Consider the following 133,132-nt stretch of genomic DNA (forward strand, 5'->3'; position numbering starts at 1 on the left):
ATTCAACAGAGCACTACCACCTCGTCGTCTTCGAGCTTCTCGCTCTCACTAGGACCGATTCAACAGAGCACTACCACCTCGTCGTCTTCGAGCTTCTCGCTCTCACTAGGACCGATTCAACAGAGCACCACAAGCACCTCAACTTCAAGCTTTTCATTTTCACTAGGTCCTATCATCCAGAGCACAACTACGAGCACATCCTCGTCCGTCTCAACAACAACTACGTCACCACGTGCCATTGATAGCCCGATCGAGGGCACAACGACTAGCACATCTGCTTCGACTAGTACTTCGACTTCCTCCTTGTCGACTACCTCGAGCGTTAGCTTCTCAGTTAACCCCATTGACGCCAGTACAACGTCAACATCAAGTTCGTCGTTGTCAAGTACATCAGCCTCGTCGACGAGCTCTTCTTTCTCCACCTCATCAAGCTCGTCGTTTGCGGTCGGTCCGATCGATGGTAGCACAACTTCGTCCTCGACATCGACGTCGAGCGCTAGTGCTAGCACTTCTACGGCATCATCAACTTCAAGCTTTGCTATTGGTCCCGTCGATGGTTCGACTACCTCCAGCTCGACGACATCTCTCGTCGCTACCACATCGTCGACCACGACATCCGCACCTGCTACCACCACTACGGCCGCGGGTCCTGTTTGCAACTTGAACGTGAATATCTGTTTGAACGCACAACTAATCACCGCCAACACAGTTGTCACTCAAGGTTGCCCTCTAGGCATTGGCTTGCTTTGCTCCGTAAATCAACTGCTCACGGTTGCCGCCCAGCTGATCACAAACAACCCCAACGTCTTGTCAACCGTCATTGGTAACAACCAGGTGCTTGGTCTCAGCATCACTCCACAACAGGTCCAGGCCGGCATTCTCGATGGAACTCTTACCTCAGTATGCCAGGCCTTAGGTACAACAAGCGTCGTGATCAATGATCCCACTTGCCCAATCAACCCGGTGACAACCTCGTCGTCGGCTTCTTCGACAAGCTCTGCCGGCAGCATCACGTCGTCAGCTTCCCTGACAAGCTCTACTGGCAGCTCTTCTACTAGTTCTGCACTAACCACGACAACGACTGCAGCTGGTGGACCAGTCTGTAATCTGGCCGTTCAACTCTGTCCCAACTCCAACGCACTCTTAGCTGCCACTATTACGACTGTACAGTGCCCCTTGGGAATTGGTCTTCTCTGCACAGTCAACCAACTGCTCAATCTTGTTCCGACACTTCTCCAGAGTAATCCTAATGTACTCTCCGTTGTTCTAGGTGATAATCAAGTTTTAGGCTTGAGTATTACTCCTCAGCAAGTTCAGGCTGGTATACTCGACGGATCTCTGTTAGGAACTTGTACGGCTCTCCAATTAGTCAACGTGGTCATTAATGACCCTACTTGCCCTATCAGCTCAACAACTACTACATCTAGTACTACACTTGCTACGACAACGACATCTAGCGCACCAGTGACTACAACTACCACAGCTGGAGGGCCAGTCTGCAACCTAGCCATTTCGGTTTGCCCCAACGCTAACCAGCTTCTATCTGCCACTGTCACGACGGTTCAGTGCCCTCTTGGTATTGGTCTCCTCTGCACGGTCAACCAGCTATTGAGTCTCGTTCCGCAACTTCTCCAAAGCAACCCCAGCGTCCTGTCTGTTGTTCTGGGTAACAACCAGGTCTTGGGCTTGAACATCAGTCCTCAACAAGTCCAAGCCCTGGCCTTACAAGGCGTGCTGACATCGACCTGTACCGCTCTCCAGCAGATCAATGTGGTGGTTCAAGACCCTACCTGCCCTATCAGCCAAACATCGACAACCTCGTCTGCCACAGTTGCCACGTCCACGACTCTGTCTACCATCACCACGTTGGCCGCAACAACGACAACCAGTGCACCAGCTGCCGCCACCACAACGACAGCAGCGGGCGGCGGCGGATCTCAACTACAGTGTGGCGTGGTTGTCCAACTCTGTGCCGGACAGACACTCCAGAGTCTTGGACTTACTCAGGTGACTTGCTCTGCCGCTATCCCAGCCTTGTGTACCCTTACCACACTTCTTTCAGATGTCTTGAATGCTTGTGTCGCCCTTCCCGGTGGTTGCGCCTCTCAGGGCCGTATCGGCACAGGCCTCAACATTCTGGGTGCCACCGGTCTTGTCGGCACTCAAAGTGTCGCTGGCATCCAGCTTGCGATTGCCGGCGTTCAAAACTGCCAGCCCAGCGGTCAATTCTTGACCCTCAGCGACCCAGGCTGTCCCGCAAATCTCTTCAAGCGTCATGGAGCTGCGGGCTTGGGTCGATCTTACTGATCCTCTTGGATTTTGATGGTTCTCCTCCGGTCTTGTTGACTCTTGGAGTATTCCTTTTGTGTGTCTGGTATACTCGATTAAATTCTTCGCGGCTGCTATTGACTGTGGAGATTGTGTGAACCTTCCCAGCATCTGGTTGGAAATAGTGTGGGTGGCAATATAATGAAAGGTATATAGTTAGCCTCTAGGATTTCAATTCTTCTTCTATCTGAACTTGACGATTCAAGGCTTGCAACTAGCCTATACATAACGGCAATTCACCTTTCCTGTGTCTCAAATGTTATAAGATGTAGGCCAGTCTAACAAACAGATTTCCATACCCTAGCGCAATTCCCAAGTCCACTACATGACGACCACAGCACTTCTTCAAGGGTACATTGCCACCCCTTATATGTATCTCTCTCCAACAAACACGCGTGCCCCAGACAAATGTAATTCAATTAGCCAGCAAAGTAGAACACCTCCTCCAAAGGCTTCCACCACCCAGGCACGCCATCAACCCCCCCCTTCTCGGAACTGACAGCCCCTTCGGCCACACTCTCCTGGTAACCATCAGTCATCCGCCACCACTCCCTGACTTTCTCATTCTCTCTCATCGCTTTCATATCTGCCTCGAAATCTTCGCCCGTCCATTTAAAGCTCGCGAACAAAATATGACTCGTCCCGTCGTAGGATATCGAGTCTGATCAAAGCAGCGATGGCAGCATGTGAGTATTGATCCTCAAGAAATGACAATCGAGCCCAAAGGGGAATAGATGTAGGTTTCTATGTACAGGGAGCACCTACAGTCCTCCATGTGGCATTGTCGGATCTGCTCCAGGACTTCGGGCCAGACTTTTGCATGGCATGCTTTGTAGGCCTCGTAGTGTTCCGGTCTCAGCTTGACGATCTGCTGGAAACGCTTCGGCGGTGGTTTAGAATTTGATGTTGACATGGTTGCCGCGATGGGTTGCTTCTAGGGTCTTGTGTATAAATGGTGGCCTCTTCGAATTGGATTTGCTATAAGGATGGCGGGGTGGTGGGTTGAGTTTGGGTAATATTCAAAACAAGGTTTCCCTTTCGCCCCGGGACAAATGTGGCCGAAGCTAAACGTTGATTTGAAGGCACGAAGAATATTTTTACTACCAAATTACCTGGTTCGTGAACACCCACCATTTTCGTGAAAGCATAAGGATCCCGGGCTACATCGGCAGGCAAGAATTCGGGGCACAGCTTGGGATACCTCCCTCCATACTATACACTTCTGCACACTAAGACCCGTGTGCGAGCGCCTCTTGCATCCGGTAGAAACCATTGACATACAGAGCGGTTGAGTAGTTCGCAGCTGCCTCAATCGAGCAACCAAGCACGTGGCTCGCAGCATTAGACCACAGTCTAAAGACACCTGATTGCGAGTCGGAAGCCATATCAATAGGTGGGTCATGCTGCAGATATAAGCGTTCCACGAATGCGAACACGCCGTGAAGCCGCAATACTTGCACGGTCGAATCTCCGACGGAAAATGAAACCGTCATGACATCCTCCCCGTGTGATCGATCCCATTTTGCAATGCTATTAGCGATCAGAATCTGGCCTTCGTGACAAGGATCGATGAAAGCTTCTTCCGACATCGCCGCGGATCCAAAGTCGATGGAGTCGGACATGTATTCAATGTGGAAACTCTTCTTGTGGGCGCTGAGAATCATAATTGCGGGTCGGTAGATGCTTTTCCCATTGCATCCAACCTCCACATGGGATCTAGGAAATCCGAGAAACAGGCTCGTCCCAAGCTTCGACTTCATCGGCAAAGGCACTAGATTCGTTCCACCGGTCATCCGGCCATCATCATCATCATGGCTCCCCAGAGAGTACGACTCGGTGTCCTGCTCATATACGACATCGCAAAGTCCGTCAGCCAGTTTGCATTTCAATACGACCAACGGATTAAACCTGTAGATGAAATGAAGATGTGTGTTGGGAGTCTTTCCTGTTGCTGGTACGGTCGTCTCTGAGTCATCGAAGAAGAATGGGGCCCAGTTCTTCTCAACTTCTGCTCTCTCTGCGTCCCTCTTGATGGTCAGGATAGTAAGAAGATCGGTGAATGGTCTGAAGACGTGCATAGCCCTTGTCCAGGTTTGTGTATCGTAGATCATGTTGAACACAATTATCGGTTCCGGATCGTCAATTCCTTCTTCGATGAGAACCCTAGGGTCTTCGGGTCCAAAAAAACGATGCTTCTCCATATACGGGTATGAAATTGGAAATATGGTAGGGAAAACAATTCCATGGCCTTTCCAAATCAGGGTGTGGTCTTTTAACTCACTCCAGTTGCTGTCATAAATCTGACCCCTCAAGAGGCTAATGATGGGCCATGACTTTTCGCCTTCGGCATAGAAGATGACTCTCGTGACTGTCAGGAAAACTTTGTTTTTCTCGAGCCATACACTAGATCCAGATAACCGTGTCCAGGTCTGGGAAACCATCTCTTCGAATGTGAGTGATTGATCTTGAGTAGAATAGTCTACCATAGGATGTTCATTCATTGATCGAGCGATGTGCACAAGATCATCATCCAAAAACCAGCTCTTTTGCACACTCAGTTTGTCATCATGTCTCAGCTCGTCACAGTTACGCTGCCCGGGTCGTCCATCGTTGGCAAATCCAGTGACGTTTAAGGGCTCGTGTTCAGCAGTATCGTGCGACTGCGCTCCACGATTTGTTGCCTATTGGAAAAAATGTTAGAAAGGTCTTCAGAAGGACGAGAGATTACGCACGTGAAGTAGGACAAACACTAATTCTCGGAGGCCAAAGAGGAAAATACTGGCCAATGCCACAGTTCTGATGCTCCGGCGATGCCTCCAGACGAGTCGTCGAGTGCTGGTTGCGTAAATCTGCAGTGATCTCATTGTTCCTGCACATGCGATAAGAGCATTGTACTTGCGTGGGTCAGTATCCTCATCGTCGATATCATGACAGGAGGCTGAGTTGAGGAGACTGCTGCGCTAGTATACTGTCATTATCTTGTTCCCAGGATGGATTGTCTTTTGCCTTGAAAAGTATCAGGCGTCCACATGGGTGAGTAGACCCCAGACAAAGACCCCAAGGAGAGATCTCGAAGCACAATATCGATCAAAATGACAAGTAGGTCACTAAAGACTACTCGAAAACTAGTGTACAAGGGAAGAAGTCCAACACTACCAACGTTATTGATGATCACGATTCGACATTTTTTGTAGAACATGATAAACGCACACGATGGTGAGAACGCGGGGCAGCCCCTATCCACTCCAACAAATGTTGCTGGTGGGGCACCTATCTAACTAGGTTAGACTACCTGCCAGTCGACAACGACGGCCGCTTTTGATCATGGCTACTTCGAAATAGGGGGTCATGGTTCGTTGGCTAGGGTTGTGAGAACTGGAAGAAGTAGGTACGAAGTACGGAGACCTGCCTAAACTACCTACGAGTAGGTACCAAGTCCGGCTACTTAGCAAACAACATTGCTCACAGCCCAGCACAAGGGGTGCTAACCAGGTGATGGCCATTTAGTGTAGGCAAGATTAGAAGTCTGACGGGCTATAATCACTTGCTATCTCTGTTGTTGCAGTCGGTCCTCATGTAATCTGTCTTTATCTTTGGTCGGGTGGTCGACGCCTCTGCCTTTCACTCAGTCACCCATGTTGAAAGTCAAATTCGCTTATAATCCGGCCCCAAGAGTAAACGGACCATGTCGGGCATGCGCCCGACCACACTTTCACCCTACGTCCCTGCATTAGCTGGTCAAGAATAGCTCTTCGAAGAGAACACTCGCAAGATACATCATGTATGTACACGGTCGGATAGTTCCATCCTTACCACATATGGGAGTTTCGACAAGCGCCAAATTAATTCTTTGTGAACATCGCCATCGGCTAGGTGCAATGAACAAACCGTATCCGCCAGAGCTGGTTCACCACTGACTGCTAGGAGCACTGTGATCACAGCTCAAGAATAAGTAGAAATGAGGCCAATGAATTTAGGCCAGCTTTTCAAAGTGGAAGGTTGGCTATTGCTTGATGTCTCTGGTCGCATCTAACTCGCTTGGATATTGCAAACCCGAAGCTGGCTGTAATATCGGTCATTAGTGGAGAACAACCACATATTGGGACGGCTGACACTCACCATCTCGACAGGGGCAACCGGAATGCCTGCTGGGCTTCTTGGTTGGGAATAACCATTCGATGCAGCATAAGACGCGTCTGGTTCGCTATAGCTCTGCCAGGACTGTTTCCAGGGGTCAGTTCTCGGACTTGGTAAAGCGTAGGCGGTCGTCGAATCCGAAAATGCTGTTGATTCAACCATTGATCGATTTCGCATGGGTGGACTCGTATCCTCTGGTGGCACATGGGCATAAGGAGTATTCCCTGTCGCTTGCGTCGCTTGCTTCTGCTTCCTTCTGCGCATGAACCATATCATAAAAATGATCAAGGCAAGCACTGCTATGCCACCAACAGCAATCCCAGCTATTGCTCCGGCGCCAAGACCAGAAGATGAAGGTTGCGGGTCTGGGGTCGGAGATGGTGTAGGTGTAGGTGTTGATGACGATGATGATGGGCTCGTCGTAAGTGTGTCAAGGTTTTGTAGAGGGTTAAGGAGGACAGTTGTAGTGAAGCCACGATCTTGAGCACAACCATAACCCACCGATCCCCCTTCATACTGATATTCGGCACAGTAAGGTAAACTGGTTGGGCTAGAGAACAGTCAGAAGGACTTCAATCAACAATATACGCACTACAGACCAGACCAAATTGTTTGGATTGTTCTGACAAGTGACATCGCAGGCATTCCCAAGAAAGTCGTAGCAGGAGGTGATTATGCCTACACAATTCGTGGATTCGCAGCAGCCGACGTATGTGCTGGTTGCTGCGCAGTACATACCACTGCGACATGTTACTGCTAGGTCTGTAGCAGCGTTAGTCTCACTTCCACTTCCCAATACTTGTTTCAAGGTGTCCTACCACCATCACCACCGATATAGCCGCAAGTCGCAGCCGAAACACTCGCTTGCCGGTGATTCAGGGCATGGGGCTGTCGACCATATGTTGGAGTAGCTGTCGGAGTAGCTGTGGGAGCCAATACAGCCTCAAGACCCAGTCTACCTGGTGCGAACATCGTTGAAGATGCGCCAAATTCCATATCTGAGGAGGTTCAAACAAGCATATCAATTTGTGGGAACAATGAGGGAACACGAACAGGTCGGAATACTAAATTGGCCTTAGATTTAGGAGATATGTGATAAGATACTGGCTTTTGTCCGTGCAGAATCTTGCGGCGCCTTTTGAGGCTTTCGGGCACGATGGATCGAGCTCGACCAGCGGGGTAATGTCAGTATCTGCCATCAAAGTTTACCAGCTCCCAAGGTCGGGTGCTAAGAGGACCTTGGCATCCTTGGTGTTCGTAATTGAGGATCGGTTCAGCCCTTTTTTAGCCCACGGAGGTGTCGCCCCTTCTGTGAGCCTTTAGACCATGATAGGGAGCGCGGCATCTAGACTATAAGATCCCACCCCCAAAAAGACGGAACCATGAACATGCTGGCGGAGAATTCGTCGTCTAGTAGAAAAGCGGATTGGACCTTTGGTACTACCACTTCCATTGAAGGCATGCATGTGCTTGAACGTTGGCGCTGACAACTATCTCATGCTATCGGAACTTGGAGCCCCAAGTCAGACAAGCGTTTTCTCGTTCATCTTCTCCGGTAACTACAATAAGGTTCTATCTTGAGCGACTCCAATCTGTTATTCGTCGTCATTGTCTTCGTACCTTGTACCACCACTATGCTCACTCTGATTCGACGTTCAGGTTGGGATGTAGATGTACCTGGTCCTACTATCCGTACATGAGTCTGACTGATCACCAGGATCCTTCGCACTAAAATAACATAGCCACAAGATTTGTACTCAACCATTTTGAGAGAGCAGATCCTGTTCTGAAAGTCTTGCCTTTAATGCAGCCTTGCCACTAGCCAGGGTGTCGAAATTGGAATTCTTGCCCCACCCCAAGATAATTCGCTTCCACTCCCGCCGATCATCGATTCGGCCAATGCAAAAAAACCATGATTGTCAATTGCACTACTCCACAAGCTAAGCAAGCGAGTGCAGCCGATCATACTCGAGAAGCTCTTTAAGCCCTAGACGACGAGTTACTTCGTAGGTCTAAGATTAGTGCCGTAAGCTTGTAACTACTCCGGAGAGAATACTTTCTTATGTACTCCCCCATGACTCTTCAAGGACTCCCACCACCCCTCCCATCCGGAGTGAGAAGAGGAGCACGCTAACTCGTTCTTTAGTCTCAGCTTCTGATCTCGGGAGCAAATCAGGACGGGCCAAAACAAACCTCAACCTTTCGTGTTCCGCTTGAAAGTAGCCAATTAGTTGTCCAGCATTTTTTAGACTTCCCCAAACACGAACAAAAGAGGCTGGAACACGCTCGTTCTGGAGATCGATCTTCAGCTGCCGAGAGTCCAGCGCATTCGGAACCGCCTTGGCATTTCCTCAGCGGCGCTGTCACCTCGCTCACATTCGAGATCGATCAACACTCCTCTACGTGGCTTGAGCAGATTCAGCCCGTGGCACATGATCTTGGCGCGCATTCCTTGGAACGGGCGCACGCCAATGTCCTTACCATGCAGTGCTTCGAGATACTCCGGAAGGATGTTGAGATGAGTGGGGGCGTGTTTACAGCTTGCCCTGATCGATGATGCCCTTTTAAGATTGTCATTTCTCCCAACCGCGCGAGCTCAGCCTCGCAAGACTTTGCTCATCGACTATTCGAAAAAAAATTGGGTATCAGACACAGACGATGGAGCTCACTCGCAGTGGTTTGCACTATGTGTTTGCCATCTTCACCTTGTTATCCGTGGCTTCGGCTCAGACCTTCCTCGAAGCCATTTCGCAATATCCGCAGCTGGCCAACTTCACGGAATTAATGACTAACAACCCTGGCCTGGCTGGAGCTTTACTAACCTCAAATGCTACATCATTAACGCGGACGACTGTGCTTGTACCAGATAACTCGGCATTTGATAAATTGCAGAGGTTACTGGGAGTGCCTGTGGGCTCACTATCAGTATCACAACTTGAACCAGTTCTCTCATATCACATACTCGTTAACGAATTAACCACCGACAACTTCACCGTGGCGAATGGCACTACCGAGCCCACCTTCTTGACAGGACCACTTTATAACAATCGATCCGCTGGAGATGCTTTAGGATCGAGTGGAGCAGAGGGCGATCCCAAAAACGGTCAAGTCGTCTTTATTGAGGCCAAAGACGAGCCAAATGCAGCTCGCCGATTTACTGTCCGCCAACTTCCTCAGCCTGATGTTGAGGTTCAGGGTGGTCTGGGTCATATCATCAATTTGACATCCGTCAATGGTGCTTGGGATGGAGGAGTCTTCCAGATCGTTGACAAGTAAGATGGCAATTTTGCTCTTCAGTTAGCAATGAGCTTACACAACAATAGCTTCCTTGATCTACCACTCAATTGTACCGACACTATTCGACGATGGAAGATGTTTGGCTTCAGTAGCTCACTCAGTCGCACGGGATTGGGAGCTCCCTTGGATATCACCAGGAATGTCACCTGTTTAACGCCCAACGACGACGCGTTTAAAGCAGCTGGTAGTCCCAATGTCACCGCCAGTATCTTTGATCTACAGCAGTTGACTTTGTTCCACATTATTGATCAGCCACTTTACACGAACTTCTTGGAAGATGGTCAAGAATACATAACCTTTTCCAACCAAACCGTGCGAGTCACCATTCGGGACGGAGCTATCTTTGTGAACGATGCAAAGATCATCCACTCCAATGTCATGTAAGTCGAACAAAGCATGCTACTTGTTCTACCAAAATGTGCTGACTCAAGTTTAGGACCAACAACGGCGTGATGCACGTTCTCGACAAGGTAGATACCCACAATTTGCGAACACTCCAGACATGTACTGACGAAATACCTAGTTTATGACACCTCTCGACCAAGATCGCAACTCAACAACATCATCATCGACTCGAACGGCCTCCTCTACTACTTCATCCACGGGGGGGCCTTCAGCATTGCCACAACCTTCCACCTCCACCACAAGTTCAGCTTCGGCGGCGACGGCTTCAGCATCTTCCGTTGCCGGAACACCATCGAAGCTTCTCTCCCAGGCTTCCTGGTCGCTAGGATTTCTAGGCCTCATTGCCGGATTCCTCCTTTGAGTTACCAGCGAGGTCCGAGGTCTTCTGTGACGCTATGACCGAGCTCACTCGGCCGGATTTATGACAGCAAATTCTATACTTCTACTTTAATACGTAAAAAGTTACCACCTGAGCTAGCGAAATTTGATTTGACTGGAGACTTAATTTCGTTGGTCGAGATGCTCTTGATGCGTAGTGAGGTCGTAATTTACTGCTCCAGTACACTTAGATTGGATATTCGCAACGGCTTGTGGAAGTCGATGAAGAGAATGATACAAGGCTGCGGAATGGTTTCGTGACCACAATTTCACTCATATGGTGCGTGAGCTTTCACTAACACATACGTAAGTCGTATCGCTGCAAATTGATATCAAAGGCCACGCCTAATGCCCTCCTACTTTGGAAAATTTTGGATCAATCATGACCTGGTCGTTCCAGGCTAGTGTGCATTACTAGCTTGCTGCATGATTCTGCAAGGCTGCAGCTCTCTGAACCATAGCGACTAACATACGGCTTAAGACGTTCTGACAGCAACCTAAAGAGATATTTTGTCCTACATATGTTCTCTAATGTATGTACTGGAATCTAGATGGCCCAATGAAACCACAACATGCCGCCCCACGCTCACTAAAATGTATGTACAGATCTATTCACAAATTTACAGTTTCGAGCATATACTGCCTGGCGAGATCAGGATGTATAGACTCATCACGGATCGACCTCGGTCGTTGCTTCAGGCTACACACACGCTTGTCCAGCCCGTACGCGACTCGGAACGTGTTCTTGAAAATCGCCTCCATCTCAATTTCCGACGCCGTTTCTGGGAAGAAGTCAAGCTCGTGGCCTCTCCCCCTGGGCGGCCCGATGGGATCTGCCCCTGAAAGATAGCCGAGATTGAGGCCTAGATCGATGCAGGTCGCGCTGATTTGACAGGTGTGCAGCCAAAGATTCACGTGTGGATGTAGAGGTTGGGTGAGTGGGAAATGATGTGGGCCCTCGTTGTCCATCTCGTCCTGGAAGGATAGAGTTTCTTCGTGTAAGCAATAAATGGCTAGGAGAATCGCACAGTGTAACCCTGAGATCGAACTCCAGAAATCGACTTCTGGATTGAGAGTCATTGCGAGCCTCACATAGGGTGAGGACAGCGATCTTGATTGGTGATGTATCATTGCGCCGATTGCAGCGGCAACGAGGACTTGGTATGTAGTTATGGAATTGTTTGACGCCTTCAGCGAGATCGTTGCAGGATTCAGGATTGGAGAATGAGGGTGGACCTTCTGAAAGTACACCTGTAGATAATTGCGCGTTCGTGGTGAGCTTACTGTAGTGTTCAGTCGCTCTTGTTCGGCCTGCATGCGCGGGTTGGAATTGCTTGGAAGGGTTTGACTTCTGTGTAGTCGAGTGCTAATAGTAGGTGGTAGCTCTTGTTGTAATGTCCCTGAGCAGGTTGAGGTCATGGATGACCGACGCGATAACGTAGGGGGTTTGTCTACAGGAGAGAGGAAGTCCCCGTAGTAGTCGATTTGACCATCGTTAAACCGCGTGTTCAGTGGATAAAGTGGCGGAGTTCGTGGCAGCTCGAATCCGCCAGTGGGTTCCTGGTAATCATCGTCGTCTTGATCTAATGATTGCGACGAGTATGGAATTGCGATTCCTGGGGAAGAGAAGTCTTGTTCTGAGATTCCGAATGGGCTTTGAGGTCTGGAGCAGTCGGGGGATGTGACCTCTATGGAAGGAATTTCGGAGAAAGCACCAGCAGAATGTGGCGCTGTGTTGTCCCCATTCCAGTCGAATTCGTCGTTTATGAAAGCTGGAAACGTATGTGATCTCTTATGGAGAGGAGGATTTGGAGTTGAACAACGATCCAGATCGAGTGGCTGATAGTCGATTGTCAGCCAAGGTGCAAGCTCTGGGCCGATATCCGAATAACAAGCTGGACTGTTCGATCCTGCGAAAAAGTCCCAAGCCGGGTTAAAGGATGGAGAATTCTGGTTTGTCGCAACCGCATCAGGGCCAGCATAGGTCAGTAAGTTGTCGGTCTCAATATGCAGTCCCAGACGTGCATCATGTGGGCTATTGGATAACGGCCGAGGACTAGGCGAGGGCCTGTATGCCAACGATGCCATATCCTCTGAGTGAGATGATGCCCTACCATGAGCTGCGAAAGATTCCAGCCTCTGAATGCGATTTTCTAGTAAACTAGAATTATCATCAGTCTCATATTCATATAATCAGCTCAGGAGATGAACCTTTGTGCACGATCCCGTCTTTTGCCTGGATCATGGCATACGGTTCCAAGGCTTCTGCAGGTTGAACACGGGCCAGGCAGTCCCGAGCATTTGATTTTGCGCCTTCTACAACGCTCACATGCCATCTGCACCGAATTCTTTCGCGACCGTCTATTCACAGTTGCATTCTGTGCAGCAAACTGTGGTGACTGCGAATTAACCGATTTGTTGTTTGTAGGTGCAGGACTGGCTATGGAGGTGTTGGTCGCCGGTGTTGAGGGTGACTGGACATTCTCGTGCTCGTCCATCTTGAATCACACTCCGAGGTGGTTCGTGTCTATGATTTTGATACTTTGGCCAAAATTCGGGTGGGAGACAACTTGAAGACTGTGCAAATGTGACCGCACTGGAGCATTCTACCGTGGAGGTGGACTGATGCCACATTGGCGCTTTAAGATCATCCCATCGAAGACGCCAACGATAATATCCCCCAGCGTGCCCCAGCTGCTGAACGGAGAGATGATGTCGGCACAAGGTATCTTCTCGGACACCCAAGAATTTTGTAACAACCTTAACTGACACATGGTGAGCAAGAGAACGGCCAAGGCCGGGAAGGCCAATCATCCTTGACCTGTATTGTTCTCGGGTGCTCTGTATTCTCGAAGTGTAAAAGTGCTTAGATGATTTGCAAATGCCGTTCTCGAGCACTGCTACCAATCGCGATCAAGATGGGCGTTGCACTGCCCCCTTCCAAGAAAACCCAAGCCGTAGGGAATTGTCCCATCCTCCGCACTTGCAGCTGCTAGACGCGGGCAACTTCCGTAAGTCGCCTCTGGCGAGACCATTGGATCTCCACGCATAACAAAGGACTTCTTCTCGAACCACGATAATACAAAATTAGGTGAAACTCAAGCTATTTGACCCCCATCACTCCCCATCATCCCCAGGTCGCCGAGAGCGACAGTCACCCCCGCACAGATCCTCCGGCGCGACCATCAAGTAATATGTAGTCATGAAGTGTCGGCTCGTATGGAGCCCTCCACGGATTTCCTCGTCTCGAAGCTTCGGTTGCAGGAGGCGGAATTCAAGGGTTCAAAGAGTGATACTCCCAAGACGTTTTTGAATGGGCGCCAGGAGTCATTTTATGCAATTCATCTGTCTGAAAGCTTGCAATCTAAAACCATGACGCAGTTATCCATTCTATGAAAATCAACACGCCTGCAACCTCATCATCAATCTGTTTCAAGAAATCTCCACTCCGCATTTATGCTGGGACAGGGGACGTCTTGACACGTTGGTAGTCCAACTTGCACTCCAAGCATCATGTGGTTTTACTTTTGAGAAACCTTTCCTCGTTGATTCTTATCCCCCAGTTCGATGTGAACAAGACCAAGATCCTTCTCGTTGACAGCTGAATCCAGAGATGCGCCAGAATCTCTGTTTTTGCGCCCTCTTCCTCGAAGCTGATTCCATGTAGCACGGTGCAGCGAAGTCATGAAAAGCTGATCCATATCTTCGAGAGAAAGACCTGTCACTTTCAGTTAGTTCTATCAAGATACTAGGAAGTGGAGACACCTTACCCTTGGTCTCGGGGACGAAAAAGAATGCCCAGAAACCCATAAGCACCATCAAAGACCCGAAAAACATGTAGGTGCCATATCCCAGTGATGTAATCATGTATGGAGTAGTCCTTGAGATGACAAAAGACCACAGCCATTGATCGGCAGTGGTGATCGCAACACAAAGCATACGGATATCCAATGGGAAGATCTCACTGCAATATACCCAGGTGATCCCCTGCCACGTAGCGCAGTAGATGAAGCCATAGAGGTAAACGCAGACCATGGCTAGGTAGCCCCATCCAGTCTGGGTGACGACGCCGCCAGCAGCTGCAGTTGCTGGGTCAGCTTTGAAGACGTAGCCACCGATATACCACATGGGTAGAGAACCAATGAAAGCACCATAGATGAGACCCTTGCGTCGGCCAACCTTTTCGACGAGGAAGAACGAAAACACAATCATGCCAAGAGTCTTTGCGATGCCATAAAAGCCTGTAGCGAAAAGTTTCGTAGATGTGCCTTTGATGCCCAGAGTTTCGAAAATGCGCGGAGAATAGTACTAATAATTGTTAGTTTTTTGCATCTACAGACACAAGTTAGGAGGCATACGGTTATGATATTGACACCTGTTAAGTTTTGGCAAGCCATCAAGAGTAGACCGATACCGATCCGGTTGCGCGTGCCCTTCGCGAAGAGCTTTTGGAAAGACTCCTTCTTCCCCAAGTGGTGGATACTTCGTTCTTCCATTTGTAGTCGAATGTCTGCAATTTCATTGCGAACATATGGATGATCGACAGGTAGGGTACGGAGATCAGAAAGGACCTTTTCCGCAGCCTCCCAGTTATCTTGCTTCGCGAGCCACCGTGGAGATTCCGGACAGAACAGCATACCGACGAAAAGCATAACTCCGGGAAGAAGTTGCAGTCCAAGAGGAACGATCCACTGCGTTTTCACGTAGTCTGAGATTGTTCTGTCCACGGCATAATTGATCCAAAACCCACACATACCGCCACCTTGACTGGCGATTTCGAAGATGCCTACCAATCTGCCACGGATTGATGGCGGCGAAGTTTCGGAAATGTAAACCGGAACAACGAGGCTCACACTACCAATTCCGAGACCGGCGATGGCTCTTCCAGCAATGAGCATTGCGAGATGTCCATTCGCGGCAGTCATAAGAGTACCACCAATCAAGAACACGATAGATGCGATCATGATGGCCTTCTTGCGACCGATTTTCTCCGCCAAGGGGAATGTCAGAAGAGATCCAAAAAAGCAGCCAGCCTGGAACGTGGAGACGATATTGCCTTGCAAAGTATCGCGTGCCCTGCTAGATATCTGATCGGTATTGAAGTCACGACGGAAAGAGTCCAGGGCCAAAGTTCCTCCGATGACAGATGTATCATAGCCCACTGCAGGAATCAGTACATGACACGTCATTGCATGACTGGTTGACTTACTGGCAATAGCAGACATTGAGGCGATGATTGCGATCATGTGGATCTTCCAGTTGCGGACCTCCTTGGGATCGGAGGTCCCGCTGGCATGAAGATTGAAACCCATCCTGATGGGAGCGACGTTGCGCTTGCCGTCGAGACTGTTGAGGATAGAAGGTCCTTAGGCAAACTGGTGTTCGAAAAGTCAAGACTGTGTCAGCCCAGCGAGCGGGTCTCTGTCATGATATAGACGGACTAGACATCACGATCGACCCCAGGCAGTGAGAGCAAGAGTGAACGAGTGTGCGGGGAAATGGAGGTAGGGTGGTAAGCTAGGCGGAGATCTTTAGGGTGAGCATGGTGTCAGTCGACCTAGAACTTCTCGAAAAGTTGGCCACCCCATCGAACGATAACCCTGCATGAACTTGACGGAGCATAGAATGATGGACTACTTAGTAACAGTGACATGGTGGCATGTCCGATTCGAAGGAGCCGGATGTCATGAACCGTAACAAGATTTCCTCGAGAATGCAAACTTCAGGCCAACGTCCGCTCGTGCATTAGATGGTGTCTTGGTTTGCCCCTTGGCGTTGATTTTAAAGGCAGAAATCAGCCATCGGGTATTGAACCGGTCTTGGCATCCTCCGGTGGTTGGGATCTTGGGATGCTTGTGCTACTTTCTCGATACCACCTCCGCACATGTCGATTATCGAGATACCGACTTGCAGAATATTCAGTATGCTTGGAGCATATGCCGATCTCATTGCCAAGTTACGAACTACCATCAGTGCTCAAATCTCGGGGGAAAGTGGGCATACCGCAAGCTCTCACGAGCTCCTAGCCAAGCTATCTGACGGACGTCCTCTCCGTCGTCCTCTGTGCTTCCCCAAAGTCTGAATTCTTCGGCCGAAGCCTCGAGTTTGCCATCTGCAATATGTGGGTATCGCTGATATGCGGCATCGCGAGCGAAATCGCAATACATGCTTGCCCGACTCCAATCATGCATACAGAACCAACAGACGTTGCGGTTTGCACTGCCTCCAACTCCTGAGTATATACTGCCCGCTAGGGTCTCAGTCTTAGCTGGCTTCTCAGAACCACAAACCCCGTATCCATTCCAAAATCCATTGAGAGTGTCTCACTGTACTAGAACGAATTTCATGATTCAGCGATCGCCTTAGTGTTGTCGTAATGGCAGCTCCTTCTGGCTCTCCCAGCTCAAAGAACCCCAGCTTTCTCACCCCACAAATGGACGATACGATAGCCAGAAGCCCGCATTCACGAGATACATCCTTGAGCAATCCGTTCCTGAGCCCGGTCGTCACACCTGCCCTTGCGAGCTCGGCATCTAGCGTTTCAGATGTTGACCTTGAGGGTGCCCTTCGACCAGATCCGGGAACCGAGGCCGATTTTGAGGTTCAAAATAATCCGTTCGCTTTCAGCCCTGGGCAGCTTAACAAACTACTAAGTCCAAAGTCACTTTCTGCTTATGTAGCCCTTGGAGGACTACGTGGGATTGAGCGAGGTCTTAGAACAAATGTCGAGAGTGGTCTCAGTATCGATGAGACATCGTTAAATGGGCACATTACTTTCGAAGATGCAAGTACTAATTCTACAGAACTCATCCAGACACCAAGCCTCAGTGCTAATCAGTCCACCCCTGCCACAAGCTCGGACACGAACGCTTTCAATGATCGTATTCGTGTTTATGCTCAGAATATCCTTCCGGCCAAAAAGGCAACTCCATTATGGAAACTGATGTGGAATGCATACAACGACAAAGTCCTGCTGCTTTTGACGGCTGCAGCCGCAATATCTCTCGCCCTTGGTCTCTACGAGACTTTCGGTGCAACGCACGAACCTGGAGCGCCGGCATCCGTAGATTGGGTCGAGGGCCTTGCAATCTGTGTGGCAATCATCATTGTTGTCGGAGTCGGATCTTTGAATGACTATCAAAAGGAGAAGGCCTTTGTCAAACTCAATACTCGAAAGGAGGACCGGGAGATTAAAGTGGTTCGATCCGGCAAGTCTTTCATGATGAATGTGCATGAAGTCCTTGTCGGGGATGTGCTTCACTTGGAGCCTGGAGATCTGGTCCCTGTTGATGGTCTCTTCATTCAAGGCCATGGGTTGAAGTGTGATGAATCCTCCGCTACTGGAGAATCTGATGCACTGAAGAAGACTGGTGGCATGGAGGTCATGAGGCTACTGGACGAAGGCCACCACGGTGTCAAAGAGCTCGACCCCTTTATCATCTCCGGAGCAAAGGTTCTCGAGGGTGTCGGCACCTATCTGTGCACTTCGGTCGGTGTCAACTCTAGCTTTGGAAAAATAATGATGTCTGTACGCACAGAGACAGAAGCGACTCCTTTACAAAAGAAGCTTGAGGGATTGGCAACTGCGATTGCCAAGCTCGGTGCGAGCGCAGCTGGCTTACTCTTCTTCATCCTTCTGTTCCGCTTTCTTGCCGGCCTGGGATCGGATATCAGAACAAGTGCTGAGAAGGCTTCGTCATTCATGGATATACTCATCGTTGCGATCACTATCATTGTGGTAGCCGTCCCTGAAGGTTTGCCTCTAGCGGTGACCCTAGCTCTAGCATTTGCCACTACTCGACTGCTAAAAGAAAACAACCTAGTCCGAGTTCTGCGTGCTTGTGAGACTATGGGAAATGCAACAACCATCTGCTCCGACAAGACAGGTACTCTGACAACAAACAAAATGACCGTCGTTGCTGGAACTTTCGGGAGCGCCAGCTTTGGCAAGTCCAGAGATGGTGAGTCGCGAAGTGCTCTCGACTTTGCACAGGCTTTGCCCAACGCCACCAAGCAACTTATTATCCAATCAGTTGCTATTAACTCTACCGCTTTTGAAGGGGATGGTGCTGATGGCTCTACATTCATTGGGTCCAAAACTGAGACTGCGCTGCTACAGTTCGCCAAAGATCATCTAGGCATGGGAAACTTGTCGCAGGAGAGAGCAAACAACACGGTCGTTCAGCTCATGCCGTTCGACTCCAGCAAAAAATGCATGGGCGCAGTCATCAAACTTCCCAAAGAGGACTATCGATTCTTTGTCAAAGGAGCGTCCGAGATCCTTTTGAGGAGCTCCACGTCCATCGCGGATTCGCAGCAGAAAGAAACAACAAAAATTTCACAATCAACGCGACGTTCTCTGGAGTCAACTATCGATTCTTACGCAAGACAATCTCTGCGTACTATCGGTCTCGTGTATCGAGATTTCCCGCAATGGCCTCCTCACTCTACTGGAGTCGAAGACGACTTCGACTTCGGTGGCATTCTGAACGAACTCACTTTCCTGGGCGTTGTCGGTATTCAGGATCCTGTCAGACCCGGTGTTCCAGAAGCTGTGGCGCTAGCAAAGCATGCAGGTGTTGTCGTCAGGATGGTTACGGGAGACAACGCCACTACTGCGCAGGCTATTGCAACTGAATGCGGGATTTACTCCGATGGTATCATCATGGAAGGACCCGACTTCCGCGTCCTCTCTGATGCACAGATGGAAGCTTGCCTGCCAAGGCTTCAGGTTCTCGCAAGATCATCCCCTGAGGATAAGCGAGTGCTTGTCTCCAAGCTCAAGGCTATGGGAGAAACTGTCGCTGCCACTGGAGATGGGACTAATGATGCACCAGCATTGAAAGCTGCTGACGTGGGATTTTCTATGGGTATTGCCGGTACCGAGGTCGCCAAAGAAGCATCTTCAATCGTTTTGATGGATGATAATTTTGCGTCAATTGTTACTGCCCTCAAATGGGGTCGTGCCGTTAATGATGCCGTACAGAAATTCCTCCAGGTACGTATTTCGTCGTATTCGGTCTCTTGATATTTATTGCTGACTCTCCTAGTTTCAAATCACAGTCAATATTACTGCTGTGCTTTTAGCATTCATTTCAGCTGTCTCCAGCTCGAAAATGCAGTCCGTCCTTACAGCCGTGCAACTCCTCTGGGTCAACTTGATCATGGACACGTTTGCAGCTCTAGCCCTGGCTACTGACCCTCCAACACCTAAGATCCTTGACCGGAAACCTCAAAGAAAGGGAGCTCGACTTATTACAATCAACATGTGGAAGATGATAATCGGGCAGGCGATCTTTCAGTTGACGATCACACTTATTCTATACTTTGCAGGCTCCAAAATACTAAAATACGACGAATCTCGAGAGCTGGAGCTCAATACCGTTATATTCAACACTTTTGTGTGGATGCAAATCTTTAACGAGTTCAATAATCGACGACTCGATAACAAGTTCAATATCTTCGAAGGTGTACACCGCAACAAGTTCTTTATCGTCATCAACTGCATTATGGTTGGAGCGCAGATCGCCATTGTTTTCGTTGGCGGAAAAGCATTCTCCATCACTAGAATCGATGGTACCCAGTGGGCAATCTGCATCGTCCTGGCGTTTTTGTCACTCCCTTGGGCGGTGTGTGTACGCTTGGTTCCAGATGCATGGTTTGAGAAACTGGCTACCTTCATCGGCAAGCCATTCCTTGTTGTTTATCGGGTTCTGTCACGAGTCAGTTCTAGAATGGGATCGTTCATCAGGCGCAGACGGGCATCTTCGGCCTCAGAGACCGTGGAGAGCTCCACCCCCGAGATCACTGTCACCGAGATTGGCAATGAGAAGAGTACAGCAACGACTTATGAGGGAGACCTAGAAAAGGGCAAGCTATAAGATTAGATTAGATACATCACCATGTATCAAAATTCGATAGATCAGAGGTTTAGATTTTCGGCCATAGAGGCTGAATGATGCTGCTTCGATGAGTCAGCTATGCGCGTATGCCGTTTACTTTGTCCACTAACTACCAAGAAAAGTTTTCATTGACCAATTTCTCCGACACCTTCCACAATCTCTCTGCTCCTTCATTTGATTCCGCCTTCGGGAGGATCTGGTCGCCGAATTGGCAGTCCAGCAAGAAGATACCATAGTTCTCCTTACCATTCTTTGCTTCAGGAGCCGTAAGACTAGGGTCCGTTGCAGCAACTAAAGTCGTGGCCGCTCCTGCTCCGAGTGACTTGATTGGGAAAGTGCCACTCTTCAACATCCCTGTGATTGCGGCGGTTGTTTCTGGTGAAGCATACCTACTCAACTCCGTGAAAATGACACCTGGATGAACTACCAAGCTCAAGATTCCGTGATTGGAGTAAAGACGCTTGTTTAGTCCAATACTGTACAGCGCATTTGCAACCTTGCTTTGATTGTACCCCTCAAGAGGGAGGTACGAGAGATTCTCCGGGTCTTTGCTTCCCCACGCGACGTGTACGCCGTATGCGGGCTGCTCCTCCTCTGGAAGGTCCTTGTTGACCTTCTCGAAGTTCATATCGCTCCATCGTATACCCGCAAAGGTGACGGATAGGGAGCTTACGTTAACAATCCTGACGGCGCCCTTCGGCTTCCCCCCAGCAGCCTTGAGAAGCTTGGGCATAATGCTGTTGGTAAAGACAAAATGGCCAATGTGATTCGTGGCGAACTGGATCTCTATTCCGTCTGCATTGAGAGTCCGCTCTGGGATGTTCATGATTCCTGCATTGTTGACTACGATGTCAATGGCTGGCACATCTGACCATGAAAGAACTTCATTTGCGGCAGCTCGAGCGCCACGCTGCGTAGAAAGATCAAGCTGAAGTGCACGGTAAGCGACCCCAGGATAGTTTGTTTTAAGTGCGTCGATGCTCTCTTGAACCTTGGTCGTGTTACGCCCAGCGATGATGACCAGGGCTGGAAATTGAGAAGCCTATCTCGCGCTGTTAGTATGATCTTGAGCCTTGAGGATGAGTCGACAATTACAAATGATTCTGCTGTGGAATATCCTATTCCTCCTTGGTTAACGCCTGTTATCAAAATAGTTTTCCCTTTGATTGAATCGGCATATGCAGCAGCGACTTCCAAACCCTCGGTTTCCCCACCAAAGTTAGGATTAGTGGTGGCCGTCATCTGGCTGGTCCTGATATAGATGTCTGGAAATAAGAGATAATGAATTGCTGAGAGCAATCGTCGAACCAAGTGAACTATGTATCGTATTTAAGCATCCTCCATCAACTGTATGAGGTGTCACTGAAGACGTTCCATGCGAGGCAACGAACTGGAGCCTTGCGTACTGCCTTCCAGGAGTGGCCAATTACCTCCATGACCGATGTGTGCCCATCTGCAACTAGCGATTAGTTGGCGATCTGGCCAATGATACGAGGATTGCTCTCGGACTTAGTCGTGTCTCCGATCGCACTTAGCCACCAATTCCGTGTTGGAGCCATTTCATCCTTCTTCGAGATCGTAAGAACCCTCGAGCAAGACCCTTTTCCTGAAGTAGGCTTCTTTCTAGAGACTAGTCCACTGGATCTTTAGACCAATCTTCAACACTACCTAAGCACGGAGTGGCAATAACCCGTCCATATATGGAAGGACGAGTCTTCAATGTTCAGTTCAGGGAGGACAAGGTGAATTTTGTTTCCTAGCTGCACTCTGAAGGCGCCAGTGTTTCTGAGCTGAACATCAATGATTTCGAGATGATCAGACTAGCGATGTGTGGACCTTCAGCCTTGTGTTCCTCCGAGTCCGTTGCTTTCGACAGCCTCGCTCACCCCAAAGCGGCAATTCGAGAACGAGCTCGTCCACAATTACCCCATCAATGATATTAGGTCCAATTGATACCCCATGTCCGTATACATCGTGCCACAAAACTACGTCGTCTTCGCACACAATTTCCTTAAACGTGTATTGTCTCAAATGCTTGCGCTTCATTCTGCTGACCCGAATGAATTACTTCCAACGACTTACGGTGGTATATAAGTCCCCGCCGCTCTGCATTTCATACCCGTGAGACAAGGAGAACTCCAAGGCCGGCACCAGATCAAGGATCAACAGTCATATATATTTTCGCCGACAAGATGCAGTGGCTCATCACTGGATGCTCTAGTGGCTTGGGCCTATCTCTGGCGCGTGCAGTACTCACACGTCCAGGTGAGAAAGTCATTGCTACCTCCAGAAATCCTTCGTCTTCGCCCGAAGCGGTCAACGAAATTATCAACCATGATAAGGCAGTGTGGGAGACGCTCGACGTGTCTGCACCAGATGTCGAGATCCAGCTTGCCAAAATTGTATCGAAGCATGGAGCCATCGATGTCCTGGTAAACAACGCCGGCTATGCCGCTGGTGGGGTCTTTGAGGTCACTCCGCTCGAGGCTTTGAGGCAGCAATTTGAGACAAACTTCTTCGGAGCTGTAAGATTGATGCAGGCTGTCGTTCCGGGAATGCGGACTTCCGGCAAAGGTGGTGTCATTGTGAATATATCCTCTAATGTCTTCTGGCAACCTCTTCCGGTCATATCGGCATATTCGGCGAGCAAATGGGCTCTTGAAGGATTCTCGGAAGCAATCGCTGGTGAAATCTCCCCATTCAACATTAGGATGATTATTGCTGAACCTGGTGGCATGCGGACTTCATTTCTCGAGCCCTCAAAGATGTCGAGCTTGAATGTGGATCTCCCTGCGACGTACAGGGGCACTATCGCTGAGACTTTGTACGAGATGTTCGCTGCAATGCATGGAGAGCAGGCTCTCGATCCAGAGAGATCGGCACGTGCCCTTGTGAAAGAGGTTCTTGAGCCAACTTCCATGAAGAATGATGAGACCGGAGCACCTCAAAACATATTGAGGCTGCAGCTCGGCAAAGAAACGGTTGGCACGATGCAGAAGAAAATCATGACCTTCCAGACAGAAGCTGAAGTTTTTCAGGCGCAAGCCTTTGCATGTGATTTTGATGCTTAGGACAGAGAAGCCAGATATTGTCTCTGGTTCAAGGTCTGAACGCAATACTCGTCTCAGGTTAATATTAAGTACTTACACAACCAATATGAAGTCATCCAATATTGAGGACGACTGTCAACGCATGAAAACAAAATGAACCTCGTGTATGTATGTCGAAATCTTGAGGGAGAAAGATTACCGATATACTACGCATGTGTTCGAGAACTTTCATTCTAAATTCACTGGTAGGATCGCACATCTCTTCATGCAACTACATTATATGTATATAGACATCAACCTTAGAGCCGTGGTATGAGTAAGAATGGGTTTCTCGGATGACAGTACACTAGTATTGGGGAGTTGACATTTAAATTGATGAGGGCTTTTTGGAAGAGGTCCTGCCTTAATTCTGCGAAGCTACTATGCTTGTTTAGTACACAAGAATCACAATAAATTGTGCTGACATATCAAGTCCTTCACCGATGCACAGGGGGTCCCCGTAACTTAAGCCCCGGGTAATAAATGCACTGTCAGAAGTTAGTGCAACCCACTAAATTTCGAGTCTCGCATGGGTTCCAGATAAATGACCAGACTTAAAATATACCAAGTGCCTCCAGTGCATGCCTGCTGAAATCTTCCTCACTTCTAAAGTCTTTGTGACGAAGCAATGTCAGAGACTAGCCATCTTTTAGATTCTGTTGTCACAATGTCCGGATACCTACAGATTGAATCGGATTCTTGGTATCACGTCCAAGATCCCAGGAAGAGAAAACAAATTCAAGACAGATTAGCTCAACGCGCAAGAAGTATGTAAGCAGCACGAGATGATCCATCACATGATGGCTAAATGGCTGGGTTCGCAGGGAAGCGACTTGCAGAATCCAGGAATGACAGTGTCGCGCCAACAGTTCCGCGGCAGCGTAATGCAACACTGTATTCGATAACTCTCGATGAGAGGCGAGAAGAGACTTCAACAAGCGGCGAATCGACGCTCGAAAGCAGCAGCTGTACAGTTATTGAGTCCCCGGCTCGTTCTTCCCAATCTACGGCCAACTCTTGTGATGGTTCAGATCTCGGATATTGCCATGCTCCGATGCGCAGTTCCTCAGTTTTTGCCGCTCTCTTCACAAATGGACTGATCCTAGGATTACGCTGTGGAATACAAATCCCTATTCTCTCGCCGCCTTGCACCGCAAAAGTTCCACCATCACTTCGCCCAACCAAGCTGCAGATGACAGTTCTTCATATTCCATGGATTGATCGTTTCCCATTTCCAAAAATGAGAGATAATGTCATACGATTGAGTTGCGACGGGTTTGACGAGGACGAATTATTCTCGGACATCTTCATCGGAGAGAGCTTCCTTATCACCCCAGGGTCGCTGAGTTGGGATGCGGAGGGATGGACCATGGTCAAGAGCTTCCAAATCAAATGGGGACATTTATTTCTCTGACAATCGGGTTGCTTTTGAGGGCTCAGTGCGCCTGAGTGACAATCGAAACATGTTGCTATTGGTCGGGATCTAATGTTTCAGCCTGGCATTGGACAGCTTTGCCAGAGATAGGCCGAAAATGCTAACTCCTCAACTCAGCATATTATATCCAATAAGCTCTAAGAGTCTGCCCGGGTTTGTTTGGACTATTTATTTCTGACTGTCAGAAAATTGGAGTACAACCGTCACACGTCGTAATCCAGACCAGTGAATCAGTAATACCAAGACCCCTTCCTTCCCCACGTTTGCTCGCTCGGGGTTCCAGTCGAGGCGACAGCGTCCAGCCACTACAGACTAGCCTTTACTTGTTTCTGACTGTACATGTTTGGATCCTCCGCTTTACGACGGGCGACACGAAACGTGTACATAAATGAAAGCAATGGAGGCCTGGTTGGGAGAACAGAATCTCAGGAACCAATTCCATTACCATCTTCACCAACCTTCGCCGTTCCTTGTCAATCAGTCGCCCAATTTACTCGATCCAACAGCACGTCTTTACATCTACGAACTAAAAACCCTCGGCCAATTCAGACAAGATGACAAAACCAACAATAGTTCTAGTACCTGGTTCCTTCGCCGTCCCAGAACTCTATAATCCTATATTCGATGCTGTTCGCCAGAGAGGCCGCGAGATAGGAGGTGTGCATCTTCCGAGTGTAGGTCTCAAGCCTCGTGAGGGTCGCCCCGGCAATCCTCCAACTATGTATGATGACGCAGAACATATTAGCAAGGAAATAGAGCGACTATCAGACGAAGGCAAGGATGTTATTGTCATCGGCCATTCGTATGGAGGAGTTCCAGTCTCCCAATCTGGAAAGGGGCTAAGCAAGGAGGAAAGGCAGAAGCAAGGGAAATCTGGTGGATTGGTTCGCCTTGCTTATCTGACGTGCTTAGTCCCAGGTCTCGGTGGTAGTGCTAGAGATGTTCTAGCTGATGTGCCGGATGAGCACAAAGTGGAAATGAAAGTCCTCGTCAGTGACCCTGCCCCATGCAATTGAGTATTCATTGACAAGTACACTAGGACAGTGGATGGATGGTGCACGACAACCCGGAATCAACAGCTCGAATCTGTTTTTCGCTCGGGGATTTGGAGGAGGGAACAGCAATCGTGAAGACATTTCCTATGCATTCGGCAGTCAGCTTTGTCAATCCCCTGACATATGCTCGTTTCACGGACGTTCCATGCTCTTACCTTCTTTGCGAGCAAGATTTATGTATCCCAGCAAGTGTGCAGAAAGCAGGAATCGACATGATCGAGAAAGAGAGTGGGAGGAAAGTGGATGTGACTAGCATCTACGCTGATCACATTCCAAATGTCACCTCGCCAAAGGAAACAATTGATTGGATAGTAGGACTTGATGCATAAAAAGTAACTAGAGGTGTGAGGCCACTGCCGGATAAGGTCACGGTCCACGCAGAGAGCCTGACAGCATGGTAGTTAAGCTCGCCGGATTCCTTGAGAGCTACATTGATCGCGGTGCGTACACTTTTATTCGGCCGGTACACTTGTCAATAGCGCCAAATACCACTCTGATGAGCAAGAGCCGCAGATTTGACCCACACGTATCTATAGATCCACATCAATGGGATATGATCGTCTATGGGGTACTAAATACAATGGATTGGACCGAGCCTTATCAGTAGATAAACTCCAACCCTTCTGACGCTCCCACCCGCATTTTCATGCAGTGTCAGAAGAGTAGCCGTTGTTGATAAAACATTACTAAGTATGGTGGACCTCGCCGCTACACACTGATTGCAAATCGTATGTATGATAAGTTCAGCTTACCAACTATTATAATTCGCCAGGTCTGAATTGAGGAAAATGGGCCATATAAGTTAAGGTCAGTGCTGTATCAGAATTTCATTCCACATATCTTTACGAGAGGCCGGTCTTGTACTACTATCGCTTCAGCTATGTCTTCAACTGTGGTCTTGATCAGTGGTGCCAATAGAGGGATCGGCAAAGCCCTGCTTGAGCGATATCTGGTGAGACCAAATTATATTGTTGTTGCAGCCAATCGCAACCCCGAACATATCTCCTCAAAAGACCTTACCAAGCTTCCAAAGCATTCGGATAGTCAACTCATTGTCGTCAAAGTTGATGGTACAAGTGAGCATGACTCCGCGAATGCGGTAAAGGAACTCGAGAAGGAAGGAATAAAGTATATCGACCTTGTCATCGCTAATGCTGGTGTTGCTTCATCATTTGGAAAAGTCTCTGAGATAAGCATTATTGATGTCAAAGCCACTTTTGAGCCCAATGTTTATGGTGTTGTGCGCCTGTATCAAGCTGTGCTGCCCCTACTGCTGAGATCCAAAGCCCCGAGATGGGCCACTGTAGGTTCAGTGGCTGGAAGTATCGAGGTAAGTACCACCAGTTTTTCTGAAGCTGCATGCCATCACATTATGCCGTGAAGTCAAGTTACAGACAGCTAATATTTATCTAGTAAGCATGAAACCCCCTTTAACTCATTATTTCCGGCAACATTCCCCAACGAGAGAGGCGTTGGATGTCAGAGAGTGAGCATAAAGCACGTTCAATCACTAAATATGATGCATCAGGAAGCAGCCACCGATCCCAAATGCTGCGTATGGTCCATCTAAAGCTGCCGTGCACTGGTTCACGAAGAGAATCAACGAAGAAGAAGATAAATTGGTTGCTTTCGTGGTCACTCCTGGGTACTTATCAAACCTCTCTGCTGCGTTATATAATTGCTGAAAATAAACCACAGCTGGGTTCCGACAGATATGGGTACTTTTGGCGCGAAACATTTTGGCATTGAAGATGCCCCGGACAGCCTTGATGAGTCTATTGATGGTATGGTGAGGTTGTTCGACGTAGCTACGAAGGGAAGCCATGGAGGTAGATTTTGGAATTTCCATGGCGAACAAGAGCCTTGGTAGCTTGCGGTTCATTCAGTGAGTCAGATGATAGGTGGAGTTGTCAAACCATAACACTGGATTTGAATCACCCAATTGACCACTTGTTCTAACGAAGAGGTGAGTTATAAGGCTGCCATCCCCAAAGTATCTCAGAGCATACCGACAGCGAGGTTTTCATGGAGCCTCCTGCCTCTCAGTAAAGTAGATGTTCGACTCGGCATGTAAGCTGGTCAGGTGCATAGTATATATTGCCTTCCTATGTCAATGACCCTGAGTCTATTCAAACGGGCTATACTGTGTATCTGAACCCTGCAAGACCTTCGATTGTCAATTTGCCCTCTTCTGACCTTCGATTCGAGAGCTTAAAGTGCACCGACAAGAATGCCACAACAACTAGGATCATTAAGTTGCAAGATATCAGTCCATAAAACCCTGGGCGATATCCTGGAGCGTCTTGTGATCGAAAAATCAAAGAACCAGTCACCCCACCAATGCCACCAAAGCTGACCATCATTGCGGAGCAAAATGCTCGTTTCCATTGGCCCCGAATATTGTTAGCCTTGTGAAATATTATCAGTAAAGACAGCTGAAAGCCAGCACCAAGTTTTAGCCTACCTGATATACCATCATAGCAGGTAGATTCGCATGGGTTCCAGCCGTTGTCAAAAAAACCCCAAAATATCGAGTACCTGCAGTACTTGCGAACCCCTGGTAAATTGTCAGTTCACACAGTTATCGTTATTGTACTGGACATACCATAATTGGAAGGCCTATGAGACATAGTGTAGCATTGAAAGCCACGATGGGTCCTCTGATGCGGTATTTGTCGCCAACCCATGAGGTTGCCAGCATCATTATTCCAGCAAAGCCAAAAGGTGGAGCTACCAGACACTGGGCTGCTGCAACCGAAAAGCCCATACTTTGTCGTAGAATGATGGGAAGAAAGAACCCAATCCCGGTGGCGTTAGTGACGACGCCAAAGAAGATCATTGCAAAACCCCAAACCTTGGGATCGAGGCCAGAGGATGCCCATCTCTTGAAGTTCCATGGCTCCGGCTCAACATCGTCTCGGTCTTTCGACAGCTGGCGAATCACAAATTTCAGCTCTCGTTCGCTCAGGAAGCGCCAGGATTTCTTCAAAGATCGGTCTGGGAAGTCTATGAGGAGAAAATACCCCACAATTCCAACGACACAGGTAAATATGCCTTCAATGATGAAAATCCATCTCCAGCCTGAGAGTCCGGCTATACCGTTCTATTCGGTGTTCATCAGTGAGCGCTTCTAGAAAGTGGCTCTGGGATGTTCTTTACCATCTGCATGAGACCGTATGCCAGGATGCCGGCAAACCCAGATGCAAGAGAGCCAATCAGATAGAAAAAGGAGTACCTCTTATGCATATCATATCTCGAATACCACGTCGAGATCAAGTACACGCAAGCTGACGAGAGTACTTGTCAGGTTCGACATTGAGGAAAATTGATTGTCACCTACCAGGGAAAAAGCCTGCTTCAAGCACTCCCAGTAGCAATCGGAGGCCCAGAAGCGCAGTCCATGTCTGTGGAAAGCCAAATCCAATCTGAAGATGTCAACATCGACTCGTGAAGCCTAGAGCAACACCGGCACAGGACGTACTTACCATAACAACGCCAAAAGCGAACGTGGTTCCAGCAAGGAAGAATCGTGGTCCAATCTTTCGGCATAGAATGGTCGCAGGTGCCTGGAAAACGCAGTATGTAGCAAAGAAAGCTAACACCACCACCGACTGCTAAAAATGTGAGCTCCTGTCCATAATATTCACACTGTCAGACGGCTATGGACTGACATATCTATAGCCGACAGTCAACTGAAGCTCCGTGGTTAGACCAGCTATGGCTGCGGCTCCAACATTGTTCCTGTCCATCACACTAATCGTGTACATGAATCCACATGTCACAATCAGCCGTCGATCAATCCGTCGTTTGATCTTACGCCAATCCTCGCGAGTGAATTCTAAGTCGAACTCATCTTCGTCGGAAGTTTCCTTGGACTTGCGTGTCAATGCTTCCTCGACATGAATGTCCGTTTGTTTCTCCAGTGAGATCGTGTCGAGCACTTCTGTGGTCGTTGCTCTATGTTGCATTTTGATCGAGGTAGAAAGGGTAGCGCATATGAAGATTTAGCAAAGATCCATTGATGAAGTTAGACTTATGTACCAGGACAATACGTATCATCTTATATGTAATGAGTGCCAATACCCAGTGTACTCCGCATGATCGACACGCTCTTTTCCTTTGTTTCAAAAAGCTGTTCGTTGTGATATGGTCGCCAAGTCTGGTGCATCAACTCGAGGACTCTGTCGCTGCGGGTAGTTGCCGTGTATTGCCGCACATTTGCCAGCCTGAGGATTACTGCAGTTCTGGTTCGAAGTCGTGGCCGACCGAATGAGTGGAGATTCGATCGCCAGGACGAGATCTCCAATTCCTTCCAACAAGGAAACTTTTAAGCCATGGACCAGTCCCAATTTGCGCCTGATATCAAGGCTAGCAGCTGCCCTCTCCTCTACCGACAACTCGAATGCTTTGCGGCCGAGGCTCCACATCGCTTCAAGTCCACACACATACTGGCTCCGTTGTGTAGCAAATATCTGGGGTCTCCAGAAATTTGTCTTTGTCACCAAGTTGCGGGGGCCCCAGGCTGGAGTCGGCAAACTATCGGTAACGTGTACTATCGATATTGGTACACGTAGCCGCACTTGTGGATGGGAATCGAAAGTGCGCGGGAAGATGAGCTGTACAATGGACAGGCTGTTTGTCATGGTCTCCCAATCTTGGGGTTTGATTAATTGACCTGACATACCGTAGGAATGGAGCGCCACAACTCTGAAGCATAATATTCATCGTATTGTGGTTTCTGCGAGAGACACAGTGCTGTTTCAGGCCGAAGGCGTGAATACTAGTCATCTACCGCTTCCTCAACCCTGCCACTTTGCTGATTCCACCCCTGCGTCCACTGTGCCTATGTCTGAAAGCGGAAGATCTGTGACATATCAGGATAGCATGGAACAAGTTTTCATGAAGCCAGTAACTCATTTCTTGACGGTCTCAGTCCTTTTCTCCAACTCAACTGGGCCACGATATTCAGTAGCAATCTCAGATAGCATGTATTCATCATCATTGAGATGGTGAAAGCGAAACCAGAAGACAACTGTCTGCACCGCAAGGACAATGGCAGGACCTGCCCACATCCAGATCAGATGGGGATCTTTAGTGACCGGGATAAGTATCTCTCCGAGAGCACTCGACAACGCATTCATGAAAAGGAAGATGGCCATCACTAGACCTCTCATACTCGGTGGCGATCGAGCATATGCAATCTCATATGCTGTGACTTGACAGAAGCACTCAGACACTGCTCCGAGGACAACATTAGGGACTTGTAACCAGATGCTCAAGTGGCTGACACCATCGCACGTGGAGGCGTAGTATCCGCAAGGCGAGGTCTTGTATACTTTCCACTGGACAATGGCACCAATCACGCCAGAAACAGTTGCCAGAAAGAAACCAAATGTAATGCGGTTGATGCGACCAAACTTGATGTTGTATCGAGCCAGGGTAGGGTAAAACACGTATGTTAAGAACGGAACGGTGACAATGATTGTCAATGGGTTAAAATTTCCCAACAGGTCATTGGGAGCCCCATTGGTAGTCATGCTCGCGCCTTGGTTATTGGCTACGGAGCCGACTCCACCATCGTTTAGGTATCAGACGGGGAAATAGAAAAACACCTCGGTGGCAGCTTTAGTAAGAGGTCAGAATGAATCATCTAAGTGCATATCACCACTGTGGGACTTGATGCTGACAGCGACTTACCAACGGTTCTTCGCACATCTTCGACGTTCTTGTCACTCCATGAGACCTGTATACCCTTGGAAGAAAGTGCCTCAGGCTTGACAGAATCCCAGAAACCTTGCTTCCAGATACGAAAATTGTTTTGTTTGAGAGCAGTTCCGATGATTTGGAGCGCTTGTGTTAGTTCCGAGGCACCCGAAGCTGGGGTGCGGTAGGTCCTCTTATAGATGAGTGCCAGAAGGATAGGTAATGAAAAGTATATGATTCCTGACTCAAGAAAAGCCAACCAGAAACCAATCAGTTTCTCCGAATATGTTGTGGCAAGCATAAAGAAAGCACCGACGTTGACAAATCCGTAGAAGATGAGCATGGTCCGTGAAGCTGTCGTTTCCGGATCCACGATAACTCTCTCGCCAGATTTCAGCGTTTTGATGTAGGGTTTCTGATGGCGGTTCTGGTCAAGCACAGTGGGCGCGATGTTAGGTTTGAATATCTAGAAGGTTACAGTCAGCGATCCGGGTAGACGCCGAGGATATCACTTCCACGAAGAGAATACTTACTCCTGCGCCGAGTGCCAGAAGTAACAAGCCGATGATGAATGGAAGAGCAGCGTGCGATTTACCCTTTTGCAATACTGAGGGTATCGCACCAACGATCTGTACGATATGGGCAACACCACAGATCAACACACCAACAACGATTGCGTAGTATCTTCCGACGTAAACATCTGCCCACCAACCCCCAAAGATTGGAATGACATAAGACAAAAACAAGAAGAGCAGAGTCAGTCCTGAACCAGCTTGAAGACCCATACCAAGGGCACCGGCAGTTTTCTGAGTATGCCTAGGGGGCGCACCGGCTCCATTACCACCTGTTCTGTCATCAGCAGGATGGTTCATATCAAAAATCAAGGAGCGTACCTTCGGGCAAGGGAAATTGTATAAAGTTAGAGAAGACTGCCTTGGCTCCATAGTATGACGCACGCTCTGCGAATTCGACAATGCAAAGTGCGAACGATACCAACGGCATATTGGCAGCGACCTTCCTAAGTGTTTTCAATTCTTCCTCAGTTGGGGGTGGATAATTCTCGTAGTCATAGTCATCCGATGAAGTCGAGGTGTGGGAGTTGGTGCCCTTTGCCTGTGCTTCTGTATCATGTGGCAGGCTTATTGAAAGTCTTCCTGTCTTCTCATCCACAGTGAGCGACGGGCGAGTAGCGATGACCTCGCCGAGGACGTTGTCACTACCATGAACGGCTGCGTAGAGGTGATCAGTAGTGTTGATTTCATCTTGTGTGGCATACGAGCACTTACCCATCCTGACGTTACTCAATTCAACTGCAAAGTTGGTTGATGGTCTCTGATATGGAGGCAGAGATCACGACCCGGAGACCAAAGAACACACAACCTGTTTAAATACCGATATCTGGTACTGTAGCACATGTTTGATAGACAGACTGGCATCGACTTATCCAGCGAACGATGTAACCCCTCAGTCCTGTGAGGTTGCACGACTTTGTTGATGCCACCTGATGCCAGTTGACGAAGCTCAAGTGGTTGTGGATCAGATTGATCTTTTTAGCCGTTCATGGCCTCATTTGCTGAGGCATTCGCCGGTTGGTACCACGATGTACTAGTTCGATCATTTAGCTAACACTGCAGAAGATCTGTCTTCGTAATGGTACAAGCTAGTTTCAGGATTGATTCCACCGGATCTGCGAGCTTTCTATCAGAGGAACGACGACCATAATTTTCAGTAATCGCGGACGCAAACGAAGCTCGAGAGCAGTTCGTTCCTACCCAATCAGGAGGCTGTATTGTAGATGCTTGCCAGAGTCTAGGAGTGATCACTTTGGCCTCGTGGGGGTAGGTAGACCATTGCACCATTACTGATCAATTTGACAATTGACGTTTCGCCATTTTTGTGCCTGTACTCCGTCTCCCATCCCTGTCAACCAATTAGTGATACCAAACCCCCACTCTTTGCAATTAACCTTGTCGAAGGCGTGAGCCACGGAGCTTATCCCTCGTATAGGCCATCTTGTCAAAGCTTGGTTATTCTGCACAGATCAGTCACCAGTGGAATCATGTTGGGCGAGACTTGGCAAGGTGTGATAAAAGTTGCATTCAGATATGGAAATATGTACTCCCGCCAGATCCAATCAAGAAGGGTATTCATCCAATTGAGGTTCTCATGGTACCAGATTGAAACTATTCGAAAAACCGAGATAATAATTATGCAAAAACCCTATCTGTTGACGTCTTGTTTACAAAACCTTGTGCAAATTTTTGCAGTGGATGCGGAAGTGCTGCACTTACCATCGCGTCTCAAGTGCTTCGAGGGGTAATGTGCAGTTTGGTCCGAATCTGAACTAGACTAGTCGCATAGAATAGCAGTCGACAACGGGGCGAAAGCTCAGTTGGCGATTTCCACGGTAGGATAAAAGAGCGGTGGACTGGACAAGATGGGAATGATGTTTTTGCACCAAGGCTATTAATGGCCGCTACGCTCCAATGTAACGCAATACTGTCTGTTCTAAGTCTTGGCCAGATTCGTGGTATGCATCGATGCTCAGATAAGGTAGTTTTAATAACCAATTGTAGTACTTCTGTAAGATCCTTCTAGAATCCATAGTGAAACCTCCCAGGATTTGATACGTCCACCCAAGATTTCTCTTGACCCAACTCTTTGCATCGTTGATCTCGATGTGACGAGATGCAATGATTGGCACTTACGCTGGCGGTCGAAGGATATGAGCAGTTTATCCTTCTGCTTATCGACAATTATGCATGTTAATTAGGACGCCGAATCGATTAGTTATAGCTTCTCATGCGAGCGGCATATACTACCTTCCCCTAAAGGTCTGGTAAAATCCTTTGTTGCCATCTACCACGAAGAGTGATGTAGATCGCCGAAACTAGCGCTTGCATTTCTTTCCCCTGGCGATGCTCTAATCGACCCCTGAAACCACGACATACTTCTCCCACTGGTGGATTGAGTCCTTTGGAGTGACAAGTACGGATATGTCGTGTACAAATATCAATTCTGAGGAGCGTATTGCCTTTGTCCTGTCTGACCATTTGCGCAGTTTGAGTCAATGGACATCCTTCGAAAGGAGCAAAGATGAACTCGGATTATCCAACTCATCGCTTTTATCTTCGTGACATACGTCCGATAAAGTCGAGTGTTCCTTGCCCACAAGCTCGTTCTGAGCGTGTAGCAGGATTGAATAGCTAGTCAGCCCTGACAACCCTGTCGGGAATCTGATATCAAGATTCAAATTTCCAACGTTTCTTCAACATAAGTGTTCCTATAGCGAATACACAAATGTATATTTCCGGTCCGCATATCGTTTATCACTTCGGCTCTCTTCTTCGATTTCCTCGTGCGTCATCTGAGCTATTTTACGTGCCTTGAGATTGTTGGCAAAGCGCAATTCGAAGTGATAGGCTGCGTAGCCCAGCCACGCAACACCGATCAAACCCACAGTGACCTTCAGTGGGAAGTGGTAGTCAGGCCCGTATTTGGGTTTGTAAAGTTCACTCCCAATAATACCACCAAGATTCCCCCAGCCGTTGATACCAAGAACAAGGGTCCTCTTACCAGGTTCTGGCGTATTTCCTGCTAGCCATGCAACAGTGATTGGAGCAGCCACGAATGTCCCGGCAAGTAAGATGACCAATCCTCCGTACCGAGCGTGAGTGTTTTCTAGCGGCAGAACAATCACCAGGATCAGACCAATTATAACCACTGTGATGCCACTGAGGATATGTATTGTTCTTTCGTGGAAGTGATCTGACGAGGCGGCAACGACAAGTAAGACCACTGTTCCAACAACGTAAGGGGGTACTGTCATCAGACTGCTTGAGTGTTTAGCATGTATTCTAAGTGGAGTTGGAGCAGAGCTGCAGTGTACATACTTGGCTTTGGCACCGGAATATCCCAGACCCTGGTCGAGTTAGTTATTCGCAGGTTCTCCAGCAAGCAGCCAACAGCTAATAATCTTCGTACCTTCACAACGATCGGAAAGAAGATCGTGAAGCCCTGCGGGGCAATACTAGCTAGTACATTCCACGGTAGGACGCACCACAACTTCCAATCAAGCGCTCCCTCAACAAGATCTCGTTTAGTCATCTTGTAAGTAGAATCCAGATTGGCAGAAGCATCCATGACCATGCGTCTTTCCGCATAAGCTCTTTCATGTTCCTTCAAGAACCATGCCTTCTTTGGCTCAGCGACAAGCCAGAATGGCGTGATGACCGCAATCAGAAGAGTGATCGCGCCCTCGATGATGAAGAGATATTGCCAGCTGTAGAGTGATCCATTAATGTGAAAGACACCCCAGGCAATGAGACCACCGAATGCACCAGCAACCGCGTATGATCCATAAAACAGTGCAATCCGGTAAGCCAGGTCAAATCGAGGGTAGAAGGTAGCCAGGTATGAGACGCCTGTTATTGCGTCAATCCGTGATGTTTTGTTCAGTTAGCAAAGAAGTGGCGGGCGGCTCACATGTTGGATAGAACCCAGCTTCGAAGACTCCGATCAGTAATCGCACGGCAATTACTTGGCCTTTGGTTTTGACAAATGCATGGGAAAGGGTCATGATGCCCCAACCAAGGCTGATGATCGATAGCCATCTCGCCTGCCCGACACGTTTACCAATTGCAGTAGAAATAGGCTGCAAAGGGACGAACTAGAGGCAATCATTGGAAGTCAGCGCAATTTCGGTAAAGCATCCTGCGGATAGAGTAGTATTCTTAGGAAAAGTTGTGCAACCAACAGTACAAAAGAACAACGAGGTAGCAGTGTTTATTGTGTCTGCAGGGATCCCAAGATCTTTTGTGAAGCCACCGATCTGAGCGTTTCCTAGATTTGAACGATCCAGACCGTTCAACAAGTAGATGAGGACACAGAAGGGAAGGACGAAGATGTCGAACTTCAGGTTCAATGCACGTGATTGATGCTTTTCCTCCGACGTAAGGGGTATGTAGCCCCCTGCTTTCGATCGAACTAGTTCGTCATGCACGGCGGCGGCGTCCTTTTCGCCGTGCACCTGATGCATTGCATCTGCGATGTCTTCAACATCTCTTGGATGTCGGTTAACCTCTGATTTGGTGCTGTTGTCCGCCATAATTGTCGCTGCTGCCGACTGAGGTCACAAGTTATTGAGAGACAGAGCTCGGCTTACTATTGAGAGCCGGGAATCCTTCATTTAAGCCGCAGTTCATATCACTAAATTGGAGTCGGCGTAAAGCTTGAAATTCTTGGAGATACAGCCAAGATCTGATCTACACTCCTTGGATATGTGATACGTCAGGTCCAACTGTCCAGGTTACTGTACCCGTGAGCGGTTCCTCGTAGCCAAGTGACGCGATGTTGCCAGTATTCGATCAAGCTCCTCACAGAACCCGAGGTTGCACTTCCGGACTTCTCACAACACTACACCCACAGCTACGCCGTCAGCTTAGATATAGTGAATGTAGCAGGAGGTACTCGAGACAGTACCTAAGTACTCCAATGACGTCAAGGCTCGGATCCATTCTGGTCAGAATGATGTCATTCGATCAGAAGTCTTTCAACGTTTATCTTTGGCACATCAAGGCTCGTTGTGATAGCCTTGCAGAAACTCCATCTTTAAAGTATATAGATTATTTGCTTGAAGAGTGCTTCGACCTGCACCACACACCCTTTCGATATCCTGTCGACAGTCGAAGTACATTCCTCTAAGAGACTTGGCACGCCCTGAGGCAAGATAGGCACAGGTCGCGCCACATAGCTCGGGGCCATCTTTGAATAATTTCTCGATCTCTTTCCTCGCTGCTTTGATCTCAGGATATTTGGCGATGACGTCTGGATCATGGGCGGCTGTTTCAACATATCAGTTCAGCTTCTTTGAGTCTGATTTTATTCTGGCATGGTAGGAATTTACCGGCTCCCATGGCAGTCATGACACCGCCTGGGTGGAGAGCATAAGTATGGATTTGTTCCCCTAACCCATCATCGTCGAGCTCTAGCTGCATATTAGACGTCGCGCGGACCACAGCTGCCTTCGCATCGTTGTATCCTAGGCCAAGCGGTGTATCGACGGTAGCAGACCTTGATGCAATGTTGATGATACACCCGGATTTACGCTCTCGCATCATCGGCAACACTTGGAAACTGCAAAGCATCGTCTGAAATGTGTCAATATGATGCTTTCCATATTGGGTATGGTACTCATTACGCTTTTGAAGTTCACTTCAACTGTCTTCCAGAAAGTGCTGAATGTTGCCATGGACATGGGCCTGCCCATAAACTTGCCCGCATTGTTCACGAGAATACTGCCATGGGTTAGCGGTGGATCAAACCATGTTTTTGTTTTGGTGTCTCACTCGACTGGTCCTAAATCTTGTTGGATTTTGGAGAATGTGTCTTGCACTTCAGCCTCGTTGGTGACATCGCATGCATATGCATGCGCTTTGACATTGAAACGCTCACAAGCCGCCTTGGTCTCTGACTGATCCTGTGAGCTCAAGTCTAGGATTGCGACATGTGCACCAGAGTTGGCAAGGTTTGTTGCGATCGCTTTGCCTATCCCTAAAATCGAACCAAAGCAAGGTTCACAAATCAGGGGTTTTTGCTCGAATCAGTCATCAACTACAGCTCAAATACCTCGGCTAGCCCCCGTGATAACAGCAACCTTCCCACTGTTCTTTCCCGCGAGTTCTTCCGGCGTCACTGGGCCATAATAGGTGTGATTGAGAGGTATCGTTGAGATTCCAAACTTAGCAGGGTCCATGACGAATGTTGGTAGTTGTTTCGAGGCACCAAAGTGTTTTGATGACTCTCAACGAACGCTCAGGCTTCTGGGTCGGAGACCGACCTTCCCCTGACTTGAATAATAGAGGGCATACATCAGGTAGTTGGTCAGTATGGATACGTTCAGCGGCAACCATCCACTTTTGGGGGAGTGTGGGGTTGGGAAGGCTGCATGTTTTTGGGGAACATGTGGAGAGAAGATGCATGAGACAAGACTCAGTGCATATGGGGGACCTCGGGCTCGGGCATTCTCTAGCATTTCGCGGGCCCCAATGCCCAAGAAACAATGTGCTGGATACGACCCCACCTCTTCCTTACCTATGTAGTTACTCTGTATCTACTGGGTACAGCTTTATAGAAATTTTAAATCAGAGGCCAAAAAAGATACGGCTTCAAATGCCTCAGCCCAGTAAGTACAGTAACCCCTATTCGGAGGGCACAATGAGTGAGTTGAGATGAGAAGGGTTTGTGCACTCGTTTAGACTCCTGACCTCATCAGATTGGACCACGCAAGAGAAAGGGTCAACCAGTAATGCGTCACAAGTATTGCATGGCACGATCAGTGTCAATCAGATTGTTATTGTACCCAGGTCAAATACTCGTGTATGAACACGAGGCAGCAACTTAAGAGACGCAGAATGCGCTGTTACGTCGTGCAGTTTTTAGGGGGTCATCAAACCCCCGGACCACCCGCAATTTAGACAAGAGCTCGATGACACATGCCAGCTTGAGCTTACTCTTTCACAAGGAGCTCTAGGCCATGTCAAAATACTTCTGCTCAAGGCTCTCATATGAATATAGCTGAGAAGCTTGATTCCGTATGCACGGATGGTTTTCGTGTCTCTCGTGCTGTCAACAGCTGAAAATTGATCGTTCTGCCGGAATTCACCGGAGTCAGCGCGAATGTCACTGTGTCACCACATTTCAGAAACCCATTGGACTTCACATCAAGCAGATTCGATCCAAGCTTGATGCAAGCTTCTCTTAAGGTACTTGGCTCTCAAAACAAGCGTGACAAGACATGGCTGCAGCTACAGACACAGCTTGTGGCTGGCTGTGAGCGCGTCTGCCGCGTTGAGACTTTGGGAAACGTGGTGGTAGAAGCTCCGGAACAATTTCCCTGTAGACAGGTCCTAGGCCGTGTGAATCTCAGCACTGATCATGCGTGTTCTGACCTGCAGCTTCAGGGTCATCATCTGAGGGTATAAGATATGACTCTGGGAACCCCAGTCTTGGGATTCACCACATAGCCGATAATTCTCAGATCTTCACTACATCATTTTCTTCGAGTCTAACTCAAGTCACTCCTTTTCAGGGCAAGCTCAAGTCACTCTTTTTCATCGTCTCGATATTATCTCCGATCACTCCTATCATCTCGCATTTCCATCTGCACAACCTACAAACAAAATGAAGTTCTTCACCGCTGTCGCTTCTTTGGCTCTTGCCTCTGCAGTTACTGCTGCTCCCAGCTGGATGGACTGGGCTTCCAATGATGACGACTGCCCTCAAGACACTTGTCTCCAGCAAAGTGACGCTGAGGACATTGTCAATAGATTCATCGCAGTTCTCAACCACCCCGACGTCAAAGCAGCCAATGCCACTGCTCAGGACCTCATCGGTGATAATTTCTTCGAGGAGTCGGACTCGATCAACATGCTCGCGGGTCACCCTGTGAGTAAAACCTGTGAACTTTTGGTCTTGATGTCTTCTGCTAACTTTGACATAGCTCGGCAGTGTTACTTTCTCCGGCAAGCAGAACTACATCAACGGTGTGCTTTTCGCTCCCTCAATCGATGATATCGAGACTATCAAGGTCATGCCTGCTGGCTGCAGCAACGTTTTGTGGTACTGGCAGATGATCATCGGCTCAAGACAGGCCCCCGTTAAGGGATTCAATCTGTTCGAGATCGATGAGGACGGGAAGATCGCTGATATGTTTGTTGAGTTCAATAACATCGGCTGGGGCATCGATATTGGATTCACTACCACCAACCCTGGAGGCAAGAAGCTCCCTACGGCATAAACCTCCGTACACAGGGCCAGGAAATCAATGAATCGAGCGTTTATGGCGGATTTTGCTCGTGCTCGTGCTCGTTCTTCATTTCGATTCTGAATAATTGTGACTATTCCGAGGTTGATATTGGCTCGGATGGCTGCTGCGTCATTGTGGCCTCTGGAGAAGTGGAACAATCCATGATGCCGCGTTGAAGGTTTTTGGGGCAGGATTTTGATAGTTCGGCCGGTTTGTTGTTTGAATAACTGCAGGATGCCAAGTTTAGTGCAAACCTTGGTGTACGATTACACAGAAATTCAAGACACTTCTTCAAGGCTGATTCCGTTTCCATTCTGCATCCAGGCGTCGAAGTGGTCTTGGCCCCATATCTGGCATGGGAAACCGCTTTACTTGGCCACAACTCTCAGTGACTTCGAGTATAGTGAACTTAGGTTAATAGTTTGCAATTTTCCGCTCGCTGTGTTCAGTCAACGTCGTTCTGAAAGAGAACCTTGAGTTTCGTTAAAGCATCATCGCAATTGACTTCCATGTTCGTGATAACATCAATAGATTCTTCCTTGTTGATAATCGATCTTGCGACTAGCCAGAAATAAAATGCATTTCGAAACATACCAGCCAACCTTGGGGGTTGGCCAGTAGTCTGTGCACAAGCACGGTCCCAGGAGATGCGCCATTGCGCTAGAGCTTCCCTGGTATCAGCGGTCATCGCACCTCGGGCCAATCGTCCACCGTCCGGGGCGAATGAGGTGGTCGGCAGATTGAATGAGAGGGTCATGACGTAGCCGAGAATATATGTATACAGGACTGGGAGAGAGTCAGTAATGGAGCTTGGTAGTTAATGGTATTGAGGGCCATTTCAATGAGCAGAGAGGCACGTGAGGACTCACAATGTATCAAAATAAACAAGTCAAATTTTGTGAGATCACCCAGACTGGCAGACGGAGGGCTCTCCTCAGATTCTGGTTCTTCGCTTGATTTCTTGACGATGGAAAGCGATCTCTTCACCTTCCCCTGGAAAAGCAAAGCAAACGCTTTGGAGATGGTGAGCCTGGGCGCAAAGATGTTACCGTCTTCCATGAAGGGATGTTCTGAGCTGAAGATCGATTCCTTGCACGGAAGATCACTGCCGAGCTCGACTAGGATCAATCGACATGGATGGTTCGTATATATTCGCATTGCACAATCAAGAAGAGCGATAACAGACATTGTTCTGTGATTCCCAGTCAGCAAACAGTCACTGTCGATATCACGTCGACTTGCCGAATTCGCGATTCCTTCTGCAACCAAGCAGTCTCGGAAATTCGATCAGAGGGTGTATGGCGAGCCTGATGTAAGCGTAATTTGCGAACAACCTGTGGATATCCCAAAACATTAGAATTGACCAGGCTTGCATTAAAACCCCATGAATACTGACCTTGATCACATCGCTGAATCTTGATTCCATAGCACGCCCCTTGGCAATTCGTGCTCCCGCCCAATATTGGGCAATGACCATCAGGAAACCAGCCTGCAATTCTTGAAAAGGAGTCCAATCATGACCACCAGGTCCTGCATAACTAACAGACTCGTGTTGGAGAACATGGCTTGCCTCCATCTCGAGAGAGAATATCTCGGAATCAAAGACGACCAATTCAGCCACGTCGATGAGCTTTTGTGCGGCGAAACGTTCCGACCGATTTTTCGAATACAGTGCACCAATAAAAACAACGGATACCAAAAGGCTCAGAGGGACTTCAGCAGGGTCGAATGAAGGTCGGTGAAGCATAGGGCAATTCAAATGCCAATTCCGAAAATAAAGGTTGGTGAATTTCGTGATCTTCTCGGTCGTTAGGAGAAAGTTTGCGTATGTTGTGAGCTCTTGTCGACTTCGTGGTTCGAGAGCGAGGCACCAAAGCTTATTGTAAATTGCCAGATTCAAAGAGGAGGCATGATTTGCTTGCTCTGGCTGCCCCGGACTCGGGTCAAGTGATGTCCTATCCGTCTGCCCGTCGATATTGAAAATCGAAGGATTGTAGAGGTCGATTTGGGTGTCACTGGAAGAATACGAAGGAGAGGGTATCAAACCAAACGGACCGGTCCAGAAATCGAGATATTGATCGTCCAGACCAATAGGAGATTCGAACACGCTTAGATAATCGATAGCGTTTGCATCTTTCTCGGAAGGCGAGTTGAGGGCCGATGCGCTTTGCTCTTCTTGCTCGTCCTTCCGCTGGTGAACTTCTAAGCTCCGCAGCCTGTCATCCGATGGAGGTAAATTGAAAGACTCTGTAAAAGTATCGACGCCGCCATTCAAGAGTGCTTTGATGGAAACGCGATCGTCAAGAAGCACAATATCCACTGACGAAATGTTAGCCGGCACTTCTGCAAACATTAGAGCTCTGCAAAGTCCACCATTTGAGGGTTCTTGGGCGACTTTTTGGACACACTGCGTTTTCTTCTTTTCGCACGGCGCACATGGGTTTCCGCCGTCGCAACGAATTTTAGAGGTGATACACTGATAAGATTAACATTAAGACCATGTCCGGTTCAAATATCCATTAAATGCTCACCGTTACACATGCGTGTGGTTTTCGGCCTTTTGGAATAGCAGAGGGTGGCGTCCTATCCCCACGTCGTTGGCAATGGCCGTAATGCGTCTGGAGGCGATCCCTTAACCTGTCAGAACAAGAATTTGCGGTTACAGGAATGAAGATTATTACTTCCGCGAAAACTCTCTACCGCAAAATATGCAGGAAAATGGCTTTGCGCCAGTGTCTTTGTGCACCTAGTTAGATGTATGATCAATGTACCGACAGGTAAGGAACTACTGACGTCGAGTTTGATGGCGTTTTAGATGTTCGGCACGCGAAAAGTTTTGCCCACAGGTCGCGCATCGATAGCGTTTTTCGGAAGTGGGAGGTGTCATGGCAGTGTCTGCAGCCGGGTTGGACCAAGCCGATGAAAGAAGCGCCTGACTTCGGACCAGATCGTGGAAGTCGTCCATCGTCGCGCTTAGTTTGAATCTACCCTAATGCTGGCTCTGTCTCGTGGACGAAGGCATCGTCTGAATGTGGATGATAAAGAGATGGGGTTCGAATGACTGAAGTTCCGGAAGTTGCTTCTTGCCGGCTGAAAAAGCCAAGGCCAAAGGTGGCAAGGATGTCGATCTGTTCTTGGGCCTTGGGTCCGTGATTGGGCTTGCTCGCCTAAGATTTACTGGGCGAGCCTGGGGAAGATCCGTTCTGGGGGAGGCGTCTGGAGGCCATCCACGCCCCAGTCTCAAGAAATATCCCGGTTCACACAGCCTTTGTATTTTCTAGGAGTGACTCGTCAGGGTCGGATGCGGGGGTACGTGGGATAAGTGATTTTTCTGGCTTTTAGTCATTGCTAACCAGGTACCCAACAAACTACATAGGAAGGTAGGTAGATGCCTAGGTGGCGAAGGTATGCCCACAACACCGAGTAATGCCCCTCCAAAATGTCTACTAGGCAGTTAAGTAGGGCTGCGGGGTTTACAACCTCTTGAGGCCAATGGACGCCAAAGCAAGGCCGAAGGCCCCTTGATTCGCAGTCCGATTATTCGACTATCTAGTCTTTTTGCACAGCATGGTCTGACGATGAATTGGTCTCACAATCTGGACCCAGAAGAGCTTTTTCAATAAACTGGGATCTGTCTGCGATAAATAACAAGCCTAGAAATAGTGTACAGCTGTTTCACGGTCATGCCATGCAAGCTGTCCAACAATCACCCTCCCTGACTAGTTTGGGAGTAGGAAGAAAGTGCAAGAACATCCAGGCTTCGGGGACGAACAAAGACGGCCAGGGTCTTTAAGCGATCAGTTGAACTGCAGGGCTTTTCTACCTCCGAACTATATTTCTGTCTGAAGCAAATCGGAAAGGTCATCGGAAAAACCCCCCAGCTACATACTGTGGGGTATCACACAAAGTCATTGACATTGATTGCGAATGAAAGAACCATGCCTCGGAGCTAGCAGCGAAAATTGCCCTCCTCTGGAAGTATAGAATTGTAGTGTTGCTTGCATTGGTAGTGTTCTAGTAAAAGGAGGTACTAAGAAGAGAATTCCCAAGCTGTGCCTGGCCGACTCCATTCCAGAGGTCAAATCGGAGGGAAATGGGTGCGACAGAAGCAAGAAGCCATAATTGGGACGTCTGCAATGGCCAGAGCAGTATCCAATTGTGATTTGACGCTTTCAGCCTCAGAGTTGCGTCCCAGTCTCAGCAGACATTCGTGGAGACCGTGCAGGGCCCAAACGTTGGCGGGGTGTCGAAGAGGCCTTGGGAGAGTTTCGTCTATGCCCAAATCCGCACTGTAGACAGACACTGCCTTATCGACGTAACCTTGCTCTAGTAGCAGTGCTCCATAGGCATGTCTTGGTGGCTGCATCCACCCCCAAGGTTCATCATATGGCAATGCATCTACTAGAGAAATCGACTCTCGCAACTTCTCATAGGCCAAGTCATAGGATCCGCGACGATATTCCAATTCTCCCTCGAGCATCCTATCCGCGATGGCAAGAATATCGAGACATGAATTGTTGAACAGCATACGTGATGACGGAACTCGCTTCACCGCATCGCGAAATAAAAAGTGCTGCTGTCCTGCTTCATCCACTTTGCCGGTTACTGCAAATGCAGTTCCTTTGCCATAGTGCAGTAGAGCTGTCGTCACCGCATAAAGTTGTTGATCCTGTGGAAGCTCTAGTGCAAAGATATCTTGCCAACGGCCAAAGCGAACGAGTACATGGACACGCATGGCCAGAATCCCTTCGAGCCAATCGGCCATAGGAGGAGATTTGACTCTTAGCAGTTCTTCGGGGATAGAATTCTCAAGCCATGCCATCGTTTCCAACGCCACAGCTGACAGCCCAGCGAACATCGCAGCATATATGCGAAAGTGGTAGTCGTGTGCCCGGTAGAGTGTATAGAAATTTGAGGGTCCTCTGCGTAGTACGAATTTTTCATCTGCCCGGATTGCGTTCATGTTAGAGCTAATAGCACGCTGGTAATCGCCGCAGAGAATGTCAAGGTGTGTAGGCATATGCTCTAGGTGGCCCGCATCCGGGATGAGGCCTCTCAAGCGATTGGCAATCGGCAATGCTTTCTCTGGTGTGGCCGACATCTCCCAGAAATGTATGTAGAGGTGAAGTAGTCCCGGGTGTTGTAGTCCTCCGTCCTGTGCTAGAGCACGATCTAGTATTGCCCGGACCTCCAATGTTCTTGCGCCCTTGGCAGGTAGTCCTGTGGTTAAATCCCACAATTGCCAAGGTGTGAGGTTCATCAGTGCATCCGCACATAATGTCGCCACCTCCAAATCATCTGGAAAGTCCTTGTAGACATTTGCCATCGCATCAGCATATGACTTGTTCCAAATCGAGCAATCTTCTAGTGGTTTTGACTGAGGATAACGAAACTCGAGGGCAGCGATAAGTGCCTGCTCTAACGGCGAACATGTCGATGACCTTACTCTCGCGTTTTGTACTGCGTCGTGGGTAAGAACAAGCATCTCTTGGAGTTCCTCGGGATCGAAAAATCCCCAGGGTTTGTTGTAGTTAGGTCCCAGTGCGTAGGCTAGACCCCAGTATGCCAGAGCGCAATCTGAATCATGCTGAATCGCCTGTTTGAAGCATTCAACAGACTCTTCGTGGTTGAAACCATAACTCCAAATCAAACCCCGGTTGAACCATTGTTGAGCGTGTTGGCTGCGGGTGCTGATGGTGCGAGAGTACCTGCCCAGGTCATAATAGTCATCGTCCGAGGACAAAACAGTGGATTCCACCATTGAAGTTGACGAGCTACCTCGTGATGAGTACTAGTAGTATTCGGTCTTTTGGCTAAGACTGCATTCGCAGTCGATCCCCTACACGTTCACAGAGAATAAGTTAACACGATGTCTCATGTATCCGAACTCGAAAACCGTTTATGCAGTATTGAATTGCATGATCATTCAAAGAGTTAGCTGACAGCTTATGAACTTGTGTTACTCCAAAAATGCAGGCTTGCGAAAAATCTCTGTGCTTTCGTGTCCAGAGGTTATCTTGAGTGGCCTGACAGAGTCGGGAATATTCGCTATGAGGAAGTCAAGCTCTCGTTACGTTCGTCCAAAGAACTCTAAGGTAAGTTGTACCTAACAACCACTCTAACCGCCTTGATATTAGACTGGAAGGGTTCTTCCGCCGTTGCAGAAGGACTTCAGCCCATCCAACTTCCAGATTAATTTGTCCCTCGATCTAACCTACTTACTGCTCAGTTGTAACTTCCTGGTAGCTGCTGCAAGAGAATGAATTAGTAGATCTGGTGCCAACATAATTGCCTGGGTTTGACCGAGCTTGGATTTGTTTCGCCTCCCCGTCTCAGCTTGAATCGAACATCCTTCGCTTGGCATGACCTCATGCTGTCGTGGACGTGATCTCGGCACAACGCGTCACTTGGTTTTCTTTGGTAATGAAATTTGAGACTTTCGTCTTCTGAATTTGATATCGATGGAAGTCCCGAAGATTTGTGCCTCCAAGGCCGTCTAGAGTAATATGTTATGACGCAGATGATGTCCCCAGTACGCTCAGTGCATAAGATCGAACCAAGAAATGGGATTTTCATTCGACTACTTGAGCTGCGAGTCGCCTCCATCGAAATGGCAATGGTTGACAATAATTTCAGATCACGAAAATCACATTCGTTACTAAGTATATACACTAAATCTATTTTCCAAGTACAGTATTAATCCTACAGCCTGGGACCCCTATTTGTCCAATGTCGAACAACAGCAGAAATGAAGTCGTTCGTATGCTCATCCTCGAAACCGATGAGCCACACCCGGACACGGTAGCTACGCGCGGGCGCTTTGGGGACATCCTGGGCAATTTGTTTGCGAAGGCAGGACGAGAACACAATCCTCCGCTCGGAATTGAGACGGATATGCATTATGTTGTTGAAGATGGCTCGAAAGACGCTGGCCATGTTCCTACCATCGAAGAGATTCCCAAGGGCACAACCGCGATTTTGATAACTGGGAGCATGTACGATGCACACGGGGACGACGAATGGATCCTCAAACTTGTCAAGCTGTTACGGGCTCTGTGGCACGAGAGACCACAGATGCGATTCAGTGGCATTTGCTTTGGACATCAACTCCTCTGCCGGATGTTGGGTGGCACCGTCGAGCCTCACCCGGAAAATGACTGGGAACTAGCACACACCAAAATTGAACTGACTGAAATTGGCCGACGAGTCTTCCGCACGGAAGAACCCAGTCTCCATCTCCATCAAATGCATCAAGACCAGGTGACCTCTGCGCCATCAGCGCAAACAACAGACTTGCTGGACCTCAAGGACGATGTTCATATCTGGGGTCGGACTGAGCATACATTCGTCCAAGGCGTCTATCTCCGAGACAAACTGTTCACGAGCCAGGGACATCTTGGATTCGATGAGAAAATGGTCAAGAGGCAGGTCGACATGCGAAAAGCAAATGGAGTGATAGAAGACTCTGATTTCGCGGAGGAGAGGAAGGAAACTGCAGAACTGGAACACGATGGTCTCATTGTCGCTGCTGCAATCCTGAGATTCTTCCATGGTGAAGACCATGGGATTTACTAAGCACTACTCCTAGATACTACTCTTCCTATCCCTAGTCCTCAAAATCTGCCTCTAGAATTTCATTTTTGGCCCGTAAGTACAAGCTCGCTCAGTCTAGCACTAGCTTTTCGTGAGCAGGTTTGACCTCCATTCCATTCACTCTCTTGGATAGAAGCAAATCTGCAGCTCGCGTCCGTGCTCGAGATCGGCAAAAATCTCCGCACTGCCCATTCGGAGATGATAAAGCGGACATCAGAAAGCCGTTCAAACTGCGGCTGTGACATTCGACGGACCAATTGCTCTTGAGGGTGGACAACATCAATTGCAAGTTAAAGTTCTGGATAGTTAATTTTTCTATGCAACAAGGATTAAATCTCCGGAGATCAATGTAGTTGTGGAGCAACAGGTTCTCCGGACAAAGCAATAGCGCTGCGAACATCTAAATCGCCGTAGTACTTCCAGGATGTAAAGATGGGAACAAATACAGCTTCGTCAGATGATGTATTCCACTATACGACCGTGTGCTCAGCTGTTTTCAAAGCCGCGTCCAGTATATTGATTGGACGGTGAATTAGGGTTCACTGTTTCATCACTTCGCATGACGCCAATTGAAACTTGTCCTTTCTCGCCCGATGCTTTGATCAAGCTGTCGTACGAGGCGGCGGTCCAGCACCGTGGCATTTCCACTCTGTTCAAACAGTGACAGGTATCTCACTTCAAGAATCTACCCTTGTTCTAGATAGGCCATGTGGAAGAATAAGGACTGATCAACCCGTCATCAAGGAGTAAGCCCCAGGGCACTAGTGTTCCAGTCTCACTATCGCTATTCAATAGAATGTTCCGTAAGGCGAAGCCACAATAACCTTTCGCGCGGCCAGAGCGATACCCGTAAGCTAGGTGGCAGAGGGGAGTCAGAACAACACGGTTCACAGGGTATACATTCAAAGGCGAGAGGTTGTTTCGAACCGTCTAGGGCGACGAATTGCGGAGAATGGAGGCATATCAAGAACCGCCGCCCTTCACCAGGGATGATTGACCACTTTGAACCTACGCAGCAGCGGTCTTTTGCTCGGCATTGCCAGCAGGAACACTCTCATGCGTGACGTCCTCATCGGCGGAATCTTTCTTTTGGAGTGCCTGGGGCTCGGATAAGCCATATATAATGATAAATGCCATACCGAGAAAAGCGCTGATACACGAAAAGACAAACGCGACAATGCCGCGAGCCGTGAAACCAGATGGCAAACCCGGCAGCTGCGTATTCTGGCCAGAGAGATCAAGTAAATCCTTGGTATTCGCTGCGGCGTTGCCCTCAATCGGTACCCCAGCAGCGCGACACACATCATAGTGCTGTTGGGGGATATGGTGAGTCAGCTGGATCGCGTCAGGAGCCTCAATGAAGACCATGGCTAATCCCTGCGCCAGGTGCCAGTCGATATGGCAATGGAACAGCCAGACGCCCGGGTTATCGGCGACGAAGCGAATGACATAATGTCCATGCGGTGGGACGACGAAGGTATCTCTACGGGATGGGACCGTCGGAAAAGCCGAATGGTTGTTGGGATCAAATGGCACTGGATCAATATCGTGGTAGTCGTAGAAGTGTTTGCCATAGGCAGGGGCGCGGTCGATGACTTGGAAGTTCCGGCCGTGTAGGTGAAAGGGATGGGCACCGGTATCATTGTTGTTTAGGACAAGCTGCACGACCTCGTTGTGCTTGAGCACCATTGGCTGTGTGTATTCGCCGTAGATGGCTTCGTTGGTGGAGAGGTTGCCAGAAGACATCACAGTGTACAGTGTAGGGACTTGGGGAGCATTGAAGGTTATGTCGTTCAGGAATGCGTACCCAATTCCGTTCCGCAAGTTACCCATAACAACCGTCACCTCGATCTCGTGGTCGGGCTCCGGAAGGAGTGCCATGCCGTCAGATGGAATGAGGTTGATGTCATCGAATGGTACGAGATCAGCTGAGGAATCGACCTGCACGACTGCTTCAACGTGTGGTGCGGAAGCATTGTATTCTAACCAGTTGGTGTTATTTAGTTGTAGCGTTGGGGCGATCGAATCGAGAAGCTCAGCATCGGCCACCATGACAATAGGATAGTTCTTCTCCGTCGAATTCTTGGTGGTTAAGAGAACAGCGTATCGTTGGGCGGCGGCGAGATACAGCATATCTGCCTCTGCAGGCTCGGTATATACACCGTCTACCTCAACAATCCTGAATGTATGGTCCTCGATATAGATGTACTGTCCAACGAAGGCGGCGATATTGATAAACCTTATCAGATAGGTGGTATTGGGCTTGACAGGAAAACTCGACTTTTGGGCATCGTTCATCAGGAAGGAATTGGGCACGGGCTCAGCGCCGGTCGGGTTGTACAGCGACAGAAACCGAATATCTTCCACCAAGTCATGGTACCAGTCGCTAACGGTCAAGGTGAGTTCTGCCTCGTATAAATCACGAAAGTAACTGTCTTCATCGTGGACAATGAGAGCTTGACGATAGCCATCGGGGTAGCAGAAGTCGGTATGGCAGTGGTACCAGTAGGTGCCGTTTTGATCGATGGAGAAGTTATATGTGAAGCTCTGTCCGGGGACAATAGGACACTGAGTGATCATAGATGGCCCGTCCATATCACTGGTTCCCGTTTGATACATACCGTGGAAGTGAATACTAGCGTTTTTATCACCTAGGCCATTGTACATATTGACAACCAGGCGATCACCCTTGTCGACCTCGATGACGGGCAGCGGCCACTGTCCGTTAATGCCGATGACTTTCCTCTCTAGCAAACCATCCGGGTTTGCATTGACCCATGAGACATTGAAATCGTAAGTAACTGTTTTCGCGAGCGTCCAGCCGGCGAACAGCAAGACTACCAGTAAACAGGGATGCATTTGGGCAAGCTTTGCCATGGTCGCAGCCCTGAAATGAGATAGTCGAGGTCGTGTAGAGAATGGCCAAGGCTTATCGTGATGCTTGAAGCGAGAGTTGATGGCCTGTTTTGCCTGGCGCTTTACTTACAGGAGCGCATGTAGTGAGACACATGGGGGATGGGACCTTTCTTCTACCCATGCTGGATCAACAGCATGAGAAGAGAAGAAGATCATCAGGCTTCGGGTTTGACCACCAGTCCAAGGATTGGCTGCAATCATGTGTTAGGCCCGGTCACGGCAGAAAGCTCCCAACCTCGAAGATCAAGCGCTTGCCAAAGTCTCTTATTCTGTTTAAGGACGCGTGGCCTCATAATCTTATTGTGTTTGAGTTGCAGCTTAGACATGCTCCTACACGGTTTCTTACCGGAAAGGTTCGTGGTTGATGTACGATTTGTTTTATCTTATCCAATCATATCTGATAAGCGAAAGCTTCAACGTGGGATTCCGAAGTGCTGGCCCATTTGCTAGTCCATTTCCACCCCCCCTTCTTGCCGATTAACCTGTTCCCCTTGAGATTTTTTTCTTACACCAATATGTAGACCCAGTTATGGACCTCCGAAGCTCGGCCACGACCCTCTGGCTCGTGAAATGCACGTTCTATCCTCAGTATTTGAGGTCACACTTACCGTGTGGGTCCAGTCTTCCAGCACAAGCATGCCGGTACAAAGCTTGAATTTGAGCGTGAGTGGCTTTCTTTCGCGAATCTTTAACCTCTGTACTTGAATTTGCCTGGTATAAGATCCAACTTCGAACAACCTCTGATAGAACTCTGACTTGCGCTCCCACCACCCTTGGATTCAATACCTCCGTATTTACAACATAATTTACCATGACCAATGTATTTGGTGTTCAAGTATTCTTCATTGTCTTTCGAGAATGTCTCGAAGCAATCATTATTATCTCAGTGTTGTTTTCATTCCTCAAGCAGTGTCTGGGTCAACCTGACCAGGATTCGCTCCTTTACAAACGGCTGAAACGACAGGTATGGGCGGGCTCGCTTTCAGGTATCCTCATAGCCTTGATCATCGGCGGTGCCTTTATCGGTGTCTTCTACGGTCTAGGGCATGATCTATGGGCTCAGTCTGAGGACTTGTGGGAAGGTATCTTCTACCTAATAGCCAGCATCATTATTACCATTATGGAGCTGGCGATTCTTCGAATCAATAAGTCCAAGGAGAAGTGGCGAGTCAAGATCGCAGAAGCTCTAGTTGCTAGAAGTAAAGACCAAGATGCTGCTTCGAGACTCGGTAATTGGTCTCGCAGATACGCCATGTTCATTCTCCCTTTCATCACCACTCTACGCGAGGGCCTCGAAGCAGTGGTATTTGTCGGTGGTGTCTCACTAGGCCTGCCAGCCACTGCTTTCCCCATCCCCGTCATCACGGGCATTCTATCTGGCCTTCTCGTCGGTTTTCTTATCTACCGTGGGGGCAACCAGATGACTATCCAGTACTTCCTTATCGCCTCGACCTGTGTACTGTATCTGATAGCAGCTGGGATGTTCTCCAAGGCTATCTGGAGCTTGCAATTCTGGAATTTCCAGCGGAAAGTTGGTAGCGATGTCGCCGAGGCTGGAGACGGGCCGGGCTCGTATAACATCGATCAGACCGTTTGGCATGTCAACTGTTGTAACCCGGAGCGCGACCACGGGTGGGATGTATTTAACGCGATCCTAGGTTGGCAAAACACTGGAACCTACGGCTCAGTCATCTCCTATAACATCTACTGGCTCTTCATCATTGTGGCTATCTGCTTCATGTTGTATGAGGAGCGCGCTGGGGAAATCCCTCTGCGCAAGCCTTTTTTCAGGGTTGAGGCCAGGATACCTGGGTTCAGAAGGTTTGCTGCTCGCAAACTAGGCCCGAAGAAAAATGCGGAGCAGATAGTCGGCCAGATAAATACCGGCACTTTCACCCATGGACTCTGAATGACATGGATTTGGCAACGCACGCGATATGGAGTTTGAAGTGACATGAGCTGCTCTGACGAAGAAACCGCAGCTCAAAACCTCCCTGCCGTGTGCTGGAGTCTCTATATGGGGTCGACATGGAGAAATTATTTTTTTCAGCTGTTCAATGTTTGCCTAGCTAGAGGCGAAGGTTCCTGTGTTGTGTTGAGTACAAAGACCCTGGACATCTTGATACCATTCGCATCAAGCCTTCATGAAGAACAACCTTAACTCTAGCTTAGTTGGCTTGTTTACAATAACGTCACCCTTGAAGATTGCTGCACTTTTGAGAGATCCCCGTGACCTGATATTGAAGGGCAACGACTCGGGACAGGCTCGTACGGAATTAAGCACCCAGCCAGGCCAGGCCTTCTTTCTCACCTCACCTCTTACACTGTAGATCGTGACTCTGGTATGCCGAGCATATCAATTCTCTCTTGGCTGATATGCAACCCGAACTACTAAGTTGGTAGTGGGTGCACTGGATGGAAAGTGGTATGAGCACATTCATTTAGGGCCCGCACAGCTCAGCTGATACTTAACATCGAGCAAAATTCAAAAGTTAGTCTGACGAGTTTGCCAAGTTTGCGCCATGCTGACTCGGCTGGCGCTTGGGCATAGTGTGTCAAATTGAACTTGACGCTCGTGAAATTTTTAGGATTGTGGTTCCCTGGCAGGGAAGACTTTCCACTTGTTACTACTTAGTACTTAGTATTCTTGATGTGTCGGCACTCATTGCAGTTCCGAGGAAGTTCGAATGGGTTTGTGAGACCGCAAGACAGAGCTCTGCGTTCAATAACAACGAGCTCTGCAGTGGGGTTCGTTTTCAGTAGCTAATAATTACAATAACGTCAGATAAGGTAAATCCAAGCAACAGGCCAGGTTGAGTTCAAATACATCTCCTCATGGGTATTATTGCTCCACCTGTGCTCCTCTCCCTCATGGGCCACGGCCTGCCTCTCTTATCCTTCCGGTGTCGGCGGTGAGGAAAAGCTTTTTCACCCATGCAGGCTCAGAGCTTAGTTAAATCTACCTCAAAAAGCTAAGTTAGTAGTGCTGTTGGTGATTACTCCATCGTATACGTAATTTATGGTGCTAATATTGGCCTTGAAGCAACTACAGTACTAGAGTAGTGTGATATAAGTAGTAAGTACCAAGTTCGTAAGGAAGGAGTAAGCCTTGACAGTACACTGAGTAGATATAAATACTATACGAGAGGTATAAGTAGGTGTAGAAAGACCTGCTGAGCTTTTCGGCTAAAGTCCCTACATTCGCAGACGTGAAAATGATACTTAGTACATAGTATTTATATATTCTACTACCACTCACTGCATTCGCGTTAACGGTTGTGTCCCTAGTTCCAGAGGTACTTAGTCCCTGAAGCAAAGAGGCTGTATCTTAGGCGTGTTGGACTTGGAGTTCTGGTGCACACCTTACCGCTTAGTAGCGCTTGGGAATGTATGAAAGCTAAAGAGGAGGGCAGAGGAACCAGGTGAACTTACCTAAGCTACTAAGTACTAGTAGAGCTATGGTTTACCAGCCAAAGGTGAGTAGACGATATCTGAATACTTAGAAGTACTACTTTTATTCATCAAATCGTCTAGATTCTATATTCGCGAAACGGGAATAAATAGTAGTGGTGACAGAAAACACCAAGAACTTGCAGCTTGAAGCAGCAGCACCCTCAAATCAAGAAAGATGGAAAACTGCTTATAGTAACCGCGTCCATCACAAGTACTTGTTCACTTACTAAGCCGTGTACTGCACTGGGCTGTTGAATTGTCTCAAAGGTCGTATTTCCCGCTTCCATGAAAGGCCGTGCGCGTTCATTCTCGGGCTCAGTTACGGTCCTCTTCCTGGGTTTGATTTAGCCACATAGTCCGCATTTATTGATGAGCACTAAGTACCTACTATTACTAGTATTTTCTTCTTTTGAGCTGCTGACAGCCGTATTTCCTAACACGCGGTCCAAACTACCGGTTTTCAACTATAGACCATGGACTAACCTGACCCGGATTTCAATTCGGCTCCAGTCCGCACTTGCCTGGGCTCCGCTCGCCAAGTCGAGGTGGGGAGCGAGCTAAACGCGTTCGAGCTGGATTCGTGGGATGCTTCAAACCTCGTGTAGTCTAGGATCATACATAAGTAAGTAGTACAGAGTCGCACTTCACTGTATTGAATAGCAGATGGAAAATATGATCTTGAGCTTGACTCTTCGCTGACACGTATTACTTGAATATCAGAGCTTAGTTTTTCTGCTTAGTACTTCGCATCGATACTAGTATTACAAGTATTGAGTACTACCTACTTAGGAGTATAAGCACTGCATAGTACTTAGCTAGTACTAATACTTTCCTAACAAATACTTACTACTAAGTGCTTTTGGCTAGCAACCTAAGTTTCGATAGTTCCATTTCATTCACTCTTCGCCTGAAGATTTCACTAGGAAAGCTTGTAACGGCCATCATCACACCTTGTGATCGAATTCCATGATCTCGCTATTCACCAGGGTCTTGTCTAGGTGAAGTCTTTCCTCAGCAGAGAGATTCGTCAGGTCGACAGCGACTTCATCGCCAAACTTGGCTGCGATTTCTTCCAGCGCCAACCCCTTGGTCTCAGGATAGAACAAATACATTCCCATCGCGCCGAAAAGTGGTATGATGACGAAAATGAGGTAATACTTCCACCCAATTGTGTTGAATGCGACAGGAGCACACATTGTGTAGATCAGGCTGAATGCGAACAACCCTGACACGCTGAAGCCTGCCCCCTGCGCCCTGATCGATGTGGGGAATAGCTCGCTGGCGTAGACGTATGAGCTTGCGTCCATGCTGCCTCCGAAGAAGGTCACGAAGAGATATAGAAAGAAGACCCCGAAGCCGTTGCCAATCTTATTATCAGTCCCGCCATAACGAGCAAGACAAGCGGCAAACCCTGCGACAGAAACCGAGCAGCCAAGCTAAGCACCACAATGTCAGCAAATATGGGCGTCGAAAGAAGAGCTTGATGCTACCATACCTGTCCAACAACCATGATCGGTATGCGACCCACTTTATCGAGCAGCATTGCGTTGATGAAGTTCATGAATGCGGCCCATGTGTCCCAGATTGCATACAACATGAGAGGCATTGCTCCATACAGGTTCAGGCCATTGTAGAGCAACACTTGATAATTATTGATAACTAAGAGAGTTTGTGGTCAGTGATTCGAATTCAAAGCCACTTGGAGAAGGATAAAGGAGCTTTTACCTAGACAACCTGTCGACTGAACCAGTCCTCTGAAACAATTTAGCAATAGATCTTGAGCTAGTGGGGTTCGGCAGCGAGTTAACTCACAGCAATAAAAACCCAAACAGTAATCGCTTTCTGTAGGACTTCTTGGAGAAAAGCAACACCCAGCCGCGTATGTAACCTTGCCTCCAGCCCTCACGCTTTTCAAGGTCCAGCTGCTGACGGATCTGGTAGAGTTCTTCTCTTGCAGTGATGAAGTCGACATCTTCCAGGGTGTGATGAAGTCGCTTCAATATTTCGAATCCTTCTTCTTGTCTATCATTGGCAAGAAGATGTCGAGGAGATTCTGGTAGCCAGGGTGAGCCGATCAAGAGGCAAAGAGGAGGCACGATTTGAAGAGCCAGGCACAGACGCCATTGTGCGACTTGACTCTTCAAGAAGTAGCACCCATAGCCCGTCCAACCGGCCAGGCCCTAGAGAATCATCAGTTTTTGCTTCACTCAAGTGATGTTCTGGGAGAACTCTTCACGTACATAGCCGACGCAGAGGATGAAACCATGGGAGCCCACCAAACGACCTCTTGACTTTGCAGGAGATACTTCGGATTGGTAGAGTGGGGTGATGACATTAACCATGCCGACACCCACACCCATCATGAATCTAGCGACGAGGAACATTGCTATATGCACTGATCCTGCTTGCAGTGCACCAGCAACAATGCACAGAACTGCTGTAGCTTGGATGGATTTCTTTCGTCCGATCTTGTCAGCCAGATACGTGATCAAGAAGCACCCAATAAGGCCTCCACCAGCAAACAACCCATTGGTAGCTGGTGAAAATTATCAGTTTTCAGGTCCATGAATCATCAGCGGATAGATAGTATAGCAAGAACTCACCTCCTGTGATTCGAGACCCTTCGTCAGACTTGATGTCGATACTGAAGTACTCGAAAAAGGAAGGCAGCCCAATCACGGCGCCGATGATCGCGGAGTTGTACCCATAAGTTAGCGACCCAAAGGTAACGAAGAAAACAACTAGAAAGTTGTAATTATTGACGATGGCCATATTGGACGATTTGAGTCCTTGAAGGTGCAATGCCAGTTTTCCGAAGATGGGTGATTCGACGAGGAGCTCTCCTTTATGCCAGAACTAGCCAGCCCATGATTGAGCTCGTGGGAAAAGTGGCGCTTGTCTTCCTACCCCAAACATGACAAGAGGCTCGCAGGAGTTGTCGGTGCTCCGAATAGGCTATGAGAATGTCTATCCCTGATGCCGTTGATACTTGGTACTGTTCACCGCTAAAAATTGGAGAAATGTACTTCGTAGGTGAGAGAAGTCAGGATCAGGGGACTAATGGTGAGATGGTATACTAGGATTCGCTAGCAAGCCTCACGGTTTCCTCATGCGTGATTCATTTCCCCACAGCCTCGAAGCAATCCCTGTGAAATTCCCCGAATCTGGGGCCAACTAGCGTTGGGGGAAGGTAGCGTCTAGCTTCTTGGGATTGTGAGGAGAGGGTCATCGTGGCTGGGTCACACTTGCTATTGGGACAGCTAGGTTTTGGTATCTGACCGATGAGAATGAAGCAACTGTGAGTAATGAGGAATGACTTCATATTTCAAGTTGGTGGTTTGAAGGTCGATGAGGGCGGAAGGCAAATGCCACTGAATGACTTTGGAGGTGAGGCTGGCGCCGAGGCCGTTGGGAACAACTGGACTTTGTCTCAAACAGTGTTGGTCGGTAATTAGAGTGGCATCCTATCCTGGAGGGTAAGCATTGGGGAAGTGATGAAAACACTACACTGACTTACAGAACGATACTTGTTGGGGAAGGATGAGCTTTGTTCCTATCACGTCGCTAAGTACGAGGGTGCCTAGGTAGTATGAGAGTCATTGTTCTTTCTAAATGCCAACAGGTACAACGTAAAAAGCATAGGCTAAGCTCAGCCGCCAAAACTCAAAAGCAACTCCTTGATGACTTACGTAAATTCAGGGCAGCCAACCTAAATACTTGCTCACTGTAATTCTACTCCGTTGTTCCGAATATGTAACTTACTTCCAAAGTCCAATGAAATACTAAGTACTAATCACCGACTCACTCGCCCCTTGATAGTATCCAAGGACGGCTGCGTTCTGGTCGGACCTTTCCTTAGCCGCCTGGGATTGAACCGCCTGAACAAGGTTTGACAAGCGTCTTGGAGTCAAAACCAAATCAGAGGGTCCTTCCTGAGAGAGTATTGGGACGTAGAATCCATGGTCCATCGCCCGTGCTTATGACCTCGCGTAACCCTACCGGGAAGATCTTTTTTGCATCGTGGATTAGGCTTCGTCAGTAGCAATAACCTGGTTGTCATGATTGATAGCAAGTTTGTGAGCCTTGAGAGAGAACCTGACAGGATTTGGCGCCTCGAAGATTTTGTCGAGTTCCTCCAACTAGAGACCGATCAGGACAGCTCACACCAGACGCCCAGGGAAAAATGTGCAACACTCACCGTTCTCTTTCGAGTCTCTGGAAGAAAGAAGTACCAAACAACCGTCTGAATCCCACACCAGATAATGAACACAATGTAGGTCTTCCAACCAATATCGTCCAGGGCCACGGGCCACGCAAACTGATTCAACATACCACCAGCGTTCACTGCCAGACTGGAAAATGCCATCCCCTTGGCTCTCATTTCGAATGATAAGACTTCAACTGGATAAAGCGCTTGCAATGGCGTAATGCCGAAAGAGTAGACCGCTCCAAACAGGAAAATGAACGCAACTGTCGATCTGGCAGCGTCGTCGTTCGTCTTTCCCGAGCCTGCGAATATTCCAGTGGACGCTGTAACTGCGATCCAGACTACACAGCAACCGGCCATGGAAAAAAGCATCAGTGGCCGGCGCCCAATGCGGTCAACAAATCGAGCACCCAGGAGCGCAAAGAAAAACTGGAAGCCCGCATAGCCCAGTAAGATATTGGCCTGTGTGATGCTTTCTGTGTAACCGGCGGTATCCAACACAGCTGGGAGGAAATAACTCAGGGGGCCGTTTCCTATGGATGTCTTTAGTTAGGGTGGCTGGAATGCACCAACCAAACTCGACATGCTCTTACCTGCCCATTGTGCAAAGATGGAGAAGCAGCAATTACATGCTAGCCGATAGACACTTGATCGTTTGTTGAACAATGCACGGTAATCCCACCAGCGTTTGTCCTGCCATATTCAGTTGACAAGCGGAAAAAGACACAAACAAACAGGACGACTCACACCGCCGTCCAGATTCAAGAATTCCTCATACTCATCTAGTTGCAACTTCACCCAAGGATTGTCACGATTTCCGTATCCATGCCATTTGGTTAGCATGTTAACCGCACTCTCTCTTTTGTTATTGACATATAGCCACCGTGGAGACTCGGGAATGAGGAAACAGAACATGCAAATCAAACCGGGGAACAGGAGTTGGAGCCAAACGGGCAGTTGCCACGAGATATTCCCACTCAAATTAAGCCCGCCTCGAATGGCCCCACTCGAAAGGATGGAGCCGGTGAACCAAAAGGTGTTACAGTATGCGGTTGCAATGCCTCGAAAGGCTGGGTGTGTTGTCTCCACGACATAGATCGGCCCAGCAGCCGAGGCGATGGAAACACCAAAGCCAAGCAGGAAACGACCACCCATGAACTGATGAACGCTGGCGTTGTGGATAGTAGTGCCCGTGATGACAGCACCAAGGATGATCAGAATACTGCCGATGAACATACCAGCCCTTCGGCCCCAGGTGTCTATCGCTGGTCCTACAAAGGGAAGTGCACAGACCCCTCCAATCTGATACATCGACGAGATAAGGCCAGCCCATAAACCCTTGTTTGCGCCATCGAAGAATTCGAGAAACGTCTTGTTCGCAGTCAAGCCTCCAAAGAGCGATCCATCAAACCCATTCATGGTCTGACAGAAGAAACCAAGCAACACACACAGCAGGAGCCGGAGTGATGTCGGGTGTAATATGGGAGGTTTCTCGGCAATGAGTGCCTCGTTATAGGCCTCACTACCTTTGACCACTCTGACCTCTGCCACATCGAGCTGTCAAGGGCTTATTAGCGCCACAGCATGTGACATAGAGGAGTAGAAGATACCTTGCGGCTGTCAATAGCCGACATGGGCTCGACGGTCTCTGTGATTGGTTTTTCGAACGACATCTTGAGAAGAGTCTCTGTATGAAGGTCTCCTCGTTGACAAGACCTGTGTCAACGCTCTTTTCATGCTTTTATACCATGCAATATAGAAAGTGGAGGGAAAGGGAAAGGAAGTCAAAGTTCCGTGCTCAAAATAGTCAAGGGGACTGTCCCAAAGCGCTGAGGACCATGCTTCATTACGTGACTCAAGACACAAAAGATTCATGACTGGGGCTGTCGTTCAAGGTGGGGGCCCTTCTTGGGAAGAAACTCCTGGTTTGACGATGGGTGGGAACAGGGTTAGGGTACAAGTGGAGACGATAACACGGCGTAATGCTGCAAAGATTGGCGACTAGTATATGACGGGCATGTGGGGGGCATAAGTGGCCAGACAGTGTTTCTGAGCATCGAAGGTACCACATGGATAGACATATCAGGAGTTTTCCACACCGGAGTCTCACAGCACAAGGCTCATTATCGGCAGCAAGCGTGCCGCATGCCCCATTGATTGCTTGCTTCAACACGCCAGATTCATTCGTATTGGCCTCATGACATGGATCTCGTACTTTGACTTGACCTAAAGTCGAGCATCTTCTTTGTTGACTGTTAGGCTTGCGAGACAGGTAGTTGGAGGTCAAAGATATTCAATCTCAACACGGAGCTAGTGCTTTTTTCAGCACGGGAGAATGAAAGCGCCGCTCCCAAAGAGGAATCTGATAGACTCTCCATGTTCTTTGCATTTCCAATTTGTGGCAGTTCATGCTTTGAGGAACGGGGTATTAGCTCTTAGTTCAAGCTCAAAGCTTACCTTTGTACCAATCATTCTAAGAAGATTGCAGGATCCTTCAATGTGGAGGTGTTTGGATCGGGTTCCACAAGGAGCTCGCAATTGAGGAGACGTGGGAGCGGTAAGGAGCATTCAGAGACGACTGCCGACTGTGACATGTTCGGGCGTTCCCCCAGACCCTGAGAAAGGTGCTGAAGAATCTGAGAAAAGCGCATGTGGCAGGCAGGATCAGCTTTTGTGTTCTGACAGCACGAGAAACACCAAATAGCTTGAAGGACGTGACCTTGTCAGAAAAATAGCTGATTGTTCTAACTACTCTGGAATAATGGCTCGCCTGGCATGATGCTTAACAATGGAGCATAAAAAGATATGAGGCTTGGGGCGTCACCAAGAGTCGTCTCTGTTGTATAAGTGTGAGACATACTCACGCTTCAAACCTCGGGGTATACGTCTGTCCGCCGAATGAGAGGTATCATTCGCCTCACGTCTCGTAAGGCTTGCAAGTCAATGTCGACAGTGAGGAGGTCGGGTTGACGGGATCCTTCCTTCTCAGTCTCAATATCAAGCACACGATCCAATCTGCCGGTAACCTCGCCATTTGGCGATATTGCGATGGTATCGCCATAACTAACACGTTTCTCGTTGTGACGACCACATTGAGCAGCGGCAATAACCCAGCTTTGCGTCTCAATGGCCCGAGCTCGTAGTAAGATCTCCCAGTGCAATTTGCCCGTGGGAACAGTAAAGGCTGAGGGATATGTAATGATTTCTGCGCCCAGCCGGCGTAGCCTCAAAGCTGGCTCAGGAAAGCGTAAATCGAAGCAAATCAGACTGCCAACGTCGCCTAGTGGTGTCTGGTAGGGTGGGACAATCTCACGACCAGGCTCCGTAGAGTCGCTCTCTTTCAACTTGGGTCCATTGGGCCGCAGGTCTATATCAAATACATGAAGCTTCTGGTATCGATGCACGATGTCCCCCCTTTGATTGATCCATATCAGGGTATTCTTTATTCTATCAGAGGGTGGATCGGTGGGTTCGTGTATTCCAACATTGATCGCAAGAGAATTGTCCTTTGCGGCCTCTTGTAAGCCGTGGACGAATGGACTTTTCGACGCATGTTGACATAAGCCTATGGATTCGGATGGGGATGAAGCAATGTAGTCGGAGGCTTCAGGGAGGAAGAGGGCCTAGATGTCGTTCTTCTGCGTGAGGAACTGAATTAATGCCGAGTACGAGGAACCTCGACAGCGGCAATTGGACTGAATCAAAGCGAGCCTACCTTTGCACCGGCCATCACAGCCTTTCGCACAAGTGTCTGACATTGTGCAAGGTTGTGGCTCATCGAGGCCGTTGAGCAGATCTGGCCCACAGCCTACATCAATAATCTTAGCCATGGTGTGAAGCCATATGAGCCAACTTGGTGGTGGCATACAGCGAGAACCATTGTGCTAAGCGACGCGTCGTGGTTTCGGTTGCAGTCGAGTCGATCAATGAAGATCTGATACACAGTCCCAGACTTTTGCTATTTTTGAAGTCCCGGTCATCCGACTGGTCCAAGGGCGAGACGCGGGGCGGGGAGGAGTGGTGTTGTGTTGACTCTCGAGTCTCGAGCCTCGACTGAGTGCAGACGATTCGATACAGTGAGGGGTGGAAGGAAGGTTCGGCCGACCTTCCCCAAACAAGATCTTGGCATGTTGCTTCTGTGGCCACGCTCGCGTTTGATGCCAGGGATGCTGCACGTCTATTGATAACCTGCGAAGAATTACTCATTCACCCTTGCATAAACCTCGGTTCAAAACAACCCACCACGGACCTCCTCCGCGTGTGGGTACGGAGACTTGTAACGTGAAATGCGAGGCGGGCACACGTAACTCCTCCTCCAGTCTGTGGTCGCCTTGCATGATGACGATTGGCGTCTCAGTTGATAGCAACTCCCTCGACTCGACCCCACCCCGCCTTATCATGTTTCGTCCAGTCCTGTTACAGTTTGATGACATGGAATTGCGGGGAAGCTATGTTAAACCGGGGGCCATCTGGTATGAGCAGACTGCCCTGGAATGTTGCCAGTCCAGTATCGGCTCCGCGCAGTGTCGGTTAGATGGGTACCCAAGAGCTAAGTATTAAACCAGTCGCTGGCCGTGGATAGTTCATGTCTTCGCTCTTAGAACTGTGACCACTACTCAGTAGACATACTATCAGCACAGACCAAATCCATCTCTTGACTTCAATATGGCCACCGTGGACATCCCCAAACAGCAAAAAGCCGCCGTGAAGGTCGGCGAGGGTACTGATGCCAAAGCTCCTGTGCAGCAAGTCGATGTTCAATCTCCTGGCCCTACCGAGGTTTTGGTCAAGATCAATTGGCAGGTCGCTACTATCCCTTTATACTTGATCCACATCTAACAGATGCAAGGACTGGTCTCTGTGCTTCAGACAAATCTCTGATTCATGATGAATGGGCATCATTCGGAGTTGCCATGCAGCCCGCCACCAAGGGAATTGCCGGCCACGAGGGCGCTGGCGTTGTCGTCGCCGTAGGTGATGATATGCATCATAAATGGAAAGTTGGGGACCGTGCTGGAATCAAATGGGTGTGGGGGGTCTGCGGAGAGTGCGAGTTTTGCACAAACGGTAGCGACGAGCTCCACTGCCCGAACCAGAAGAACTCAGGTTTCACTGCTGCAGGAACTTTCCAGCAGTATGCTATCAGCGATGGCAGATACACTACCCGCATCCCCGAGGGTGTTGCTGATGAGGAAGCTGGACCTATCATGTGCGGTGGTGTAACAGCATATGTCGCTTGCAAGAGGAGTGCTGTCAAACCTGGCCAATGGATTGTATGTTGCTGATAAGTACTACGAGAGATGCCAACCACTGACTCCATAACTAGGTTCTCCCAGGTGCTGGAGGCGGGCTCGGCCATTTTGCTGTACAGTATGCAAAGGCCATGGTAAGTTCATGAAACAATCTCTGGTCACCACTAACAACTTCAAGGGCATGCGGATTATCGCCATAGATGGCGGTGACGAGAAACGAGACCTCTGCAAGAAATTAGGAGCAGAGGAGTTTATCGACTTCACCAAAACTCAAGACATTGCATCCGAAATCACGCGTATCACGACATATGGTGCCCATGGAGTCATTGTCACCGCGGCCACAAAAGAAGCTTATGCCAGTGCACCAACATTCCTCAGACCTGGTGGTACCGTTGTTGCGGTCGGTCTGCCAAAAGACCCTACTGTTCTTGCAGGCGCACCGCCGATTATGTTGTGCCTGAAGAAGTTAAACATTGTGGGCAGCGTCGTCGGTACATTGAAGGATGTAGAAGAAGCTCTTGACTTCACAGCACGGGGTCTAGTGCATGTAAGTTCATGAAACCTTTCCAGGCCCTTCAAATTCAGATACTGACTATGAAACAGCCCATCTTGACAAAGGGAACAATTGAAGATGTGGATAAGTATATGGATCTGATGATTGCCGGTAAGCTCGCAGGTAGAGCTGTACTAAAGGTGTCATAAGTGCTTGATATCAAGAATAGAACATGAAATCCTGACAACTATGATTCAACGATCGACATTACAATATGTGACGTTTCTTTGACTCCGCCAATCTCGCATATACCTCGCCTTTCAGACCGTCCTTAGGGTGAATATTCGCTTGCAGCTGCCAGTGGTGGTCTACGGTTTCAACTACCCCTGCCGACACGACATGACCTCAGTTACTCTGGTTTGAGATGACGAGTCGGCTAATGCTTCCTCCAAACTTCTGACTTGAGATGGCATGACACAACAGGCTCAGTAGCCAGCTCCTTCCAACTTCCCCACTTCTACCCTCTTCAGGCACGGAAGACCTTGAGCGGTGCGCCAAATCACCCAGCCACCCAGTCGATACAAACAGCATAGGCACGTGCCGAGCCATGAGTTTCATTTTGATTGCAGCAACTGATTTTGATCCCGCTGCATTTCGTTTGGAACTAACGAACAGTCATGAGCACCATTCACACATAAGACCGATCACTTCGTTCAGTTTTGCGAGTATGACAGCGAGATGGCTATACGCCGATCAACTAGCAGCATTGACTAGTGAGCGATAAATTGTCACTATCCAAGGATCCGTGTTGCCAGTACAGCTACGCCGAGAAAACGAGTGTAGAACTCTTCACTTAACTCGTCTTCACCCCTTCTTCGAAGAAATGGATGAGATGGTATCATCACCGGTTGACTTCTGAGTCTTGAAAATAAGGAAGGTACGAATGGTGGTAAGAACTCCTATCGACCTTACCTAGGTAGTTACTTACGCGCGCCGAAAGAATAAACCAAACGGCTTCGGAAGACCGACTACGTGGATCTCTTGCCACGTTATTCTCACTTTTAACATTCGCTAATTCAACGAATAGCGTCAAAAAGGAGCTGAAAAGTAGTATCGAGGTACTGAAGACTACTTGAATGGGTATTATGCTCCAGACCCTGGTTGTTCTTCAAAGAGTCTGTTAATAGTGAACAGTCAGACGCTCCTTAACTGTGCAGCCTTGTGTGATGATCGTTTGGCTCTCGTCACAGGGAGGACAAAAGAAGTGGACATATCTTTTTCTCGAATCCGAGAAACTGCTAGAAGAAACTCCGGGAATCGGACATGTGCAATCAGAAGAATAGTGCTTCTCGGGTAGTGTTGGCGTCCTAGGTATCGCTATGCAATTCACTGATACGATGGTGTCGCCAACATGATGCTGGACGATGATTTTGGATTCAATCTGGTAGATGAATGAATTGCAGCCTCGAGACAAGGCTGAAGGCCAACAAGCACGCAAATGCGACTGAATTGATCCGTCCATGTCATTTCGTCTCCATTGTTCAACCCCCTGAAGACCAGGACCTGTCATCTACAAAACGCACAATACCCCTGTCGACGAAACTCTACTCAATCGAGCAGGATGGAGATGCGCAACATCTGCAAACCGCTTGGATTTCACGCCCATGTCGTTGTGCAACAACTTCAACGATAAATCGGAATCACCTGGCCCGCACACCGTGTCGTCGCTCTGCAAGAAACAAACAGGAGCTATTGAAAGATCCAAAGACCATAAATATGCCGTATGGCTCTCAATCTTCAAGTCTCCTGTTCCACCACCTCCAAAACAAGTATAAATCACACGGTATCTGGAAAGCCTAGTCCGGACTCAAGATCCCCTTGATAAGAGAAGACTGTCGCGCCGTCTTTGTGAAAGCCACCCCACCACACCGGATCGCCAGTCGGAAATATCCCCTTCGCTGCTCCCAGCTGAACACCACCCTTCCGAGAACTGTACCGGCCACATGAGCGACCGCAATGGCAGAGACCTCGATTATGGGAGCAGGACGTTTCATTCTTCCTCGACCGGGTCGAACTATGCTCTATTCAGCCCCGCCCGCACCACCACCTACACCACCCCGTACACCACCACAAACAACTCGTCCAGCACCGCCGCCCTCTTAGCGCGGGCCCGAGCCGAGATGGACGACGACAGAGGCTCGAGATCGAGATCGCTAGTGGGCTCCTGGGCGTTCTCCCCGACCCGCGGGTCGTCAGACCTGTACAGGGAACGTAACGAGGGCGTGTACCATTCGAACTCATCGGCCCTGTCGCATCGCTCCACGTCCTCGGAGCGCCGCCGCCGCTACCACGAAGACATGGAGATGGACCAGTTCGCCGACAGCCGCCTGCGCGACTGGCTCGACAGCGGGACTGGCACTTTACGGCGCGCCAGATCCTTCGATCGCGGACGTCCGACGACGACGGCCACTCGTCCATATTCACCCTCGCTCTCGCCTTCGCGCTCTCGACAACGTTCTCCTCTTCTGTCACGTTTTCGCTCCCCTTCCCGAATACGTTCTCCTCTTCTTTCGCCCTTCCGCTCTCGCTCTCGCTCCGATGTTCGCGCATCGGCTCCATTATCGACCGTGGCCACACCCACTCCCAGAGCGACTATGCACGGGATGACCCGTATAGCTGGAGGCGCAGGAGCTCGAGTGGGGATCGCCGTCTGCATGACGACAGGTCATATAGCGATGGCTTCGTATGGCGACGTCCCTGGTGAGCGTGGGTGGGCGAGATATTCCTAGTTGAGTGGTTGGTAGGTAGGGTGGTACTGGTAATGGCGCTGGACATGTGGCATGGCTCAGGTGACGACGGTTGGTGCTGTCTTGCCGTTGGTAGACACAGCAACAAATTTGGTAGCAGATGGGCAACGGCGACGTGACCGTATCAACAACGTGGATGGCTTACGACTTATGAGCTATGACTTGACCTTCGATGACTAGATTATTATACGATACCCACTACGATTAGCAATTCCCATAATTTCAAAACAACATCTTGATCAAGAAAATGGTTCTCGGTTCATATGATAGTCCAGGCACACTTTCTAAATCTCACGACAGTAACTTAGGGAGCAACTTCAACGTAGCCGCCCCTGATATTCCACAGATGCCCCTGTCTTTCACCAAGAGAAAGTCATCAGAGCCGGGTTCAGCGCAATCGGCAATAGCAAATGGCTCGTGGTGACCGTACTCATCGGCAAGATGGCGATGAAGTCCTTAATCAACCAATCGTCAGGCACAAGCCCACCAGGGTTAGTCGCCAGCACGACCATCGCAACAGTGCCAATCAGCGCAAACGCGATACTGAACTTGAACTTGCGAATGACTTTCGGCACCTCGATGAAGAAATTGCTGAACTCAGCCTCCTTGCTCGTGGCGCCCCATGTCATGTCGACTTCGAACATGTGCGCGAGAAGAGCTTGGGAGACGTGCAGAGACAAGCCACCCAGGAAGATGGAGAGTAGGAAGATCCATTTGAGGTTCTCAATGAGGGCCGCGAAGAAGGATTTCTGGCCGATGCGGTAACGCATTAGCGCCAGGGCGATGTTGCCGAGGCCGTTGAAGACTATGACGATGCTGAACCACACTTTCCAGCTGTCGATGTAGTATTTATCCAAGTATCCGTTGAACCACCCGATGGCGAAGTAGTTTGCCAGTGTCATGATCCATGCTGCACCGATAGCATAGTAGGTGCCTATATAGCTGATAATGGTGATTTTGGACGTGAAACGGATGTTTGAGAAAAGAAATCGACGAAAGAGTGGAGTGAAAGGACCCCTGTAGATCCATTTGCGCATTGGGTGGAAAAGAAGCTCATTGCAGCCGTAGGCATATTTTTCCCAGCGTGCGAGTTCGTCGTAGACTGTGAGGCTGACACCTTCTTTGAATTCACCATGAGCCCAAGAGGCTAGTCTGATGATATAGCCATCGCACTGCAATCTTAGAGACATATCAAAGTCCTCACTGACATGAGACTCGGACCAGAACTTCTCGTAGCCATCCTCATCGGTGTAGGAGACTTGCTGAATGGCACTCCACCGGAGAATGGCATTGTGACCAACAAACGGAGCAACATCTCCGTTGGCCACAGTATATTCGATTGCAGTGTAGATGAGGTTGGTGAAGAAAGTGATACCATTCTCAAAGAAGGTGTGGACCACCTGCATCACTCCTGATGCGAATTGCATGATTCCCACATCGGGCGACACCTCCATCTCGCTGACAGCATCAAGAAGACAATCAATGGGAACTCGTGTATCACTGTCAATCAGTAAGATGTAATCTCCAACACGTATGTTCCCATCTGCCCAAGCTCGTGGATTTTCTGCCAAGACCTCCTTTAAGGAGGCTTCGTACGAAGCTGACTCGTCAACTTCGGACCAAGAAGGCGCTCTTTGGTAGGCCCGAAGTTTCTCTTCGACCTGACAAGAAAGCATAAGTCCATAGTTCATATTGGATGCCTTCTTGAACTTTCCTCGACGTACGAAACCGTCGCTTCCATGCTTGGGTCTTGCGGTCCAGCCAATGTTATGATCTTGATAGAACTCAATGCGAGCTTTACGTTCTTCTTCCCCAATGATCTGAAGTCCATCATCATTAACAAACATGTTTGCTGAACCGCCTTGAAGCTCATATGTTGAAATTGCTTGTTTGATCGAGGTCACAGTAGGTGCGATGACAGAAGACAAGCCTTCCTTGTAGACAGGGCATTGGATTGTGACATGCGGTAAATCTGAGTTGAGGCGTGGCGAGCATTTTGCTGAGTAGTATTTTGAGTTGAGCTGCATCTGACGAACTGGCCCAACACATTGAGCGATACAGCCAACGATGACTTGTGCAAAAAACTGCAAAGCTCAGTCTGAGTTCCGAGTCCGAAGATGATGAGCGTGCTTACCAAGGTGAAGAAGATTTGCACTGGCACGAGAGACAAGAATGCCAGACGAGCATATGCCCCGTCAACAGCAATTTCTGTTGCCAAACTCCGGCAAGCCAATCCGAGCAGGACCACGACGATCACCAAAGTGCAAGCGACAAGATTCGTATTCATAAGATTTGTAGATCGGTGCTCGATCATGGTCTCCAATGATCCCTTATCAACACCATCTTCGGACTGACCGACTTTCTCCATGGGAGTATCGTCATCGTTGTTGATTTTCTCTGTTTGCCAAACAAGTTGCATGAGCTCTGCTTCAATCTTCGCTGCTCTTTCGATCACGTTACTTGGATCATCGTCCCACACAACCAGTAGAGATTCCGAAGTGATGAAAGCAGCAAATTGGTATTTCCGTGCTTGAGAAAGATCATTTATGTTGGAGAGAATCTGGACTCGAAGTCCATTCATTAAAGGGACATCCCTTGCTTCTGGGGCCCAAGCAAGGAAGGTCTTGATAACTCTTGAATTCACCGTGACGACGACCTGACATGGATTAGCTGCCTGAAGCGATCGAAATGGACGTATTTCTTACTGGAACATTTAGTTGGGTACACGTTCGAGCTAGAGTCGAATGCAAAAGGGGGGGTGGACATGCTAGGTATTGACCTCGGGATTTCCGCAATAGCACACCCTCACACTCTCCACTGCTATCGCTCACCCAAAGATGTGAACACTGTTGCTGATAAATGTGATTGACCATGATCTCGTGTTTGATGTCATCGAGGAGTACACTTCGACTGCTGCGGGTAGACTTGCCACTCGCTGAGCGACGTCTGCTCATGAAGGAGGAAAAGTCCGAGGTGTTTGAGCTATCTTGAAAAGGATCATGGTGATCCACGAACGGATTTGATGTGGCCCTCCTAATATCTCCCAGCGGGGGAAGCTTTCGTAGAGCAGTGGATTCCGCAGGGCGAGGAACAGCTGATTGACTGTCCATGGTCCAATGCCTTGTAAGCAGCAGGAGCCTGAGATAGTCCAGCAGAGGATAGCGTAAACCAACGTGAGGTGGTTGACCGGTTATGATGGAGAGAAAAACGTCTTCTAGTGGATGTCTGAGCTAAAAATAGGTCGTCTTGTGGTGAAAGTCGTGTGCAGCTCTACCAGCGCTATAAGCGGATGAAGAGTGGTCGTAACAGGAATACAAAAGTGCAGGCTTTCCTAATCCCCAGATCGCAAGATCAAGGAAGGTGTAATGAATGGTGGTGGCGAATTTGGTAGAACCACGAGAAGAACGAAGTGGCCATGATTGTCGTACCGTCTATGGAAAAGACCAATATCGTAGTGATCACCATAGGGCTGTACAAGGCTATCTTCCTCAAAGGATTAATTAAGAGGTTGCAATATTCAATTTGCCACGGTGTGATCCATTTTCAATCCAGTTGTGGTGGCAGCTTCCAATGACCGACGAAGCTCCAGGTTTCACAGCTCTCGAAAGTGGAGTAGGCCGATTGCAAATTCACCAACAACGTAACTTGAGATTTTGCTGTTCTCGATTGTACATGGGAGCGAGAAACTGGACTGTCTTGGTTGGGTGCCTTGATTGAAAGCGCTGGAAGGAGGGGGCATCATTTTCGAGCCTGTTATGCTGGATGATTCGAGTTAACATACTGTGGCACTAATGACGATATGGGATATATCGTTTACAGCGTGTTGAGAACTTCGAGCAGTCAGCCAACAGACGTTGACAATCAAGATTGGAAACCAGGAGGTAGGTGATTAGACATTGTTTAAGAAAATATCTACTCCAAGTAGATGGAAATGAGCTGTGGCTATTCCCACAGTCGAGGTAGCGGTGTGTGGTAGGCCAGCAGAGAGCAGATATAGCTTGTATAATTGAAACGTGATCCAACTATTGGAACCGTGCGACATAGGTTGTCCGAAGAGGCAAGTAGAGTTCTACCTTGGTGTAATCCTTCATGAGAATTTGTGCTCGACCAGGAGCCGGTCTCAGCCTCACACTGTTGCGGAGTCATGCTTTCCCTGAGAAGTTTTGGACGAATGCAATCTGAGTTCGGCCAGGCACAAGAAAACTCGGAACTCCTGGCCTCTAAATAATGTCAGTTCTCTTCCACCTGTTCTCACCATCTCATCTGAGAGTTTTGATGGTACAATCCCTTCAGATCTAACAGTTGCAAACCCTATTGGAGACAGACATCACACCCACCATGACCGCTCAACGACCCAATAATTCAGGTCCTAAAGATTTGTCTTTGAGCATTGACGCTACACCTCGAGGGGCCACTCCGGAGTCATTGATCACAGGTGGCGAACAAAATCGAGAGAAATTAGTCAACCCATTCTTGACACCATATGCTTCACAACAGCCTTCAAGGACGGCGTCCTCTGCAGCTCTGGGTCAGCCTGTGGTCAAACAACGATACTTTCATTCCAGGCGTGTGAAGAAGGGTGAAATTGGACGACCGTGGACCAAAGTCAAGGATCCCAGGGAGAAATGGGTGACAATCATACCTATCATTGGACTCCTTATTGGGTTTGGAATTGCTGGTTTCCTTGTCTGGGATGGCCTTCGTACTGTCGTCAACCACAAATACTGCCCTGTACACTTCGACGATTTCTCGAATGGGCTCGACTTGAACATCTGGACAAAGGAGGCGGAGGTTGGAGGGTTCGGCAATGGTCAATTTGAACAAACAACCGTGACTGATGAGAATGTTTTTGTCAAAGACGGAATGCTCCGTATCAAGCCAACTCTTCAAGATCCTGCATTGATTGATTCAAACAGTGTCATTGACCTGACTGCAGCAGGAATCTGCTCATCGTCGTTGTGGAGCAATTGTGTTACGAGCACAAACGTGACCAATGGGACTATTGTGAATCCTGTCAAGTCTGGTCGTATCAACACGAAGAAAGGAGCGAAAATCAAATATGGTCGCATCGAAATCGAGGCCAAATTGTCTGAGGGAGACTGGCTGTGGCCCGCAATCTGGCTCTTACCTGTCGACTCGAAATACGGCCAATGGCCACAGTCGGGTGAAATTGATATTGTTGAGTCTCGAGGAAACAACTACACTTACCCTTCTGGAGGTAACAACATTGTCTCGAGTGCATTGCATTGGGGACCCAATGCCGCCAATGATGCGTGGTGGCGAACAAATGTGAAGAGAAAAGCACTGCATACCACATATGCCAAAAAGTTCCACATATTTGGTCTCGAATGGTCTGAAAAGTACATCTTCACCTACATTGACACCAGACTTTTGCAAGTTCTGTACACCAACTTCAAGGAGCCACTCTGGGAGCGTGGGAGCTTTCCATTATCTGACTACAATGGAACTCGACTGTTTGATCCTTGGTCGCAGACTGGTAATGCCGCCACGCCATTCGACCAAGACTTCTATCTGATATTGAATGTCGCCGTTGGGGGAACAAACGGTTGGTTTTCAGATGGTAAGAAAGGCAAACCATGGGTTGATGGAAGTCCAACGGCCAAGAAAGACTTCTGGAAAGCTCAAGACACATGGCTACCCACATGGAAGGACGGTGGTGAGATGGTAATCAAGAGCGTCAAGATATGGCAGCAACAAGGATACAATGGATGTGATAAAGGACATGTTCTCTGACGAGTTGGTCGAAAATGAATGGGACGCGTCTCAACATGTAAAGGGCTCGCGTGTTGACGCGTTCTGTGACGTAATGCGGACGGATTCGGAAATACGCACCCGACAGCCATCGAACCACACACCAGTTGCTGTACGAGTATCTGCTTGCCTAGGTAGTGAGGATGGTGTTTTTTCAATCATTGTAATTAGCTCGGAGGAATGGAGCAACTCATAATTGGGGGTGTACTATCATACATCAAGCCTCGCATGGCGTACACTGGAGAAGTTACCACATGCGAATAGAAAGGACTATTTAGCTAGCTGCATATATTCGGAAGGGGTCGCGAATTGAAATACATCCGTAGCGATCTCGGGCCGAAATTCAAAAAATTCGACGTGCGTCATGGGAATAGCTGTGCAGCAGGTCAGCAGTAAACATCAATGAGTACGGTCGGGCCCTGAATGAAAGAAACGTGTTGGAATTCGTCATACTAGCGCTTCCAACAGAAACGCCGTACATGGCTACTCAGGTATCAATGCTTTTCCACCATTGCGGAAGACTTGCAGATCTATGTACAACAGGCTCTTGGCCGACTTTCTCTACTTTTACACCAGTTTCAAGAGGCCTTCAAGGTTGATGCTCTTGGGTCTCTCAATTGGCATGCCCAGGGCACGATCCCAGATCAATTGAGCAAGAGGACCAAGACCTCTGCTGACGCCGAAGGTGACAGTGTAGTACAGGGGGTCACGGAAGCCGTAGTGATGAAATAGAACACCTGAGGCACTATCGACATTGGGGTGAGGGTTCTTGGTCTTTCCATGTTCAGTCAAGACACCTGGGGCGATTTCACTGTTCTTCTTGACTAGGCGATAGACAGGATTGTTGGCAATATCTGGACGAGCATCGCCGAAATCGATCAGGGCCTTGAAGCGTGGATCAGGCTTGCGCAGCACACCATGACCGTAGCCAGGGACCACTTGGCCGGATTTCAAAGTAGACCAGAGATAGTCACTGACATCCTTGTCAGAGAAGTTTTCTCCAATTTGAGATTGCATCTTCAGGATCCACCGGAGGACTTCCTGGGCAGCAAGACCGTGGAGAGGTCCAGCCAAACCAAGGAGACCAGCTGAGTAAGACAAGTAGGGGTCGGAGAGGGCAGAGCCGACCAGGTGAGTGGCATGGGCTGAAACGTTGCCACCTTCGTGGTCGCCATGGAGAGCCAGGTAGAGACGGAGTAAATCTTGGAAACCCTCGTTTTCCTTTCCAGGCTTACCCAAGAGGTGAGCAAAGTTGTAGGCCCAGTCCTGATCTTTGTCAATCTCGATATCTAGGGCAGCCTTGTCAAAGATGGCAGCGGCAACACGAGGCAGCTTGGCCAAGAGATTGACAGAATCATCAAAGGTGGGCTCCCAATATTCAGCCTTGTTGAGACCCTCGGCATACTTGGTTGCAAACTTGGACTCGGTGTTCAAGGCGGCCACGGCAATAGCCAATTGGGTCATGGGATGAACATTCTTGTCCATGCCTCGTAGGATGCTGACAACATGAGCAGGCAAGTCGGACTTCTCAGCAAGCTCACGAGAGAAGGCTCGAACCTGATTTGTGGAAGGGACTTGACCGGTCAAAAGGAGCCAGAACATGGACTCTGGTAGCATCTCAGTGCCAGAAGTACCCTTGGGAAGCTCTTGCTGGCAATCGGCGATTGTTCGGCCATGGAAACGGATACCCTCGTTGGCATCGAGAACAGAGCCTTCCCAGACCATTGACTTCATGGTTCTCATTCCACCGATGACCTGACCAACTGTGATATCGCCAATCTTTTTGTCTGCATGAGCCTTGACCTGCTTCAACAGCTTACGCTTCTCTGGGATGACCGATTGAAGGGTGGCCTTGAGATCAGGCTCCGCAGCCGAAGCATAGGTACGGTAGACAAATGAAGCATATGGCCGGGTGGAGGATGTACGTAGAGCTCTCAGAGCGTGCTGGGTGGTTCTTGTAGTGGTAGCCATGTTTGAGCGGTGGTTAGGAGTTGTTAACCACGGCTGTCAGGGTAAATTATATGTTTGCGGGGTAGAATGACCGCCAGTAACACTACCAGCAGCTCGACAGCAATGTGAAGAAGGTGACCAGAGACCGGAGAGGAGAGAGTGACGCAGTAACAGCAGTGGTCAAGTTATTTCTCAGTTGATAGCAAGCAGAAATTTTAGCAACAGCTGAGGATTAATCACAAGCACTGACACTACCGGGCATGCAGGAACAACGAACGTTGGACCGTGGTTGCCCTTGCCCTTGCCCTGGAGTTGGAGATTCCTCGGGCAATGTGTGGGAGAGAGCCAGGGGAGCTTAGGGAGTGCCCCGAACCACCAGTAACGACCCCAGAAGCGCGCTCAGAACCCCTCCGCCCGCCCATGCCCGCCCACCAAGAAGGCCGAGCACGATGACAAGAGCCTGCCCGGAATAACCGACATCCTCGGCAACTCTCAGCATCCAATGCTGTCACCCAAAGCCCAGTCGGTCCGAAATCGGCTCTCCTTCTGTGCGCGACTTTCTGTCCCTTCCCCAACGTTCATCCACTAAACTCATTCTGGTCGCCAGCTTCACTGTTACTCGCCCTCATGTCATTGCGACGCCATTATTGCTGCTCCCCGCTAAAAATACCAAATATCTGTCTCGCCGTCCAAATACACATAGGGCCAGGGCGTGGACTTGATATTATTCATCCAACGGTAATGTCTTTCTGAGTCGTTTTTTCTATTGACTTCTCCCTTGATCACTGTAATCTTTGCCCCTGTTGTGGCTATTAAAAAGAACCCTTCTGTTACCCGGCAGTTTGGCTTCTTTCCTGTGCCAACCCACACTCGACAACCCCATCAATCATGATCCGACAACTACCAAAAGCTATCCCAAGGCTAACAGCCCGGCACGTCGTGCGATCTCTTCCCTCAAAGCCTCTAGTTGCTGTTATGGCCCGAACCCTTTCCTCTCTACCTTCCGTCGAGCCTCCAGTGTCCGCCACATTACCCACAGATTCCTTCCAACTGCTATCTACCGAGTCAAAAGTTGGGGATGCCGAGGATGTACTTTTCCAACAGCAGGTGGAGGATGTGAAGAAATGGTGGGCATCACCACGATATGAGGGTATCAAAAGACCGTATACTCCCCAAGATGTCGTCAGTAAGAGGGGGACCTTACAACAGACGTACCCCAGCTCTCTCATGGCTCGGAAGCTATTCAACCTTCTCAATGAAAGAGCTGCTGAAGGCAAGCCTGTCCACACTATGGGTGCCATCGACCCTGTACAGATGACTCAACAAGCCCAGAACCAGGAGATTCTATATGTTTCAGGTTGGGCATGTTCTTCCGTCCTGACAAGCACAAATGAAGTTTCCGCCGATTTTGGTGATTACCCATATAATACGGTCCCCAACCAGGTACAGAGATTGTTCAAGGCCCAACAATTACACGACCGCAAGCACTTTGATAACAGGCAGAAACTCAGCCCCGAAGAGAGGCAGAAAACCCCATACATCGATTATCTTCGACCTATTGTTGCTGATGGTGATACTGGCCACGGCGGTCTTTCAGCGGTCATCAAGTTAGCCAAGCTTTTCGCGGAAAATGGCGCGGCTGCCGTGCACTTTGAAGATCAACTGCACGGAGGCAAGAAATGCGGCCATCTTGCTGGTAAAGTTCTGGTCCCTGTGGGAGATCACATCAACCGTCTTGTTGCTGCTAGATTTCAGTGGGATCTCATGGGCTCCGAGAACCTCATTCTTGCTCGAACCGATTCGGAAAGCGGGAAACTTCTCTCGAGCGCGATTGACGTTAGAGATCATGAATTCATTCTCGGTATTGCTGAGGAGACTGAGCCTTTGGCCGAGGTTCTACAAGAAATGGAATTGGACGGTGCGCCTGGACCGGAAATAGATCAATTCGAGTCCACTTGGGTAAAGAAGCACAAGCTGGTCACTTTCGACGAAGCTGTCGAGGCTCATATCAAAGCCGAGGGTGGTGACGCTACTGAGTATCTCGCCAAAACAAAAGCCAACCCAAACACATCCTTGTCGAAACGTCGCATCCTGTCCCATCAGTACACCAAGTCCCCTGTTGTGTGGTCTTGTGATATTCCTCGAACTCGAGAAGGTTTCTACCATTATCGTGCCGGTCTTCCTGCTGCTACCAAGCGAGCCATCGAATTTGCACCCTATGCCGATCTACTATGGCTCGAGACAGCCGATCCAAGTGTCTCAAAGGCTGCTGGTTTCGCCAAAGAAATCCGTGAACAATACCCTGGTAAGAAGCTGGTCTACAATCTAAGCCCATCTTTCAATTGGATGGGTCAAGGCTTTGATGATGCCTCCTTGAAATCTTTTGTCTGGGATCTTGCTAAGGAAGGCTTTGTTCTTCAACTCATCTCCCTTGCTGGTCTTCATTCAACTGCCACAATCAGCGCCGAGTTGTCACGAGGCTTCAAGGAAGATGGCATGCTTGCCTATGTCAATCTGGTGCAAAGTCGCGAGAAGGCGCTTGGTGTTGATGTGCTCACCCACCAGAAGTGGAGTGGTGCCGGGTATATTGATGGCATTATTGGTGCCATCCAAAGTGGCAGCAGCGGAAGCAAGAGTATGGGCGAGGGAAACACCGAGAAAGGCTTCTGATCAACGGATGCCGTTGAGCTGGCCCCACGTGAGCACAGGCCAGATCACAACTCGAACAAAACAAACCCCCAGTTCTCCGGTCCGACGCTTGGAATAACGTGGACTTGTGAGACATCTGAGACTCTAGCGATGCGCCGGGGATTTGGACGCACGTGGTCTTCGAGTCGTCCGTCTCACAGGAGAACAGAGCGCTCGTTCCTTCAATCTCCACGGTTCGAACGGCTTGCATCTGGAGCCACATTCGACATGCACATCTGTCGCATATTTATCTCAGCATCCTGTGGCTGGCGTTCCCCTCCGAAGGGCTAGCAAAGGAGAATATGTACAACATGCTATCGAAGACGACTCATGGAGCTGCAAGATACCCGTTATAAGGTACTCGCTGGAATCAAGACGTAAAAGTAGCGATACATTGCCGAAAAGCATATATCTGCAGTGTTTTGTTATTCACTTAGCATCAGCGTAGAAGGCCATGTACATAGTTATATACCTAGGTATCTAAGAAACCAAACCTGTACGAAGTTCAGGTATCTCATTTCCAAAGCCATATAGCCCACCCGGCCATGACGGACGATAATCCTTACAGTCCGACCGACCTTCAAGATCAGCAAAAGCAAGCTCCCGGCCCCGCAACGGACAGCATGTAGAGCACTTCGAAAAGCTCACAAAAATGTAAGAATGATATGCCAACACATACGATAGGCAAACTCCAAGCACACTATGGCCGTATGAACAGTACGCAGACCATCAAGGCCATCTGACCGCATGATCACGCTGCCCTTGCCCCAGGTAGTCCGTGTGTGCCACTACTCGTGCCTAGAGCTCTGGAGTAGGTAGTAATGACTGGGGGGTGAAACGCGGAACAGGAAAGGAAGCTTTTGACGGCGAAGTCTTTTTGACTTACGACCTTTCCAGGTGCTTGTGCATTGCTGGCGCTGCTGCTGCTGGAGGACGATGGCTGGTGGAAATGTCCTGGTTGGAATATCATACCTGCGGTACGCTGCTGCTGATGAGGCGCACCGGACGCGGGCTCTGGAATTATACCTATTGCGCGTTCGTGGAAAGTGATGCACTCGCCGTGGGCAATAGCTCCCTTTGACTAGCGTGTTGTCTTTGAGTCTTCAATCTATTCCTGCCTCAACTTGATCGATGAGACGCCCATCCGGAGTCAATGCAGACTCATAGGTTAGGTGCAAGTAAGTGCCTTTCCGCGGGCGCGAGGCTGCGGACAGCTATCGAAATAAGGCACACGCATTTCCTTTCCTCAGCCGGCCTGCGAGGCTGGATGACGCGCTCATCTTCTCTCGGGCCTGCAGGTCGGTAAACTAACGAAGCAACGTTAGTGGAGAAAAAGAAGTTTGGATACCGTGCATGTTGTGCATGCAGGGGTTCGTTAACTAGCTAGTTAGTTCTTTCGTCACCCGTGTCTCTTTTTAGGCTTTGCAGCTTGCCCCTTTATTCTCGCAGCCTTGGCCCCATTGCCCGTGCCTCACCGATGGGGTCCATCATAGGTATCTTCTCGGGATTGCTTTTTGTTGTGGGTTGATTTTTGGCTTTGCTCCGTGATTCTCCGAATTTCATGTGCCTTTGACTGTCGATTGGAGTGCTGTTGTCTGTGTAGTCTCGAGTAGTTCCGAGTAGTGTCGTGTACACTTCGTATCACGGCGCCGTTGCGGCCGTTGAGTTCTTGTTGTTCGGAAGCAATGCTCGGCACTTGTCAGTGAGCAAAAAAATTTCGAGTTCGCAAGCCACAGTGGATGAGAAACCAACGGCCAGCCTGCGTCCATATCTTGGGCTAGAGAATTCTTGCGTGCGTCATACATACCTCCATTCACACGCATCCAGCTATCGCTAGCGATAACAATCCTCTCGTGGACAGCAACGTATCGCTGAGTATCCAGAGTGTGCCAATCTTTCCGATTTCTAGACCAGCTGTTGATCCGTCATTGGTAATGCCCAGTTCCACTGCTATCTATCTCTGGATTGGTGATACTCTATCCTAGACTGGCGGTGACCATGCTTTACTGACGACTGTACGAGTATGGTGCAGGTCAAGACTTTGACGTAACTCCTTGTTCGAAAAATGGGGTTTCTCCCGAAGAGTCTCGTGTACGCCTTCCACTAAATTGTGCCATTCAATGATACATCGAAGCTCAGTGACACACTTTCCGTGCCCTTCTTTCCGCAAATGTATAGTCGACGCGATATTGATGTGTGATTCGCATTTTGGGCGCAACCTCTGCGGTCCATGAAAGCGGGTCACAACTGTGTCAATCTCATCGTGAAAGCATAGTTTATACACAGTATCCTCGTATAATGATGTCTATCTCATTCGTTTCTTGGTGTTCTCATTGCTGATACATGGAGAAGCAGAGTATCATTTTGTTTGACATTCAAATCAATCTGCAGGGGAACTTGGTCAAAATCGATCGCCGAGATTCTCAATGGTCGTGTGGCAGTGGTAGGTTTGGGAATAAGACACCAAAGTAGATAATCGATCCGCGTTAATTCTTTTGGAAATGTAATAGTGAAGTTGGAATCATACTTCTGCTCCATTTTCGAGTGCTGGGTCTGCTTTTCCGAAGTCCCAAATCAGTGGATTAGTGATAGTCAATGATGAAGAATAGGAAACAAGAAGCCCAAGCGTTGGCTTATACTTTGTCATCATTGTGCACAATTGAATAGAGCTAATGCATGCGATGAGAGGGTGCTGCTAATGCCGATGAGCTTATAGATCGCCAATCAACCGTCAGTCATCTTGAGAACTACCTTGACGAATGTGTTATAAGTACAGTCCTTGTGGCTATACTTAGTTCATCTTCACACCATGATCAATTGTCCTCTCTCTTCCGCTGTACTGTGGTTCTGAAAGATATCGACCATCGATTGCGAGGGTTTCGTGATGGGTTCGTATTGATTCCGAACGGCTGGAGGGGAGTAGCAAGGTATAGTATAGTCTTCTCGTATCCATGTAGATAGATTTGACGACCTCGTCAACCTACTTGCTGTTATAGACACAATATTCTGTTGCAAGGCTATGTCACGAATGTCATTGAAGGCAAGGGCAGACTTACCTTCCATAGAGAAAGTCCTCTAGAACTCAGAAGCTAGGATTGAACAGGTATGAAGTCTCCCTCTTGGTTCACCGGCTCGTCTGAATATGAATCTATTGCATATTTATCTATTGCATATTGAGGCATTGAGACCTTTGGCAGATTCTCACTGATGGGCGGTTGCTCACGCATCTTGACGAAGGATCATCCAGGCAGAGGCCTTGATGTTGCATTGGGATTATGGAAGACGTCCTGCGAGATTCGCTGGCAATTGCAAAGTCTCCATGGCTCTGTTTGAAGTTTGAGTAAGAAAGAGAGCCTGGAACGGCTGCTGAATCTGGTTACGAGGTTGTTCCGAAATTTTAGGTCTCGCAAGGGCGAACCGCCTGTCTCTACGACAGGATGCATCGAAGGGAGTGACGATCGCATGGTGCAAAGGCCTGGAGAAAAATCCTACTGTGTGATTGAGTTGTTCTGCATCAAGACACAGTCCAACACACGAGTGTTTGCACAATCTGAAGAGGCCAATGTAATGGTATGCATCCAACGTCAAGGCATCAGCAGTAGATTTCAATTGGTCCGCTAGAATAGTCCATTTTCATATTCGTGAGATTCACCAGTAAATAGAGAAACAGGGGAAAAGAAGCCATCCACTGGCTGCTTGTGGCTGGGCCTGATTCGAAAAGGGAGGGAAAAGCATGTTCGATGTGCTCACTGGCAGAGCGAGAGACAACATGATGGAAGCGAGGAAATTTTGCACACCGTCAATTGCGAATTCAACCAATGTCAAGAGCTCAACGGCCTCTCTGGTCATCGCTCTGAGGGGAAATACCCAGCACTAGCCCTGATTTAAGGACCGGGATGCCAGTGTGTTCTCACCTCGCTTACGGTTTTGTTCTGCTCAGCTGCGCATTGATATTGCCAGCTCGTCGTCTGATTTGACAGTGCTTTGATACTGCGATTTTAGAAAATGGTTTTGGATTTTCCTTGGTAGATGGGCACAGATTGTCTACTCGGATGGATCTGATATCACGACCCTTGTAGGCACACGCTACCCTGGAAGTCTCAAATCTGATCACATTCTTTTAGCTTAATGACGCTAGTAGCCTGGAGCAAGATCTGGGGACTTTGGCTGATTCAAGATTTCAGATTCTGAGATCGATTATCCGATGCGAACGAGGTTTCATTTACTAAAGTGTTTCAGGTTCGGAAACATGCCGAGTGTGGCATTGGCGTGCCTGCAAACGCGAACGCGGAATTACATTGTTTGAAGAACATGAAACAGGTGACTTCCAATTGCCAATAATCGCCTGTGAAGGAAAGTATTGGTAGTTGGTTAGATTTCCTGAATACAATACATCCACGATGTGAGAAATTCTTCGCAATTGCGCCAACTTTCGTCCGGCCCAAAAGCATAAAATTCCCTAACTCGGAAAGGCACGGATCCTGAGAATAGTAAACCGAAGCTCGCTACACATTTTCAGCATTTGGTTTGCATTTTCTTGCACCTTCTCCTTAATCCTACATATTTCGCCTCCTCCAGTCCAGTCGGCTTCATGTGGAAGGGGTGAACTGAATTTAGCATAAAAATCGACAGCAAAGTTCGGCTGAGTGGAAAGGACCGGTCCTTGGTTCTGACAGGTCTGTCTCCAAACAAGACCAGAGTGGCGCATTTAGGCTTTTACGTGATTGCTGCCAGTATTTCACAGCTGTTAAAGAGCCGTAGCGTGTGTCTCGATGCTCCGATCTTCTCGGATGGCAGTTTGGTGATGACGACTTGTGAGGGATAAGCGAGCAACAGAGTCCAACAGGCATCGGAAGAGGTGTATGCGTGTGCTAACTCGAGGTCCGTCGATGGAGAGGGAGAACCCAGCCATCGACCACGCAGAGACTTCGGATGTGGCTCTCAACGGAAGGATACGGTCACGACTGCTCGATCCATATGCTACTTTGGGCGGTGCCATGTTGGGCAGGCGTGCGTTCTAAGCCCCTCTCACAGCGCTGAAGGTACCTTTAGGCAGGTCATCGGGCACTGCCGCTGTCTCTGCCCAGACCTTGCAACAAGTCTACACCACGTAGACTCCACTACTTGCAGTGCAAAGTTCAATGCTGATGTGTCCTGCACGTAATCCTTTTGTCGGATGTAGTACGGATAGTTGGCAGAGATGTTCACCTATAGAAAGTACATAGCATAAGGCAGACATTAGGTTTGCGGTGATCTGCATTGACATAGCAGGGCTGAGTGAGGCTACAAAATTGTCGATCCTTTTCCAAGTATGGTCACAAAGTCTCCAAGGCTTTGGCAAAGAGATCTTTCATGGTAAAATGTAGTTATGATTTCGGGCACACTAGATGACAACACGACCTTGCTGTCGCAAATGCAAGCTCTCACTCACGCTCATTTCCCCCCGCGATGACTATCTAATATAAGATCATAGCGTCATAAAATTGAGCATGCCAGCACGCCAGTCTATTTCCTCGACGAGGAACTCGTAAATGTATTTTGGCGTATAACAAGGCGCTTCGTAACGTCTGCCCAATGAGCGGAGGGACATTGACTGCCAACCTTGGATTGTGGTTCATTCAGGGTGACGTTCGCCATCCTCGAGAAACTTAAAACATGCCCATTGTATCGCTTTCTTGTCGCAAGTATTCGTCTTCATATCTCCTTCCGCATCCATGCTCTTGATTTATGCTCTTCACAGTAGGGTTAAGGAGTATTCGGGTGAGAACAAGGCATGAGGGAAGGTCTCGGCTCGACGTTGCGGATAGAGGAGACTCGTCAGATTTCGAATCTCTGATCATAGCAAACCACAATCATACGGCGGCTCTAAGAGGCAATCTTGGAAAAGAAATGGTCTTTCTTTCAGAACCGTTGGTCTGGGGGACTGTCGTCTGGTTAGTGAGCAGTAGGCAACACCCCACTGGCAGGAGATCTAGCCAATGCTCCTGCCATTCTTTGTCTGAAGTTGGTTTGGGGCAATGCGAGTGCTTTTTCATAGATGATGTCTTCCTTGTTTCCTTTACGAAAGCAAAGGCTAGCCACGGAAAGCTGTCGAGTACGAGGCAAGACCAGGCGACCGGGCAGCCAGCGGACCCATGGCTCCCCAAGTAAATAAAATGGCCCAATTTATGACAGTGCGCTCACTTCGTTGTTGATGTTTGCCATATGAGTGGCCGCATGAAACGCCCAAGTTCTTAATGGGACAATTGAGTTGTGAATTGGGAGTAATTGCGCCCGTTGTAGTGGGGATCTCCAAACGTTTATGGCTCTATGCCACCCAGAAACTTGATTCTGAGCAAGGAAGTCCAGCTTCCTGATCTACCTGAGTAGAACTGCGGCAATTGAATTGGTAGTTGAGGAGGGAGGAGCGGTCTGAAAGTGAGGCTAGGGCCGACTAATTGAGCATACCTCGCAGTAATAGGTCGAGAGTTTGTTGGCAGGCCCATGGACCCTCAGCCGTCAGTAGATTCACCATTCTTTTGAACCTGAATGGGTCTGGATGAATGAATACATGCAATTGTTGAGTACTCGTATCGCTCCGCAAAATAAAGTGGCATATAAGCATCCATCTGCGCAATTAAAGAGCAATGGATAAAATTCCACGAGTAGAGTAATATAGTCAAGAATAATCATCAAGACGAGGTCAAGTCCTCCGACATCATAGCTGCAATGATAACCCATAGAAAATTGGTGCGTAAAAATGTCTCACTGGAATCCAAGCCCTCTGAGTCTGGCTCTCCTTTCGAGGATCACATTCTCAGTCTGTCTATACAGAGCATCGAGTTGTTCCATAGACAAAGAATCCATCAAAATTCTTGCAACTTGCGTGCCCGCACTGATAAGTTGCAACATGTAACGGTCGTCTTTGAGGGTTCTGGTTTGCTGGTCTCCCCTTGTGCTTTGTCTGACAGCAATCGAGTTCTCTAAAGTCGTAACAAACTGCTTAATCTGGTTGTCGAAGAGAACTCTGGCTGGAATCCTTCGCTTGGTTGCGAGTCTCTTCAAAAGATATGCCCATTCTGTCCATTCACGATCTGCGGCCGTTCTCACTCTGGGTTTATCTCGTTCCAGAGGGATGGGAAATTGATATTTTGCTACAAAATGAAATGCACAACGGGAAAGAATGTCGTTGACGTGCAGAATGATCTCGTCCTGCTCATCCGCTTCCAGATGGACAGGAAGCGTCGGAAGCGTCTGGGATCGGGCGTGCTCTTGTTGCGGCACTGGGAGAGGGAGTAGTTGTGATGGGCCATCAAATTCATCTTGATTGAAAGGCCTCCGTCGAGTGTGGTAGCGTGTAGCTCTGCCCATCTCGGCGCCTCTTCGATTTTGCGTCTCCAAGTCGTAGTCTGCATATCCTTGACTTGTTGGTGATCCAGTCTGAAGGACGAAACTGTCCTGGCTCTGTCTTCGGATTGCCATGGTCTCTGCGTCAGGGTTCGACCTAGGTGGCGGTCCATACTGATACGAGCCGGTATCTGAAGTGAAGGCTGAAGATTGGGACCCAAATGATAGTGGACGGAAGGGTTCGCCCACCGCCGATGTTGGGCCACGACTTGCACTGTGAATCTCGGGAGGCAGTCGCCCCCGTAGTCTGTCTGCCACTTCAGGAGAGATGCGCCCAGCCATTGGATCACCGGCGAAAGGATCGTATGCAGCGGTAGTCCACGGTTGAAATCTGCTACGGGTGGAGTATTAGCGACGACGGTCACATGTCATCAGCAGACATTGAACTTGCCTTTGAAGAGAGAATGGAGATGAACTACCCACGACGGGTCTCAAAGTGGCGGTGTCTGGTGGCCTGGATAAAAGGAAATCTTCGTGATCCGACATGCCCATATTATTGTCGGTCAAGTCGAGGGCAAACTGTACTCCAGGAGCAAGTCCGGCAGAGTACGATGAATGTAGATTGCTGATCGGAGAGGTCAATGCCAACATGTTCAGGTTTGGCCAAAGTGCTGGACAGGTTGGAGAGAAGGCAAAGGACACAGAAGCGTCACAAAATGGTATGAGTGTCGCTTGCCTTGAGCCTGAGATCTGATAGGAGAGGAAATGGTCGGGTTGCAGGGGCTTTGCGTCAGGCACCACATTAAGTATTGGGCATTGATATTTAATACCAGACAGATCACAGAGATGAGCAGCCAGGTACAATCCAATAATGATACTGCATTCGTCATGTGGGCAGATGGAGTTAACAGAAAACGATTTTGGCCCTCTGAGCCCAGAAAAGCGCTATTCTGGAAGTTGTTTGATGCCCACCCATTCCGCATCCCGGGGGTAGGTTACTAGTTTCTTACAGAGGGCCCACACTTAGTACAGGGGCTGAAACAGAAGTTCCTGACGTTTGGCCCCGGGACTGTTGCCGACACCGAGGATGAATTGGTAAGGCTTCTGCCATGCACCTTGCACCATTTTGGCAGATTGTCAAGTTCGTTTAGACCCTGACAACCAGCGCCACAAGCAAGATGGACACGGATGGACTCGATGGAGTTCTGATGGCGCAGAACCAAGTTTTTCTAGAAGGTGTTTAATTTCTTCTAGGATGTTTGCGCACGTCACGGCCGGCGGCACGTCACTGAGCCGATGAGATCCACGTCAAAGGGTCGCCGGTACGTATGATTTCTGCCCAAAGGTCGATGAATGGGCACGGTCCTTCTAGTCTGGAAATGAAGTGCAGACATTGTTGATCACGAGGTTTCCAACAAGACATCCATGTACGGCGTCAACAAGCGCCAATTTCCTTGTGCTTCTTTTTGCGATGCGGTCGCGAACCTACTGCGGTCGGTAGGTCAACAAAATGCTAATAAAGTGGCATTCTGTAGAGGTCTAGGCTTGACTGCTGAGTATGCTTTTTTGAGTAGGGTACCGTTTCGAGAGCACCACACCAATTCATTGGTAGGTGTGGGTCAGGACGGGTGATGAGCGTATGAGGCGTTCCTAGCGAGTTCGGGTGGCAGGCTTTGGAATTCTGACCAACAGCAACGAAGCTTGCCCGGAGAGTAGTCTTACTGAATAGTGTCTCGAGATTTGTATGAGGATACCTCATTAGCAGTATAATCTCCTCTCAAACTTGGAAGGATATTGTAACTCCCCCAGGCGTCGGTTTTGCTCAGCCACGATCAGCACTTGGATTTTGCTTTTGAACCAGACGGTGATGGAGCAAAGCATCGAGTGAGAACAGAGTTTAGCCGTTGACTAGGCAGTTGTTCCCGTTACTAAAGTCGACCAGGAGCAGAATAGTGGGGTGAAGATGCTGAAGCACGGGATTCCAGGTCAGGTACCATGGACCAGGATTTGGAGGAAGCTCATTGGGTTCAGGTCGATGCCCAATCCGAAAGAATGGCAGTTCGCCGATCATTGCACGATCTACACAGGCTTTGAGGCTTGGTGAGGCGTCAAGGCGGTAATTGTGGAAAAACAGAGTCTATGCTGGGATTGCTCGGACGAGTATACTGACATCCATGATGCTACCAAGAGTGATGGAAGCAAGGTAGACCTTGAATCGCTTAAGGACGGGGAATCACGGATGAGATCCCAGAGTTGGAGTTGGTGTAAGTATGTACGGTCACAACTCTGGCGAGGTCAGATGAGAGGTACAAGCATGAAGTTTGCGAAATGAGTTTCGGGGAAGAGAGATCTTGGAAGGTCTGACTGGAGGCGTTGGAGGAAAGTGCATGAGAGGGATCCAGACTGAGATAGACCATTGGGGTACGTCGCCCAAATTGGACAATCTGTAGATTGGAGAGCAGGGTTGCGCCTCATGGATACGATGGACTGGAGAGAGGCGGTGGTGGTGCGATGGGTCACAATTGACGATGAATGATTGACTGAGAGAGATCGATGAAGTGAAGCGAGTGAGGATGGGGCTAGCGAGAGCGAAGGAAGCTCGAAAGAAGGCGGCAGAAGACGACCAAGTGGATCGGATTCGGCACACAGAGACTCTGACAGAGACGACAGAGGAACCAGAACAACCAGCATCACCAAACAGGAACCGGGGAGAGCGAAAGTAGAGGGGAGGGAGCTCAGGAAGAAGTGCGAAATAGCAAAGCAGCCGGAAATTCAGGAAAAGGGGTGATACAAGGAGCGTGTCGGGAGGGTATAAATCCACTTTGGGAGGCCCATCTGGCCATCCTATTGGCGTGCCAAGCCATATCGACGTCATCCTGCCCAAACTTGAGACGACCATTCCATTTCCCACTTCAGACCTCCTCCTTACCTTGACCCTCCACGACTCTCTTATCCAATGCCGTCATCAGCCACTGTGCCACAGAACCATGTGGATTGAAGCTTGACATGAATACTTGTCTACGAGGTACATACTCAGCTCAAGTGAGACTCCCTCGTACCAGAAGAGTGATACGGAGTACGAGACGGAGTCGGTAGATAGGCTGATGCTCTTACTGACTCCATCTCGCCATCATATCAACTTCATGGAGCTGGTTACTCCGTCGCCGGCCCTTCACTTTACAAAGACTTACGTGGCAGGAGCCAGGAGCCAGGAGCCAGCACTCAGGAGGTGCTAATGACTCGTGCCCATGGATAATCAATCCCAACTGCCATGTACTACTCCATGCAGTTGAGTATGGCCCCCAATTGCTGGAAACTCTTCTGATCAACCAGCAAGCATTACGCTTGTTAAAATCAATCTTTTTCATCCAGTCCACGAATCTCAACCATTTCCATTGGAGTCAGAGCTATGCACGAAATCCTGTTTCTCACTCATCCTTCCCTTTGCGGATTCTTCCTCATCTTCCCCGGTCCATGGAGAATTAAAGGTTGTTCAGGCAGCAGCATTATCGCGTGCACTGAAGCATTCACACGAGTTGTCGTTGTCATTGATGATTTCTTCCTTTGCTCGCACGAGCCATCTCTATCGGAGAGTAATTACGGATACTCCATATGGAGTAAGTCCCCATTGCAAAGATTGCCGTGCGCCGGCAGCTCACGGCGCCCTACTAAAACAACCTCGTCTCCATTAGTTAGTAGACTGCACACTGGAAACACTAGCTGGATCCCCGTTATGACAATCTCCGACAACTTGGGTTTCCTGCGACACATTTTATGCTTGACCAGATTTTTGCCTGTGGTAACGTCGTTCATAATCCTGATCAGCGTTGCATTAATTAGTGCAAAATGTCCAAATTTAGTACCCCGAAACGCAGCCTTGCATGGTCACATGCACCCGTTCTGAACAACGGTCCACCGAAAAATAAAAACATGGAACATGATCACCATCGTACGACTCTGAAAGTGGACTCACCCGACAACTTCTCTTCAGGCCCGCTTCCAGCCCTATTCGAGGACGATAACCGAGTATCTTTCGAGCCTTGTCACCAGAGGCATACCGTACCGCACAAGCGTCCCGTACGCTACCACGACACAGGGTGGTCGCTTGCCCAGAGACTCGCGTGAAGGCTTCCGCGACAAGGCCCAGTATCCACGCCAATCCCTCTGGGATGGGAATCTCCAACCCTGGTGGGATGTGTCCAAACTCCCTCCAAATGGCAAGGCTGAAGTCTCGAAATGGAATCGGCTGGTTGTTCTGGATAAAGAATGTCTCGCCTGCGGCACTACCACTCTCACCGCCACCACTTCCCAAATTGTCCACTCGTCGAGTATGGTTACTCTCCTCCGAGCCCGAGCTTGGCTGATGGAGCAACAGATTCTCAACGGCAAGCACATGTGCATCGGCCACGTTGCCCACGTAGACCGTGTCCCACATGTTGTTCCCGTCTCCGATTCTGTAACGAGTTTCCCCTTTCTGGATACAGGCGTGGATTGATGGTATGAGCTGATTGTCACCCTCTCCGAAAATCACCGATGGTCTGAGCACACAAGTGGACATTGAATGTTCCTGAAGGCCACCATGATTACCAACACTTTGGTACTGGTTCATCTGAGCAGTTGTTGGTGGGGTGTTTGCGCTCAGAACAATCTGCTCTGCCTCCGCTTTGCTCTCACCGTAGATGGATGATTTCTTCGATACTGGCCAACGTTCATCGATATTCGGGAATGTTCCGTCCAGATCATCAGTCACAACAGTGCAGCTACTCGTGTAGACTAATGCTCTACATCCATTATTTCTTGCTGCATCCACCACATGTCGGGTGCCATCAACGTTGACCCTGCGCACTACACCCTCGAGACGTCGCAGATATCTATCACATGAGTATCGTCAGCAATCCACAATCCATTCGTGGGCAATTTTTCGGCTGTAGCGACCTAATCGAACCGAGCGAGCTTTTTTGTGGGCGCAGCCTTAAGGCTTTGACAGAAAGAGGGGGTGATGACCGGAACTATTTTCCAGCTTCATCACGAATGGCATAGCTGGTGCAAAAACCCAGAGAATCAAATACGAGCAGAAGAAATGGAATACCTACCGCTCACTTAGGCCAGGAATCATGCCTGCCGTATGCACAACCACCTGAGGTTGCACCTCTTCGAGCGTCCTTCTCACCTGCTCTTCATCTGTGATGTCAGCCTGCAAGTAGACGAACTTACAACTTCCAAGTAGATCGAGCGGGTCGTCTTCGTCAGGCTCAGGCTCCGTACGTAGCGCCTTGTCGAGGATATACAAGTCCCATTCGGGATGTTGCTCTGTGAATGCTCGAATGATCGCAGAACCCACAAAGCCGAGTCCTCCGGTCACAAGAACTCGGAGCGGTGTAGTAGTGTTAGCAATCGCTTTAGTTCCCGTAATTGTGGCCATTGGCACGGTCGACGTTGTACTGGTTGTGGTTGTCGAATGGATACTGCGAGGCGGAGCCTGATTGTCACTGTTGGTGGGCACTGCAGTTCAATGAGGGTTGGAAACGAGGCTTAGGCTAGCGACTCATGAAGTCACGGCCTGCATGACGTCTGATTCAGTAGTCGTGTCCCGTTCGTGAACTGTCGTACTTGTAGATCACTCACGACTCACGAGCAGTCCCATTCAACACGCATTCAACACGCTTAATTCGAAGCGAGAGATCAAAAATTTCCGTAGACTGGAAAATCAGGTCGAACTTTGTTTGTTGCTGTCCACTCTTGTAAATCGAAATTCCACAAAACCCGTCACGATGGTAGAAGAGACGGACAACGTAAATCCGAGATCCACGAAAGACCTGGACTTCAACGCCTTTCGGAGATATTCCCTTTTCGAGATCGGGGATTTTTTTATTTTTATTTCTGAACCTCGATCCGTACTCGTACCATGGTATGGTGGACTCGGAACTAACAAATCTTCCAACTTTTCAACTCGAATTCAACAACAAACTCATTAACGAACCGCTCGGAAAGACAACAGCAGAGTTCGCGAAAGGCCCCTCTTACTGCATACGGATGGAATGTCTCGCGTAGATCTTTCTCTTCGTGAGGTATCCATAAATTGGGGGCAGACCATACCCGCTCCTTGAATTACATGACAAGGGAAGCCAGGGGAACAAACATTCAACAACGAAAATCGAAGAACACACCAAGATGCGACACCGTAGATACTGAACCTACTCGTAGTCAGTTAGTGGGCTTGTTGAACACCCAAAGCAATGGTTTAGAACCGTAACCCAGGATTCCTCTACCAGGCTTATAAACGAACTAAATTATTGCCCGAAGAAAACAACTAGACGAACCACATCCACTTTCCTTTTCCCCGATCCGAAATATGCAGATACGATATACCAGCTACGAAGTACAGGCATGTCGTTGATGGGCGGCCGCCATTTACATCCAGGGTTATTGGTGCTTCGACCCTAACAATACCTGCCTACTCACATTCATGTGTTCCTACGAGTACTACCCACCCATATCTATCAGGCTACCTGTCACTCATCTGAACTTCACTTCAGACAGGACAAGTTCCACAGGCAATTATGAAGAAAATTTCCATCGGGCAAATTTTAAGCCCCCAAGAGATCCATGATTGATCTCGCCTCTACGCGAAACAGGCACCACGAGCTTGGAAGGAAAGTCGAGGTCCCGCGATCCGTTATTCCTACCGAGGTCTTTTGGGGGGCTTTTTTAATCCCCGACAGGGCCTCAGGTTCAATTCCCTTCTCAGTTGACCGGTGGTGGAATGCCTTATGATAAACCAGGGAACTCGAACTCCGTCTAGACTCACTGAGCCCTCCCCTGGCCTCCCCTCCCCTGCCCGTACTCGATCGCTTGTGTAGGATCTGAGACCCTGCCTACCTCTCTGCACATGCTAGTATCCGTATCCCAGTCTCCTTGAGAGCGACTTTCGCGACTCGCAAGGCACGGACGGGAAAATACCCGTCAATGGGCCACCGTTCCCTTTTTCCCACGTCTATCTCACGAGATATCGTTTCTTTCTCGTGCTCCGAACATACCCTGTGTCTATCCCCTGCCTGGTAAGTTATACGAGAAACAATGCTCAAGACAAGTCACGAAGAAATTCCCTGGTTTTCCCCCTGCCTGCCTACCTGATACCCGCACTATATACCTACTTGGTGACATGCCAGGACGCGACTCAACCCTCAAGAGTCAGGACCCATGCCATGCCATGCCATGCTCCAAAAAAAATAATCTCAAGGGTCCGAGGTGTGAATGACCTTATCCTACCTCCCGAATCCCAGCCTGGGGCCACTACGGATCACATCCCAACGAGGTCAGCCAGCGGTAGCATGCACATGCACTACTTACTCGTACTGTGTAGGTGTCGAATCCGCGGCCCTGATACGGGAAGTGAAGTGAGGATGCCTGGCGTGGCGTGGCGGACCGTGATTCCCTGACTCACTTACTCACGAGGCGAACAGACTATCTCGTACAAATATCAACAGACAAGGTTCTAGGATCAAGATCACGACCAGGTGGGTAGATATACAGCAACGGGTAAACCTGACCCTATCCTTTCCAGCCGCGGCCCAATCGTATTCTTCCCAAGACCAAGAAGAGAAATTTGTTTCTCGGTAACTCAGGGTCCCAAACTATGTCCGTCTGTCTGTTTGTCGGCTGGAGAAGGCACACAACACGCAAGTCGCGGTGAGGAACTCTCCATTTTTACGAACGAGATTCGCGGCCTTGAACGGATATTCTCCAGCTGCCTCCTCGGCTACGGAGTAGAGATAGGCAGCATAGTTTTCTTGGGATTAAGGTTGAGGTTGTTTTGATGGATGGACGGAGGGACCATGGACATCGACCGTCCTGGAAACGAGTATGACGTCGAATGGGACTACCTGTGGGACCTGCATGTTGCATGAACAACATAGATCGATGGAAGTGTAAGGCATGAGAAGTATAGCAGGTAACTAGAGAGGATGGTTCAATGCGTGGCATGTGAAGTTTTTCCGGGTCAATGGGAATAGGGAGCGCGTGCACGGCTAGCCTAGCAAGTTGTGTACGAGTTAATTCGCAAGGAGATCACGGTCACTCAAATCACTGGCATCTTCTGAGGATACATTTTGGGTCTGCGACAGAGTCATGGTTGGATGTTTGTGTACACTTTGATGGCAATTGGGATGCGATGTAATCCGGCTGCCCTGAGAAAATAGCCAGAAATGTAGGTAGGTCGGCTAAATGCTTTTTAAAACTACAGAGATTGTTTTGTTTCGCCCGTGCCAAAGTGTACTTTGCTGTGCAGTAGCTGACCCAACCCTTGTCACGAGTTCGTTCTGAGCACGGGGCTTGAACAGATTGGGCGCGATGATAAACATGGTGAAGGTGTAAGCATACAGGTAGGTGAAAGGATGAGTAAGCTTTTTGTTCAAGACTTCGAGGTTGATAGTTAGAAAAAGAGATGCTGGTCTAATCCTCGTCGTCATCGTCGACGTATCTAGGTCCACCGGCTGCTGGCGTTGGAGCGTCAAATGCACCAGAAGCATATGGAGTGGGAGCGCTCGCAGCCGGTGTTGGTGCATCGAATGCCTGCAGGCGGTTATGCTTTAGCGGCTCCTTGTTTGCGTTCTTTGTAAAGTTCGGAGCTGGGGTCGGTGCATCTTGAGCGGCTCCGGGAGTAGGTGCTGCAAGATAAGGAGTGTATGCATCGTCGTCAAATCGGGCCGGGGTAGGTGCAGATATTGCCGGGGTGGGAGCGTCGTATGGTCGTGCACCAGGCGTGGGCGCTGATGCTGCATTACCAGGACCATTCCACGCTGGCGTACGTGATGATGATGGATTGTATGCTGGTGTCCTTGAACCTGCGCCAAAGGCATCAAACCCAGAATTCGTGTTACCGAAGCCGTCACCACCTGCGCCATAAGGTGTCTTTGCTCCGGAATTCCAAGCTGGAGTACGACTTCCGGTAGTACCAATATTTCCAGCGCCTCCATAAGAGGTCATGCCTCCACCACCATATGAGGTCTGGGAACCTGATGGTGCCTTCCAGGATGGTGTGCGACTGGAATCGAGTCCTGAGCCACCTGGTCCATTCCAAGCTGGAGTTCGAGATGTCGATCCCCAAGCTGGTGTTCTACCGCCATCTCCCATCGGCATGGGTGTTCGTCCACCAAATCCGCTAAATCCACCATCTGGAACACGAGAACCTGGAGCTCCTTGCCCTGAACGCATGGCTGGTACACCACCTCTCATCCTAATCCATTCCTCGTATTTGGTTTTGTTATTGGTGTTGGCACTGTAGACTTGTTAGTTTGATATTCGACTGCAATAGAAGCATAACTTACTCGATGATGGAAAGGTGGTCCTTGGGAAGTTGGATAACCTTGTTCTTTGTCTGTAGCTCCAATCTGGCATCTGAAACCGTGGTATCCTTGACGATAGCACGTGTGCCCTTATAAATACCCTTGTTGATGTGAACTAAGCGATCTTGGAGCGGATCACGTCCAGGGCGTTGAGGAGGAGCCATAGACTGATCAGGTCGATTTCGCATTTGCAAGGCAGGATTCATCTTGGAAAGGTCTGTTGCTGGCGCGTTTATACGGCCACCTTTGGCGGCGGTGGTAATGACGTTACTGCTTCGATTTACCCACAGGCCAGAGTTCTCAATCCCCAATTTGTTGTGAGCAAAAACATATCCTCGATGAAGGTGAAGGATTGAACCACTTTTCGCCTCGCCACCGGATTCCTTCACCACATCACCAACACGAATCTCTGCACCGTTCTTGTCAGTTGCAACTGTGTTCTTGCGAGGCTCGATCGTCGAGATTTGAGAAGGAATTCTTGTTGTGACTGAACCATTCTGATCGAGTATACGAATGGATTCGCGATCCGCTCGAATCACGATACCGGCAGTTGTTGGACTATCATGTTGTCAGACCTGTTATTAATCATGAGAATGGGAGACACATACTCAATTTGGACCAATTCCTGCACGTCAAACTTGCTGGCACCCGCTCCACCTCCACCAGCATCCGTAGCTTCTCGCAAATCCTTGCTGAACACGGTGATCTCTTCATTGCTTGTATTGGTGAGTACCGTGACCTTGTCGTCTTTGATCCGCAGAACCATGCCGACTTCATCGCGATATTTGCTGCCGCCAACGATCTTAACGTTGTCGCCCTCACTAAAGCGTTTCCGCACACCTTTGACGGGTACTTCAACAAGCTGACCAGTGAGTTCACCCTCAGAAACCATAATGGCGATGATGTTGCCGGTCACTGCTTCAATCCGACCGACAATACCTCTCTGTTCACCCTCATATACCTCAATCTCATCACCGGGAAGATAGCTACCCTCTATATTGCCATTCCGCAAGCTGTGAGCCAAGGTTTCCAGATCAAGGTGCTCCGAACCATCGTCTGCCGTCCTGGTAAGTTTGGTGATTTCGTCAAGTCGGGGATTGACATCTGCTGTGATGAGATGCTGTAATTTAAATTCTTTCACCAAGAAGCCGTCTATGTAGGTGTCACCCCTGTAGACCCAACTTCTCTTGCTCAAGCCTCGATTTTGTGATAGAAATCGTTCATGGCGTTTCTTGGCTTCGTTTTCATTGAAGAGACGTTGAGGAGGTCGATTGGCAAGATTGATGGGTGGTGCGCCGAAGCCGTTGGGACGTTTGCGTTTGGGATCAGCATTTGGACGTCCTTGATCTTCCTCCATACCGTAGGTCAATCGGGGTACCAGTCGAACATTGACATCGAGACCGTTGGATTCGACATCTTCAATCATTGCCAGGTCGCCGGTATAAATGCCTCTCTTGATACGAACATAACCTCCGACCTCTAATTCTTTTGTCTTGTTGACTCTCAACAAATCCGGCATCTCCTTGACTGGGACGAGGTTCACTTTGGAACGAGGGTAGACATCTGCCACGCCATTAAGTGCGTCGTCGACATCAAGCTTCCTTCGAGCTTCAACAAAAATGTATCCAGCCATTGGTCCGTCACCTCGTTCAAAGAATGAGCACACTCGCATCGGATTTCGACTCTTCAGCGAGTCGCTGTACTTCTTCATGAGCCGAATGATGATCTCCTTTTCCTTGCCAGGCTTGCACTTGACGCCCCAAATACTTGGGTCATTAACATCGGGCATGAGAAGGTTCTGTGGGACAAAAGAGCTGGTACTGAGTGCGGTAGTTGTTCTGCGACCATATCTTTCTCTGTAAGCTGCAGCCTGCTTCTCTGCATCCATGGAAGCTTCCAATTGTCGCTGGCGATCCAATTCTCGATGTCTTCGGTCATCTTGATCAGCTTCGGGTGGCAGATCATCATCAGGGTGGGTATCTTGAATGAACTCGGGGCCAAGATCTTCTTCGTCGGCTTCCAGCTCATCATCATCTTCGTCAACTTCAGCCTCTTCTTCAAAAAATTGGTTGAGACCCTTCCGCCTGCGCTTTCGAGGTCGATTTATGACTTCCTCATCTTCGTCTTCCTCCTCGTCTTCTTCGTCTTCGTCATCGCGCAGCGCGTCATCGATGTCTTCCTTCCCATCGTCATCATCATTCAGGTCGCGGGCTCCATTTCCGGAAGGGTTCACATCATCGTCATCGTCTTCTTCAATGTTTCGCTTGTGTTTTCTTGGAGAGGCGGAACGACGAGGGGAGGAGGAAGAGCGTTGTTTGAGCGCAGCAGGCTTTGAGTCTTTTGCGTCCTCATCATCAGAGCCACCGTCAGCCGCGGGATTGAATTCATTGTCAGACTCTTCGTCATCATCTCCGAAATCCTGATTGAGCCAGGAAGCTGATGCCATTGTCGTAGATGGGAATGAAACTTTGGTTGGGAGAAGTTGAAAAATTAAAGGGAAGTGTGGCTCAAGGCATTGAGGTGAAGACAGATATCAGAAGAGAAGAGCAGAGAAAAGATCAAGCAAAGGGGGCTGATTGAGGGTCTGGAATGTCAAGACTGTGGTGGTAGAAGGCGAACTTTAGCGATGAACTTCAAGTCCGATGCCATATGAACCTGAAGTCTGATCCGAGCTTTGCCAAGACTTTGTCACCGCGTCTGACAGAAAGACACTCAGGCTGGAAAGTTGACTGCAAAGGTCAAGATTACAACTCCACACTCAAGTTTGCACTCGCTGTTTGTGGATTCCACATTTGTTTGGTGGATCTATCGTGGACTGCGGTTCTGCATATACATGGCCAGTAGGTAGATCGTGGCACAGAGAAGCGCCATCATATAGTACAAATCATACGCGAAGATAAAGCGCTGGCTTCTTCTATGAGGGACAATAAATAGTGAGCCCGAGAAACCGATAACGAAACCTCTTCAGAAGAACTATTCCTCCACGCGTTGGATGAATAGTGGTCCATCCGGCAGCTTCCGACACTGATTAAAACTGCATTTCAGATGAAGCGGCCTCTGGTCTCATCCTCTGGGTGGTGCATACGCGCCTGCTGGTCGTAATACTGACCGTTGGTGGTGCTGGGGCCAGAGGCCTCTGGTGGCTCCTGGTCCACACCAAAGTATAGGTCATGGAGGTTTGGGTCCCGAACCTGATTCGATCCCGGGCCAATATCTTCCTGTTGGAAACTATTTCTCAGAGGAGTGCCTTGCTCAGAACCTCCGGTATTATGACTCCATCTTCCTTGTGCAAGGCCAGGGCTGGGATGTTTGGCATGCAACAAGGTTGGACTGATGACGTGCATCTCGCGTGGTGGCTCTCCTTGTCCCCATGCCTCGACATTCTTCATGCTTGGTGACACAGGTGTATACATCTGATCGGCATTTGCATCGTGGACTTTGCTCATGCGTCCTGTCGCAGCCATTTTCTGGCGCCGCTTCCGTGTAAAGATGAAGCAGCACCAGCACGTGCTGCCTATGATCAGAATACCTCCAACGATGGGTAATGCTATCGCCAGAGCGAGCTGGTAACCATGCAGACCACCACCAGAGGATGACCCACTCGTCACTGGTGCTGGTCCAGCAATCAAAGTCTCGTTGAATAAGGCATTCGCGTCGGGGAAGAATGGCCGCCCAGCAATGTGTGGCTGCACGCAGTTGATGTGAAGAGCTTGCAGGACTGCACGATCATCAGCAACATGATTTCATCACACGAATTTACTATATGGATACTAACAATTTGCCAGAAACAGTTGCTGAGGGATGAAGCTGTAACAAAAGGCACATGTGTTGATAACGTTGTCCGGAAATCGCCCTGCATGGCAAAATTCGTCGTTACTGGGGCTTAGAATAGAACTGTCGTTCGTAATCTGATAGCCGATGGAGTCGTTGAGCGTGGCACAGCTCACTTGACAAGGACTGCTTATGGAGATATGCGGGATGGGAATTGCAAACATGCATCCTGCAAGGGTGTATCGGAGAGCCACTGGGACATGTTTAGCCATTGCATGTTATCATTACGCCCATGTTCTGTCTTTCCACGTACGCAATCCAAATTCCACGTCCGTCTCATTCTTCGCAGTATCCACGGCCGTCGAATTTAGCTGGCAAGAAACGCATTTCTGGAAAGCGCGGCCATTCTCGAGGTTCTGATAGTCTGCATTGAGGCAGACTACATCTTCCACTGGGTCACCAGCGTTAACGCAGACCGATTCGCAAGGTGAACCAGCGACTGTGGGCAGGGCGGAGGTGAGACGAAGGGCGACTGTCAGCAGACAAATCGCCAGGTAGAGAGCGGCGGTCGCAGGGCGGTCATGCCAGTTGGCCATGACATAGACGGTGAGGCAGCGACATATGAAACGACGCAACACAGACACAGAGGTCGGGTAGGAAGATTACGATTGCTCTTGTATTGCAGGCAAGCAATTTAAGGCCAGCACAAGAGGTGCAGTGTGAGTTGGATAAGACCAGGAGTCAGAGTCCATGTCCGAGTCCAGGTGGACTTTGAGTTGACGGCGCACCGAATCTGCATGTTTCGATTGCCCAGCTAGGATGGTTTACCAGAACGTGGGCGGCTACAGGTCAGTTATCTGCCAGTCAGCATACATAAGTGAGGTTGCAGCAACGCACACTGATTGGATACAAGGTGTGATCAGGTCGGTTTGGATTGATGATTGGCGAAGGGCATCCTTGGCCTACACAAAAGAGAGTTAATGGCTCCAACCCCTGCCTATTAGTTTAACTAGAACCCCCACCTAGGCAGTTAGACTCCCGGTGCCAATATGCCCCCGAAAGCCCCGAGAGCCCCGCACCATCCCTCTGGGCTCCTGGTTCGAGCCCCGGAACGAGCCTAAGAGGAGACCTGGAGGCCAACTCCTCCTCTCACTAGCCAGCATTTTTGTGACACACCCAGATGTCACCGCCTTATGCAGATGCCATGCTCGCCACAAACCGAGATTCCATATCGAGCCAACCGCGAATGCAGTGCTCAGTCCTGCACCACATACACAACCCTTTGGTCAACACCATTTCACTATGCGCCAGCCATTGATACTATTGAAACAATCGCACCAGACTTGCTGTGATATCAGGGTGATGTCTTCAGACACAAAGCGAGCGCTACGAGCAATGCACCATACAAAATATGTCATAGTCGAGTCTCTAGATCTAATGGATAAAATTACAATATACCGAACACTCCGTAGTAAAGCTTGAAGCTGATGCAATGCAGATCTGATCGACCTGCAGGGTGAGCTGGTGGTGTGATGCTCGACCTTGATATTGCCATACTCGCTCTCAAATTTGAATACTTTTTCAAGTCCTGACATTTTTACCTCACAGATGCCGTATTTATCTCGTGATGATCGTTTCTCCTTTTGCGCCTTCTTGGCTACAGCTTCCCCTATCTTCATTGTCGGGTTCTGGTGTTCATGGTGCACCTTGGACGTCACAAGATTGTGGCTAGACCGAGTGAGGGAGGAGCAGTTGTATCCAAGTGGTCTGGCCTCGATTACCGACATGGCTTGATCACCTTCGTCTTTGTAGCTCTTCAACCCGTTTCTCAAAAGCGACGATCATGGAGCTGGCAACCTTGCCTTCCACCTGAGAAAACATTTGGTCGTACACAGGATTGCGGAATTTGACATCAACCGTCAAACAAACAGATGTTTGATCATCTCCAGCTTTTGTCGATGGGTTGATATCCCATTTGGTGTTGAGCACTTCAAACAGACCATTACTGTTCTCTTCGCTGCTTTTGGCCTCGATGACCCCGGCCTTGGGATCACAACGAACAACACTGTCCCAATCCTCCTCGAGGCCGAGCTTTGCATAGCCAACTTTCAGCTTCGCACGAGTTGGATAGCCTTGTTGGTCTCTAGTCGTGACATTGGAAGATATGGTGAAGGGAAGAAATGTCGGATAACCCGAGACATCTGACACAGCTTTGAAGATTGTCGTTGAAGGATAAGGCAGATGTTTGGTATGTGTTACAGACCTCAAGGGACACGGTCCAAGAGCTGAACTCAGTAGAGAATCAAAGAATGACCTTTGCCCATAATAAGAGCTGGTGCTTGAGATTTTCAATGCCGCTCTCGAGTAAGGAGTTAAAGAGGACTGGTGTGTTCCAATCGATGAGACTCGCCTCACAATCATATCCGGACTTTGATTGCTGCAGGCAACCAACGAAGTGCTATTGCAATATCATAGTGGACCAATATTGATCAAGATGTAGTAGTCATTACGGTTCGATTCTACGAGGTACTGATGACGATCGTCAAAGTCGAGATCGTCTTAGTCATCAAACTTAGATATGCCGAGTCATGCATCCACGTTCCTGGCAAGGCATGACTCGCCAAGGCCATGTTGAAATAACTCCTCCGCATGGAACATGAATCCCCGTGTCCTTTGACTATATATGGTAACCTTCCATCATAGTACTCACATAAAATGAAGGCTACGCTTCATCATTTCCACCACCGTCTGTGAGAGTTTTGAAACATGGGGTCCTCTTCCGATGCCACCGCGGCCGGCACAACTCCTAAGCAACCTCCACCAGAGAAGCCTGAAGCAATCCGACTGCGGACCCAAGTCATTTTCTCATTCTGGGCTGTTATCCTCTTCCTCGGCCTGCCAACATGGTGGAAGACCACCTCGATATACAGAGCAGAGTTGCCTCTGCAGGAAATGCTCAAGTGGGCAGAGGGTTCAGTGCGTTGGCCTCTGCTACTGCCAAAATTCGGTGACGCTAACTGTTCCAATAGAATGCTCCTTCTGCCTATCCATTGCATATCTGGATCAGCGCTCCTGAATTTTCTTGTGCAGAAGCGCAGCTCATTGTACACGAAACGCAGAAGATTCTAGACGACCTGAATGAATATCCCACTCTCCATCAGCGTCTGCATTTGGTTGACCCATTGCCCGCTTCTCCTGGTAAAAAAGAGGGTACGACGAGTCAACGGTGTGGTGGTGACATCAAAAACCAGGATCTGGGGGAACCTGCCTTGAAGCTCCTTGTCGAGCCGTCTACAGCCTTCAAATTTGACCTGGATACTCCTACAACCACCGCAGTTGCTTATATTCCATCCCATTCTGTTACTGGTGCTACCAGAGATCTTGCAACGGCACTGTATCAAACTTTCCGTTTTGAACAAATTGCTTCTGCGCTTCACACCGTGGCATCCACAACTCAGAATCAGAACGCTCAAGCATTTCTCAAATCACAGCCCTACGATCTTGTCACGAGTATCGAAAAGCAGATCAATCGCGCCTACAAGTCGTCCCCGGAGTTCCACCTGACCTTTTCACTATTTACCGCAAGCGGTTTACCCTCCAGCTGGGACATACAGGTGGCTTTACATGATCACATCCACCCTCTCGTCCGTGCACTTTCCAAAACTGCAAACTTCGAGATTACCACTCAGATCCAGTTATACTCTGCTTATTCACCTGCTATACACCCAGCTGTTGATGCTGTCCGAAACGCCACTTTACTCCAGCAACATGATCTAACAGCCTTTGTCAATGCTGCAGAGTGGCCTTTGGCTCCATCAATTGGGGATGGCCCAACTATTAATTTCATTCTATATGTCCCTTCTCGAGACCAGGTACCTCTAGGTATTGCAGGACTCGACACGACATCATGGTTGATTCCTCAATGGGGAGGAATACAGATTTTGAACCCCGCGCTGGTTCCTCATCCAGATCACGGTGATACGACTTTGCCGCATCATTTGAGCGGCAATGTTCTTGATAGGCCATTTGAACTCTTTGCAGCACAACTGCTGTCTTTGCTAGGAATCTCAATGGTCGACGATATTGGGAGCACCTTACCTCTTCATCTTCGTCTAGATGCCTATACGAGACTATCCGCCCTGACTTTGTACCTGAGGGCGGCTTCAGGTTTGGGTTCTCTTTCACGCCTCGCTCAACATCTCAGCAACATCCCCATTCCCAAAAATGTCGCACAATTGGTCGACGATACTATTGGCAATCTCACTGCTTGTAGCCATGCTTTTCTGGGCAGCCACTGGCAAGCAGCATTGGGTCACGCGAAGTCGGCATATATTGATAGCGAGAAAGCATTTTTCGACAAATCCATGGTCGGCCAAGTCTACTTCCCGGACGAGCATAAAGTTGCTGTGTATTTACCTTTCTTAGGTCCTATTGGTTTCCCGCTTCTTGTCGGACTTATAAAAGAAGTGAAACGCCTCGCGACACGACGAAGAGGTATTGCCACCTAGAACCACAAAATACCCGTGCAAAGATGTTTTAATCTGCTTCTGTCACACTGTGGGATCCAATGCGATATGCCAGCAGGGCTCAGCCCTTATATGAGCCCATTTCGATGTCTCGACAGCTGTCAACGATTGTGTCCGAGTCTCGCGAGGCTCCTTGACAATCGGTTTGGACTCAAATGATAAAGCTTTAAAGTGGGGACAGGATCTAGCGTGGAACCCCACCCTTCGACCTTTCCTCCTTCCCTGTTTGTCCTCCAACCAACAAGCAACCCATAGAGATCTACAAATCACGGCAGGGCTTGCAAGCATCTGCCACAGCCTGGGATGTTCTCACCTTCCCGACCTGGGAAAGTGTGATCTACAATCTAAACACCATTCACAGACGACATCATTGTTCTATGTGATATCACTGAAGAGAAATAATGCAGCTTTCCGTCTATTGTTACAATGCTTTCAATCAAGCTGCTGCTTCCAACGCTCCCAGCAGGACTGTGTACACCCAGCACGATGGCAATATCACGGATAAATCTATGGAAAGTGAGCACTTTTGCTTGTCACTTATTCAATCAACTTGTTGCTGCACGACCTTCTCCAAGTGGTTGGAATGCAACCACTGCCATTGACGGCAATGTTTTTCCACCATTGATAGAAGCGACAACGGAAGATCTTATTCTTGGTTATGAGTCATCTTGGTTTACGAGTGTGGATGTGGTCCAAGTAATAATCTGATTTCTACAAATGTATTCATTTGCTAATAGGTCAAGGCTTACATCTCAAGAATAATGGAGGTCAATGAAACGTTGCATGTAGTGACCCAGCTCAATCCGGATGCTCTTTCAATCGCTAAAGAGCTAGATGCTCAAAGAGCGCAAGGAGAGATTCTTGGTCCGTTGCATGGAATCCCCATACTGATCAAAAACAATATCGCCACAGCAGACAAGATGGACAACACAGCTGGATCTTATGCTTTATCTGGAGCGAAAGCTCCTAGGGATAGTACTATGGCGGCGAAACTCCGACAAGCGGGAGCTATACTTTTGGGCAAAACAAATCTGTCCCAATGGGCTAATTACAGAAGTTTCAATACAAGCAACGGCTGGTCTGCCTTAGGAGGACAAACCCAAGGTGCATACTATCCTGGTCAGGATCCTTCAGGTTCATCTTCAGGAAGTGGTGTGGCCAGTTCAATAGGTCTTGCTCTTGCATGTCTGGGCACGGAAACTGATGGATCAATTCTTTCACCCTCAGACGTTAACAACCTTGTGGGAATCAAACCCACCGTCGGATTAACCTCAAGAGACCTCGTCGTTCCTATCTCGGAGCACCAAGACACTGTAGGGCCTATGGCACGTACAGTCTTGGATGCTGCTTATATACTGTCAGCGATTGCGGGAAAGTCTTCCTATGACAATTATACCGATGCTATACCTTTTGACAGCATACCAAACTATGTGGCAGCCTGCAGTTTCTCGGCACTTCGTGGGAAACGCATTGGAGTTCCGCGCAATGTTATCGACCTCTCGAGCGATAACTCTTCTGCACCAATTGTTGCTGCATTTGATGATGCTCTCAATATCCTACGATCAGCCGGCGCTATAATAGTTGAGAACACGAACTTCACGGGATATCAAGCGGCAATTGAAAATCCATTCAGCAGCGTCGTGCTTGAAGCGGATTTCATAAGTGATCTCCCAAAGGAATATCTTTCCCAGCTGTCTTCAAATCCCAACAAGATATACTCAGTGGCTGATCTCCGCAATTTTACCCAATCGTTCTCTCTTGAGGACTTTCCTGAGCGGGATACTATGATCTGGGATGAAGCAATCGAGCTGGGTTTCGACAACACATCTCCCGAATTTTGGTCGAACTACACTCTCAACAGATACCTGGCAGGTCCACTAGGCGTGACAGGGGCTTTGACAAACTACTCACTCGATGCACTCGTCTTACCCACAGGATTTGCCTCGCATTTCCCTGCGTTGATCGGATCACCTGCCATCAGTGTTCCATTGGGGTCATATCCTGCCAACACGGAAGTCATCACCAACTCTTTCGGGAATTTGAATGTAACAGCACCAAACATCCCGTTCGGAATCAGTTTCCTGGGCGCCCACTTCAGCGAGGAATTGTTGATTGGTCTTGCCTATGCATTTGAGCAAAGAACGCTGGTTAGAAATACAATAATACCATACATCCAGCCCACCACCGAGTTGGTCGATATCATCAACGCGAGGAAGAATAGAGTACGGGAGTGAAATAGGTATACATTATCAGGGGAGTTTCCAAAGTCCATGCGAAGGTTCAAAAGCAACCTTCTCGGGTCACATGGAATGAACATGGAATGAACATGGCTCGGGGATCGAGATAGTAATATAACGTATCCTCACAGAGGACTGGCTCCATCGCATAAATTGGTTAGGTAATGCTAAAGGGCGCAACCTTAGTCCCGCCCCGTATTTGGCTCGTAATTAGACCAAAAGACGCTCTTCCATCACTCAGACTTGGCCATCCTCGTACAAATCGAGTGTCCAAGCATTCCCTCACCGCGACAAGGATCAAACATATCCGATCTCTTTCAACGTGCAGCGCTGTGTTTCGACAGCGGACTCACCATGGCACAACCACAACCCATGGTCGTGGCCGTGGCAGGCGGGACCGGTGGGGTCGGCAAGACGATTGTGCAGCAACTGCAGTTGCATCGCGAACGCTTCAAGGTCATTGTGCTGACGAGATCTGTAAGTGGCATGATGCTTGATATCTTGGGCACGGTGTGGTCTTCAAGCGGCTGCCTGTACCCTTCGCTCGAGTCGTTGGCCAACACTTCTGGAGGAGGATCAGTGTTTTCTCGATCTTCATTGCCTGTCGATGCGATTCTAGCTACGTGGGCTCAGCAAGTCGAGTTGCTCAGGTGTTTGAGATTCTGATCCTTACCGCGCTTTCATATTGTTTCTAGAGAAGCATTGGCATTAGGGTACAGCCTTCCGTTAGTCATTAGTACGGGCGCAAAGCAAGGATCGCGTGCTTTCCAATCCTCCTTCAACTCGGCTATCTACAGCGTCTACTCAAGATATGGATCGACTGACGACATCCGACAGGAACAGAGCCCGCGTATCAATGAGCACGGGACTGAACATATACAAGCAGACTACTCGACAGCCAAGATCGATGGTCTCAGGGACTTGCTGGTGAGCCATCGTGTCAACACAGTGATCTCGACGATTACCATCAATGAGAAGACGAGCGAGGCGCAGATGAATCTCATTCGTGCGGCGATCAAGGCAAACGAGAGTGAAGATGGGGTTCTACAGTGGTTTATCCCGAGCGAGTTTGGTTATGTTAACGTCAAGGAGTGAGCCTGCCCTTATCTCCCTACTTTGTTGCCTTTGCAGCCGGGTCGACATCACCAGCCAACCTACTAGCCGCACTCAACGCGACCACGAGGAGGCTAAAGGAGCTGAGCTGACACTAACACACCTTCCCCAACTTTCCAGGATCCTCTCCCTCGATGCATCTGTACAACACTGGATATCCGCGGCCTCACTCCTCGCATCCAGTCCACTCCAATACACCCGTGTCGCGAACGGCTTCTTCGTCGACTACCTAGGCATGCCGTATGTCGAGACAAATATGGATCCCTTCACATGGGTACTGGACATCTACGGACGTCGGGCAGCCATCCCCGGCGACGGCACACAGCAGATCAGCCTGACGCACACGGTGGATGTGGGGCGGTACTTGGTCAAACTACTGGACGTGGCGCAGAATGGCGGAGAATGGGATGAATGGAGCATCGTCGTCGGCGAGGACATCAGCTTCATCGACATCCTGAAGATCGCGGAGCGCGTGAGAGGGGGAATCAAGTTCCAGGTCACGCATGATACGATTGAGATGCTCGAGAGCGGAAGGGCGACCGTCTTGCCTCTGCCTGGGGAGAAGGAAGTTGATCCGTCTCACATGAATGGTCAGGCTGAAAGTACCTGTGCGCTGTTCAGCAGGCTTTACCTTGCTGGTGTCTTGTGCATGCCGAAGGAGAATAGATTGTCGGATCGGTGGAGAGAGGAGATTCCACTGCTGGGTGTTGAGGAGTTTCTAGTTGATGCTTGGAAGGGGAGATCGTGAGTTGACTACGAGTTAGAGTATAATTTAAGGACTGCCATACAAAGCATTATTTACCACGTTGATACATTGCTTCGTCATTGAGCGGACGAAGAGGGTTCTGGAGTGTATAATAACATTTGCAGCATGAGGATCATTAGTTGTTGAAAGAAGTTTTCAACTGAACACCCCTACTGTTGACGGCAGATGAGGCATCCTTCACCCTCCCGGTGACCTGTACACTGTCGCTTGTATGCACTTACCTGAGGTGTTCACACTTAGACCTAGAGAATAGTCCAGGACTCTGAGGTGAAACCCATGCCAACATCCAGTCCAAGATAGGTAGGTTCTAGACTGAAGGCATGTAGGTAAGCAAGGAGGCATGCAGGTAGAGCAATGATCTTTCGCCCGCGAAAACTCCGAACAATGATCCAGTTCATACCTACCTAGCCCTCCTGTAGGCTGTACGGGCCACGGCAAGAATCATCACACCACCGACCATTATCATCCGTGGATGTCGGGGCCCGTTAAGAGTAAAACATAACCGAACAATATCCTTGGTCGTGATTTAATGGCGAGTGCCTGATTCGCAGCAATCAATCCACGAATCAGACAGCCGCGAATTCAAAGCTCGGGGAGTATTTTCCCCACTGCGCCCAGCTTGCGGAGTGTTTTGCGCCTGGAAGAAGCTTAACGGGAAGGCAGACTAAGGCAAAGTAATCGTCTTTTGATTGTTGGTGTGCCGAGGTTGAATATCTGGGGGCGGTTGATGGCTCTGGAGGGGAGGACAAAGCTGGGACAACAACAGTCGTTTTGGGTTCGGGTCTGAGATACTTTCTACATCTATCTGTCTTTTCTCTATTATTCTCTCTGCTACATCTGTTGTGGTGACGACGAGACCATAAAACTTCTCGCTTACCTGTTGAACGAATTCCAAGTCAACGGGATATCCCTCAGGCCTTACTGGATCGTTCGTTCTGCATCGACGACGGATTGTTGAAGTTTGTTGACCAGAAACCCTGACAGAAATAGAGATAATTAATCAACAAATTATCTTATTCATCGGCTCCGCGGTTGCTGGAAGTGGACGTTCCCCCTCTTGATCGTCGGACCATACACACTATATACATCCCTTGCAGCTCCGTTTCTCGTGGCAGGCGAACTTTCGACATCGATACTAGGATCCTCAGCTACAGAACCGTATCAGTCATTACTCTTAGTCGAGCACTAGAGAAGAGCAGAAGGGTCGAAGCAAGACAAGAGAAGACAAGATACGCACAGAACACAATCTCCATCTCCAACCATGGCACAAGAGCAATCCAAAACCTACACGCGGGAGGAAGTGGCCAAGAATAACAGCGATGACAGCCTATGGTGCATCATCGACCACCAGGTATACGACCTGACCGACTTCGTCGACGCACACCCAGGCGGCAATGTCGTGCTGGAGCAGATCGGTGGCACGGATGCGACCGAGGCGTTCTACAACCTGCACCGACACGAGGTGCTGCAGAAGTACCGATCACTAAAGATCGGGACCGTGGCGGGTGAGAAGCCCGAGGTGATTGACCCGCAGCCCGGCGACCTGAGTCAAGTGCCCTATGCGGAGCCCCTCTGGCTGACGCCCGCGTACTCGTCGCCGTACTACAACGACAGCCACCGCAAGCTGCAGAAGGCGCTGCGCGAGTTCGTCGATCGCGATGTCTACCCCGAGGCCCAGGAGAAGGAGGCCGACGGCACCTATATCTCGCAGGAGCTGACGGATAAGATGGCCCAGAACAACACCCTGGCCATGCGCTTGGGGCCAGGAAAGCATTTGCATGGCCGCGAGTTGTTGGGTGGTGTCAAGGGCGAAGATTTCGATTATTTCCATGATATGATCACCGCGCAAGAGTTGTCGAGGGCCGTCGCGAGAGGGTTTCAGGACGGGAATATGTCCGGCATGATGATTTCCTTGACCGCCGTTAGGCAATGGTTGAATGACGCCGAGTTAAGGGATAAGGTCACGGAGGAGTGTCTTTCGGGAAAGAAGTTCATGTGTCTGGCTATCACAGAGGCTTTTGCTGGTTCTGATGTCGCGGGTATCAGGACCACGGCGACAAAGACTCCTGATGGGAAGCATTATATCATCAATGGTAAGTTCTCTTTCCAACCCGCGAGAATGAGTCGGGGAACTATACTGACGTTGTGAATCAACCCAGGAACCAAGAAATGGATCACCAATGGCATGTTCGCCGACTATTTCGTGACAGGTTGCAAGACCGAGAAAGGTTTCTCGGTGATTCTCGTCCCTCGAGACGACAACATCGAAACCAAACGCATCAAGACAGCCTACTCGACCGCGGCAGCCACCACGTTCATCCAGTACAACAACGTCAAGGTACCGGTGAACCACCTGCTAGGCAAAGAACACAACGGGTTCATCGTCATCATGAGCAACTTCAACCACGAACGGTGGGCAATGGCGTGCGCGGTGATCCGGTGGATGCGCACCGTCGTGGAAGAATGCCTAAAATGGACGAACCAACGCATCGTGTTCGGGAAACCACTGATCTCACAGCCCGTAATCCGTCAAAAGCTGGCCAAGATGATCTCCCTCACCGAGGCGTGTCAGTCGTGGCTCGAGACCATCACCTATCAGATGAACAACATGGACTACCCGACTCAATCCAAATTACTCGGCGGGCCGATCGGCCTGCTCAAGTCCTACGCGACGAGATGCGCGCACGACGTGGCTGATGACGCAGTCAACATCTTCGGCGGCCGAGGCATTACTCAGTCTGGAATGGGCAGAGTCGTCGAGCAGTTCCACCGCACGTACAAATTCGATGCCATCCTGGGTGGCACCGAGGAAATCCTGGCGGATCTGGGAGTTCGGCAGGCCATGAAGTTTATGCCCAAGGCGATGCTTTGATTTTGAGCAGAGTGGAAGGATCACGAGGTCTCTGGCTGTTGCGACATTAATGGTTCAGGTCGTCAAACTTACAGGGGATGGGCTTAACTGTTTACATGTTTTTCGAGACCTGGAACGCCACAGAAAGCAATTAGATCTTCCGCATTCGGCACCATTTGACGAGCGACGCGACACAAGTGCGGGCTCACCACCTTGTTATCATCGGGAATGACCTTGGGTTATTGGCGGCGAAGACTTGTCAACCGGCTCGTAGTAGACAAAACTTCATGCTTCCTACTTTGTGCCAGAGCTATAGACGGGGCCACTATATGGAGAAAGAGCTTCCCAATTGCGGGACTTGGATGAGATGGCCGTCTTCAAAGGTGGTTGTATGACCTAAACTCGGTAGGTGTACTACGCATGTCCAAGACTCGTGCTTATCGTAGTCGAGAGTACATAGCAAGAGTCCAATCAAGATAGATTCTCCAATGTCTAGTTACGATCTCTTGACAAATACTCAAGTTAACAAAAGCGAGTAGCCTTTGAGGAAAGTGGCCTTACGGTGAGGAGAACCGTCGCATGATCGATTCGTCCGCAAATATAAGGAAGAATTGGCTGATTTCATGCGAAGCGCATAATCAAATCTTGCTTTTCTCGAATGTTAAAGACGAATGATACTTCAAGTGCTGTCATTCGGTCATCCAAACACCCGTCGGCACCACCGACTGGTCGAATAGGTAATCGAACAAGGATGTTGCTTTTCAGCCTCTCGAACCACTGGGAGAATCAGCTGATTCTCGAGGCTTGCTTCCCATTTCATCACTGTCCAAAAAACAAAATAACCATGTTTGACATGCTTACGCCCGAGAAATGCATGAAGGCTGGAGGTTGCTCATTTGGTTTGTGGAAGGAGGCGTGGCAGTCATGGCGGCTTGTCATTCCAAGGCCTTTCCACCACAGACATCTTGCCCTTCTTCGGTTCTATCGCGCGATAATAGCCCTTTCTGTATTGGGCCCGAGGTTGACTTTCCATGTTGAAGAGCTCCTAGCCTGAGCTATATGTTTGTGAATGAGCGCCAACAGTGATACTGGTTCGTGGAACCATCACAGCTGGAAAGATCTGAGATCTCGCACCGTCCCATTCAAGTCTTGACTGGTGGTCGCCATTGATGCTTTCCAAAAGACTTATCCAATACGATGCACAAAATCAGTGCAAGGCGGCCAATTGAACACCCAAAGCAGAATCCTCCCCCAGCCGGGATGAATCTCAAATTTGATGGTGGTGCTGAGCCTGAGATTAATTTTTTGTTACTGCCACCTGAAGTTCGCCGTCGCATTTTCGCACTTCTTCTACAAATGGCTGTTGAAGAACCATTTCCTCCTCAAGCGCAAGATGGGACTCTGAGTGTTATCAGATCATGGCTGTGCGAACAAACAGATGTGTTATCCACAGGATCAACAGTAGGAGCTGAATGGAAAGGGTATGGCTCAGAGAGAAATCTTTATGTTGATATACCGCTTGTCTGCCGTCAGATCTATCAAGAGACTCGCAGCTTGGCTTTCCAAGTTAATTCTGTGAGGCTTAGAGCACCATATGGCTCCAATGTCTCGGCAACGATGCAACTCTTGGAGAAATTGACTCTCATCCAGCTAAGTGGAATTCGAAGCTTGGAGCTTGATTTGATAGCCAACCCAACTGAGAGTTGGAGACTGGGTGAGATATTGCGAACAGTGGCTCATGCCAGCGACAAGTTGATCTGGGGTAGTCGTTTCGATTCTCCTCATGACAAGCAGTTTGGCTTGCGAATCTTGAAATTGCGGATTAGGACGGATGATGTTTCGATGTCCGAAGCGGTATCTATATCTGGATTGCGGCATCTTTTGGCAATCAGACCAGCATTGGCAAAGTCACAGGGAGATCATGAAGGTCCTTCGCACAAGTCATGGATGATAGATGGCCTGGTTTGCCTGAGAGCTCTTGAGACGATTGATATTGAATTGAAGATGAGCTCAGTAGTGGCAACCAGAATGTTACCATGGCATAGGAGCGTGTTCAAAGAAAGGATCCGAGGATTAGTCCCAGAAACGTGCATGGTCCAAGTCAAATGGGTCGAGCAACAGAAATCAGAGCCCCGCCTCGAAGTATATGAATGGACGGATCTCTTCTGGATCAACAGTTGTCTGCCGGGCCCACCCTGGGTGAAAGCGTAAATACTGAAGGTGATTGGGCTTACCGGCCAGTTGTCATGAATTTATGCATGCTTTCCATAGACATTTGAGGGGCCCGTGGCAGAAGAGGTGGGTTTTGGGCGGGAGATGTTGATTTGGGGTCAGGGTTGAGAGGTTCAATATCCATTTTGTCTACTGGTCCTGTCTCATCATCGGTGACTTCGTCGTACTCGTCTTCGTCGTCGTCGTCAACGTCGTCATCTTCGGGGGGTTCGACGAGCTCTCTGAGAAGACCGGTCTTGACATTCTCGATGCCATTCTGGATCTCTTGTAACGTGTAATCCGCACCCCATTTCTGCTTCCTTGCTTCAGCATTGGCGGCGCCTGGAGCCCACTGCCATAAAGCATCCCTATCAGCAGTAGAGAGACCACGGTGAGCAGACTTTTGTTGCTGTGTGGCTACAGTTTCGCCTTCCTCAATCCATTCCTCCACACTGGGCTCGAGTTTTGTGCGCAAGAGGGTCTCGAGAATGAAAGCACGTTCCTTGCCTGGGAACTGTGGTAGAGGGTTGACAACAGCAGAAGAAAAGGTTTCGCGGTGTTTGGACAGACTGTCAGTAATGGTCTGTAAGTTGTTGGATATGAGGTTGGCATGAGTTTGTAGAGCAGGCCTAGGGAGTAAGTTAGCAGAAAGATGAAAGGCCCATGTCGACCAGTGCATACCATGAGGGGAGTTGGGGATTCTGAGAGATGTCTGATCGAAGTGCGACCAGGGAAGTATGAAGGGAGAGGAGAAGCTGGCGTGTCTGGTCAAGAGAGCGAACCTGGTCGGAGTCGAGAGTAGTCATGGTTGATGAGGAGAGAAGAAGATGAGGATGGTGGTGTTGGAGAGTACGAGTAAGTCGCGATTTCCTGGCACTGCAGGTGAGGGTTGTTCCTTCTCCAAATATTTATCCTGAGGGTTGGTTGCACCTTCCCGAACTCCGCAGTCACCGAATCATGCTGCATCTGCCCAGTCGTGATTCGTGAATCGCACCTGCCCTCCAAGCTCTAAATCTAAAACACCACTCACTCTATTGCTGCAACGCATCACCAGATTTGTTACTGACGACAACTCTACTCTATCTCAATCCCTCCTTCGTACTACGAGCCCACAGAGCCAGGGTAACTCGTTGCCCGAATGCGCACCCAATACAACTCGCCTTCGTAGGCACTCCCTTCAATGGCTGCTCCCGTAGCCGTCCGCTTCTCAAGCTCTGGCTTCTGCACATCTTGTCTGGTACCTACGTTGAGGATTAGGAGCACTCCACTGATCAAGAGGGCAAGGTACTTTCACCATGTTGTCCCTCCGCGTCACCTTCCGCCCCGGGCTTCAAAGGCGTCTTTCCACTCTGATTCCGGGACCATGAAAGATTACTTCTCCGCAAACACATCCATCGATCAAAATTGGCTCAATAATGGCATGTTGGCCACTGTCCGTACTTTCACTAAGCAGTCCCAATCCGACTCTGACTCGGGTTCCAATGTTGCACATCGTCTTCGGGTTCACAACCAACAGGAAACCGAGTCGACTATGTCACAGTCCACCTCCTTGGCTGGAGAGTCCAGGTCCGAGCCGTCGCAGTCCTCCCTCGAAAATCCCCAAGATTTGCCTCATCGGAGACGACAGCGCAGGAGGATGTTAGCCGATGGACAAACGCCCTCGCAGGCAGAAACACAAGAACCAGACACAGCAACAGCAACCACCCCAGAGGAGTCTCTACCACTCGATGCCTCATCTCAACTCACAACTGCTGCCACCTCTTTACCCACCTCAGCTACACTTCGAAGGAGAGCTGCCACTTATTTATCCCTCACCAAGCCTCGCTTGTCCTTCTTGATCCTCCTCACCACCACTTCCGCTTATTCCTTGTACCCTATACCAGACATTCTCTCAACCACGGCTTCCTCCGTCGAAACTTCTTTCTCTACTTCCACCTTGACCCTTCTCTTCCTTACCACCGGCACCTTTCTATCATGCGCCTGTGCCAATACCTTTAATATGCTCTTCGAACCCAAATACGATGCCTTGATGACTCGGACACGAAATAGACCCCTGGTACGGAAACTCATCACTCCGCGAGCCGCCGTCGCTTTCGCCATTCTCTGTGGATCTTCCGGCTTGCTTCTGCTAGGCTTGGGGACCAACCCTACCGTGGCTGGTCTCTCGGCCCTTAACATTTTCCTCTATGCCGGCGTCTACACTCCAATGAAGCGTTTGTCACCCGCGAATACCTGGGTTGGAGCCTTAGTTGGTGGAATTCCTCCTTTGATGGGCTGGTGTGCTGCAGCTGGCCAAGCCGCCACCTCGGAACATCACTCATGGCAGGATTTGCTCCTATCTGAAGACGCTTTGGGTGGCTGGGGACTGGCCGCCTTGCTGTTTGCCTGGCAATTTCCCCATTTCATGTCTTTATCTCACCTTATTCGCGACGACTATCGTAATGCGGGCCATAAAATGTTGGCATGGACAAATCCGGCACGCAATGCTCGTGTTGCTCTCCGTTACTCCATAGCCATGTTCCCAATCTGTGGCTTTTTGTACTGGTCGGGTTATGTCAACCCAGGGTTCTTGGCTATCAGTACAGCCTGCAATGTTTGGATGACCCGTGAAGCCATTCGATTCTGGAGGAAGCAAGGTGCCGGTGGTAGTGCAAGAGGTCTCTTCTGGGCAAGTGTCTGGCAGCTTCCTCTTGTGCTGGTTGGTGCCTTGGTCTGCAAAAAGGGCATCTGGGATGGCTTCTTCAGTTCCAATGAGCCTATCAGCATATATGAGGAGGATCAAGCCGACCAAGACGGTGATGGCCTAGGTATGGAATCAGTCAACTCGCAGAACAACCGGAAATCTCCACGCGACCTCAACATGGCAATGATAGGCTTCAAAAGACCTACTTGAGCGACATCGCTCAGGAATGGGTATCACTCTTCAAAATTGTCGACCCAAAGAAGATCTGCGGCTACACGACAGGCTACTTGCGTGAGAAGACCCACGTTCTTGACAGCCTGGCGTGGCATTTCAGGCTGAAATATCAGGTAGCATTTCAATCGCCTCGAAAATCCAGCTACGGAAGTGTTCCCGGTCGGCAATTGAACTTGTTTATTGGGAACACAATTATAACCAACAGACAAGCAGCTCGCGGGAAACTGCTTAGAGAATTGCTTGGTTTTCCGCCAATTGATCAGCAAGGTACAAAGCCAACAAAGGTTGTAGCGTCATACATCTGAGAGATCGTCGGCGGACTACCACCTCCCACAGTCAAATGCGGGGAATGATTGCATTTCATTGAAGCTTTGCGATGGTGAGAAATCCACCGCCCTACGTGATCTACATGACAGATGTGACGATGCGCAAATGTAAATTATATACGGTGTTGAGCATGCATATAAACTCACTTCACTTGTGCTTGAATGATATCTGCCTCGCCTGTGTTCACAATCAAATCAAACCTGAGTAGAGATTCTATTTCCTCAAGTTCAATCCAATTGAATCTTTGTGATATCACTGGACAAAAAGAAAGTCCCAGAGATGGCGATGATTTCATCATCGATGGTAGGGCTGCTGAGTCTCTTTGGGTCGTTGCGGTTCGCCTGTGCAGCTCCAGGACTTAGCTATAATGTCCTGGCACAAACACCCCAGATGGGTTGGGTAAGTAGGAGAGCATTGATTACCACTTTGAATTGAGCCAAAGAAAGTTGAAGAGCCTGCGAAGCCATTCCCATACATCGCTGAGGCAGAAACATTCTGAAGGACTGTATCTAATCAAGAGCTCTGTCATACAGGACACATATAATGCTTACGGCCTCGATTACAACGAAACCATCATTGCAACGAACGCCGAGAATTTGGTAAACCTAGGCTTTCGAGACTTGGGCTACAACGTGGTCATCTTCGACGATGCTATGACGGAACGCAATCGAAGTGAAAATGGCTCTCTCATCGAAAATGCCGCCAAGTTCCCCTCAGGTCTAGCCACTATTGTCGACACGCTCCATCGTGACGGCCTCTATTTCGGCGTCTACAGCTCAGCTGGACGATTTACGTGCGGAGGGTATCCGGGAAGCCTGGGATACGAAACAATCGATGCAGAATGGTGGAGCAGTCTAGGGGCTGACTATCTGAAGTACGACAACTGCTACAATGAGGGTCTATCCGGCACGCCGAAGCTGAGTCAAGACCGCTACGCCGCCATGTCGAATGCTTTGAATTCGACCAGCCGCCAGATCACCTACAGTCTCTGCAACTGGGGGGACGACAAGCCATGGGAGTGGGCATCGACAATCTCAAATTCGGCGCGAATGAGCGGCGACATCGCCGACACCTTCGACATGCCTACGTCCAGCTGCCCCTGCGGCCCGGATGAATACTACTGCCAGCTACCGGGATACGGATGCAGCGTGGTCAACATCCTGGGAAAGGCAAGCCACATCACAAGCAAGAACCAACCAGGGTACTGGAACGACCTAGACATGCTGGAGGTGGGCAACGGCGGGATGGACTACGAGGAGAACAAGCTGCACTTCAGCATGTGGGCGGCGATCAAGAGCCCGTTGATCATGGGCAACAAGCTCGACAAGCTCAGCCCCGAAGACTACGCCATCCTGCTCAACCCGGCCGTCCTGGCCATCAGCCAGGACCCCAGCGGGAGTGCCATCCAGCGGAGACTCGTCAGGCAGGTTGACGACACGGATGAATATGGCTTTGGCGAAGTTCAGGTCTGGTCTGGCTCTCTGAATAACAGCGACCAGGTCGTCGCGTTTCTCAACGTCGCCAACGCGTCGCGCACGATGACGTTCTCGCTCGTCGACGTCTTTGGTGGAATCAGAACCACCGAAAATGCTCAGAAGAGCTGGGATCTGTTTGATGTCTGGGGAAATGAAACTGTCATGGCCAATGACGTGGCCAGCCAGGTGTTGAATGGCACGCTTGCTGTCGGAAACGCCACAGGCTAGTATAATGCAAGTGCAACGAGTTGGGCTCAGGGGTTGAATCAGAGTGAGGCGCTCTTGCTGGGCACACCTGTCGGCTCGGTTGAGGCTGGAGGCAGTTTATCCGCAGAGGTTCCAAGGCATGGCATTCAGATGTGGAGGTTGAGGGAACAGGGGGCGGGTTCGCGGAAGAGAGATGAGTTGTGATGAGGTGGGAAAATGGACCGACTGAGCGTCGAATCGCATGAAATGTTCAATGTTTGAAAAGCAATCCTTGTAAATCTGTAAATATCTACCATTTGGTGATATAAGCCTCTTACAGTCGAGGTCTATTGGGTCAATGCCATGGGATGTTGTTCTCGTCCATGCGTAATCATAAATCATTGGGCAGTTGCACTCATACACCACGAGTGTGCAATACAGCCACGTTCGACCAGACGATCAATGCCGTCTGCAACCTCCCTCCTCAGTCTGACTCACACGGCCGACGTCATTTCCATCCTATTCACCCTCGTCCTCAACCTCAACCTCAACCGATCTTCGCCCCACTAAAATCCATCTCCGGATGCTCTTTCATGAACTTCTTGAGCAAATCCTGCTTCTGCTGCTCATCACTGCTGGGCTTCCCCTGCCTCTTCATCTCCTGGTCGTACATCATCTTCTCGACCATGCCGCGGGTCTCGCCGTCGAGTTCCGACAGCTTGGAGTTCTCGGGCTGGATCTTGGTCACGTCGATCTTGGGCGCCGACGTCACGATGTGCGCCCACCAGTTCGTGCCGCGCGATTTCGCCAGGTTGATGTTGATGGATTTGGTCCCGTCGGCGTCGTTCGTCGAGATTATCCACGTCGAGTCGTCGGTGAGGATTGGGAATGGGAAATCGCCCTGTTGGTGGTGGAGAGGGGGAAGATGTTAGATGTTGGATTAATTAATGGGTGGGGGAGAAAGCCCAGGGAGGGAGGGTATGCGGTCTCCTTCCTCGTTGGATTTACATGCATGTTTCGATAACAGTATCGTCGTTTCTATAGACAGCACTCAAAGAAACTTACATCAATGATGGGTTCTTGTCCCTTGATAGCGACCTTGAGATGCGTCTTCTTGAGTTCGACAATCAGATCGCGTGCTTTCAAGTTGCCGGGTATGGGGATGATGACGTCGGCCTCCTCTAGTGTCTGCGTCCATTTGTATGGTAGCTTTGATTGTTCTTCCTCTTCCCGTGCTTTCTGCTCCGCGTCCTTGCGGCGCTGCTCGGATGGTGTGGGCGAGGGAGAGCGGGACATTTCTGCGGATGTGGAGTGAGGTTGTGGGAGTGGGAGTGGGCTGGCGGGAAGGAAGCGATTGAGGATACCCTGAGTATCGAGAAGTTACTGTTGGAATGTGAGTGATAGAATGTTAAGTGCTCCTCGATCAGGGAACTGTACTTGTGGTGCGGTGTGTGCTTCTGTTTAATGCAACAGTTTGGGAAGACAACTTTGATGGGCTGGAATCTGTAAAGACGTCAGTGCAAGGCTGAGCGCCAAGCATTTACACAAGGCTGAAGTTCACATTGCATTGGATGAGGCAATGAAGGACATCGCGAACTTCCTATCTTACCTCTCGGATACCCGCCATAACTAAACATCTAACCTAAGTCACTTCACCTTTTGACACATATATATTGCAAAGTCTATTCCCTCAACAACCCCCGAGACCGTGGCAGGAGCAGCCTACTTAAATCATGTCTTGGTTACAGGGCCTAACAACTAGTAACAAGACGGAAGTGTGCAATTAATGCTTCATCCAACTTCGGGGATTGTGATCTAAAAAAATCTGGGTTCAACTCTCGAGAAAAGAGAGATAGCATCTCCTTAATACGTGGATCCCACAATTCCGGACCTTGAGGTCTGGTAGTGTTTTTTTCTTCATTTTTTGATCTCCTTTGTATCGTGGGATTCATTTTTGGTCACTAAACTTGGCACTATACTATGACTTGAGCCAGAAGTCATTCTGTACTGGCACTTCATCGCTCAGAATGTTTCGATGGTGGTCAGAAACCTGGCACGCAAGAGGCAGGCTACAGTTGACATCTTGCTATGGCGAGATACCTCCTACGAAGCCGCTTCATCACAACCATAGCACTTCTTCTGATCGAAACTTCGAAATTATGAAACCAGAGACTCGCGATTTGACATGCAATCATTGACTCATGTTGATAAATCAGAAGACAGAACCACCATCAACTCATAGTGCTCTTTTTTAAGTCATATCCCCGGGGTTGGCAGTGACATCGATCCGTGGCATTTGAACAGTAGGTCTGAGGTACTGCAAGAATTTGTCCTGGTTATTCCCCAGCACACCGAGTTCGACTCACCGACTCAGCAGCAATATCAAAAACCAAGCATCCATCTGCGCGTGGTTATGAATGCTAACCCCACAGACTCCTTCGAGGTTGGAGGTGTTAGTCAGCGGATCCCGCGTTACCTAACGCCCCTTAACTCCTCATCTTTCAGCCTCTCGGATGCTTGATGATGCTTGACCACTCGCCCTCACCACTGAGAGTTGAGATTGAAGGCCCTTGCTCGTGTATGAGGGCGCCTTCTGACTAAGTCATCGGTAACCCTACTAAGATACCTCAAGCACAACCATTTCTTCGTGTCTATCAATGGAGACTGATTGGAATGCGAGACGACGACAGTCACCACTTTGGGACATGGGTTGAGAGTATGTCCATTGTCCACGAAATACTCGTGGGCTTACACGAATAAAGTGGATCCGTTATCCCAAAGGTGATGGGCACCGAACTCTCCCAGGGCAACTATTGTCATATTCCTTTGTATACATATATATACAACAGCCCTTTCGGACCTCCCTCCTGCCGTCAAACTCATCGACTGTATACATCACCTGGCAAGTTTGAAACAAACCGCTACATATAGCCTCTCTCCAAACACCGACGAAAATGAGTGTCCAGCGTAAGTTCGACAGGAAATTGGACACCAGCACTAAATCAATACTGACACCCTCCTAGCAAAGTACCGATTCGAGAGACTCGACAAGGACAAAGCAGGTTCGTCTCCCTAGGAGGTCCTCCACTTTCTGCCTACAACCACATCACCCCAAGCTCAAAAGAGAAACCCCCTAACCAAAAATCCGAACAACAGTCCTCCTAATAGTCGACCACCAACTCGGCCTGCTCCAACTGGTGAAAGACTACACAACGGCCGAATTCCGCAACAACGTGCTCGCGCACGCCGAGCTCGGCAAACTCTTCGACCTACCGGTGATCATGACCACGTCGGCGGAAACAGGACCCAACGGCCCGCTCCCCAAGGAAATCACGCAGATGTACCCGGACGCACCGCTGATCAAGCGCAACGGCGAGGTCAACGCGTGGGACAACCCGGATTTCCGCGCCGCCGTGGAGGCGACGGGCCGCACACAGATCATCCTCGGTGGCATCGTCACCGAGGTCTGTACCATGTTCCTGGCCCTGAGTCTGCGTGAGGCCGGCTATACCGTCTGGGCGAACACCGAGGCCAGTGGCACCGCCACGCCCAAGTTGGCGGAGGATGCGAACCGTAGGATGGAGGGTGCGGGCGTACATTTGGTGAGTTTGGTTCTCGATGCTTTCCATTGGCTACGCCGCTGGTTTGGGACCTGTTGGCTGATTGAGTATGGTCGACTTAGACCGGCATGTTCGGCATCGCGATGTTCCTGATGAAGGACTGGCGGAACACGCCCGGCACGGCTGAGGTGCTACCCTACTTGGATAAGGTACGTCAAAACGATCCTATTCGATTCATAGCCCCAACTACGAACAAACAGAAAACTCATACTAACTTCTTCCCAGTACTTCCCCGCTTACGGCGTGGTTGCCAGAGCACACGGCGCGGCGAAACAATCTGGGGATATTGTTCCTGGTGAACAGCAGTTATTGGGCTGAGAGGGAGGAGACTTGGCTCCACTGTAACGAGGATTATGTACGTATGGGAGCAGGCTGATTGAACAGAAGATATAAAAGATGTAGATGCTGCTCAACTCTAGCTGGTGATATCTGGTGTGTAGTTAAATGTAGGTTATCAACATCTGGTTTCCATGGTCCACGTGGGTAGAATTTCCTGGTGAACACACGTCGAAGTGCCATAGCGCACCAAAGCAGCAGGGAAAGATTGGCTATTCAATTCTTGACCGTGGATTATTACTCAACAGGAATATGATTTAATAGTGGCTCTTTTCCCCAGCCTGTTGTCATTTATTATTATGCTATGGGTACAAAAATATAATCATCGTGATCACCATCATCACCGCCTAGACTCATATCCATTAGGTATCTTCGGCACGTCAGGCGCCTGGCCATACGTGTCGGGAAATCCCGCCTCATGCAACATCTCGGTGAAGCCAGTGGTGGGGCGACTCTTATCCCCAGCACTGGCTGATCGATTGCGATTCGTGATGGTGGTATATTCACCACCGCCAGTCCCGTCATAGCGTGCGGGTGTGAGGACCTCGTGGTCGTGGAGGGACGACACGGTCGAATATGCGCCGCTCATCGTCCTCTCGTTCGCGTGGTGGTGGCTGGCGCGAAAGCTGCTGTGCTTGTTGTTAGCGGCTGACTTGGTGTGTGGAGGTGTCTCGAATGGACTACCCATTATATTATTTTGGTTGGGGCCTTTGCTGCTGCTGCCGCCATGGTCCATGTATCGCTGGGCATTCATTCCGCGGAGAGGCGCGATGTTCGGTGGGTAGGCTGGCATTGCGGGTTGGATGTTGGGGCCGCTGGGCGGTGTGTAGATTTTGATGCTCTCCGTGTCGGGACTCCGGGGAACTCGGCGGTCTGGAGTCACAGGAACAGGGATGCCTCGTGTGGTGGGAGGGATATTATTGACCACGGGAGGCGTGGGCATCTTCCAGTTTTCTCGGGTGCCCGTTGTGGGACTCTGTCCGCTGGCCATAGAGAACATTGACCTGGCGTGTCCAGTGGTTCTTCGCAAGAAGTCGGTCCTTAGTCCTCCAGGTTGCAGAGGGATGGGATCGGAGATCTGGGGCTTATAGAATGATGAACCCGCAGAGTCTCTCTGGGGGGGTTTTCGATGACGTCCGGAGCATATGACCCATGCAAGCATCATGAAGGCACCAATGAACATTCCAGGAAATAGTCCGGCAAGGAAGACGGTGACTGGGAATTTGTTGCACGAATTTTCCAGTTGAGCTGAGTTAGAGCTTGCTCCAGATATGGCAGTGGAGGTGGAAGTAGAACTTGAAGTTGGGCTCTTCGACGTGGAGGTTTTCAAAGAAGAGCTCGAACCTGAGTTTTGTGTGGATGATGCGCTTGAAGTAGTGGAAGAAGCAGGAGAAGTATCTGAAGTTCCAGACTTACTGGAGCCGGTATTCAAACTGCAGACTGGCTTCCCATCTTGTTGGTTTTTGGGTGCATCGATGCAAGCATATCCAAAAGGACAGCAGCTACTACCGCATGACGGTAAGTTGTCCCCTGACTTTGTTGTAAATATACTGGCATTTGGATTGCGTGTTGCGTTCTGTCCTTGGATATCGCAGGGAATTGGTGCAATATTACTGCAGGTGTTCCCGTCAGGACAGCAGAGAGCAGAGGAGCCGCTATCAAGTGATATACAATTGGAGCCTTCTGGACATGTGAAATTGTCGGGTAACCGAGAGTCGACGGCTTTACATGATACATCGTCTCGTCGCAAGAGAAGTGATCTTGAGTCTGGACTGGAGGGGTCGATGTATTGGAAGGCGTTTGCGGAAGATATGTAGGTGAGGAGCAGAAGAACCAGCCGTTTTCTTTGCATCTTGGCAGGTAAACCGGGGAACTGTAAGGCAAAAGGGTATAATATTATGTAGAGTGATATGAATGGAGAGTCGCACAGAGAGGAAGATATGGAAAGCCAAGTTATAATGTTTCGTTTGTCAAGACAATGACCATGTCTCCAGGACGAGTCACTCAGATCGTAATTTCCAAATTAAGAGCTTGTAGAAGACAAACAAAGGAAGAGAATTAGAGGATTGACAAAGGAAACGAAGAGTGAGTCTTCTACCTTCTAAGATCTCACAAAGAAAGAGTGCCGTTGTTGAGAATGCATAGTTGTCAGATTGGTGCCTGGAAATAGCCTGAAAGACACTGGACCAGGCACTGTTGGGCAGGAATAGTATTCACGTCGTAGAGGAAGAGAGAAAGATGCGCGAGAAAAGGTGGGAGGATAGCCAGTGAAATGTGGAACGACTGCATCTGTTCTGACCTTGTGATCTGAAGCAGGCGCGGAAGTGCATGAAAGGAGTGGCAATCGATGGAACGAGTGGTTGAGAAGGGTTGAAACTGATGAAGGAACGAAAGATACGAGATGAATGGACATGAAGCGATGGTTTTGATGAACTTGATGGACTTTGATGGAGGTGGCTCATCTCGTTTCAGACACGAGGCTCAGCAGCCTGATATTTATCTTTGATTGGTCAGCCTTCTCCCATACCAGGCTAGTCCTAAAGCGGACCGTGTCGCAGTCGAATTATTTCCCAGTCCTCGAGTTACAGGCCCATCGCCATCACTCAGACCAGACCACCACAACTCTACTACTCCCCGTCAATCCCTTGCCTAAACCTCCTCAGATGAACATCCGACCTCCGACGAGGCCGCAGTCTTTCCTGCGAGCCATCGTTAGACAATCTGTACGCACGCACCCGGACTTGACCCCAGCAGCCCAAATTCTTCCAATCATGAATCCCAAACTGACTGATCTCCTTCTTCAAGCAGTTCCAATGTCGCCGCGAACATACCGCCCCGAAAGACTGGAAGCTCCTCAAGAGTCCGTCATGGCAGAATCAATCGAAAAAAGAAGTCTTTGACAAATATGGTGTACCTGGGTTCCTGGAACAGAAGGTTTTCCATGAGACCTATCAGAAATACATCGAGCATCTTGCCAGTCGGTTAAATGAGTTTGTAGCAGGTATGAGCCACCAACTACCTACTGTAATTCCGGAGCTTCATCAAGAAGAATCTCAGCTGACATAATATCTCATCCCCAGGCACCGCCGACGAAGGCGCCTCCGCCGACGACCTACACAAACGGTACGCCCATGTCGCCTCCAAGGCGGCGCTGTACAATCATGCCGCCATGGCAATCCACACACAGTTTTTCTTCGAAGGATTAGCGCACGCACCAGCGTCCGCCATCCCTCGCGTCCCCGGGATCAACACGAAAAAAGCCATCGAAACACACTTCGACTCGCTAGATCAACTGCGCAGCGAGTTTCTCGAGACGGCCGACTCGCTCTTCGGCAACGGCTTCGTCTGGCTGATGCTGCTGCGCGACGGCGGCGGCCTCGGCATCCTTGCCACCTACAACGCCGGCTCCCCTTGGCCCGGCGCTGCCCCTCGCCGCGACCACCGCGACATGGCCAACATCGATGCCCGCCAGCTGGCTGACGAGCTTCAGGACCCACGCCGCAGCACCGCCGGCTCCTACAGCAATGGTGTGTCGCAGGGGACGGCCGGTTCGTTCGGAGATTTCAGCGCCAACCGCGTACGATTCTTCGAGGGCCATTTGGATGCCGAGCCGCTGCTGTGCGTCAATCTGTGGCAGCACCAGTGGATCCCAGACTTTGGGCTATTTGGGCGCAAGGACTACCTGACCGCGTGGTGGGACACGATCGATTGGGGCGTGGTGGAGAACCGGCTGTCGCTTGCTGGTCCGGTCAATGACTCGAGACTGCGGCCGTCGCAGTATGAGCCCTTGATGAACAGATTCCAACAGGATCGCCCCGTGGTATAAAAGACAGGCGTAAACAGGAACCGCTTCGCCACGAAGGACGGACTCCGAATGATGTCCTTAAGTCAAGATCTTCGCACCCCTCTCCGGCCATGAGCCCCCCTCTCTGACCAGCCCTCAGCCCTTCTTAGTGGCAGGGAGACTCTAAGGAGGAGCTTCCATTCTGTACACTACACTTCAGACGTTGGAGCATCTAGAACTATCATGAATAGAGCGGGCGATGATATAAGAGGGGACTTGGACGACTCGCCAGCGAGACCAACAAAGATGTAACATAGTACATACTCATTAATGGATCAATTGATGAACCCACGGTTAAGAGAAATTACAGCTCACTATCCATTAGCTGATTCATACGAACGGACATAATCGATCTCCGAGAAAGGGAGTGACTGTGTGAGTCTTGACGTTTCCAGCCATGTAATTCTCTGAAAGGTACCTAGGTAATCACTATAAGAGCTCACTCAACCCACCTTTGGACTCTTGGTAGAGCTTCCTACCTACTAATGATACATGGGCAACAGGGTTGCAGTCTTGCACCGTACGGCACGAATGCCGGTCAAGAGCTGCCGTGGCCACGAGACGTTCATCCTACCCTGTACCCAGGGCAATGGCAGCTTCTGCGAACATCGGCAATACCAGAGAGAAATAGTCGACTGACTACACCTAAGTGGTGCCGAGGCCTGGCTCACTCAAACCTGCAAGGGCTGAAGCGTGGCCATCATGGTGCCTGAACCGTCAGACTGTCTATTGCTCTTGCCATGGCGCGACTCCATCAAATCTCTGCATCTCTGCAGAAGTGTCTGGGGCAAAGGGGGTTTCTGATCGAGAGGCAGAAAGAGTAAACTGCCTACCCCAGTGAATGTTGCAGCAGAGATGTCCATTTGTTGCTGGGAGATGCCCAACGCAATTGAGCACTCAGTAGGAGCCTGGCGAGAATGGCGAGAAAGTAAATAACCAGCGCAATAATACGCAATAATTGAGGAAGTGGCCCTTTCTCATCAATCCCAGTATCTGATAATGCCGTCAAGCCCACCAGTGGCTACTTTACTCGTCTCCTGGCTATGCCAAGCGACACAAGTGACAGCGCCAGACCCTTCTCCTCCAGCCTGCACTTTGTGCCACATCTTGCCAGTCTTCCAATCCCAAAAGCAGACGAAACCACCAGTATCACCCGAGGCAATGATACCTCCATCAGGGCTTATGGCTACGTCAATAGCATAACCCGAAGTGTTCATGCCACGAAATCCCTTTTTGCGGTTCTGTCGGAATTTGTCACCCGCTGCATAGACGACGATCTGATTATCAGCGCTTTGGAATGCCACATATTTCCCGCTGGGGTGTGGCGCTGACCGGACCAGCGCATACATGGATGGGTCCGCAATAAATTTGATAGGCACTGGGATACCAAATTCCCATGCTCGGAGAGACTTGTCGTCTGACGTAGAAATGAACCTTCTCCCTTCATCAACAAAAGTAAGTGTATTGATCGCGCCCAGATGATGATCGTATTCCTGCGTCAGCTCTCCACTCCGAGTATCAAATTGTACAATCTTCTTGTCCGACATTCCTGCAATGAACTCATTGCCGTCGGGATGAAATCGGAGTGTATGGGGCGTTTTGCCCGTGGTGAATCGTGATATGCACTTTCCGGTCTCCGTATCCCAGAGTTTCATCTGCCGATCATAGGATGCAGATAGGAATGTGCGACCAGTAGGGTGGAAATCCGTGTCAGTGACAGATTTACTGTGGCCAGAGAATGTCCTCAACAATGTCCTGTCATGATGGGCATCCCACAGAGCGATCTTGCCATCAGCGGCAGAGGACAAGAGTAAATGTGATGAATTTGGAATGAAGCGAAGAGAAGTAATGGGTTTCGTGTGGTACTTGTAGACGTGTATGAGTTTCTTGGGCACAAAGTTTTGCTGTGAACCAGGTTCTTTGTGAAGATCGATGTCGAGATCTCTCGGGACATGCATGTAGGTTCGTCCTTGGTAGTCGAATTCAGCAGCACCATGAAATTCGGTGGTCTCTGTAATGCTCGAGTCTTCTCCATATCCAGTGGCTTCTTTTGGTGGCGCAGGTAATATCGTAGGCACGATACCTTCTTCCACCCATTCTTCGTCCGAAGCGAGCTCTTGGTCTGCAGCAGCCTCTGCTTGCTCATAAGAAACATCATCGCTTGTATATTTTGCCCAAGGTCCAAGATACGCACCTTCTCCATCAACGATGCTACTGTCACCCTTCTTTTGCCGTTTCGCTCGAATGGCCGCGCTGTCTTGTTTGGAGTGGCCGAGTTGAACAACATCGCGACCGCCGTATTTTGCGATCGCGGCCTGATTCCCTACCAATGCGCCATTGACACTGGGATCATTCGTGTAGCCTAGACTCTGAAAGGTCCTATGTTGTGTCCTGAAAGTTGCCTCCGACATGTTGGTTTCCTCTGCATTGCCAGTGAGGACATTTTTGCGCTTGAGAACATTCCCAGATGTTGATTTGAATGGGTTTACTGGGCCCTCGGTGGGTCGAGCGAGGTTGTCATAAGTAACATTATATGTCAGGGCGGTACTGGAAGGATTTGCAAGTGCGATTTGGAGTTGCGACGAGTCCTGCATGATGTTAGACTGACCAAAGTCATGCGCCAAATGTAGAGACCAAACCTCTATTGTCACATCTGGAGCAGCCTGCACAGGTTTGGCTTGTGCTGGTGGAGATTTCGCGGAAACACCATCATCGTCGCTAGAGTCATATCCTGACCCTAGGAGGCCCGACATGTCGGCGTAGTGATAGTAAGGCGAAAGATGGCGGGTGTTTCTGAGGGATACCAAATAAAACCATTACTTGAGAGGCATGCAAATCCAGGCTATGATGCTGCATGCATATTCAGAAATTTGGTGAAAACGGGTGACACGTGATTCTGATTACGTAATGTGCACTGTTTGCACCCCTCCACTGCGTCCTTCAGTCCTTCTATCATGAGGACATTTATCTTCCTTCACCTTCGACATCAAAATCTGCTCTCACAGGTCCACAATCTTCGCCTCAAGCCCGGGCAAGCTCCAGGTCTCATACTTTGGACATCAATACGTAAAGAAGCTTGGTCGATACAATGCTACGATTGGGCGAAACTGAGTTTGCTCTCAGCCACACACTGATGCTATTGCATCCCGAGATGTAGCATCCTTTTGGGACATCTCTTTTCGGAAACTTAAACCTCAGCTCGTGAACCATCGAGTCTTGGAAGTTCCAGATTCCCTCTCTGGTGGCAGGCACACTGAGCTTTCCAACACCATGATGGGCCGAATACGAGAAAGCTATGACCACTCGTCAAGACGTACGAAGTTTATCACCACCGAGGTAAGTCATGTCTCCAATGTAAAGTGCTCTGGACATCGGACGACTCGAACTCTGTCATGTTCTTGCGCGAGCAGCAAGAGTATATGACTCCGCAATCATGGGTACAAGTTTGTCTTCCGCTCCCTACTTTCTTCTCCGAAGTCAGAACTGCAGTTGGATCCCTTGAAAGATGACGGGGAGTATGATCGCATTAAGCCACTTGCTTTTCCTCCTCGTGTGCTTCATCATATTCACAGCTCAATCAGTGCAAGCCATCAACGAGACAGACGTGCAAAATGCTGTCGACCGACTAGATGATTTCATCCAAGCACTCCTGAACCAAACAGGCGTACCAAGCATAGCCGCAGCCGTGGTCTACAATGACTCTGTTGTCTATTCCAATGCCTTTGGTGTCCGCACTCTAGGTGGCAATGAGTCGGCCACCCCCGAGACGGTCTATCAAATAGCCTCGCTCTCCAAACCCATATCATCAACGCTCGTTGCCGCCCTTGTGAGTGACGGACACCTGGACTGGACATCACATGCCAACGAACTCGATCAACTGATTGAATTGTCCGACCCATGGATCACTCGAGAAGTAACAATTGAGGACTTCTTCAGTCACCGCAGTGGCCTGTTCGGCGGTGCGGGTGACGATCTGGAACCCTTTGGTGACAACCGCACAGAGATCCTGTCTAGGCTGAAATATCTCGCTCCCACCGGTGCATTCCGAGTAGCGTATCAGTACAGCAACTATGGCATCACCGCGGGAGCCGTGGCCGCAGCGTCGGCTGCTGGAGGGTCTTGGGACGACCTGGCCAAGTCGAGACTGTACGACCGCTGCAACATGAGCTCAACCAGCTACTCCAACGCCGACTTCATGAGAGAAGCCAACCGAGCATCACTCCACGTCCGAGCAGGTAACGCGACGAACGCCTCCGCGCCATTCATTGAGGCACCGCTGCGAAACCCCGACGCACAGGCGCCGGCAGGCGGCGTGTCCTCCAACGTCGTCGACCTCGCCCAATGGCTCCGCCTGCAACTCGGCAACGGAACGCTCGACGGCGAGGAAATCATCCAAGCCGACCCTCTCCTGTACACGCACCGACCGCACATCGTGCGCGGCATCGACCCGGCCTCGGGCACACTGGGCTACTACGGCCTGGGGTGGAACGTGGACTACGACCCACACTCGGGACGCATCTTCCTCGGGCACGCCGGGGCGTTCAGCAAGGGGACGCGGAGCTACGCACGGCTGTCGATGGCGGACGGGCTGGGCATCGTCGTGCTGTCCAACTGCTTCCCAACGGGCGTGCCCGACGGGATCGCATACACGTTCTTCGACTGGGTGTTCAACGGCAACGCGACGACGACGCAAGACTGGATCGCGACGTGGAACGCGCTGCTCGACATGCTGGCCGCCCAGGGCTCCGCGATCGACCCGGGCTTCGACGTGTCGCCCGCCAACGGCACGCCGCCCCCGTCCGGCCCCGCCGTCTACGCCGGCGTCTACACCAACGACTACGTCGGCAGCGTCAACATCTCCGTGAGCGACCCCGGCTCGCCTTCTCCAAACCGCAATCTCACCCTGGCCTTCGCCTCGTCCTCGTGGCCCCTGACCTACTGGGACAACAACGTCTTCGTGTTCCACGACCAGACCGACCGTCCCCAGGCTCCGTCGGCCGTGTCGTTCGTGCTCGGTCCCGGTGGCTCCGCGACACAGGTTATCATCGATACTTTGAATGCTGACGGTGGTGGCGTTTTGGACAGAGTGGTGGTGGAATAGGGGGTTTAGGGTGGCTGTTTTGGGACTGTGTATGTATCCATGTATGTATGTAGCTTTGAAGAGCTAGGCAATGTAGTCCTCTTGCAATGCTCGTGTTCGAGGTAATGATCGTGATTCTGTTGGATAAATCGCGGGACCTTATACTGTCCTCTCCTGCTCAATTAGTATGGAAGTCAAGAAACAGAGGTTTATGAGAGAACCCCATTTGTGTAAATGGCGGAGGTGTCAAATTATCCATAGTCATTAAGATTTATTGTGACACAGTGAGGACTTGCACAGGATATTTCCGAGGCAGACCTTTGTGGATGGGACTCTAACTGCGAAATACCGCTTATATCTTTCTCTTTCAAAACGCGATATTCAAACTTCAATACATCAATCATTTCTGTCGGTTTCGTGACAATCAACATTTGCCAAAAGTTCGGACCTCTCTTTGCCGATGAACCCCTCCTCGTTGAGTCAGGTCCGAGGACAGTCCAATAAGACGATATCAGACATCCATTGTCATGTGATAGTGACGATTGCTGCTTCTCTTCATCCACGATGACCATGAAGAGAACAGTGTGATGGGTCGCATGACCAACATCTCTTCGCTTTTGACCAATCTCTCCCAATACTACCATTTCATCCTCATCTTTGATACTTGCACCCTTTGACGAGCGTCAGTGTCGAAGTCAAGGTTATCGTTCGTGTCCCAACAATGAAACCGCCTCTGTAGCACTTCACAGCGTACTCCCACTTCCTTCCGACCTAGTCAAAGGATGAGTTGTCTTCTGCGGAGAGTGAACTTTGGGCGCATCAAGAGTTGGTGCTCACACTTAAGCATAGCTTCCGTGCTCCATTGCATGTGAAACTCGATCACGCAGTCAGTTTGATTCGTCTCGGATGAGTGCGACAATCATGCTATATAGGTAAAAGAAGAACATGATGAGGTGGAAGCCAAGCTTGATAAATGATTCCTGTCACATGTCAAGTCAACATGAGAGCTCTGAGGGTTATGGGTGTTTTGAAGAGTTTCACACCTTTTTGTGCACGTTCAATTTTCGGAAGATCTCAGTGGCATCAAGCAGATGTTGGTTATCAAAGATCCTGGAGTGCGAATGCTTGTCAGTGCCTGCGTCGATGGTTTCTAGCACTAAGGAGGAATGTGTGGACTCACTTTTTCCCGTTGAAGGCTAGGAGAGGCAGATTCAACAGAATAGCCAACCAATACCCATTGATGAGGAAGAGAAACGTCAAGAATGCGTGAACAGCGGCTTCGGGAACAATATAGGTGTTGAGGCGGTTGCAGAGGTCGATAGGGTTGATGTAGTCGCTATTGATGGAAGGTTAGTACCCGGATGATGCAATATGACACCGGACAACCCACCATTCCAAATCGCTGTACATGATGGTGAAGAAGACCTGTAGGAAGAGGTTGACGGCATTTATAAGGACAGCGAGCAGGTATAACCACGCTTCGCCCGACATCTTGACGGTAGGGTTTGACCGAACACAGAGATTGTTTGAGAATTCGTGGGGGGTTTGGCGATTGCAGGCAGAACTTGGAGTGGTGGTGGTGTTGAAAAAGGGCTAGTTGAATGTGCGGAGGGATATATCCAGGTGAGGGACGTTCGGCAGGTTCTAGGTTGCAAGGTTGGAGGGAACCACGAGCTTAACGGTCAAGAATCGAGAACGTTGAAAAGGTGTCAATGTTGCCAGCCAGAGTAAATAGGTAGGTAGATAAGAAGAGCAAGCTGTCCTTTGGTCAAGGTGGCCAATTGCAGGTAGAGGGGGGTTATACTGGATCGAGGTTCAAGGGTATTCCGGACGGTGATGTAGATGGCAGTGGTGGTGGTGGTGGTATCTTTACGAAGAGAGGAGTAGCAAGGTGCGGTCCAAGGATGAACGAACTGGGATCGTGGGGGAGTGAAATTGTTGGCAGGCGCAACTGGCATTGATGGTGGGTGGTTGGTGGGCGGCGGTAGTCGCCTTTTGGCCACTGCTTTGGTGGGCCAACGTCACATGCTACGGAATTACGAGCGCCTTCCACCGAGGAAGAGTTGCTGACTAACATAGTTGCGGACTGCTCTAGACGAGGCTGTGGTGCAGCCTTACGATGGTAGGTTCTGTGTATTCGTAAGTTGAGGTCCATTGCAAGACTTATATTTCGTGGCCTGACGGTGAAGATATCCTTTTCACACTAAAACCATGCTATGCGAATGATGCTTCACCACACTCATTGTACGAGGTAGCCTTTCTCCTCCATATCCCGTTCCTGGCGAGTCCATCTTTGAGACATAATCCAGATACAGTGCTCGTGTAGCCTGTATCTAACCTGCCTCATCCACACGACAGGGCGCCGTGACTTTGACCATGATACCTGTTTCCGTGGACCGATAGTTTCCCACAGGCTTGCCTTTCAAGCTGTCCCATCCTTATCCTTGAGACCTGGGTATAAGTAGCAAATTTCCATGGCATGGCCGAAATGTCCAATTTAATGCGAGCTCCCACAAGGCCGAGCTGCCCAATCAATCCACACGTTTGCATAGAGGCCAGTTAGATGTCCAATCCCAAATAAATCACTGTTCCGGCCGCCTAAAATTCAAAAGCGAAACTCAAAGAAGAAACGAACGAGGCTGTTCGCTCGGAACAAAGGAAAAGGAAAGTCTTCACGCGTCCATCACTGCCGCCATTGCAGCCGTAGGCCTCAAACTCAGCCCACCAGGGAACCTAAACGGACTGGAACAAGCGACCTCACAACCAAAAGTAAGATGAAAAGCCCGTGAAGACTCAATAGCCCACAACTGGGCCTGCAGGGTCGGATTATGCGCAAAGACATCGATACCGCCACGCTGCGCCAGCATCGTGCGCAGCGCATCCTCATGCAAACGCACTTCCGCGGGCTGGCCGAAATCCGCGGTATAGACGAGCAGCAACAGCACAGCTTGGATGACGGAGTCGCTGCTTGCGTGGGGGCCCGCCAGCCGCAGCCGGTTCCACAATGCATTCGTACCGATGCTCAGGTGTGATTGCGCATCGACTTGGTCTTGGATGGTTTCCGGACTGGCGTGCAGTTTCCAACGCATGGCGAATGCGTATGCGAGGAGGAGATGGCGCGAGGCTTCGTGTTCGAGCATATGGTTTATCGCAGGGTCGAGGAGGCCGGTGCTACGGTTGTGCTGGCAGATTGTGTTTGTGACTGGATTGATGATTAGTATGGGTAGGTTGCAATCTGAAGAGGGATTTGATAAGGGGTGGTGGGAGAAACTCGAGGGTTTCGTACAATATGGTGATTTTCTGATCCCACCGTAAGACTTACAGAATTGTATGACCGGATTGTCTTGCGGTACGGATGGTACTGGCGGGAGGAGCAGAGATGAGTCTATCTCGGTGATGGAGGCTGTTCGGCTCTGAGAGGTCTCTGAGCCTTGATCTGTGGGATTGCTTGATGTCCGACTGGGCTGTGGCGTCCCCATCGAACGCACGGGTGATATACTGGCGCTGCTTGTGGAAGATGTCGTTGTATCGGTATC

The 133,132-nt window shown here is 49.5% G+C and overlaps 48 protein-coding genes across 48 annotated transcripts in view; 21 read left to right on the plus strand and 27 right to left on the minus strand.

Moving 5' to 3' along the window:
* Nucleotides 1–2,747: 2,747 nt before the first annotated feature.
* LTR84_009210 (uncharacterized protein) lies at nt 2,748–3,241 on the minus strand (the record flags this gene model as incomplete). The annotated part of the gene is made up of 2 exons (XM_064852751.1): nt 2,748–2,989; nt 3,094–3,241. 2 exons carry the CDS (start codon nt 3,239–3,241, stop codon nt 2,748–2,750), a joined length of 390 nt encoding a protein of 129 aa, XP_064700976.1.
* Nucleotides 3,242–3,557: 316 nt separating this feature from the next.
* LTR84_009211 (uncharacterized protein) lies at nt 3,558–7,461 on the minus strand (the record flags this gene model as incomplete). Its single annotated transcript, XM_064852752.1, has 4 exons — nt 3,558–5,009; nt 6,448–7,015; nt 7,065–7,227; nt 7,284–7,461. 4 exons carry the CDS (start codon nt 7,459–7,461, stop codon nt 3,558–3,560), a joined length of 2,361 nt encoding a protein of 786 aa, XP_064700977.1.
* Nucleotides 7,462–9,123: 1,662 nt separating this feature from the next.
* LTR84_009212 (uncharacterized protein) lies at nt 9,124–10,528 on the plus strand (the record flags this gene model as incomplete). Its single annotated transcript, XM_064852753.1, has 4 exons — nt 9,124–9,737; nt 9,789–10,142; nt 10,199–10,232; nt 10,286–10,528. The coding sequence occupies 4 exons, from the start codon at nt 9,124–9,126 to the stop codon at nt 10,526–10,528; spliced, it is 1,245 nt and encodes a 414-aa protein (XP_064700978.1).
* A 629-nt stretch (nt 10,529–11,157) lies between these two features.
* Nucleotides 11,158–12,633, minus strand: LTR84_009213 (uncharacterized protein; the record flags this gene model as incomplete). The annotated part of the gene is made up of 1 exon (XM_064852754.1): nt 11,158–12,633. One exon carries the CDS (start codon nt 12,631–12,633, stop codon nt 11,158–11,160), a length of 1,476 nt encoding a protein of 491 aa, XP_064700979.1.
* Nucleotides 12,634–14,066: 1,433 nt separating this feature from the next.
* On the minus strand, nt 14,067–16,712 carry LTR84_009214 (uncharacterized protein; the record flags this gene model as incomplete). Its single annotated transcript, XM_064852755.1, has 5 exons — nt 14,067–14,263; nt 14,316–14,853; nt 14,904–15,706; nt 15,755–15,891; nt 16,549–16,712. 5 exons carry the CDS (start codon nt 16,710–16,712, stop codon nt 14,067–14,069), a joined length of 1,839 nt encoding a protein of 612 aa, XP_064700980.1.
* Nucleotides 16,713–16,921: 209 nt separating this feature from the next.
* On the plus strand, nt 16,922–20,426 carry LTR84_009215 (uncharacterized protein; the record flags this gene model as incomplete). Its single annotated transcript, XM_064852756.1, has 2 exons — nt 16,922–19,543; nt 19,596–20,426. The coding sequence occupies 2 exons, from the start codon at nt 16,922–16,924 to the stop codon at nt 20,424–20,426; spliced, it is 3,453 nt and encodes a 1,150-aa protein (XP_064700981.1).
* Nucleotides 20,427–20,556: 130 nt separating this feature from the next.
* LTR84_009216 (uncharacterized protein) lies at nt 20,557–21,689 on the minus strand (the record flags this gene model as incomplete). The annotated part of the gene is made up of 2 exons (XM_064852757.1): nt 20,557–21,489; nt 21,543–21,689. The coding sequence occupies 2 exons, from the start codon at nt 21,687–21,689 to the stop codon at nt 20,557–20,559; spliced, it is 1,080 nt and encodes a 359-aa protein (XP_064700982.1).
* A 950-nt stretch (nt 21,690–22,639) lies between these two features.
* Nucleotides 22,640–23,518, plus strand: LTR84_009217 (uncharacterized protein; the record flags this gene model as incomplete). Its single annotated transcript, XM_064852758.1, has 1 exon — nt 22,640–23,518. One exon carries the CDS (start codon nt 22,640–22,642, stop codon nt 23,516–23,518), a length of 879 nt encoding a protein of 292 aa, XP_064700983.1.
* A 2,007-nt stretch (nt 23,519–25,525) lies between these two features.
* Nucleotides 25,526–26,355, plus strand: LTR84_009218 (uncharacterized protein; the record flags this gene model as incomplete). Its single annotated transcript, XM_064852759.1, has 2 exons — nt 25,526–25,960; nt 26,011–26,355. 2 exons carry the CDS (start codon nt 25,526–25,528, stop codon nt 26,353–26,355), a joined length of 780 nt encoding a protein of 259 aa, XP_064700984.1.
* A 551-nt stretch (nt 26,356–26,906) lies between these two features.
* LTR84_009219 (uncharacterized protein) lies at nt 26,907–27,442 on the plus strand (the record flags this gene model as incomplete). Its single annotated transcript, XM_064852760.1, has 2 exons — nt 26,907–27,356; nt 27,440–27,442. 2 exons carry the CDS (start codon nt 26,907–26,909, stop codon nt 27,440–27,442), a joined length of 453 nt encoding a protein of 150 aa, XP_064700985.1.
* A 1,039-nt stretch (nt 27,443–28,481) lies between these two features.
* On the minus strand, nt 28,482–29,994 carry LTR84_009220 (uncharacterized protein; the record flags this gene model as incomplete). The annotated part of the gene is made up of 6 exons (XM_064852761.1): nt 28,482–28,583; nt 28,632–29,129; nt 29,186–29,313; nt 29,367–29,451; nt 29,512–29,637; nt 29,698–29,994. 6 exons carry the CDS (start codon nt 29,992–29,994, stop codon nt 28,482–28,484), a joined length of 1,236 nt encoding a protein of 411 aa, XP_064700986.1.
* Nucleotides 29,995–30,939: 945 nt separating this feature from the next.
* LTR84_009221 (uncharacterized protein) lies at nt 30,940–33,019 on the minus strand (the record flags this gene model as incomplete). The annotated part of the gene is made up of 5 exons (XM_064852762.1): nt 30,940–31,595; nt 31,724–32,195; nt 32,263–32,573; nt 32,623–32,958; nt 33,016–33,019. 5 exons carry the CDS (start codon nt 33,017–33,019, stop codon nt 30,940–30,942), a joined length of 1,779 nt encoding a protein of 592 aa, XP_064700987.1.
* A 1,993-nt stretch (nt 33,020–35,012) lies between these two features.
* Nucleotides 35,013–36,836, minus strand: LTR84_009222 (uncharacterized protein; the record flags this gene model as incomplete). Its single annotated transcript, XM_064852763.1, has 5 exons — nt 35,013–35,562; nt 35,623–35,651; nt 35,714–36,153; nt 36,215–36,398; nt 36,486–36,836. 5 exons carry the CDS (start codon nt 36,834–36,836, stop codon nt 35,013–35,015), a joined length of 1,554 nt encoding a protein of 517 aa, XP_064700988.1.
* A 465-nt stretch (nt 36,837–37,301) lies between these two features.
* LTR84_009223 (uncharacterized protein) lies at nt 37,302–38,483 on the minus strand (the record flags this gene model as incomplete). Its single annotated transcript, XM_064852764.1, has 5 exons — nt 37,302–37,570; nt 37,635–37,878; nt 37,929–38,025; nt 38,077–38,281; nt 38,357–38,483. The coding sequence occupies 5 exons, from the start codon at nt 38,481–38,483 to the stop codon at nt 37,302–37,304; spliced, it is 942 nt and encodes a 313-aa protein (XP_064700989.1).
* Nucleotides 38,484–39,910: 1,427 nt separating this feature from the next.
* Nucleotides 39,911–40,526, plus strand: LTR84_009224 (uncharacterized protein; the record flags this gene model as incomplete). The annotated part of the gene is made up of 2 exons (XM_064852765.1): nt 39,911–40,174; nt 40,230–40,526. The coding sequence occupies 2 exons, from the start codon at nt 39,911–39,913 to the stop codon at nt 40,524–40,526; spliced, it is 561 nt and encodes a 186-aa protein (XP_064700990.1).
* A 454-nt stretch (nt 40,527–40,980) lies between these two features.
* Nucleotides 40,981–43,076, minus strand: LTR84_009225 (uncharacterized protein; the record flags this gene model as incomplete). The annotated part of the gene is made up of 5 exons (XM_064852766.1): nt 40,981–41,321; nt 41,405–41,727; nt 41,778–41,869; nt 41,932–42,854; nt 43,073–43,076. The coding sequence occupies 5 exons, from the start codon at nt 43,074–43,076 to the stop codon at nt 40,981–40,983; spliced, it is 1,683 nt and encodes a 560-aa protein (XP_064700991.1).
* Nucleotides 43,077–44,613: 1,537 nt separating this feature from the next.
* On the minus strand, nt 44,614–46,296 carry LTR84_009226 (uncharacterized protein; the record flags this gene model as incomplete). Its single annotated transcript, XM_064852767.1, has 1 exon — nt 44,614–46,296. One exon carries the CDS (start codon nt 46,294–46,296, stop codon nt 44,614–44,616), a length of 1,683 nt encoding a protein of 560 aa, XP_064700992.1.
* A 968-nt stretch (nt 46,297–47,264) lies between these two features.
* LTR84_009227 (uncharacterized protein) lies at nt 47,265–48,110 on the plus strand (the record flags this gene model as incomplete). The annotated part of the gene is made up of 1 exon (XM_064852768.1): nt 47,265–48,110. One exon carries the CDS (start codon nt 47,265–47,267, stop codon nt 48,108–48,110), a length of 846 nt encoding a protein of 281 aa, XP_064700993.1.
* A 1,026-nt stretch (nt 48,111–49,136) lies between these two features.
* LTR84_009228 (uncharacterized protein) lies at nt 49,137–51,005 on the minus strand (the record flags this gene model as incomplete). The annotated part of the gene is made up of 1 exon (XM_064852769.1): nt 49,137–51,005. One exon carries the CDS (start codon nt 51,003–51,005, stop codon nt 49,137–49,139), a length of 1,869 nt encoding a protein of 622 aa, XP_064700994.1.
* Nucleotides 51,006–51,855: 850 nt separating this feature from the next.
* Nucleotides 51,856–52,953, plus strand: LTR84_009229 (uncharacterized protein; the record flags this gene model as incomplete). Its single annotated transcript, XM_064852770.1, has 1 exon — nt 51,856–52,953. One exon carries the CDS (start codon nt 51,856–51,858, stop codon nt 52,951–52,953), a length of 1,098 nt encoding a protein of 365 aa, XP_064700995.1.
* A 2,488-nt stretch (nt 52,954–55,441) lies between these two features.
* On the minus strand, nt 55,442–57,269 carry LTR84_009230 (uncharacterized protein; the record flags this gene model as incomplete). Its single annotated transcript, XM_064852771.1, has 6 exons — nt 55,442–55,933; nt 55,993–56,156; nt 56,223–56,251; nt 56,310–56,677; nt 56,738–57,033; nt 57,101–57,269. 6 exons carry the CDS (start codon nt 57,267–57,269, stop codon nt 55,442–55,444), a joined length of 1,518 nt encoding a protein of 505 aa, XP_064700996.1.
* A 1,253-nt stretch (nt 57,270–58,522) lies between these two features.
* Nucleotides 58,523–60,377, minus strand: LTR84_009231 (uncharacterized protein; the record flags this gene model as incomplete). Its single annotated transcript, XM_064852772.1, has 5 exons — nt 58,523–58,636; nt 58,696–59,237; nt 59,298–59,397; nt 59,452–60,261; nt 60,315–60,377. 5 exons carry the CDS (start codon nt 60,375–60,377, stop codon nt 58,523–58,525), a joined length of 1,629 nt encoding a protein of 542 aa, XP_064700997.1.
* Nucleotides 60,378–61,571: 1,194 nt separating this feature from the next.
* LTR84_009232 (uncharacterized protein) lies at nt 61,572–62,584 on the minus strand (the record flags this gene model as incomplete). Its single annotated transcript, XM_064852773.1, has 3 exons — nt 61,572–62,327; nt 62,420–62,512; nt 62,573–62,584. The coding sequence occupies 3 exons, from the start codon at nt 62,582–62,584 to the stop codon at nt 61,572–61,574; spliced, it is 861 nt and encodes a 286-aa protein (XP_064700998.1).
* A 785-nt stretch (nt 62,585–63,369) lies between these two features.
* LTR84_009233 (uncharacterized protein) lies at nt 63,370–64,658 on the plus strand (the record flags this gene model as incomplete). The annotated part of the gene is made up of 5 exons (XM_064852774.1): nt 63,370–63,424; nt 63,547–63,977; nt 64,031–64,090; nt 64,135–64,503; nt 64,560–64,658. 5 exons carry the CDS (start codon nt 63,370–63,372, stop codon nt 64,656–64,658), a joined length of 1,014 nt encoding a protein of 337 aa, XP_064700999.1.
* A 1,794-nt stretch (nt 64,659–66,452) lies between these two features.
* Nucleotides 66,453–67,238, plus strand: LTR84_009234 (uncharacterized protein; the record flags this gene model as incomplete). The annotated part of the gene is made up of 1 exon (XM_064852775.1): nt 66,453–67,238. One exon carries the CDS (start codon nt 66,453–66,455, stop codon nt 67,236–67,238), a length of 786 nt encoding a protein of 261 aa, XP_064701000.1.
* Nucleotides 67,239–67,615: 377 nt separating this feature from the next.
* LTR84_009235 (uncharacterized protein) lies at nt 67,616–70,366 on the minus strand (the record flags this gene model as incomplete). The annotated part of the gene is made up of 3 exons (XM_064852776.1): nt 67,616–69,340; nt 69,391–69,912; nt 69,962–70,366. 3 exons carry the CDS (start codon nt 70,364–70,366, stop codon nt 67,616–67,618), a joined length of 2,652 nt encoding a protein of 883 aa, XP_064701001.1.
* Nucleotides 70,367–71,594: 1,228 nt separating this feature from the next.
* Nucleotides 71,595–73,010, plus strand: LTR84_009236 (uncharacterized protein; the record flags this gene model as incomplete). Its single annotated transcript, XM_064852777.1, has 1 exon — nt 71,595–73,010. One exon carries the CDS (start codon nt 71,595–71,597, stop codon nt 73,008–73,010), a length of 1,416 nt encoding a protein of 471 aa, XP_064701002.1.
* A 585-nt stretch (nt 73,011–73,595) lies between these two features.
* On the minus strand, nt 73,596–74,999 carry LTR84_009237 (uncharacterized protein; the record flags this gene model as incomplete). Its single annotated transcript, XM_064852778.1, has 1 exon — nt 73,596–74,999. One exon carries the CDS (start codon nt 74,997–74,999, stop codon nt 73,596–73,598), a length of 1,404 nt encoding a protein of 467 aa, XP_064701003.1.
* Nucleotides 75,000–75,866: 867 nt separating this feature from the next.
* LTR84_009238 (uncharacterized protein) lies at nt 75,867–77,648 on the plus strand (the record flags this gene model as incomplete). The annotated part of the gene is made up of 1 exon (XM_064852779.1): nt 75,867–77,648. One exon carries the CDS (start codon nt 75,867–75,869, stop codon nt 77,646–77,648), a length of 1,782 nt encoding a protein of 593 aa, XP_064701004.1.
* An 11,200-nt stretch (nt 77,649–88,848) lies between these two features.
* On the minus strand, nt 88,849–90,414 carry LTR84_009240 (uncharacterized protein; the record flags this gene model as incomplete). The annotated part of the gene is made up of 2 exons (XM_064852780.1): nt 88,849–89,863; nt 90,086–90,414. The coding sequence occupies 2 exons, from the start codon at nt 90,412–90,414 to the stop codon at nt 88,849–88,851; spliced, it is 1,344 nt and encodes a 447-aa protein (XP_064701005.1).
* Nucleotides 90,415–93,443: 3,029 nt separating this feature from the next.
* LTR84_009241 (uncharacterized protein) lies at nt 93,444–96,782 on the minus strand (the record flags this gene model as incomplete). Its single annotated transcript, XM_064852781.1, has 3 exons — nt 93,444–94,269; nt 94,319–94,894; nt 94,945–96,782. The coding sequence occupies 3 exons, from the start codon at nt 96,780–96,782 to the stop codon at nt 93,444–93,446; spliced, it is 3,240 nt and encodes a 1,079-aa protein (XP_064701006.1).
* A 595-nt stretch (nt 96,783–97,377) lies between these two features.
* On the minus strand, nt 97,378–98,703 carry LTR84_009242 (uncharacterized protein; the record flags this gene model as incomplete). Its single annotated transcript, XM_064852782.1, has 3 exons — nt 97,378–98,054; nt 98,112–98,360; nt 98,421–98,703. The coding sequence occupies 3 exons, from the start codon at nt 98,701–98,703 to the stop codon at nt 97,378–97,380; spliced, it is 1,209 nt and encodes a 402-aa protein (XP_064701007.1).
* A 1,198-nt stretch (nt 98,704–99,901) lies between these two features.
* Nucleotides 99,902–100,528, minus strand: LTR84_009243 (uncharacterized protein; the record flags this gene model as incomplete). The annotated part of the gene is made up of 1 exon (XM_064852783.1): nt 99,902–100,528. One exon carries the CDS (start codon nt 100,526–100,528, stop codon nt 99,902–99,904), a length of 627 nt encoding a protein of 208 aa, XP_064701008.1.
* A 345-nt stretch (nt 100,529–100,873) lies between these two features.
* On the plus strand, nt 100,874–102,615 carry LTR84_009244 (uncharacterized protein; the record flags this gene model as incomplete). Its single annotated transcript, XM_064852784.1, has 2 exons — nt 100,874–101,083; nt 101,137–102,615. 2 exons carry the CDS (start codon nt 100,874–100,876, stop codon nt 102,613–102,615), a joined length of 1,689 nt encoding a protein of 562 aa, XP_064701009.1.
* Nucleotides 102,616–103,394: 779 nt separating this feature from the next.
* Nucleotides 103,395–104,867, plus strand: LTR84_009245 (uncharacterized protein; the record flags this gene model as incomplete). The annotated part of the gene is made up of 1 exon (XM_064852785.1): nt 103,395–104,867. One exon carries the CDS (start codon nt 103,395–103,397, stop codon nt 104,865–104,867), a length of 1,473 nt encoding a protein of 490 aa, XP_064701010.1.
* Nucleotides 104,868–105,224: 357 nt separating this feature from the next.
* Nucleotides 105,225–106,731, plus strand: LTR84_009246 (uncharacterized protein; the record flags this gene model as incomplete). Its single annotated transcript, XM_064852786.1, has 3 exons — nt 105,225–105,520; nt 105,566–105,961; nt 106,002–106,731. 3 exons carry the CDS (start codon nt 105,225–105,227, stop codon nt 106,729–106,731), a joined length of 1,422 nt encoding a protein of 473 aa, XP_064701011.1.
* Nucleotides 106,732–108,010: 1,279 nt separating this feature from the next.
* LTR84_009247 (uncharacterized protein) lies at nt 108,011–109,621 on the plus strand (the record flags this gene model as incomplete). Its single annotated transcript, XM_064852787.1, has 2 exons — nt 108,011–108,842; nt 108,909–109,621. 2 exons carry the CDS (start codon nt 108,011–108,013, stop codon nt 109,619–109,621), a joined length of 1,545 nt encoding a protein of 514 aa, XP_064701012.1.
* Nucleotides 109,622–111,830: 2,209 nt separating this feature from the next.
* LTR84_009248 (uncharacterized protein) lies at nt 111,831–112,617 on the minus strand (the record flags this gene model as incomplete). Its single annotated transcript, XM_064852788.1, has 2 exons — nt 111,831–112,440; nt 112,493–112,617. The coding sequence occupies 2 exons, from the start codon at nt 112,615–112,617 to the stop codon at nt 111,831–111,833; spliced, it is 735 nt and encodes a 244-aa protein (XP_064701013.1).
* Nucleotides 112,618–113,174: 557 nt separating this feature from the next.
* Nucleotides 113,175–114,704, plus strand: LTR84_009249 (uncharacterized protein; the record flags this gene model as incomplete). The annotated part of the gene is made up of 1 exon (XM_064852789.1): nt 113,175–114,704. The coding sequence occupies one exon, from the start codon at nt 113,175–113,177 to the stop codon at nt 114,702–114,704; it is 1,530 nt and encodes a 509-aa protein (XP_064701014.1).
* A 741-nt stretch (nt 114,705–115,445) lies between these two features.
* LTR84_009250 (uncharacterized protein) lies at nt 115,446–116,758 on the plus strand (the record flags this gene model as incomplete). Its single annotated transcript, XM_064852790.1, has 2 exons — nt 115,446–115,454; nt 115,589–116,758. The coding sequence occupies 2 exons, from the start codon at nt 115,446–115,448 to the stop codon at nt 116,756–116,758; spliced, it is 1,179 nt and encodes a 392-aa protein (XP_064701015.1).
* Nucleotides 116,759–117,263: 505 nt separating this feature from the next.
* Nucleotides 117,264–118,012, minus strand: LTR84_009251 (uncharacterized protein; the record flags this gene model as incomplete). The annotated part of the gene is made up of 2 exons (XM_064852791.1): nt 117,264–117,617; nt 117,782–118,012. 2 exons carry the CDS (start codon nt 118,010–118,012, stop codon nt 117,264–117,266), a joined length of 585 nt encoding a protein of 194 aa, XP_064701016.1.
* Nucleotides 118,013–119,670: 1,658 nt separating this feature from the next.
* On the plus strand, nt 119,671–120,654 carry LTR84_009252 (uncharacterized protein; the record flags this gene model as incomplete). Its single annotated transcript, XM_064852792.1, has 5 exons — nt 119,671–119,683; nt 119,740–119,778; nt 119,885–120,318; nt 120,399–120,485; nt 120,562–120,654. The coding sequence occupies 5 exons, from the start codon at nt 119,671–119,673 to the stop codon at nt 120,652–120,654; spliced, it is 666 nt and encodes a 221-aa protein (XP_064701017.1).
* A 358-nt stretch (nt 120,655–121,012) lies between these two features.
* Nucleotides 121,013–122,524, minus strand: LTR84_009253 (uncharacterized protein; the record flags this gene model as incomplete). The annotated part of the gene is made up of 1 exon (XM_064852793.1): nt 121,013–122,524. One exon carries the CDS (start codon nt 122,522–122,524, stop codon nt 121,013–121,015), a length of 1,512 nt encoding a protein of 503 aa, XP_064701018.1.
* An 811-nt stretch (nt 122,525–123,335) lies between these two features.
* On the plus strand, nt 123,336–124,498 carry LTR84_009254 (uncharacterized protein; the record flags this gene model as incomplete). Its single annotated transcript, XM_064852794.1, has 3 exons — nt 123,336–123,395; nt 123,478–123,673; nt 123,753–124,498. 3 exons carry the CDS (start codon nt 123,336–123,338, stop codon nt 124,496–124,498), a joined length of 1,002 nt encoding a protein of 333 aa, XP_064701019.1.
* Nucleotides 124,499–125,496: 998 nt separating this feature from the next.
* On the minus strand, nt 125,497–127,269 carry LTR84_009255 (uncharacterized protein; the record flags this gene model as incomplete). Its single annotated transcript, XM_064852795.1, has 1 exon — nt 125,497–127,269. The coding sequence occupies one exon, from the start codon at nt 127,267–127,269 to the stop codon at nt 125,497–125,499; it is 1,773 nt and encodes a 590-aa protein (XP_064701020.1).
* A 752-nt stretch (nt 127,270–128,021) lies between these two features.
* LTR84_009256 (uncharacterized protein) lies at nt 128,022–129,617 on the plus strand (the record flags this gene model as incomplete). Its single annotated transcript, XM_064852796.1, has 1 exon — nt 128,022–129,617. One exon carries the CDS (start codon nt 128,022–128,024, stop codon nt 129,615–129,617), a length of 1,596 nt encoding a protein of 531 aa, XP_064701021.1.
* Nucleotides 129,618–130,633: 1,016 nt separating this feature from the next.
* ERV14 (COPII-coated vesicle protein) lies at nt 130,634–131,087 on the minus strand (the record flags this gene model as incomplete). Its single annotated transcript, XM_064852797.1, has 3 exons — nt 130,634–130,706; nt 130,777–130,932; nt 130,987–131,087. The coding sequence occupies 3 exons, from the start codon at nt 131,085–131,087 to the stop codon at nt 130,634–130,636; spliced, it is 330 nt and encodes a 109-aa protein (XP_064701022.1).
* Nucleotides 131,088–132,268: 1,181 nt separating this feature from the next.
* Nucleotides 132,269–133,132, minus strand: part of LTR84_009258 (uncharacterized protein) — a gene marked incomplete at both ends in the record, with an annotated part of 1,125 nt that continues 261 nt past the window's right edge. The window contains 2 exons of the mRNA XM_064852798.1: nt 132,269–132,798; nt 132,919–133,132. The exon at nt 132,919–133,132 is cut by the window's right edge and continues 261 nt beyond it. Coding sequence (XP_064701023.1) covers nt 132,269–132,798; nt 132,919–133,132 — 744 coding nt within the window. The remainder of the gene's footprint in view (nt 132,799–132,918) is intronic.

This window comes from Exophiala bonariae, assembly GCF_035927105.1.
Source record: "Exophiala bonariae strain CCFEE 5792 chromosome Unknown scaffold_37, whole genome shotgun sequence".
Taxonomy (NCBI): domain Eukaryota; kingdom Fungi; phylum Ascomycota; class Eurotiomycetes; order Chaetothyriales; family Herpotrichiellaceae; genus Exophiala; species Exophiala bonariae.